At 40.9% G+C, this 144179-nt stretch overlaps 2 protein-coding genes and 1 pseudogene across 6 annotated transcripts; 2 read left to right on the top strand and 1 right to left on the bottom strand.

Annotated features, from left to right (window-relative positions):
- Nucleotides 1–43644: 43644 nt before the first annotated feature.
- On the top strand, nt 43645–45500 carry TACSTD2 (tumor associated calcium signal transducer 2). The gene has a single exon (XM_028512766.2). It carries the CDS (start codon nt 43808–43810, stop codon nt 44774–44776), a length of 969 nt encoding a protein of 322 aa, XP_028368567.1. The 5' UTR covers nt 43645–43807; the 3' UTR covers nt 44777–45500.
- Nucleotides 45501–48773: 3273 nt separating this feature from the next.
- LOC114496948 lies at nt 48774–49684 on the bottom strand (annotated as a pseudogene).
- Nucleotides 49685–63051: 13367 nt separating this feature from the next.
- On the top strand, nt 63052–124124 carry OMA1 (OMA1 zinc metallopeptidase). Of its 5 annotated transcripts, none has more exons than XM_036026168.1 (9): nt 63052–63136; nt 65452–65967; nt 69760–69988; nt 76243–76416; nt 76516–76620; nt 79651–79779; nt 83649–83723; nt 105737–105886; nt 123676–124124. In XM_036026168.1, exons 2-9 carry the CDS (start codon nt 65471–65473, stop codon nt 123859–123861), a joined length of 1545 nt encoding a protein of 514 aa, XP_035882061.1. In that variant the 5' UTR covers nt 63052–63136; nt 65452–65470; the 3' UTR covers nt 123862–124124. The 5 variants fall into 5 exon arrangements, with proteins under 5 accessions (XP_035882061.1, XP_028367989.1, XP_035882063.1 ...); XM_028512188.2 differs by having other exon boundaries at nt 63077–63206; XM_036026170.1 differs by lacking the exon at nt 63052–63136 and adding an exon at nt 63163–63182.
- Nucleotides 124125–144179: the final 20055 nt, after the last annotated feature.

Raw genomic sequence — 144179 nt, 5'->3', positions numbered from 1 at the left:
CAGTGCCTGCGTGAGAGCTTGGAGATGATTGGCTCCGTGCCATGGGGCCATACTTGCCCAGACTTACTATGGCAGCCCAGTAAAGCTAGATAAATGCGGGAATGCTGGCAGCTGTAACTGATTGTAAGAGGGGTCAGAAATGGGGCTGCAGAGGAAGACTGGCGAGGGGATTTAAACCTAGGTTCGGCAGCCATACCAGGGGGGGATCACTCAGCTATGGCAGCAGAGGGAGAACTATGTGTCTTTGGCAGAGTGGGGACCCCGCAGCTTTGGGGTGCTCCCTTTTACCATGTGGCTTAGGAAGCAGGAGACACTGTCTGAAAAAAGGGGTGAAAGGACTCTTGCTGGTGGGCCATGAGAAGGTGCCACATGGCTTTGGATTAACTGGAGATCGTGGCCACGACACAGTTGATGGTGCCGGGAGCCTGAATCATGGACTTCTACTTCTTTTCCTTAGATACAGTACACCAGATTAGGGCAGAGGGAGAAGCAAGGACTGTGTGCGTCTGTGGGTATCCTATAGGACTTGAGTATTTTAATGAAGTCATTAACTCACTACTCTAAGTCTGTACAGCTTTTAAATAAATAATTCCTTTCCTTTTCACAGATCTCTGGCACTGAGAGATGTCTTTCCTCTGGTGGTGGGCATAGCAAACCTAGTGGGGGGTGGAGAAAAAAGGGGGGTCCTTTGGTAATAATATATCGTTCACCCCCGGCCCTGGTCTGTTCTGTAACATGACCACCAGGTGCCTCTTATTGACCAGGTGAGGTACCTCTGAGGACACCAGTAGAGCCTGCTGAAATTAAGATCCCACCACTGCTGCGGCAGTAACCACCCAGGAATCAGGAAGCCAGTGGATAGACACTAGAAGGCAGATACTCAGAAAACCCTCATCTTCCCAGTCCCACAGGCAGCAAGAAATGTCCTAAAAGTGGCAGGAAGATGACTTTCTCCTCATTTCTGCCTGCCAGGTCTCCTGAAAAAACATCTACAAGGCAGAGCCTAATTAGCATGTGGAGCTCTGAGAGTCTGGGAAATGGCGTTGTTAGCTTTCCCACTGTGCTAACGAGAAGAAGGAACTGGAATGGAGATGGAGGAGGCAATCCCTACAGTCCCTGCCAGCAGGCTGCTGTTCAGTTTGGGAAGGCCTTCCTCCGAAGAAGGCACACCCTCTCTAGAGAACAAGCCTCAGCTCAAGGGAGAAGTCATTCCCAATTGCAGCACATCAAACCAGATAAGAACAGAGGAACTTAGGAGCAGGGAGGGTGATCTCACTGTCTTGGCCTTCACCATGAAGTTAGGTCTATGTTATGGGTAGAAATACATTGCCAAAGAAACCACAGGGGACTGTTCTCATTGTGCTTGCCTTTTGGGCAAAGCACTAAGACCAGAAGTAGCAAGAAATAAAGGTTCTTATGTAAATTACTAGAATCAATAAGAATCAATTACAACCTATAATATTATTAGGTTCTTGCATTAGGTTGTTTGGCCTCTGAGACTGGTGGACACAGTGCAGATGCCCAGAGGCCTTGGACAGCTAGGACAGCTCAGCAGGGCCATGCCAGCTCCAGGGGGTGCTTGTGGGACTGGCTAAACCTTCGGTTCAGATTTCTGGGTGCAGCCAATACCCATCCCTCACAAGCAGTAGCCTGGAGAGCACTTCCCCAAAAGCCTGCATGCAAATCTCAGACAATTAGCATCTGTTTTCCTAGGAATCTGAACTGTGACACTCTTCTACATTGGTGTATAGATTTTTCCATAGTGATATGTGTTTATTTAGTTCATCCATCTTACTAGCATCCCATTGTATAAATGTAACACAATTTAATTATTCTTTCTGCATGGACATGTAGGTTATTTACTTTTTTTTTGGTGTTATTAACAGTGCTTCTATTAACATCTTTTTACATAGCTCCAGGAGCACACATGAGGGTTTCTCTGGGATGTATACCTAGAAGAGGAACTTCAGTGTCAAAAGGTATTCGCAACTCCAGGTTTATAGATATTACCAAATTTCTCTTCACTGACATTCCCATCAGCCTTGCATCAGAGTGCCCACTTCTCCACACCTAACCAGGTGCAGTCGGAGGTGTTGTCAGACTTTTACGTGCTCATGGGTCAGATGGGAGAGAAGCGGCACTCCACTGTTACTTCAGTTGTCGTGTCCTTGGTGACTGGTGAGCTGGAGGATCTTTTTGTCTTTGTGAAGGGCAGTCACATATTCCACTCTGGGAATTACTTGTTTGTGTATTTTGCCCCTTCTTATATCAGGTTGTTTGGCTTTTCTTGTGGATTATTGAGTTCTTTGTATTTGGCCCAAATAGTTGTTAGTCTTAGGCCTGGCAAAATTATCTCCCTCCCTAGTTTCTCTCTTAATTTTTTTAGACCTCTTTGTATATAGAACTTTTATATTTTGAAATACTAAAAAATTTTTTTATTATTTACTTTATAATTTAGGTGGTTCTAGGTAGGGAAAGCTAATTTTCTACATTAAGGCCATAAAAATGTACTCTTATATTTTTAACAAAAAGTCATTTCTATGTATAGTTCTTTTTCACATGTATATCTAATTATCTCACCCCAATTATTGAATAAGTCCATCATTTTTCCTGTGGGGTTATAATGTCACTCTGTCATGTATCAATTTTCCACGCATGCCTGTCTCTGGTTGGGGCTCACTATTCTGTCCCATTTGATTGTCTATCCCTGTGACAATTCTTTACCACCTTAGTTTCTACAGCTTTGTAAGTCCTGATAGCTGGTGCAGCAAACACTAGCCCCTTTTGATCTCCAAAATCATCTGTGGTAAACTTGATCCTCTAATAAACCATGTAAATTCCAGAATCAGTTTGGTAAGTTTCACCAAAACAAGTCATTTTTGGGCATTTGAGTGGAATTAGAGAAATTTAGAGAAAGTGTTCAGGAGAACTGATACCGACTTCCACATACACTTTGTCAATGCCTTGAAACTAAACTTTATACTTTCATCCATAAGGATCTGACACACAGTTTCTTTTTAAAATGTGCAAAGAATATATTTATTCATTAGTCCCTTAAATTTTCACATTTTTGTAAATTGTAGCTTTTGAAAAATTATAATCAATTCTTTGATGCTGGTGTATAAAAACACAGTTGACTTTCATATATGGATTTCATACATATAAACCTTGATAAATTCTCTTATTGATTCTAATACTTTACAGATTTTCTTGGGTTTTAGAAAATCATATCTTCAAACAGTGACATTTTTCTTTCTAATCCTTATACTTTTTTTTTCTTCTTATTTTACCATGCTGGCTAGGACCTGCGATAAAATGTTGGGGAATAAAGAAGTAATAATAGATGACCTTAGTTTTTTTTTAAATGGTCTGAATGTCTCACTGTAAGATAATATACTTATTATAGAGATTTGTTTGTAGATTTTTTACCAAGTTAAGAAAGTTTTATTCCTGGTTTTACAAGATTTTTTTATCTTATTTATTTTTTGTCATGAATGGCTTAAATTTTATTAAGTATTTGTTTTCTGAAACTACAGAAATTTTCCCTGTCCTCCTGTCTTTTTTTTTTAAGATTTTATTTATTTATTTTTACAGAGGGGATGGGAGAGAAAAAGAGAGACAGAAACATCAATGTGTGGTTGCCTCTTATGCGACCTCAGGCTGGCACTCAATCCACTGAGCCATACCAGGGGCCAGGGCCCCTGGCCTCCTATCTTAATTTTCAGAGCAACAAAAAGATATGTGAGGTTTGCTAGGATGTCATCCCTAAATGCAGCTTCCTATGAGTTGCTGGAGATGGACAAAGGAAAGTTGTCTATGAACCCATCACCACCTTGTTGATATAGGTAACTAGGGAGAAATCTGGACCAGCTCTGACTGATAAATTGGGTGGTAGGGAATGTGATATTCAGAGTCAAGCTTTTTCTGACCTGCCTGCTAGAGAGCCTCTTCTCTAAGATCACCATAAGCAGTACCTCCCAGTTCCCAATGGTAACTGTTATTAAATGTTGAGATTATTGACATCTTTGGTACAGAGAGCAGTGGCCAAGGATGGAAGACCCAGGAAATGAGAATGAGTTCCTCTTGGACCAGATGTGGCCAGTGGCTACTCTTGGTGAAACCCTCTAATCTAAGCTTAATCAGAGGCCCAATTTAGTTCCATTACTAAAGCTTGTTAAGAAATCAAAAGAGGCCCTGGCTGGCGTAGCTCAGTGGATTGAGCACAGGTTGTGAACCAAAGCATCGCAGGTTCGATTCCCAGTCAGGGCACATGCCTGGGTTGCAGGCCACGGCCCCCAGCAACCGCACATTGTTGTTTCTGTCTCTCTCTCTTTCTCCCTCCCTTCCCTCTCTAAAAATAAATAAATAAAATCTTTAAAAAAAAAAAAAAAAAGAAAAGAAATCAAAAGAGGAGGAAGCCAAGGCTTGCCTCCATGATAGGAAAACACACAGTGTGAAACTGATGCCCATCAGGGAGGGGCTTAATGACACATTTCCCATAAGGAGGATAGTGACCACACTGCTGTTCAGGCTTCTAGAGGGCAGTGGGGCAAAAGGAGCTGCTGATCCACGAAATGAGCCAGTGCCCACAGGGGAATGTGCGGGAGAAAGTTGAATGCAGAAAGGGCCTGACAAAGTTAAAAACAGGAACATCCCCAAGCCCAAGTTGAGAACCCATCATTCTAACTTACTTACTTGGAGGACAGGGGGAGGTAGATCGGGGGGGGGGAGAATGGGGATGTGGGAGATGGCAGTCTCCCCAATGTCATGGAGTCTCAAACCCATATGCACCCCTGTAAACCTTGACTGGTTGGGAGTAGACAAGGGAGCAACTCCGTGCAAGGCCTGGGGAAGGGAAAACCCATACCACATAAAGGAAGCTGGAAATACCCATGTGTCTGGGCTCACTCAGACCTTCAGAGAACCTGACAACATGTCACCACCCAGTTATATATTGATTCACATGTAGTCATTTCTCCCCTAGGGAAAGAAGTTAGGAACAGTGAGTTGGTTTCCACCTTGTAGAAAGTGGGCAGTACAGTCGAGTCTCATTTTTCTCAGTGGTCATGATCCATGAAGTGGCCATGAACCCTGAATTAGTGAACATGGGACCACTGCTCTAGGGTAAATCCAGGGTTAGTCTATGAGCCTCTGGTCACAAAATTCTCCATCCACCAAATAGTACAAAACATCATTGTAAGTGCATTTCTGTTTGAAGACACCTCATTTAATTGCTTCATTAACAGTGAACTCATAGCCCCCAGTGCTGTGACTCATGCCTGATCTAAGTTTGTCTAACACATGTATTTTCTTTGCAAGGAACAAAACCATCTTGCATTTAAGTTAGACAGCACTTCGGCACTACACTTGGGGCCATTTAAAACAGCAAAATCCCTAACAAAAAGCACAAAAATGTGAGAAACATGGCACAAAAAGAACACCTGTGTATTGTATGAGCTGAAACTACAAGGCAGAGCATTGCCTTGGTCAAGATCAACTGAGAACATGAGGCTGAGGGTCTTAAATTTCTTGCCACTCTGCACATGTCCACAAATGACCACAGAAACACCTCTGGTATTGCTTTTGGTGTTAAAAGACATTTTAGCAGATAGACAAATTCACAAATGCATAATCCATAAATTATGAGGATTGACTGTATATCTTTTGTGGTCACAGGAGAATTTCCTGTGAGGAGAAATACAAGCTCCAGAAAACGAGGGTGGGATCCTAGATACCTATCGGGGAGGGGGAGGCAGAGCAGGGGAAGCTCTCCTCTCAGGTTTCAGTGTAAGATAAGAACCTTCTGGAAGCTTCTTCAGGAGCTGGTAAGCATATTCTCTTATACCTCAATGATAACCAGATTTTCATCTACTTCATATTATAGTTAATTTTATTCATAAAATACAAGGTCCAGCACAAATAACGCCCCTTTTCTATTACAAAATTGTTTATACAAAATCATAAGCATGTAATTCTGTAATATAACAATATCACACTCAAGTACACCATATGACATTTTAGGTGAAATGTTCAAATTAAAACTATAAATTATTGCACAATATTATTACCCTACCAACCACATTCAAGCAGGCCTTGCTTCTGCCAGACCCTCTGTTTTGGTGTCCACCCACACCCCAGTGCCTAGTGCATGGCAGGCACATAGCAAATGTCTTTTCAGTAAATATAAAGCTGGAAAGCTTTTTTTTTTAAATAAAGATTTTATTTATTTATTTTTAGACAGAGGGGAAAGGAGGGAGAAAGGAGGGAAATATCAATGTGTGGTTGCCTGTTGTGCACCCCCTACTGGGGACCTGGTCCCCAACCCAGGCATGTGCTTTGACTGGGAATCAAACTGGTGACGCTTTGTTTGCAGGCTGGCACATTGAGCCACACCAGCCAGGGCCAAAGCTGGGAATCTTAAAGTTGAGTTGCTGTGAGTAACCATCCAATCTCATACAATGACAAAGCACTTTTTACTTTACAATGTGCCTTCACATCCATTGTGCTATTTAATCCCCTCAGTTACCTGGCAAAGATTACTTTTCCTCTTTATAAATGAGAAGATGTTTTCAGGCCCATGGGCTCTTCTGTACTCCAGACCGTGTTTTGGGTAGCTGTAGAACGTCTCACCTGGATGGCCCCCAAGCACACCAACACCAAAAAGGAACTTGATGAGCTCCCATTCCTCATTGATCCAAACCAGAACCTGTTTACCTTTCAGAATTGCCCATCTCTGTTCCTGGCACCACCACCTACCTGGTCACCCAGCCAGAAACTTGCAAGACAAGCCATGTTCCTCCTGTGCCATCGTTTGCCTCCCAATGCCGTACCTCTCAGCCCTCTTCTCCAAGCTACTCCTCCTGTGTTAGCTGTGGCCCTGGTCACCTCCCTTGGGCTAATGTGTTAGCCTGGATGCTTTTTCAACCTCCTGTCTTGCCAGTCTCACTTCCACCCCACCTGGCTCTAGTTCCCCTTTTCTAGACCAGCTTCTCTAGCAACTTGCACCTGACTACCCTGGTCTCAGCACAGGACTGAGTCCCATAGCACACTGCACTGAGCTTGAATATGAAATTGTTATTTTCTCTCTTTCCCAGTAAAGGGTGTGCTCCGAGAGCTGAAACTGTTCATCTCTAGTGCCAGCTCTATTCTAGCACAGTGGCTACCACATAGCAAGCACTTAGTAAAGGCTGACTGGGTGGGTGAGTGGATGGATAAATGAGTCCTCTGCTCAGGATGGCATGGCCAGCAGATGGAGTGACAAGGACTCAAAACCAAACCTTCTTTCCATAGTTTTACTGCTGTATCATCACCTCTTTAAAACCAGTTTTCCAACCTTCCAGGTTTCCCAAATTACACCTGCCACTGCATGCCACCAGAAGCGATGATGATATCCCTGAGAGCTCCAGTTGCTCAGATGAAGGGCTCTCTGCCCAGTGTGTGCAAGGTGCTAATTTGTCAAATTGGCTTTTTGTGTCCAACACTGAATGTTGCAGAACCAGCTTATGAAATGTACATTGTAATTCGGGAAAATATTCCTGCAGCAGGTTGGAGAAGTAATTACTGCCTCATTATATTTTCCTCTAGTATTTTAACCCATTGGCCTAGAAAAATAATTTAGAATTGTGATTTTTATAATTACCTTTTTTGGGAGGTCTGTTTAGAATTATAATTATCATCTAACAGAGTTTAGAGATAAATTTGGTTTAGGTAGTATTGTAAGGGTTTCACATGCATTACCTGACTGGTTATCTGAAAAACCCTGTGAGGTAGGTCCTATTTGACTCATTTCATAGATGAGGAAATTATGGTTAAGCATCGTGCCCAAAGTTGCCCTGGTAACGGTGTTGAACTAGAATAATCTATCTACTACTAAAGAGCATGATCTTACCCACTTCTCTATGCCACCTTCACAATTCTCAGAGGACTCATTTAGTCAATTAATTTAGAAACTTTTTATTGGTAAATAGCACCAGACACTACTTTAGGTGTGGGGGACACAACAGGGAACAATACAGAGTCTCTGTTTGGACAGTGCACGTGCCCTGTGGACAGAGGAAGAACTAAATAACTATGTACAGGTATTGGCAACTGCTATGAACAAGGATAAAGAGAGCAGCATCTTAGTCCAAGAGAAGTGGACTAAGAACTCCTTAGCTCCCTGGAGACACACTTTGAGCCTGAGATCGCATGCGGAAGACTGACTGGAAAGTGAGCTTCCAAATGAGAGGGCTCTGCAGGGTTGTCCAAGTTGAGGCAGAGTAGCCTGGCCTTTGTAGCCACTGGCCGTCACAATGGTGAAGGGCAATGCCCAGTCAGGGGGACTTTTTGGAGTCTTGGGTGATGCTTCTGGACAGTGGCTATTTCCTGTCAAGACTCTCTTGTCTGATGACAAAGAAGTAACTGCCTCAGACTTTGTTCTTCATCTTGACAAACCAGGATAATATCCCTGCTGAAAGAAAGAGTTGCTATAGAGATCAGAATGATAAATGGTGGTAAATGACCTTATAAAAACATAAATGAGATTAAATAGAGTAGGGTCATCTATGCTGTGGAATAGTGTAGGTCATGCGTGAACAATAAATGATCTGCAACCACCTGAGCTGATGCGGGGGACAAGACATATGAGAGCAATAACAGAATATGACAGTATGTATCATATGATATCATTTGTTTTAAAAATACATCTGTTTGTATCTTATAGGAAGGTAAATGGAAGGATACATCAAAGCGTTGACCAGCAGTGCAGGGTCAGCCAGGGAGGATGGGGGTCAGGCAGAGCTGGCTCAGAGGCAGGGCTGGAGCTGGCCTGGCTTAGAAGTGAGGAGGTTGGCATAGAAGGGGTTGCAGGCAGATGTGATGGGATGGATGGCAGTGCAGAAAACAAATTCGGATGGGACTTTAGAGATAATTTGCTCTTTAGCTTTGCTTGTGTTCTGGAGCCAGCAAATATGAGTTCAAGTCCCTGCGCCACCAGTAACTAGCTGATTGACCTTGGGCAAGGCAATGTCTCTGAACCAGCCTCTTCACCTGTGCAATGGAGATCATGACGCCTACTTTGAAGAGCTGTTGTGGAGATCGCGCGTGACTGCCTGAGACACTCACACACAGGGGACACTGTCATTAGCCCCAGGTGGTCACTTGACACCCCTTCTTCTGAATGAGGAGGAAGGAGTCAGAAGAATGGCTTCCCTGGGCCACAGTAACACTTCAGGGTGGACCAGCGCTCCAAATGACCACGTTTTTCTGTCCGTCTGCTTCCTGGTGACTAATGGGAAGTTGATTCACCAAAAACTCTTCTCCATATAAACTAGGTTCACTGAGTTTCAAAGTTTTTTCATCAAACTATACATACACATAGTTAAAAAAAGAGAGAGAGAGAATGAAACACAGCAAGCCCTTCTCCATCCCTTGGTTTCACATGCAAAGGCAACCTTATTTAAGCTGTCTTACCAGAAAGTTACCTCCAGATTTCTAAACAGTACGTTTATTTTACTATTTTCTGTTATGTCAAATTTAGACATCATCTGTTGTCTTTCCATTATGATTCAGGTATTTAGTGTTATTACACCACCCTCTCATCCCCAATCTTCCTCACAGTTTTAATTAAACTGAACATCAGGGTTTATACTGTAATAGCTGTTTGTTTTCAAACTCTTCATTGGCTCTTCTGTCTACCTCTCCTTGGAGTATTGCTCTCAGACTTTCTCATATTGGATACTTCATTTATCTCATTACCTTCTCTTTCTGTTTCGACAGGGAGACCTCTCTGGGCCTCTGTCCTCCTGCTCCAGGCAGATAGGTTTTCTGTGGGCTGACTGCTCAGCTGTCATCTGGGGATTCTCCTGGTCATTCTCCTGGGTAGAGTCCTCTCGTCTGGATTTCATGTATCCTCTCTCCTACTTTCGCTAAAGTGCATTCTTCAGAAAAGAACTTGGTGGGGAGAGATGTAAGTTTCTCTTTGTGTCATCTTCTGGATTCCGTGTTTGCAATGGGCAAATAGCAAGATGCTTTCTCCCTAGTGAAGTACTTCACACACGTGAAGTGAAACAGGTATAAAACCAAGTATCACACACTAATCCATTTATTTAATAAATATGTGCTGGAGCCAATGCCCCTGTCCAAGGACCTGAAATCAATAGGGCAGCGATGCTGCTCTTGAGATTTTTTTTTCTTTCTGGGGAAAGTATGTAAACAGGCCATGAAATAATGCAATTCTACAGTAGACAGTAAAAACTTTATACGGCACTAAAAGACCACCAAAAAGAAAAACAAACAAACAAAAAATACAGAACTTAATCCAGCTTGGAGAGCTCTTAAAAGGCTCCCTAGGATTGGGGCACCTAAACTGAGCCCCCCAAATTGAGAATGTACATTCATTTATTTATATACAATGTGATTTTTAAAAAATGAATCTAAGATATTTTGCAAAATGCTTATAACTTTTCCAGTGTGCTAAAATTCCTCCAAGTTCCCCAGTTGTGTCTAGATTTAATTAGCCTTCTGGGTTTCAACATTTTCCCCAGTGATTTGAACGGTACCTGCCAGATAGTAGGCTCTTACTATAGAATTGTTGAAAGTCGAATATGGCATTATAAACCTGTGGAGGAAGTTCCTTAAAAAGAACCTTTGATAGATGCATCTGGGATAGCTTTACTATGAACACATATAAAAAATAATAAAATTAGTTTTTTGCTTTACCTTATTTACAAAAATAAATTCCAGATGCACTAAAGATAAAAATCTCTAATACTTTTTTAAAGTTTTATTGTTTTTGTTATTATAATTGTCCCAATTTCCCCTCTTTGCCCCCGCTACCCAGCCCTCCGATCCCTGCCTCCATAGTCAATCCCCACACTGTGGTCCATATCCATGGGTCCTTCATGTATGTTTTTTTACTAACCCCTTCACCTTCTTTCAAACAGTCCCCACCTCCATCCTCCCTGCTTACAGCTGTCAGTCTGTTCCATGATTCGATGCCTCTGGTTCTACTTTGCTCTTTAGTTTCCTCTTATAAGTGAGAGCATATGGTATTTGTCTTTCACCAACTGGCAATACAGGAAAATATCTTTATGACATCAGAGAAGGGGAAGATTCCTTAAATAGGGTACAATGCATAAATCACAACATAAAGATTAATAAAATGGACACTCCTAAGTGCAAATATTCTGTATAACAAGTGATACCAAAAGACACTTATCACAGGGTATTGGCAAAAATTCTCTCCCAATAAACTTTGAAGGTCAGGTTTGTCAGTGTGATAGACTTTGATTCCAAATGAACCTTGCCGTTTACTAGCTATGTGAGCTTCATCAAATAATTTAACTTTGCTGAGTTCAAGTTTCCCTCCTACAAAATAAGGACAATATCATTGTGGAGCACTAAATAATATAATGAAGATAAAGCTCTTGGCAGAGTGCATGGTTCGTTGTCAGTGCCCAGTGCACTAAGTGTTGGGGTTTTCAGGATGAATAAGTTGTGATCCTGTCCCTCACCCTTAAAGGACTTACAGACAAACAGACACTTAACTATAGGGTGGCAAGCACTGTCACAGTTTGCTTTACTTTAGCCTCTTGTAGATCAAAAAGCAATGGCAGCCCATCTGGGTGGAGCCACCAGCTGGCCGCCTTAGTCCCTCAAGGCTCTCCTGTTCTCACTGTACACTTCCTTTCCAAATAATCTCCTCCATGTCTATGGCCATGTGTGCTGTCTGTAGGCAGACAGCTCCACCCATTTTATCTCTAGCCAAGACCTGACACATCCGCTTGAATGTGTGAGAGAAACATCAGTTGGTTGCCTCTCGCACACCCCCAACAGAGGACTCAACCCGCAACACAGGCTTGTACCCTGACCAGGAATCGATCCTTCAACTTTGTGTTTCTCAGGCTGGTGCTCACCCCACTGAGCCACACCAGGCAGGGCCAGGGCCATTCTTGGTAATTCCACCTCACTTATTGCCCAAACCATGTTCCTTCTCCTATCAAAATACTTCTTAAATCCATTCACTTCCTCCCACCTGTACTTTAACCACAGGGTTTAAACCATCACTGTCTCTTCTCTTACCTACTACAACTTTTGCTATAACTACCTAATAAGCCTCCCTGAATCCCCTTATCCTTCTTTTCTACCTTGTTCTTCATCCATATCTTTTGATAATGCAAATTTGGTTGGCATTTCCCTACATGAAATCCCCCAGTGGCTTCCCATGGTATCTAAAAGTCTCAATCTCTTACCATGGTCCACAAGGCCCTGGGGGACCTGGCCTCTATCCACTGCAGTTGCTTTGTGACTCATCAGCCTTCAGCAGCACTGGCCTTCATTTAGTTTCTACAACACTCGGCACTGTTTCTGTCTCAGGCCATGGGCACAGGCTCTTCTCTCTTCCCTGAACAACCCTGCCCCACCCCTTGGCCTAGGGAACCCATCTCATCATTTCAGCTCTCATCTTAAATGTTGTTTTTTCATGGGAAGTTTTCCTGTTGCCCTTATCTAAATCCAGTGCCAGTATCTCAGCTTTCTAATCACCTTTTTTATTCCTTCCCTCTGTGTACAATTTTTAAATATCCATTTATTTTGATGGTTATTGAGTATGTTTATCTCACCTACAAGACTAAAATTTTCATAAGTGTAGAAATGATGTCAAATTTGTTCCTTGCTATTTTGTCCTTTGCTATGTATAGCTCTTATATCCAGCATAGTTCGCTATGTGTAGCAGGAGCTTAGTTATCATTCTGGCTGCAGAGGAGATTTTATAGCATGTTGTCATGGGTGGAATATTTGTGTCCCCTAAAAATTTCTATGTCAAAGTTCCAACCCCCAATTTGATGGCATGGGAAGGTGGGGCCTTTGGGAGGTGATTAGGTTTAGACAAGGTCATGAGGGTGGGAGCCAAGGGAATTAGCACCCTTATAAGAAGAGAAAGACAAAGATTTTTCTCTCTCAAAGCGTGTGCACAGAGGAAACACCATGTCTGCCAGCCAAGAAGCAAGCCCTTACCGGGAACCAAATCTGCCACCCCTTGATCTTGGACTTTTCAGCCTCCAGAACTGTTAGAAATAAATATTTGTCATTCAAGCCACCCAGGCTATGGCAGTTTGTTATAGCAATCCAAGCTAATTAAGATAGGCATTTTGGGAGACTTCTAAAATACATTGAATTAGAACCTTTAAGGGGTAGAGCCCGGAAATCTGTATTTTTAATAAACTCTACAAGTAACTCCTATGTAGAGAGCCCAGTTCTGATGCTTAGAACCTGATAACCTAGAGAAAAGTGCCCAAGATTAGAAATCAGAAGACAGAGGTTTGATTCTGCTCTGTCAAGTATTAGGTATGACATTTGGGGAAGTCATTTCATTTCTCCAATCTTCAGTTTGTTTTTCTACAAATTTGAAGTAATAAAAACAGTGGCTTCAAACTGTTACCATGAAGCTCCAATGTACACCATATTTTATAACACTTTGTAAACTGCATAGTAAAGAAATGTTAGACTGTCCACGTGTTAAGGATCTCTTCTACATCATGCTTACCTCATCACCTCTGACAATCTACCTAGGGCAGCCCACACTTCGCCAGGGAGATAGCATCTCTTTTCTCATCCTTCTGAAGAAGGCCTAATAACAGTAATTCACTGAGCCTCTTGCTTTTCCAAAGTTCTGGGCCATGATTATTTAGATACACATCATAACACACCCACAGGCTCACTAGCCCACTTGCTGCCGGGGGAGAAACTGAGCTCAGACAGCCACAGCAAAAGCAGGAGGAGAAAGCTGGGCCTTAGCTCCGTGGCAGTAGCAGGGGCTGAGTCTCTGGGGAGTAACAAAGGAAGGCCGCAGACCAGAAACTGGGCTGACTCCGAGCACTCTTTACTAACACTCACATGCTGAATCCTCTGCAGACTTACTCGACTATTTTGGGAAATGGCAGAGTCAAGAAAATTGGATTCCTTAGCAAAGATGTAATGAAAAAACAAGCAGTTCGCTGTTTGCATCTAGGAAAATACTCTCATCTCCTTGGCCCTCAAGGACCTTATATGTGAAACAGGTGGATGGACTGAATGAATGAATGAGACAACTGCCTGCAAGACACCTTTTTGTTTTGGAATATGGCACAAACAAACACGAGACACCTTGCTTCAACGATTTCTCCTGGGTTGTCCTAAGTTCTGTTATCTTCTGTCATTTCTCCATCCCTGTTGTAAGACCTGATTCAGCCCCTCATTCTTTCTTCAAAAGAAAAAAAAATTATGTGTGTATATTTTTATGTGCATCAATACATAAAAATATAAAGTACATATAAATATGTATACTAGTCTGTTTCTCTGGATGACTCTTTTTTGTTTAAGATTATGCTATTACAGTTGGTCCCATTATTTTTCTCCCCTTTATACACCTCCACCCCCTGCACCCCCCTCCCATCATCATTCCCCCACTTAGTTCATGTCCATGGGTTATACATATAAGTTCTTTGTCTTCTCCATTTACTGTACTATTCTTAACCTCCCCCTGACTATTTTGTACCTACCCTTTATGCTTCTTATTCTCTGTGCCTTCTCCTCCATTTTCCCCCTCCCCACTGATAACCCTCCATGTGATCTCCACTCCTGTGATTCTGTTCCTGTTCTAGTTGTTTGTTTAGGTTGTTTTTGTTTCTTTAAGTTGTTGACCTGGATTCTTTCTTCAGCTCCTAACAGGTCTGCCTCCTTTTATTCATTGTATTTATCCGTGCATGCATTCATCTGAAAAACATCTGAAGTATCTTCTATGCATCAGGCATTGTCCCAGTCACTGAGGATTTGGTTGTGGACAACACAAAGTCCCACCTTCATGAAGCTTGGGAGAGGTGACAGACAAACTAGTTAACAAGTACATGTGACATATTCTTTGAAGCAGTGTCAAGTGTTATTAAGTGAAATAAAGTCAGGTGAAGGAATAGAGTGGCATGGGGGTGGGGGAGAATTCTATTTTGTTTAGAGGAGCCAAGTAGGCCCTCTCAGAGGAACTCTCTGAGCAGGAAGCATTTTAGTAGGAATTCAATAAAGTGAGGGAGTGGGCCATGTTGAGATTGGGCAGAATGCTCTTCTAAGCAGAGGTGGGTAAGTACGAGCAAATGTCCTGAGGTACAGACAAGTTGGTGTGCTGTAGGAATAGCAAAGGAAGACTAATGCTCCTGGAATGGGGTAGATAAGAGGAGGAATCACAAGAGATGGGTCCAAGGAGTTGGTATGGGCCAAGATCATGTGAAAGAAAGATATAAAGGCTGACTGCATGACTTTTGGCCTAAGCAACTGAGAAAGTAAGGGTGCCATCTACTAGGTGAGGAAGACTTGGGAAGAATGTAGATGGGTGAACCTTGATAACTGCTGTTCCCACTAGTTTCGATAGGTTTATTAGAAAACCAAGTGCATATTATTAATTAAGATGTTGGATAAATGCACCTGAAGTTCAGGGAGACGTGTGCTGGAGACATGGATTGGGAGTTATCAGGTGTTACTGAAAGCCACCCGGAGGCTAGAGAGGGCATACGGGAGATGGAAGAGAAGGGAGGATTGACCCTGGGGGACTACGGTAATCTGAGAACTGGAGGACAAGCACCCAGAGATGGAGCAGCTGGAGAGGTGGGAGGAGCACCAGGAGACAGAGGGTGGGTGTGGGATCCAAGACAAGAGAGCCTTTTAAGAAAGTGAGAATGGCCACTGTGTCAAGCGCTACTTCTTTTAATAGAGCATTTAAATCAATTTACATTTCTTTGAATACTGAAGTATTCGGACATCTTTCTTACATCTTTGTAGTATTTTTATTTACTAGGCCTTTTTTTTTTTTTTTGCTTCTTTATTTGTCTTCTGAGAGAAATTCAACTTGTAACTGGTTTATAGGGAGTCTCAACTTGTTGGGTAGAGATGTGAAATGGTTTGACTTTTTCCAAGCATTGCTTCCAAACTGCACTGTGTTGATTCACTTGCCCACTGGGTAGTGGCTCCCTTAATGGCATCGTGGCCAGATTACTTAATTTTCAATAGCACAGTTTAATTCTGTTGTTAAAAACTTAGTTATGTTTTTTCAAAAATAAAGTTTTTTGGAATGGCATACTTGTTGTTTTTATATTTTTTAATGATAACGGTCAAACATGTACAAAACCAGAGAAATTCTATTTCTTATACACCTCAGTCTTATGTCAGGGTCAAAGCTCCCCTCCCCTGGAGCCCTGGCTGGTGTGGCTCAGTGGATTGAGTGCCAGCCTGTGAACTGAAAGATCTCTGGTTGGATTCCCAATCAGTGCACATGCCAGGTTCCCAGTTAGGGGCATGTGAGAGGGAACCAGTCAATGTATCTTCCACACATTGATGTTTCTCTCCCTCTCTTTATAAAATCTTTTTTTAAAAATGTATATAGTTTACCTAGGTTTTCTTGTTATTCCCTTTTCTATTGTTTTGAAAGATTTTATTTATTTATTTTTAGTGAGAGGGGAAGGGAAGGAGAAAGAGAGGGAGGGAAACATCAATGTGTGGTTGTTTTTCTTGCGCTTCCACTGGGGACCTGGCCCGCAACCCAGTCATGTGCCCTGACTGGGAATTGAACCAGTGACCCTTTGGTTCACAGCCCATGAGTGGGTGCTCAATCCACAGAGCTACACTAGCCAGGGCTCTTTATAAAACCTAAAAAAAAAAACCCTCTCCCACTCTGGAGGCTGGCTGAGAATGGGTGGGAGACCTAAGGTGCCTTGTTGTCAAGGGGCTCAGCCCTGAGCCGCCCCTGCAGGACAACTGTACTCCCTCTGGAGATTTAATTGTGTCTCCTGTCCCCACCCTGGGTTGGTGATGCTGCCCATCCCTCTGATGCCCACCTGGCACTCCCTTCATGCTCTGCTCTTTCCAGGCTCTGAACATATCACAGCCCCTCCCATTACCAGGTCTCTTCATTGATTTTTCTCTTTTATTTATTCAACAAATAGTTACTGAATACCTACTATGGGTCTGGCACTTGGCTGGAAGCAATGAACAGACAGACAGGCTTCTGCCTTTATGGAGCTCAGATTCCCACAGGGAAAATAGACATTAAGTACATAAATGATACTAAAAGCTGATGCTGTATTACACATTTTACACACATGAATACCCACCTTATGGATTCAGTTTAGACATCACCTCCTCCAGGCAGTCTCTCCAGTTTCTCCAGGCTGGGCTAGGCACCCTCCTATGTATTCCATTGACACCCTGTCAATGTCTCTCCCGCAGCATTCCATACACTCTGCTGTCACCATGGACCTGTCTGTCTTCCCCACAGTGAACAGGGAGCTTCTGAGAGGCAGGTATTACCTCATTTATTTCTTTATCTCAAGCTCAGTTCCCTGGACCTAGTAGTTTCCAATGAGCTAGGTGAAAGACTGAATGAATAAACATTTTTCTTTGTTGGGTCCTTCCAAGGAGAATCCCAGTAAATAACACTTTTGAACAATTTGAGAAGTAAGCCAAAATCAAGGACACAGCCAAATATCACCTTTAGGACTGATAGATGCTCTGTTAGAGAACATGGCTTAGTTAGAGGGCCAAATGGGTCTGCCAGGGAACCATAGCTTTAGGCAGATGCCTGTCCAGGTAAGGGGATGTTAGGGGCCAGGGCAGGTTGGGGAGGGAGTATCACAGCAGAGTGTGTGTCCCCGTGGGCAGGCCTGTTCCCAAGAAGAAGATGGCATTGCTGAACTGAGCCTGCTCAGTATTCTACCAAATTTGCCATGAGGGAAACCACCCACCTCCCTAGAGGCAGAGAGGGAAGAAAAGAGGAAGAGAGGCACCTCGCACAGAGGCTACACTAACTCGGCTTCTTCTGAGGAAGAAAACACCAGATGTCAGCAAAAGAAGTGTTCCCAGGATCAACTACGTTGTGTCAAGTACTGTGCAAGTCTGCGTCAGGTTGTTCAATCCTTACGGAAGCAAAGAGATAGGTATCATTCCCATTTTATAGAAGAGGAGGCCAAGAGTCATAATAGCTAGGTCACCTATTTAAGACTGAAAATCGAGGAAGTGGTAGAGCCTGGGTTCAACTGTACCATTGATAATTATGGCTGAGATGTGTTTAGGTGCTTATTACAGCCCTGTGAGGGGGGTACTGGTTTTATTCCATTTTGTAGATGACTTAGGCCACAGGGCAGCTCAGTGCTGAGATTCAAACCAGGATATGTCCTCCCCTAGCCTTGGCTGGCCTCCAGCCTCCCGTATCATTCCCGTGTCAAATAAAACCTGTAAGCAAATCAACCAATCACCCACAGGACATATTGCATCCTCTAAGGCAAAAAGCTTATGTCTGAAACTGGAGGAAAATCTCCAGGGTCTAGGTTTGAATGTAGCTACTTGTCAGTGGTATGATTCTGAGCCATGGCCTTGGTTTACTGACCTCCCAATGGGAAAGAATTATACCCCCATCACAGAGGGGGCAGACAGGAGACAGCCAGTGTGCTTCCCAGCTGGCAAACCCTGCACAGGTCAGCAGTTTGGGTGATGTGAACTGTTATGCCTCAGGCAGGAAGCAAGCTGAGGGTTTAAAGATATATATATATATTTTAATTGATTGATTTTACAGAGCCAGGGAGGGGGAGAAAGGAAAAGAGATGGGAGAGAGAGAGAGAGAGAGAGAAAGAGAGAAACATCAGTTTGTTTTTCTACCCATTTGCGTATTCATTGGTTGATTCTTCTACATGCCCTGACTGGAAATCAAACCTAGAACCTTGGCGTATCAGGATGACGCTCTAACCCACTGAGCTACCTGGCCAGAGTGGGCTGATGGTTTATCCTGCTTTTCTGGAGGGCTGGCTTCTCTCTGGGTGTTTGTTAGTTTGTTTTGGCTACTCTCCAGTGCCTTGCCCAAGCCTGCGGTCCCCCTCCTAGGGAAGTGGCACTGGGGTCCTGTGATAGAGAATAAAGGACACGCCCTAGGCTGGGAGAGGGGCAGGACAATGGGACAACTGGGGTTGGTCTAATGGCTTCTAAGGACATCAGATATCTCCCTTAATTTTCTCAACAAACCTGAAAGGTGAGTATTATCTCAGTGCCTCAGAGAACTGAACTGAGGAAAATGAAACAAAACAGGACAGTCAGTAGGAGGAACTGAGTGGGCCGGGGCAGGTGGCCCAGGAGCAGAGAGAAAAGGGAGGGGTCGTCTCCCTAGCTGTGCAGGTGTCCCACTGCGCAGGTGTCCCACTGGATGCCACATGTGTCCACACAGGGAGAAGAGGGTGAATGCTAGATGTTGGAAGTCTGGGTGCAAATTTAGTAATATTATGCCCATTTATAAGGTAAAAAGCCCAAGGCCCTGCCTGAGGTCCACAATGGGGGATCGTGAAGGAGAGGCTGGAATTCAGGCTGGTCTGACTGCTGCACTAATGGGGTCTCTTTTACCCACACCCTTGTTACTTAAAGTGTTACCAGGGCCAGCAAACTCAGCATCATCTGGAGGTTTGTTAGAAACGAGTAACCTCAGGGTTCTCCCCAGACCTCCAGGCCAGCATCTGCCTTTTAGCAAGATCCTCAGTTGACATGAATGTCCATTTGTTGGAGAAGCCCTGTCCTGCGCCATGCCTAGGCTACCCCTAAGTTCCTTCTAACCCCCAGGTTGTCTTCCTTTCAACACTGGAAGATACATACGTCAGTTGTCGCCCCAGGCAGGAGGCCTCCCTTCCTCACCTGAGCCCTGGGAACACCTGCAGCACGGCCGGCGTGCCCTGCCCCTCTGGTTCTTGCCAGGCCCCTGGAGTCTTGGCTCTCTTTCTTGTCTCGTACCCACCTCAGGGTACAAGGGTGTGGCTCAGTGTGCTCTCCACACAGCAACAGCAATCCTAACATCCCTCTGCTGCTGCCTGCGGACCCCATGTCATTCTGATCTTCACAGCAACTCCTCAAAGTTGATATTGTTATCTAAGGAAATAAGAAACATGCCCAAGTTTTCAGAGCTAGTTGAGTGCAAGGTAAGTGTTCCTCCCCAGTTCCCCTCTCTTCTGCTCTCCCCTCAAAAAGGAAACCTCACTGCAAGTTTGGAGGTGCTGACACATGGTTATAGCCTACATATAATTGTAAAGAAGTCATGAAGTTATTACAAGAATTAGTCCTCTGTTATCGCCTCTGGCCTGCACATGCCCAGCGCTCCAGGGACAGTGGCTGGTCCTAAGGCAGGCTCCCCTCTGCTGGTGGGGATCTCTCATCATTCCAGCTGGGGAGCTGGGAGTGGAAACCAGCAAGCTTAGCCTCCAGTCTCAGCTGTCACTCACTTGCAGTGTGACTTCCAGAAAGTTAGCTCATGCGTAAAGCACACACCTCGGCACCAGGCACAAAGGAAAGAGCTTCTATTGTTCTGTGGGCCTCAGTTTCCCCATATGGAAAATAAAGATGCTTTGCTGGAATCAGTTGTCTTCAAACTGTGGTCAAAAGAGTTTTGTGGATTCGTACTGGGTTTGGGTTGAGGTAAGGAAGAGAAAGCAAACCAGTCCTGAGACACCCCAATTTTGACCAGATTAGCCAACTTTTTATCCATTTTACCTACAAGCTTCCTCATGAGATTTGTCTAAATGTAGGGTGGGGTACAAGTTGGTTTACAGTTGTTCGTATGGAAAAAATACAATAATTAATAAATAATAATACAAGGATAAACTCCATTTCATGTACTCACAACTATAAACCTACTTTTGCTCACCCTGCATGTTTATTTTTTGGTCTAAAATAATTTGAAAACCATTGTGCTGAATACTCTCCTAGGTCCTGTCGAGCTAGAACAGATGATGATTTCAGGTCTGATTTTCGTGACTTGGGATTTATTAACTGGGGCGCCTAACACATATTTATTGAGTGCCATCACATCAGTTACTGAGTGACATTGTTTTACAATGTCATTGTTTTACAATGCTCACTCTGGCTGCTGTAGGGGAAACAGATCACAGGGGTGTGTGTGCAGAAACACCAGTATCCACTCAATCCTTTTTTGTATAGCAACAGAGCCCTGAACTTCTGCTGAACACTTAGCTGTGCAGAACAAAGCCTACTTTCCCAGCCTCCCAGGTAGCTAGGTGTGGCTGTTTGACTAAATTCTGACTAATGCATTCATATGAAATGGTGGGTACAATTTGTGGGCCATGCAGTTTATAGAAAAAGGGGAAGGGTGTGTCATCCCCTGCTTCAATTCTTCCTCCCAAATGGACTGAACACAGACATGGTGGTGAGCACTTGCTGGGTCAAGAGAGCAAAGAAAAGAGCCTCTTGAGGGTGGGGCCACAAAAGCAAGGGGCCTGACACTAGTGGCTGCTGGGCTGCTCTACAGTCCTGAACCACTTCCACCAGGCTGCTACATGTGTAGAAACAAATCCTGGGTTGTTTAAGCCTCTGCTTATTTGGGTCTCTGTTAGAGTAACTTACACTACACACACACACACACACACACACACACTCATGCACACACACAGTGGGCGTGGGTGGGAACAGAGAGACCAGAAATGTTTGAAATAGTCCAGCAAAAAAAGATTATGGTTGTTTGGGAAAAGGTAGTAGCTTTGGAGGTGGTGAGAAGTTCAGGTTGCTGATGGAGTGAAAAGGAAGCATGAGAAAATGAGTAAAGTCATGGATGATTCCTGAACTAGGAACAATGTGCTGCTAGACATAGCCTGGGGTGGGGTTGGAAATCAGGAGTTCATTTTGGACATGTTAAGTTTGAAATGCCGAGTAGACATCCAATTTTGATTAAGCATTTGGATTCAGGCATCAAGATTTCAGAGAAGAGGAATTTGACTTAAGTACAAAAACAGACCTTTTGGGCAGAATGTAGGGAACAAAATAAAATAGAACTCCACAGTGAAAATCTGATCAAGCTGTTGCCTTGTCATTTTCCATAATTGCAATATGGCTTTTAATTAACTTACTCTACAGACTACTGGGCACTGGGAAACCCACAGGACAAATTACTGCTCTGTGCACCTTGGAAAGTGTATCCTCACATCTGAACAACTCAGAGTTCCAAGGCACTTAATTACTCTTTGAGAAAGTTTTCCAGGGTGAATGGCATTTGGGAAAGTTAGGAAATTAGAGAACTGGATTTTCAATCCAAAAGACATAATGTAAAGAGTGGCCAGAACATCCGGCTTGGAGTTCTGGACTCTCTACATAGGTATTTGATAATACAGGACAAGTCATGTAATATATGTGCATGCAACAATGCATGCATCCATCTGTCCCTCTATTATCTGAATGGATTATCTCCAGTGCGACTTCCCGTCTCCTGAAATGTCCACATTCTTACACCAGATGATTGGGCTGTGAGGCTTTTTTCCCAAGTAAGATAAGAGAGGAAACCACCTGAAACATAAAAGGCTATAGAGTCAAAAGAGAGCAGATAAGAAGTAAAGGGATATCTGTCTAGACAAAGATGGGTAGTAGAAAGTTCTCTTGCATCAGAATTTGCACTGTGAACACAGAGGCCTGAACTCTGCAGCAGGAGAGGTTTTGGGGGAGAGATTGGGGGATAAGAGTTCAGAATAGTTTGCTCCATGCTCCTCAAGGTCTAGCTCTGGGAAATTCCAAGTCCTGGGTTCAGCATGGCACCATGTCTAACATATCATGGATAGCTAAGCAGTAATAGCTAAGGAGGTACCCAAGGGCAATGCCAGAGAGGGTTCACACTAGCTTAGCATGCACAGAGAAACAGAGCATCCTTGGAAGCCCTAGGGCTAGGGTCATGAGCTAGAAGCCACAAAGAACAAGGACCTTGCAACTAAAGGGTAAAGCAGGGGTGAAGCCTTTAGTGTCAGGGGCCATGAGGAGATGGATGACACCCAGAAGGCCACCCCACTAGACCTCCACTCAAAGCACCCAGGGACCAGGCTAAGCCTGCCAACCCTCTGGAGTACACTGAGAACTACAGGAGCTCTTGGGCCAGGGTCCTTCCCCATACATACTCTCTTTCATGTCAGCTCCATGACCACAGGCATGCATAAGCTCACACCTGCACCCAGACACCATTTGGGGAAAGAAGAAAGGGGGAAGGGTTTTGATTGAGCAGAGAAACTGTATTACTAGCAGGCTTGAGTTTAAATTAACTATCAACCCCAGCATGACTGGAAAGAGCTGGCACACATCCAAAACAAACTGAGCTGCCTTTAATTGGCAAGTCTAAGGGTTATATTCCCCTTTAGTAGGAATGGGGTTGCAAGAGCAAAGAAAATTATGTTATTTGGTCCATCAGAGTTATGTGCAAATTTTAAATGTTCTGTTATAATTCTTTCATTAATTAATTCCTTTATTCATCCCATAAACATTTACTGAGTACTTACTTTGTCAGTCGGTGGAGAGAGAAATGAATAAGATTTTTCTGCCCTCAAGAAGCTTAGAGTTTGGGGTGGGAGGCACTACCCACAATTTCAGTGCAAGGTGAAAAATGCTACAGCAGAGGCCAGCCCAGTAGAAAAGCAAAGGGCACTCAGCCTATCCTGGGCAGCAGTTGGGGAGACTTGCTGGAGGAGTCCATGCCTAACCTGAGTCTTTAGGATGAATGGGAGTTGACTAGGCAGACAAGGACAGACAGGAATGGCAGCCTTCATTCCTGTGTTTATTTATTTACTCATTAACTTAACTAATATTTATTGGATGCCTATTAAAGTAAAAAAACTGATCCAAGCAATAGGGATATAGCAGTGAATGAAACAGATGAGATCCTTGCCTTCATAGAACTTATATTCTAGTGGGAGGACAGAGATGGTAAAAAAAAAAAACAATAAATATGTAGTAGAATATTAGATGGTGATAATGTTTGTTTAGTAAGGAGAGAGAAGGAGGCAATAGAGCAATATAAGAAAGGGGCTAGAGGTTATTTTAAATGAGGTGAGATCAGAGTGGGGATCAGTTTGAAATTAGAGCCTTAAACATGGGACCATCTAGAGGAATAACATTTGAGGCAGAGGAAACAGCAAGTGCAAAAGCTGTGCCTATGGAGTTTTCTTGACGAGTTCAAGGGACAGCCAGGTCAAAGTGGCTGGAGCTGAGACAGGGGAAGAAAGGTAAGAAATTAGGTTGGAAAGGTATCCAGAGCCAGTTCAGACAGAACCTTGCAGGGCATCATTAGGAGGCTGGATTTTGTTCTAAATGTGAAGAATGTGAGGATTCAAGGCATGGGATGGTAGGGAGCACTGGGGGATGTACAAATACTTCTATATGATGGGACTATAAAATACACACTAGATATCATAAGAAAATGCACTAGAGAGGTAAGCCAGAGGCTGAACACAAAAGACCTAGCCAAAGGGGAAAAAAAGGTTTGCTCAGCCAAGAGAGTTGGGATAGTGATAGGATAATACCAGATAGTGCCCTGGCTGGTGTGGCTCAGTGGACTGAACTTGGCCTGTGAACCAAAAGGTCGCTGGTTTGATTCCCAGCCAGGGCACATGCCTGGGTTACAGGCCAGGTCCCCAGTAGGAGACACATGAGAGGCAACCACACATTGATGTTTCTCTCCCTCCCTTCCTCTTTGTCTAAAAATAAATAAATAAAATCTTTAAAAAAAGAATTCTTGATAGAAGAACATATAGTGTTCCTTAGCCTGCAACACTTGCTTAGGAAGGCATTTCCTGACCTCCAGTCTGTTTAGATGCCCCATCTTATCCCCACTCCTGGCTGACAGTACCCATATCACTCTGTGATTTTCTATTACAAGTTATACATTCACCTACTCTTACTCTAATAACTGTCTGTCTTCCCTAGTAAGCTCCATGATAGCAGAGGCTATATCTGTCTTGTTCACCCTATATCTTCAAAGCTTGCCCAGTACCTGGCATATTATAGTGTCTTTACATGAAATGGATACATATACTAAATGAATAAAAGGTGAATGCTCAGAGGAGAGATACGGTAAGTATTGTGGAACAGCTTGTAGTAAGGAAAGTACAGGCGCCTATTGGACGAAAGTTCCTCTGCCGTGAGAGAGGCTTTTTAGTCTCTGTGATTTGTTTTCCAGAAATGGATACACTGATGAATATAAAGAATGGCAAACCTGCAAATCATCTGGAAAAATCCATCACACTCAAAATAATTTTCTTCAGCAGCTGGAATAGAACCAAATTCTCCCAAGAGAACAGCATTTCCTATTCACTGGTATCTGTCTCCAATTAAAAAAAAAAATCGTTCCCCAGAGTACTTGACTTCGAGGGAGCTGAAGACGACTGAAGTGCTCAGGAGCCTAAAAGATGCAGGAGTGGTTTTTGTTCGGAAGTTGCCTATTACCATCCTCAGAGCAGACTGAATTTCAGAGAAGGAGCATTTATTCCCCATACAGCTCTTGGACAGGTCTCTTTCAAGTTCAGACTCACTTCAAGGATTTGACCTGACAGCTTGTTTGCCTGTGAGAATTGGGTCTGTACATACCCAGGCATAATAGCAAACAGTTTTACTTCCGTAAAGAAAGCCTGAATGGCAGTGATGTGTTTGGCACAGTGATGCAGAGGATCTGGCACCACATCAGTCTGCCTGGAGCTCCTTTCCTCTAACAGGAGGGGCCAGAGACACTGGACGGATCAAAGTCTTGTCTCAAATGAATGCAGAGCCCATTCTGGGGTTGTCAGCCCCCTTGACTCTTACTGTTAGTAGAATGAGTTCAGAGTTCAGGGGGAGCTAAGCCAGGGGAAAAGCTGGGACTGGTCATGGGGGAACCACCTGCTGTATACAGAGCGTGGTTTCAACCCCTGGGGATATATTACCGTGATCAGCAAAACTAAAGTTTGCAAGATCAAGGTCACATAAAAAAGAGGTATTAATAAGGAGTCCATAATATTTTTCATTAGTATGTAAAAAAAAAGGTCTTTATAAAACATCGATAAACTGGTAGAGAGCATATAAGATGTTGAAGGTCCATTGTGACTCATTTTTCCTTTGTCTCGCAATTGACCCATTCTCTCTCAGATCCTCACCACCCATGAATCCCTCTTTCTTACTAATAAACTTATGATATCTTTTATATCTTTTCTTCCAGTGCTACTGCTTTCTTTGTTACTACATTCTTGGTTTAAAATCATCATTAAGAGATGGAACTCTCGAGTCAGGCTTTTTTAGTTTTTATTCCAATTCTACCCCTTGTTGCTGTGTGACTTAGGAAAATTAACCTAATTTTTCCCTGTCTCAGCTTCTACTCTGTAAAATGGAGATTAAAATATCTCTAACCACATGGAATTTCTGTGGGAATTATATGAGGTAATCCATATAGCATTTAAAGCAATGCTTGGCACACTGTAACTCCTCAGTGATATTTGTCATCCTTCATATAATTATTGTTATTAATATTCATTTGTAGCACTCTATTACTGTTCAGAGGCATTACTTTCATGGATTTTATGTAATTAGTCAAATCTATGGTTTAAATGACAAGTGGATCAAAATTATTTCTCTCCCATTCTCCATTCTAGAGCTTTCAATACAACAGGTGAGCATCGGTTGCTCTCAGGATGAACTGGAACTGAAGAAATTTAATTTACTGACCAAATGCCCATATTTCAGAGAAAAGAACGATAGCATTAATTAGGTTGCCTTGGGCAGCAAGCAACAAATCATGCACAGACTGGCTTAAGCGAGAAACAAACATTTGTTCACACAGCAGATGTCCCACAGTGGGGTGGGATTCAGGTTTGGTTGATTTGGAGATGTGATGATGCCATGTTCCTAGACTCTTTCCACCTCTCCCCTTCGTGCTCCATAGCAGTGGCTTCATCCTCAGTCTGGTGCCCCTTGTGTTCATATGGTGGCTGCCAGTGGCAATCAGGACACATGTCTTCTTTCCCATCCAGTGAGGGAGAGAAAGCAGTTAGATGTCCATGCCCATGAACGGTTCTTTGGTGGCATCACCAGTAGCCTCTCCTGGTGACACAGGGTCCTCCCCCTTTTGCAGCTGCAAGGGAGGATAATGTTACCAAGGGAGGATAGGTTTGCTTAGACCTATCAGCTGTGGTGGGATGGATGTTGGAGATCAGTCACCATGAAAAGAACTGTAGGGATCACATGAAGAGGCATTCAGATAGGGCCCAGGGCTTACCTAAATTATGTTCCTTGAGTGTTAACAAATGGGGCTGTTCTGTTTACAGCTATACAACAAATGACCCCAAACTTAGTGGCTTGAAGATACAATTACTTTATGATATCTCACAATTTATGGGTCATGAATTTAAGCAGGGCTCAGTTGAGAGATATTTCAGCTTCATGTGGCTTTGACTGGGACCACTCAGTAGTCTTCAGCTGGCAACTAGGCTGGTCTGAGGGTCCCTCGGATGTCATCTCTCACGTGACTGGCACTGCCGGGACAGCTGCGGGCTGGGCTCAGCTGGATGCCTCTCCTCTTCTGTGTGGTCCCAGGGCCTCTCCGTATGGTCTCTTCAGCAGAGGACATGAACCTCTCACATATGGGTCAGTTTGCTATGTAGCTGGAAGTGATGAAGAAGTTGTGAAATAAAAGATGGTTTCAAATGATAGATAATCTTATCTTCAGTGTGTGTAATAAATGTAAAGAATGGGCATGCAAGTTTTTTGTAATTCAAGACTATTATATTTCCTTACAGGAGGAATGTTGTAACAAATTTCATAGGCGTCTATCAACCCACGTTCGAACTGGACACACATCAGATCTAGTGTTATGGAAGTTTGATTTGAAAGTGGACTTTTGACTATTAATACAAATGTCAAGTTACTACACAATAATCCACAGGAAGTTTATTCTTTTTTATTTTTTAATTTATTTTTATTGATGTTATAGAGAAGGGAAAAAAGAAAGAGAAATATCAATTTGTTGTTCCACTTATTTATACATTCATCGGTTGATTCCTGTATGTACCCTGACTGGGGATCAAACCCACAACCTTGGAGTATCAGGATGATGCTCTAACCAACTGAGCCACCCACCCAGCACCTTTCATATATATATTTTTAATTGCTCACACAAATTTCCTACATAATCTGACATACAACAAAGAAATGGTATGCCTTTTTCTTTCAACTTGCATACAATGGAAAAATAAGACTGTATATATACACTTTACAAAGTTTAACTATAGACAGTAGGCAGGCTGATAGTTTAAGTCTGTAGGTGAGAAATGACGTAATAGAAATAGTCAGAATTTACTTAGCGTCGTCACCTCCATGACCAAGTATTATTCTGATTGATGAAACTTGCCACCATCAGGCTTCCAGTGCATACTTACATTACTCAATTCGTGGTGCTGTTCCCCACCTTGTTCTTCACGGTTACTGACACAGAAAACTGCTGTAAAGTAAGGGCCAGCATTTGCAAACACAAACAAAATCCCCAGCTTATTGTAAGCATGAATGTATATGATGGAATTCCTTCCCAAGAGATACACTTTCAAACCATCAAGAAATCAGCTGAACTGAATTTGCTCAGATAGTTTTGCCTATGTCCAAGAACAGATGCATTTATTTATTCCAACAGAAGAGCTGAAAACCAAACTTAGTGTTTAGTTTGGAGGTGGGGTGGGAAATTCAGCCATTTGAAAAATGATCGTCTTAAAAAAAATGACCACCAAAAATGGGTTCAGTAAATTTATTTTTTAAATCTGAAAACCATTTCTTACAAGAGAGCATTACATTCTGCACGCTGCTCTGAATAGATGCCAGGGGCCTGTGGGCCATTGTTACCTTTCCTTCCTGTCCCATGTCCAGCATCCTCCCAGCCCCCGCAAATGCTACACTGACCACAAAGTGCTCACGATAAATAAATGGGAGATTTTCCTTTACAACCACCCACAATGAACAAAAATTAAAGTTCGCTCACTCTGCTACTGTTTCAAAATGTCAGTATTGGTTTTGCACACCCTCCCTCCCCACCTTGGTAAGGAACTAAAACATTCCATCTGGTGAACAGCAAAGATTTCACTACACCTCAAATGAGGAGCACTTATAAAGCAGAGGAATGTTGGCTTTTTAAACAGAAGCAGCTTTAAACAAAGTTAAAAAAGATTCAGGACTCCTTCACTAGTCTCAGAAAAACTTTTCAGAATATTGCTTCACACTATTACCTGGTCCTGGTTCCTGTGTTCCTGTCATGGTAACAACCCCATCTTGGGACCCTTCTAATGGCTCATCAGTTTTGAGCTAAGCTCCCAACTTATTATGAATTTGTTTAATCCACTGACCAGCTTGCCAATAATAAATCCATACAAATCTTTGGGAATAGTTACTTGTGTGGAGCAACCACCAAGGTCACTATTTGAGTCACAGCCTCCTGAATAGGAATGACGGAGCCACCCTGTGCTTGGTATGCCACCTGCATTCTGGAGGGCTCCAGGTATCAGCTGCAGAGTCCTGAGTTCCATCAGCACTGAAACCAATCATGAGCACGCAATTTTTAATGGATACTTTGTTTCCCTCTATGCCCACCAGACAGATGTGTTCTTTTAGTCTGAAGACGTGCTGCTCTGTCACTGGCCGGGGTGCCCATGACCCTGGCTACCATGGGTGAGCGGTGGGGCTCTCCTTCCTTCTCATTGCCCCAGCTTCATCTAGGGCACCAGCACATCTCCCCCATGTACCTCCTAGCCTCCACTCTGACCTTCCTGCCACCAGTCTCACCCCCTTCCACTCATTCTGTGTTGCTTTCCAATGTGGTTTTTCTGAAACAAAAACATGCTCAGACTATTCCCATGGGTAAAGTCAATATTAGGTTTTCTTTCAACAACCAGATAAAATTCAAATTCCTCAGTAGGCTTATAAGTTTTTTCTATACTGGATCAAATTCCCCAAATATCACTGGAATGTAGGCTCCAAGAGGGCAGGGATCTCCTCTTTTGTTCACTGCTTTATCCCCAGCACAGAGACCAGCCTGGAACATAGTAGGTGCTTAATAAGTACTTGTGGAAGGAAGGGAAGAGGGGAGGAAGAGGGGGCAGATGAGGGAAGGAAGAAAAGGAAGGAGTTGGTCTCTACAGCACCCTGTACTGTACCTATCACAGCTTCATTTCTAGATTAACATCAGGCACCCTCACTAGATCAGAAAGCCCAAAGGGGACGTGAATACATCATAGTCACTACTCCTGGCACAGTGCCTGGAGCAAAGTATGTGCTCAAAAAAATGCCTGAACTCAATGAGTTAATTCATAATCTGATGAGTGCTTAAGGCACATCCACAGAAGGGTGGAAGCCTGAAGGAAATGCCCAGGGATTTTCCAGAATTCAGAGGGGGAGGGGAAGGGGCAGGACACGTTCGAGTTCCCTGAGGGTGTGCACATGGCTGGTGCCTCAGGGCCCAGCCTCAGGGAGCCTGGGCGACTGGTTCCCTTCAGGCCTATGGCTCTGAAGCCGAGTCCTTTGCTTGGTCTTTATTCTTTTTTAAAATTTATCTTTATTTTTTTATTTTTTATTTTTAGTTTTAGAGAGTGGAAAAGGGAGGGAGTGAGAGGAAAGGGGGAGAGAGAGAGAGAAATATCAGTTTGTTATTCCACTTATTTATGCATTCATTGGTTGCTTCTTGTATGTGCCCTGACCAGAGATTGAATCTGCAACATTGGCCTATAAGGACGATGCTCCACCAGCTGAGTCACTTGGCTAGGACCCCTTTGCTTGGTTTGGATATCCCTTTCCTGTTACCAGCTTTCGTATTTGACACGGGTACCCAACCCTGCTAGTTCTTTTCCAAGAGAGGGAGTCTTTTGAAGTGATGCGTGGACTGCCATGTCTCAGCCTTCTGGAATGTGACCTCATTCCTTTCCCAGGTCGGTCCCCTCATTAGAGAGCTGCCCAGTCCTGCTCCACCAGGCAGCCTGTCAGGCAGGCACTTGGCACAGGAGTCCCAGTTCAGGGATACAAGGCAGCCTTTACTGTTAAGGGCATGGACTCAGAGTCACATAGACCAGAGTTTGGATTCTGAGTCCATCATTGATGGCTGTGTGGTCTTGGGCAGGTTACTTGTCTGAGCCTTGACTTCATCATTTATAAAGTGGAGCTAATAACAGTGCCTACTAATAACATTGCATGTCTGTAAGGGTTAGATTAGATGATCCATGAGCCTGTACCACAGAGAGCTCAGCAAATGTTGAGTATTATTTATCTGCTCAAGGACTTCTCTCGCCCTTTGGCAGGTCATGAGTTTCTCTGGGATGGAGCAGGGGTGGCAGGAGCGAGGGGGAAGGGGTATTAGCATGTATCAAGCGCCTATGATGGACCAGATGCTGTGCTGCTCTGTCTATGAGAGGTATCTCTCCCAAACCACAAGACCCCCCATGTCGTCCTGTGTGACATCAGCCCCATTTCTCAGTGGAAGGAAAGCAGATGGCAGAGTAGACAAACCTGGATTGGAATCCAGTCTCTGAAACACACTTGCTGTGTGGGGCTGGGCAAGGACCTTTCCCTGCCTGAGCCTGGGTTCCCACCTGTTGTGGCAGTTCCCGTCTGAGAGGCTTGCTGTGGGGGTTGTCTGAGATGGCACTGTGTAGAAATGCTTAGCCCATGATGCTTGGTAAATGTGAGTTTCTTCATTTCCTAGGGGACCCCTGACTGAGGGCAGGGCTTGAATGCAGTGAGCAGAACATGGGAGCATGCCAGACAGAGGCTCCCCAGGGAATCAGGATTCTGGAGGAGCCACACTTTTCTTACCCGCTGCCCCCCAACCCCCCACCCCACCCTGAGAACAGAGCTGCTATGAACACCACAAGGACTTCCCTGTTGTGGTGGCAAAAAGACTCAAAGGGCTGGCAGCCTTTACCCCCTACCTGTCTGGCCCCAGGGATTGGGAGGGGTGGTAACACAGCAGGGAAGAGTTCAGACAGCAGTTCTAAAGGTCAGCACACCTGGGTTTAGATCTGGATCTGCCACTTACCAGACATGTGACTTTGACAAGTCCTTCTAATCTCTATGAGCCTCAATTCCCTATCTAAAATGGGGATAATACCTCGTGTTCTGTTTATCTATTGTTGTATGACAAACCATTCCAAAACAGAATGGCTTACAACAGTGGTTACCTTGCAGGGTTCTGTGCTGACTTTGATTGTATGGCTCCTGCTTGGGGTGTCATGCGGTCACCGTCAGACAGTGTCTGGGGCTGGAGTCATCTGAAGGCTCAGCTAGGCTGGATGTCCAATGTGGCTTCTTCGCTCACCTGTCTGGCACCTGGGCTGGGAGGGCTGGAACAGCTGGGGCTGATTGGGTGCCTCTGATGCCATGTGGCCTCTCCACTTGACTAGCTAGAACTTCTTCACAGCTGGTGCTCATAGGGTAGTCACACATGGTGGTCTCACATGGCAGCAGCTTTCCCAGAGAAAGTATGCAGAGACCAAAGACAGGTTGCTTCTGACTTAGCCTTGGAAGTCCTTCTGTGTCCCCACCGCTGAATTCCACTGGTTATAAGGGAGACACACAGCCAGCTCAGATTCAAGGAGAAGAGATTGGAGGAGGATCAGAGCTTTGCAGGTATCTTTATCCCCCCACACCACGTATCCCACAGGCCGCAGAGAGCTGTCGTGAAGATGGAGAAAGATGGAAGGCATGAAAGCCTTAGTGGGAATCACTAAAGAGACAGGAGGTCACTGTTCCAAATGCACCCCTTCCCCCCTGCCAAAAATCTGGCCCTCATCTCCTCTACCCTGCGCTAGTCTCCAGTGTCATTGCTGTCACTCCTGTGTCTCCCCATCAAATGGATCTTCACAAATGCCTGCCTCAGTGATCTTTCTAAATCAAACATTTAACTGTATCTGTCCCCAGTGGAAAACTGCCCGTAGTGCCCAAAGCCCTTCATGATGTGGCTCTCAACTGTGCAGCCTTGGCTGGCCCAGTACTCCTGACACCCAGCCATCTGATTCTGCTCCACCCTTTAGTCCACACCATTCTTTCTCTCCTCTTTCCACTTCTGCCCCAAACTCCCAACCTTCTGGGAACCCTTACCCATATTTCAAGATTTCCTTCCAACACCACCTTCTCCAGGAAGCCTGTCCCACCTCTTCCCTCCCACTGCTGTTCCACGTACCTGATGAATTCAAGTACCCTTCCTGTGTGCTCCCATAAGTCCTGTGCTCACTGTAGACTGGCCTTCTTGCCATTCCCCAAGCAGGCCAAGTGGATTCCTGACTCAGGGCCTTTGCACATGCTGTGCCCTCTGCCTGGATGCTCATTTTCTTAATAGTCTCTAAATAACTAATTTCCTTAGTTCATTCAGGTCTCTGTTCAAGTCTCATTTTACAAAAGCCCACCATGACTAGCCTGTCTAAAATAGCGGTCCTCTGCACTGCCCTTCCTCTCAACCTGCTCCCTTCCTCTCAGAGCACTCATCATTGATCATGGTGTCTTTGCACGGCGGACTGAAGCCGTTTCCCAGCACCTTACAGGAGCCCATGTGTGTATGTCTCCCAAATTGGTGTTCAGTGATGCTGGGTGCTGGTAGCCTGAGATTAGCCCTGGGGAGAGTATTTACATCAATAAAATAGTAAATTACAGTATTCTCTCTCTCTCTTTTTCCTGGAGAACTTCTTGTTAAACACCTACCTGCACACCACTGTGCACACGTATTTGTTTATTTTTTATCTCCCTTACTAGATTATAATTTCCATATTCCCAGCATCGAGTGCCTTGCCTAACACCAAGTACGTGCTCAATCATATTTGCTGAATGAATGAACAAATGTGCAAAGCAACCAATGAATAACCATAATCATACAGATTTGTAAGTTGAGGTTTCTGAGAGCAGAAATTGAATCTTTTTTTTTTTCAACTTTCACATCCAGCACAGAGTGTGGCCCACAGAAGCTCAGGAAATGTTGGTAAACCAGTTAAATGCAGTCTGCAAAGGCTTGCATCCAGGTCAAATCCAGTTGAACCCTGATGAGCATCAAAAAAAACTGGACCAGACAACTCCTCAGGTAGTTTTCATCGTGTGCCAAAGACAGAAACTGGCCCTAGCACAGGCAGGAACCCAGGTTTCTGATCCCAGTGCCACTATGCCTGCTGTCTGATTGCAGGGGATGTCACTTCACTTCTCCAACCTGGCCTTTGGTTTTCCTGTCGGTACAGCAAAGCAACTGGGGATCAATGCTGGGGCCCCTTCTAACTCACTTACTGGGGTTGAATTTGGGCCTGAAGCTGCCCGAGGCAGGGCTGCTCCAAAGTAGGGTAGGTGTGGGCAGAAGGTAGCTCACCTGGCAGAACCAGCCTCCTAGAGGTGCAAGAGTCAAGGTGTTCCCAACACCCCAAAGCTGGGAGACGGTTCCCAACACCCCAAAGCTGGGAGAGCTCCAGAGCCCAGAACACTGGGAGCTGTGGGAAAGGCCCTTTCCCCTGCCCATGTCCCTACCCCTGCCCAGATCCAACGTCTGTGGTCTCCAGCCGAGTCCCTCCCACCTCTCCCTGCTCATGATGCCAGAACCTGACTTGAGGATCCTTGAAAATAATTAGAGCTTTGGCTGCTTGGCCTGCTTGAGCTGGACATGGATGGGAGGGCGGCTGCCACAGGGCAGAACAGGGAGACTCTGTACACTGGAGTAATAACCTTGGCTTATTTGTAGCAAACAGGTTGGCTGAGTTGGTCGGCCAGCACCTTGTTTCTGGTTGTTAATTTGCTAACAAAGTGGAGGTGTTCCTGGCAGTGGAAGGGGCCCTGTGCTGGCAGAAGCTAGCACTTACTGAGAGTTTACTGAGTACTGGGTACTGCTCTGAGCTAAGGGCTGGCAAACACAAACCGGTGGACCAAATCCTGGTTTCATATGGTCCATCAGCTAAGAATGTGTTTTTACATTTTAAAATAATTCTATTAAGTACCTCCACAATAGCCTTGAATTTTTCTCCTTAGCCCACAGGGCCTAAAATATTTCCTACCCAGCCTTTTATAAAAACAGTTTCCTAACCCTTATGCAAAGAATTGAACATGGATGAAGCCCTAATTCTCACAACAGCCTTATAAAGGATGTAACTGTTAATTATCTCCATTTTACAGATTCAAAAACAGAGGCATGAAGAAGTTAAGTGGTTAACTGAGGTCAAGCAGCTGGCAAATGGTGAACTCGGGATTTGAACCCAGGCAGCTGGTTTCTAATTTCCCTTCTTAAAACCAAACTGCCTCATGTTTTCACTACTGGTTGTGTGACCTTGTAGAAGTCATTTTACAGTCCCTGTTAAATGAGGCAAAGGCACTGAACTCTATCAGGTACTCTAAACTGGGGTGAGAGTGTCCTTGAAAGAATAAACTTGAGGGAATCTGTGATATCTCCACTGGAAACTATACAAAACTTCGTGTTTATGAGCAGTTGGTTTTGTTTGAGGAGGGAATCCATCACTTCCCTCAGAAAAAGACTCCATGACTCAAAACAGAATAGTACTGCTAGACTAGTTTTCTTGGAAAGTCGTCGTCTCCAGCCTTAACGTTCTTCAATGTTAGCAATTTTGATTGTCATTCTGTCCCTCAAATGTTCTTTCTTCAGGTTGTCTTTTCTGTTAAGATGTTATTTCAGTTGTCTTTTTAATGCAAATATTATCCATTGGGTTGTGTTGTTCTCCCTACCCCTGTGGGCCCACACCCTAGTTTTACAGACTCTTCCTTAAGAAAAATGAGAAAGAAAGAGCCAAGGTTAAGAGCAAGGTAGGCTTTTCTACTAACGGATTGTGGAACTCCAGGTGAGTTTCCACGTTAGTGGAAAGAACAGGAACTCTGGTCTAGAACCCTTTATTGTAATTATTTATATTTCTCTATGTTATTTATTCAATGAATATGTATTGAGTCCCCTCTAGGTGGTCATTGCTATGTGGACTGTGAGTTCCTCATAGTGAGGGGTTAGCCTTTCATGCCCTAAACCTAGTACAGGGCTGGTACATGGTTGACACTTAGTAAGGGTTTGAAATGAATTAATGATGCCCAGCTGGCTGAATAGGTGGTGAATGGATGTATAAGAAATCAGTGTTGTGGGTGGCGAAAGGAGGTTCAGGGTGCAGAGCAGGTTAGTTCTGTTGGTTCCCAGTTGCCTTCTGTTTGGCAGCTCCATGTTTTTGGAGAAGCTTTTGAGGTCAGCTCTGATTTGCCCATCCGTCATTGTTTGAGATTATTGCTAAACTTCAGCTGACGGAGCCAGGGCTTCCCACATGAATCCAAAGAAATGAGTCCAATTTCTTGCATCCCACTTAGGCCAGAGGAACAATGGGGGCTTTCTGGCCCTTTGTCTTCCACCCAGACATCCCCTAATTAGAGAACAATGAAGTTTGTTCTCTTGCATGTGCTCATTCTCATAAGACTTCCGAATTTTTCCTCTCTCCCACTCCCCTCTATTTCCATCCCCAGTGAGAGTCTAATGACTCACAACTCTGAGAGTAGGAGTGAAGTCCCAGCCCCTCAGCATGTCAGGCTCCTAGACCAATGGGACTGGAGACATCTCAGGATGAACAACTACAGAGGCAGGGAGACCAGAAAGGCAAAGCACAGCAAAGGACAGGCCTGGGGTACTTGTGTCCCTGGGAAGGGCAGTGCCAGAGCTCAGAAAAGCATCTGCCGCAGAGAAAACTGGAAGTTTCTGCCCTGCGATCCAGCTTTGGACAAGCACTAACCTGCACTAGGCTGGAATTTCTTTATCCACATGGAGTTGGTCATACCTTGTCTGCTTCCCTAAAAGGGGAGTTCAACCAAGATGTCTTATAGCAAAACTAAGCTGGATAAAACTGAAGCCCTGTCATTACTTGGATTCAGTTGAGAGGCTATTTTAGTGCTGTGGCTCAGAAAATGAAGAGAAAAAGGAGTTGGGGAATAGTTTGAATTTGTACGCTAGTGAACCAGTACAATCGTGTGGTGGGGTTTAAGATAGGACATTCATACAATCAGCAGCAGCATGGTGTACCAGAAAGAGCATAATCTCAGAACCAGACCCCAAAGCATATGAATTCTAGCTCTTCTGCTTCCTCTCTGTGTATTCTCAGGCAAGTGCCCTTTTGTCTGAGTTTCCTTATTTATAAAGTGAGAATAACAGAGCCTGCCTCACATACCGTAGGTGCTGCAAGGATAAAGAGAACACGTGGAGCAGCTGGCCCACGATAGGCTCTCGATAAATAGTAGATATTATAGATATTACCCAGAAACCACCTGTTCCTACAAAAGAAGAAATCAGCAACAGGTAAGGGACAGTTTGGGTTATACCTGCCTTCTTGGCAAAGGAGCAAGGAGGTGAGGGAACAGGAACAAACTCTCCTTTCATCACTTCCGGGGATCCTTGGTTGGCATCTTCAGAGACTACGGGGTTACATAATGTCATTTGTTGAACTGGGCCACTGGTGGAAACAACGCCGCCACCCAGGGTGTGAGACTGGCACAGGAGGAAGGATGGGGGAATAGGGATGTTTCACCCTGAGAAAGGCAAGGGAAGAGGCAGGAAGGAGAGGGAGGAGAAATGCCGGACGAGAGAGCTGGCTCCAAATAAGTGCCCAAGGAGCCATTGAGTGGGAGGTGAAAATCACTCTTTATCACTCCAAGAATGGACATTTGGATCCGTTTGTGAATATAACACTGGCACAGAATTTTCCTAAATATTACGATGAACTTTCTCATAAAGCTTCTTGGGACCGCAACGGGCTGTCACATGGGGAAGGGTGGGTGTTTCGTCATTCCAGGTCATTCATAGACCCTTATTCAGGACTGGAGAAGGGGTACCTCTCTGTGGGTGGGAGACTGGAATGAATGACTTCTAAGATCCTTTTCAATCATTCTAAGGGGCATCACTTGGACCAGGACTGCCCAGGAAGGCAAGCTGGTTTGGAGGTGGTGGCAACGCATTCGAGATGTCTCACTACAAGCCTTACCTCCAGAACGGCTGGAAGTGCTTAGAAACAGCGAACACCTCCACACCCCTTGTATCACCTGGCCAGCCCTGGGAAAGGAAGCACCATGACTCATAAACGTGGGGCTTGAAAACTGTGTCTGTCTCTGGAATGTTGTGACAAGATTTCCCAACCCTCTCTTCATTTGTAGCCAAGTCTCTCCCGGAAACCGAGGGGCTCAAGAGCCAGTGAGATTAAGTACAAAGTAAGAACAAAGTCTTGGGTGTTTTATTGGCTTTTCCCTGAGTATAAAGCCCTTGGGAAAGAAGCCACTTATCTCTAGAAGAAGAGACCAGAGTGAGAGGGAAACCATTTGCAGTTTGCAGTTCCTGACAAGGTCATGAACAGGAGATCCTGAAATGCAACCATGACACACACTTTTCAGGTGAAATTCCTGTCACTTTTCAAATCCTGAGGAACTACAAAAATCAGTCAGAACCATCGACGTCACAGTCAACCTCTCCTGAAAAACTGAGTCAGCCCCACCCAAATTAGCAAGTACAGAGTGACTATTGTCTTTCTTAAAAAGTAAAAAGGTCCAAGATTTCATTGCTCAGGCAGCCAGACTCAAACCACATCCAGTTTACCATCCCAATGCTGTCGACCTACTCTGGCTTACTTAAGACTCTTAGCAACAGACTGAATTGTCAGAGAAAAGTGTAAATGTTTGTGTCATCAGACTGAGTTCAAGTACCCCCCTACAGATTCCTAGTTGCGTGACCTTAAGCTGCAGCTTCCTCATCCGGTGAAACGGGACAAGAAGAATTGTTTTGTAGAGTTGCTGGGAGGATTATATGAATTTATTTATTAAGAGCCTGGCACAATGTTGAAGATCAAAAATGGCAGTTTGTATTAATAACAGAAACATGGAAATTGAAAAAAAAAAAGGCAAGTAGAAGCAAAATCAGAAACTTTATTCCAAATCCTCTAAAACTTAGTTGGAAGGATTGATTTGATCTAAAAATTTTTAATCATAAATATTTTAATAGTAAATAAGAAAATACAGGGAGTATACCCAACTCCTGCCTCTTTTGAATTCGAATATTTTACAATACTTGAGTCACATTCTTAAAGAAATAAAACACAGAAGGTAGATTTGGGTACCCCTTACGTACTCTATTCTCCATACCCCTGGTCCCCAGCCCTGGGCTGACTTTCCTTTCTTCCTATGGTCTGTTTCTTGGGGCCTCCTTCCTCCACCCTGAGTTTAGTCAACACAGCCCACTTCTCTCTGTGTTTTCTGCATTCAAGATGAAGGATCACCTGCTCCTTTCCTCTGTGTTTGCATATTTAATATATGGCCCAAGACAACTCTTCTTCCAGTGTGGCCCTGAGAAACCAAAAGGCTGGACACCCCTGTTGAGGCTCCACCTCCCTGTGAGGAGGAAGGAAACCCCGACTGCGCACGCATGATCTCAGCGGCACTGCCCACTGCCTCAGTGGCTGCTCCTCCCAGAGGCTGAAACTGACCATGAGCAGGGCAGACAAATGAGGGAGGGCTCTTCCCACATGGCCCAGGCAGCTTCACAGACACTCCACCACTGAATCCCCACAATCTCTCTAAGCGGTTACCACTACCCCTATTCTACAGAAAAGGAAGCCAGGCAAAGGGCCTGCTGATGGATGACCTGGAAGCACAGAATTCAAACTGTTTTGTCATTGCAGGAAAGCAGACAGTGGGCGCCACGGCATAAGTCCTATGGTTTTCAGGTGTGGGCTCACTCTTGTGCACTACACAATTAGCTATTGTTTGCTGTTCACGAGACCAAAACTTTCTAAAAAAATCCTTGTACAATTAAGGAAAAGAAAGAGAAATAAAAGAAAACCTGAGGAACACGAGGTGAAGCTCAAACCTCCTTATACCTTCAATCCTCTTACGTTTTTGTTCATTTCGATGTATACTTGGAGTCAGGAGCCCCAGGCCTGGCCTCACCACTTATAAGCATGTGACCACTTATAAGCATGTGACCACAAGCAAGTCCTGCCCTTCTCCCAAGGGCTTCTGTTTCCACATCTGTAAAATAGAAATAATGATATCTTCCCTGCCTACTCCCCAGGGGTGTTGTAGGGATTTCAGCAGATATGGGGAGCAGAAACGTTAAGGTGCTATCTGCACCTAGATATTCTCCATATTCCTGCACGTTGGGGGTGATAAGGGCTCTCACCCTCCTATCATCCTCGTGTCCCTATCATTTGGGATGATAAGGGCTCTCGGGCAGCTCCCCATCCTAATGGCCAGATCCTTGGACTGATCTTCAGTGATCCCCACAGTCGCTGGCTCCCTGCAGAAACCTTTGATGATCCTCACATTCCTGAGACGTCTGATAATAACAGCTAATACTGGTTCTCCTTAGTGTATGCCAAACGCTGTGTCAAGTATTTTCTATTCTTTATCTGGAATCATTAAAATAATTATGGACGGTAAGCTTTTTTTTTAATTTATCAAAGAGTTTTATTTTTGTTTTTTTGTTTTTGTAAATTACACCCTTAAATATAAACCTGATGTCTTGGCATTGGCCTTATACCAAAGAAAATCAGATAATCAACACTAGTTCAGAAAACAGCAGAAGAATAGATGAAGTATAAAGTTCCATGGGGGAAAAGCATGTTCTTAATAACAAGATGGAACGTGATCCTTTTTACAGACATTGGGGAAATGCAGGCTTTATTGCTCCCATTTTATAATTAGGCAAACTGAGGCTCAGAAAGTTGAAGTAACTTGCTCAAACCCACACAGTCAATGAATGATGTGAAACCAGAACTTGAGGCAAAGTCTCACTAGATCCAAAGTCCATTTTCTTTCAACCACATTACACTGTTTGTCTCCAGAATCCCTGCCTGCTCTTAGCCTCAGCAGTCACATCCTTCCTCCCTACAGCCACATGGCTGATAAAGGTTTTGGATCATGCATAAAAGCAAAAATAACACTTGGGGTATTATTACCTCGTGTCCCTTGAAATTAGGTGTTTGGAGGATAGGTTAGGGTGGGGATAGATGTTTGTGGGTGGCGTAAGAGATGGGAATTGGATGAGGAGAGGAGTATTGAAACGGTCAACAAGAACACTCCTAGGAAAAGTATATTAATACTGCAATGTTCTGGGTACAACTCAGCGTTAATTAACCCAATAAACATTACTTGAGTGCCTAATATGTGCTGGTGCTTCGGCAACAGTGCTCAGATGTGGTTCTTGCCCTTGATGTACACTTTACAAGCCTGAGATCATGGAATGCTTTTGTCAAATATTTAGAAATTAAAATTTAAAACAATTAAAGCTAACAGTGATATTTTGCACACCTAGACAAAACCAGACAAAGGGGGATGGAGAATCAGAGCTGGGGCTATGCTTACTTAGTAAACTTATCCTGGTGTTTGTGTGCCTGTTGGAGAAAGCCTGGCAGAACCACAGCATTTAAGAACGCGGTGACTAGGTGGTTATCTTCAGTTCATGCCATCTTCCACAGAGGATGATGAGGGCAGAATCCTTTTATCCATTTCTTAACATGAATGGAAAATGGCAGAGAGGTCCGGAGAACTCCGAGCACTAGCACAAAGAAGGTCCAGCCATTTGGGGCTGTCTTAGCTATGGAGCCACAGACAACGGTATACATTCCTCAGTCCTGAGAAACCTTCCCTATCAGCTTTCCTCTTGTCAGCCTGGGACCCACTGAAATATCAGGCAGGTAGCTTTCCCACTTATAGCAGATTGTGGCTACCCAATCAGTAGCTGAAAGAGTGGGAAAATAGGATAGATATTTTAAAAATAAAAACACAATCTAACATTTTTACAGTTTACAAAGCTTTTGTCATCTACTATCTTATCTATTTAGATTTAATTCTCAGAATGATACACATAGGGAGATGCTAATATTTCAATTTTAGATGAGAAGGCAGAAGTCCAGGGAAGTCACTGTTGCCATTCTAATGTGTTATAGAAATTAGGACAGTACGAGGAAGGGACATTTCCCTGTGTGCATAGGGAAGGCTTTCTGGAGGTTACCAAGGGCTGAGTGGAATAACACAATTATGTGCTACACAGATAAAGAAGGGGAAAATCCAGGATGATGACTCGACAAAGGTTTAAAAACATAAGGAAGACTACTAAAGAGGCTGGCAGGAAAAAGATGAAAACGATAATGATGACTATGTTGGTGTCCATGACAGCAGCTAACTAACACTTAATTATGCTTCCTAAATGCAAAGACTGTTAGAATAGGTACTGTTCTGAGCAGGTCCTACACTGATTCTCATACCTACCTTTTATTATCCCCATTTTACAGATGAGGCAACTAAGGCAAAGAGAAGTTAAGTGGCTTGCCCAAAGCCATATATGATTTTGTGTGCTAACTTGAACAGCATGAAATTGATCCTAGGAGTGAAGAGCACCTTTTACTCTGTGCCTTAGGGGTTCTCAGCAGAGAGATGAGGACAGATTTGAGATTGAGAAAGCCTTCTCCAGGGGTTGGAGAGGGAAAAAGAAACTGGAACACCTGTTTAGGCTAGTGGTTGTGTAGAGGCCACAACACCTGATGCTTGTTGTGGAAATTGTACCCACCCCCCGGCCTCCCCCTGCCCCAGGCCCCATCTCTGCTTTCTCTACCTGCAAAGGGAGAATATATTTCTGCCTACTCACCTCAGGAACTGCTTGAAAATTAATGGGGTAGAGGCCTGGTTGGCTTCCGCGTATTAAACAACACCCTTGTACAATGCTGGTGTGCTGGTGTTCCTTAAACTCTGAGCATATAAACTGCACTTGGACAGAGGAAGTGGAAATAATTATAGCTTGTTAATTATTGTTAATCATACCAAAGCTTTGAAAACCCTGGACTTTCTCAATGATTCAAAAAAAGAAGTTGCAGCCCCTCCATCCCATTAGAGTAGCCACACAGTGGCAGACAAGCAACTGCCCACAGGCTCCATTCTTTTCATTATTTGCAGTTGTTCAGCTACTTAAATGGAACACAGAAAAAGAAAAGCAATATTTTCATCTTTTAGAATAAAATCATGCAAAGAACTCTTTATAGTCTTGCTGGTTCTTTTAAAGAATTTGTTCCTTTTCATCTCCCTACATTGAGTACAGGAATGTATGTTGTATGTTTGTGTGTAGGGTTAGGGAGAGTGGTCAAACAGAGCTTCTTACACATTGAACACCAGGATGCCTGGGTTTTACCCAAGATCAGCTGAATAACAGAACTGCTGCCTAAGCTCTCTTCAGTTCTGCACCACTCCGTTTCCATTAACATTTAAGGTCTCCTAACAGCCAGGCAGAGAACCAAAGACCTGTCCCAGAAATCTGAGGAAACTGATGGTTGGGCCACTTTAAGTCTCTAAGCCTTAATTTCATCACCTATAAAATGGGTCTGAGAGATGGCCCATGCCTGTCCGGACTGAGGTGAGGATGAGATAATGTTTGTGAACTGTAAACTATATAAACGTGTGCGATTAGAGAACTGGGAAACGAAAGGAAGCGAGGAAGTGAAAGAACTTAAAACACGGATAAAAGTTGGGAAAGGGAGAGAGAAAAGGGGGGCGGGATAAAAGCAGTACAGTCCCACGATAATTTCCAATGAAATTTCTGAGAATTCCAGACTAGGAGAGCAGCCAGGATGCCCCAGGTGCTCTGCTAGAAGCCGCGTCAAGGGCGGGCCCCTCTCCAGGTGGAGCCGGACGGGCCGGGGCGGGTCACCGCCAGCCCGCAGGTGAGTATCGGTTTTCCTCTAAGCGGCTTTCGGTCCAGAGGAGGCGGGGGCGGCTTCTGCTCCCCAATCCTATCACGGGAGGCGCAGAGCGGGCTGTGCCTTCTGTGGGACGGGGACTGGGGGGAGGAGGGGCGTGCAGGATGTGTCACCAAAATACCAGAGGGTGAGTTGGCGGCGGAACCAGCCAGGCAGGTCCGGCGGAGTATAAGAGCGGCAGGGGCCGGCCAGCGGCAGAGGTCCTGAAACTGCACCAGAGTACGGAGCCCGAGAGTGCAGCAGAGTTCCAGCGCCCCGTAAGCCTGCGTCCCGTCCGCGCACCTCTCCCCGCCATGGCTCGGGGCCCAGGCCTCGCGTTGCGGTCGCTGCCGCTGCTTCTGCTGCTGCTACTGGCGGCGATGACTGGCCGGGCGGCCGCACAGGACAACTGTACGTGCGCCACAAATAAGATGACCCTGTGTCTCCCGGAATACCCAGGCGGCCGCTGCCAGTGCCGTGCGCTGGGCACTAACATCGAAGTCAATTGCTCCTCGCTGACCTCCAAGTGCTTGCTGCTCAAGGCGCGCATGAGCGCCCGCAAAAGCGGCCGTGGGCTGGTGCGCCCCAGCGAGCACGCGATCGTGGACAACGATGGCCTGTACGACCCGGACTGCGACCATCAGGGCCGCTTCAAGGCCCGCCAGTGCAACCAGACGTCGGTGTGCTGGTGCGTGAACTCGGTGGGCGTGCGCCGCACGGACAAGGGCGACCAGAGCCTGCAGTGCGACGAGCTGGTGCGCACCCACCACATCCTCATCGACCTGCGCCACCGCCCGACGGACCGCGCCTTCAACCACTCGGACCTGGACGCCGAGCTGCGGCGGCTCTTCCGCGAGCGGTACCTGCTGCCTCCCAGGTTTGTGGCGGCGGTGCACTACGAGCCGCCCACCATCCAGATCGAGCTGCGGCAGAACGCGTCGCAGAAGGCCCCCGGTGACGTGGACATCGCGGACGTCGCCTACTACTTCGAGAGGGACGTCAAGGGCGAGTCGGTGTTCTCCGGCCGCAGCGGCCTGGACGTGAGCGTGCGCGGCCAGCCCCTGCTGATGGAGCCGCCGCTCATCTTCTACCTGGACGAGAAGCCGCCCCAGTTCTCCATGAAGCGCCTCACCAGCGGCCTCGTCGCCGTCATCGTGGTGGTTGTGTTGGCCCTGGTCGCCGGCGTGGCCGTCCTGGTGATTTCCAACTGGAGGAGGTCCGGGAAGTACAGGAAGGTGGAGATCAAGGAAATGGGGGAGCTGCGAAGGGAACCAAGCTTGTAGGTACGGGCGGCGCAGGGGGCGGCGGCGGGGGGGGGACGGGATTCTCGCAGGTTTCGAAGAGCCGAGTGAGTCACGCTTCTTCCTTCTCGGCCCAAAGCAGACTTTTCTCTTCCTAAATTCCTGTCTCTCCGCACCCCACCAAGTTTAACCGGCCTTGGCTTCGTCTCTTTGTGACTTCTGCCTTGAAGGAAGCATTTCTAGAATTCCTTCCCTTTCGGTCCAACAAGAAACCTGACTCGACGAGTTAAGGAAAGCCTGGCATGAGGTCGCGTTTGAGAATCAAGTGCCTGTATGACAAGCCAGCATCTTTACAAGTGACACCATTAATGCTGAAGGCATAACTGCGTTTAGATGGGGAACGACGATTTTAGCGTCTTGGGCTTAAGTTATTCGATCAGCTCCACTTGGCTCGTGGCCTTCTTGATGAGGAATTCTCTAACTGGGCCCTTGTAGTGTCCGCATTGACCTTCGTTTGCATTGCGGGCCACGTGTACTCGTCACCTGGAAAGAAGTCTGTTTCAGCTGCCTGAGCACCTGTTAGTCCTCTTTGTTTGGGGGCAGAGTGCACCTGGAGACCCGGGTCCAGCTTTCCGCACGCCCTTGTTACAGCTGATATTAGTAATGTTTCTTTTGTAAAATGTTTGTACATATGTTGTCTTTGATAATGCTGCTGTGATTTTTTTTAAAAACCACGAATTTAATAAAATATGGAAAAGGCATAAAAGATGGAATTGGTGAGAACTCCCTCCAGATTTATATTAGTTTGGTCTCTAATTTCCCACCACTCGGATTTCTAATTTTAAATTCTAACCCTGTTTTTTCTTTTGCAGGAGCAGGCATTTTAACAATAACAGGCTGATCCAATTACTAGTTTTTCTAAGTAAGGTTATTTGGGAACCTCCCTCCAATGATGGGAAGCTGGGTTTGAGGGAGGAGGCTGAAACTAGATGCTATTGTTGGGAACTGGGACCAGCCTTCGTTTATCTCCAAACAAGAATTCTTTTTTTTTTTTTAATTTCTATTTCTACTCCCATCCCAGCCCACCCACCCATCGCTTCCCACCTCCCTTCCATTTCCATCCCCCCTAGTTTTTGACCATGTGTCCTTTATATTTGTTCCTGTAACAAGAATTCTTAAGTGGAGAAGGAAACCTGTTTCAGGAGCTGTATCTCTCTCCAATCCTTGCCCTATTTGGAAGTAGGTGATACTATTCCCATTTAGTTCTCCACAATTTACTTAATCCCAAATGATGTGGCTATGAGAGGGGTTAAGTGACTTTCCTACACTGATAACAGCCGGTCTGCCAGAGAGCCCTAAGCTGTGGCTGTCTAGGTATGTGCTAAGGTTGTTTCCCTCAGATTGTTACTAGCAATCTGCTTTAAAAATGCTTACTTCCTATTCACTGTAAAAAGTAGCAACTTGCCTCTTTTACACTTACCTCCTGGTTTTCAGTCGTTCAGGTTCCTTTTTGTGAAGTTCAGTGTGCGTGGTAGCCGATAGGCAAACAAGTTCCTGCAGTTCCTTGGAAATTACCACAACAGTGGGCATGTAAGAAGTGGTTGGCATATCCAAAAGCAAATAGCTAGGTTCAGGCCTCCAGTCTGTTGCTCTGGAATCAGCCTGGTGTTTCTCTTCCCACCCCTGCTGTGTCTAGTGGTCATTGCCATCCCCTCAGGACTGAAAAACGTCAGTTAAGAACTGGGCAACCCATTGGGAGGAGTGGCGGCTCTCAGACACTGCCTTCAGGCTCGGGGCTGTGGCTTGTGTGCACTGGCAGAGTGGACACTTCGCTGCCAGAGATCTCTAAGTCCATAACCACTCCTGCTTGCAGGCTCCAAGCCATCTCTCAGGCTCAAAAGGGGCTCAACAGGGGGCAGGGTGAAAGTGGGCTGGCTTCCCCATGATAGGAAGGGTGGCTGAAGTACCCCAAGTTGGGATGGGAACTATTACCGAGCCACTTGCTGCTTTCTGCTTCTCAGTCATTGAAGTGCCATAGCTAAAGGGGCCTTGGCAATCACCTTTCACTGAACCCCTTATTTTACAGAGGAAAGGGCAAGTGACTTATCAAGAGGAATCTTTCAGTGGCATAGCTGGAACTAGAAAATCTTTTGATTCCTTTCACTATATTGGGCTGCTGTTGTTTAAAGAGTCACTTTAAAATAATGTCTTGACTGCAAATAAACAGATTAAGGATTGAGTAGGAGGCTGGACAATGGAAAAAGCCCTGGCGGGCTGGGGCGGGGGGGACCATTCCTTCATTAGAAAGTCACTTCTGGATAATTTCTAAATTTCTTCATTAATTTGGGTCTATAAATCCTTGCACTTTATTGCATTTGACAGTTTAAAGAGCACTTTCACAGTGTCATTTTTGAGACATTGCCTTACTGGAAATAACCTAAGTGTTGACAAACTTAAGTTCAAATTCTGCTCCACCTGGCAAGTAAGTCACTTAACTCTCCTCAGTTGCTTCCTTTGTTGAATGAAACTACAAATCTCTCTCACTGTTGCAAAGATTAAATGAGTCATTGATAGGAATGCCTAGCACAAAGGTGGCAACTACAAGGCCTGCGGGCTGAATCCAGCCAGCACCTTGTTTCTACCCAGTGGCAGCGCCGAGCACTCACTTAACTGTTAAAAAGTAGTTACACTTACATGGTCCTAAAATTACATTCGGCCCTGTGAAGGCAACCTCCAGGCTGATGTGGCCTCCCGTGAAAATGAGTTTGACACACCTGGCCTAGAACAATCTGGGCACTTAGAGTTCACTATAGTTTAAGTTTTCTTCTATAAATTGTATTCATTTCATGTGTGAGAAAACTGAGGTCCAAAAAGGTTGAGTAATTAATTCATGATCACATCCTCCATGGTGTAGAAACTTTGTCTGGTTTCCCAGCCAAGGTTGCTATGTCTTGCACCAAACAGATTGAGACACCTTTCTTATTCCCTTGCAAGGAAGAGTCCCTTATACTTCTGTTTGGAAACTTAGCTTGCTACTGCTGGGAAGAGAACTCTGCAGAACTAGTTGTTGCCCTGGGCTAAGCCTCCACCTCCAGGATTTCCCCTCAAAACTTCCACTCACTGCTTTGTGCTCATGGGTGGGTCTGCCCTGAGAAGGAATGTGAGGACAGGTGTGACTGACTAGCAGGTTACAGCTTGTCTCTTGAGCTCCCAGGCTCAACTGATTTCCTTGTTTTGGTCACTGGGGTTTTATCTACTCTGGTTATCTTTTTAATTGGGGCAAGTTTTAAAATCATACCACTTCTTTTCGCTTACATATTTATGGTTTCACTACTTTCCAAATAGAATCCCAAAATGTCAGAACTGGAAAGGGAATCATTTTAATCCTTGGCTCCACCCTACAGATGAAGAAACTGAGGCCCAGAGAGTAGAATGGGTTTACCCGAGTCAGGCAGATAGAGGCAGAGCTTCCCTAGAGCTACAGTACCCTGCCTTCTGTCTTGTTTCATGTTTATTACACTCGTCTCCCTGGTTGCTCTCCTGTTTAATTTTTTCATTGATCATTTCTGTTCTTAAATTATGGTATTCTCTAGCTTTTTACTATCACTTAAATGGGAGACATACCTTGGTTAAATGTAAGTGTGTGGGCTTTGAAGTTACCTGGCCTTTTAGACTCCTGTTTCCTTAGTTGTAAAATAGGTAGACACTTAGCTAACTCCTGCTTGATTTGTAGGAGTAGATATAAGATATGAAAAAATCAAGTATACAGTCCTTCCTTCCTTCCTTCCTTCCTTCCTTCCTTCCTTCCTTCCTTCTTTCATCCTACAATACTAAAGTGCTTTATTGACAGCAAAAATCTCCCATTGTGTGTGAACCATGGGAGGGTGGCAGGCAGTGTGAAAAGGCAGAGGGCCCATCCAGGGACACTGTGAGGTTGTGGCTGGCTATGGCCAGGGTGGCAAAGGGAGATAAGTAACTCTGGGGAGGCATGGGGCAACGGGAGGGGGAGCGTGCGTGGCTACCTCAGAGAGGGACCCAGAGAGGGACCCAGCCAGGGCCAGGAGACACACAGACATGGAGACACATAGGGATAGGGAGGCACAAGGACACAAAAGTGGGTATCACGATGCTGGGACACAAAGGCAGGCACACCTAGAGAAATAGGGTTGGGCCGGTATCTTCTGAAGATGCTTCCTGTGGCTTCTCCCTTCCCCAAACAGGCAGGACCTGGACTCCCGGGCAGGGTGTGCTGAGGCTAGGTGGGACTGGGCAGCTGGTCACTCTCCCCACAGAGCCAAGCAGTAGGTTCTGAGGCAGGGGCCTTGGGCTGAACTTTGCTCTTGGGGTCCCTGTCATAGATGTAGCTGCCCACGGCTCCAGTATTTGCTCCCTTGGGTCCACAGCAGGGCCTGTGGCAGTAAGGCTGGCCATCGTGCTCCGAGTACCCACCCGGAGTAAGCGTCTTCCACAGCAATCACAGCGCAGGCATGGCCGGTGCCACCCCTTCCCAGAGGCGTCACCTTCTCGGCAAAGTAGACCCTCTTGTTGCAACAAGGGCACATGTTGGTTTCCCTGGTGAACGTGGTAATGCTAGTGGCTTTGCTGGGCCCCTTTGGGTGGCTACTTGCCTTCTGTTCCTCAGCTCATGCCACAGGGAACTCGATAGGGCCAGTGACCTGCAATCCCTCCGAGGGGCAACTTCTCATAGATGTTGAAGCTGGCACCTCTGATGTTCATACCTTCATGTCCGAACAGTGTGGTGTAGCAGGGCTTGTGACAAAATGGTTTCCCATCATGCTCGGTGTTGCTCCCAGACATCAACGTCCTGCTGCAGCACTCACACTTGAGACAGAACCTGTGCCAGGCCTTGCCCACAGAGCTCACCTTCTCAGCAAAGTACGTGGTCTTGTTGCACTTAGGACACTTGGAGGCCATGGTTGTTGGTGCTCCCGGTTGCTCGTGTACTCCACCTGCACCTGTCTTGGCATTGCAGCCCTGAGTATACATTTCTTAAATGATCACTCATGTCAGCACGACAGGAAGGCCCCCAAGAACCTGGGGGGAAAATAGCTACTAATGATTGAATTCTTCAAAGCAATGTGAATAGTGCCTTCCATTCACTCCATTCTCTTAAGGAGACACCTCTTTCCCTAGACTTCTGTTAGGGGGACTAGAACAACCTTGGAAGCCACAGTTTACAAAGATAGAGCCATGGCCCGGCTTGCCAATGCCAAGTGGAACACTCACCATTAACTGCAAAGGGAGAAGGAAGTGTCTTTGTTTTCAAATTTCATTGCATCTCTGTAATAGTCTTTTATTTTAGTATAATCTTTCTAACTAATCTCCTAACTAGCATGAGTGGCTATATCAGCATTGCTGTAACAAATAACAAAAATTAAGACACTGAAAGTTAAATTACTTGCCCATGGTCACACATCTAAGAAGTAACACATTTGGGATTAGAACCCAAGCAAACTGGTCCCCAAATCCATGTTCTTAACCAATGTGCATACTGCCTCTTATAATTTATAAATTTGCAAGCCAGAGTATACTGGTTTTTACTGATTCATCATAGCAATACATATTTATTATCTGTCCGTTCTCTAGGTCAGAGTCGCACACAAGTCTCACTGGGCTAAAATCAAGATGTCTGCAGGGCTCCATCCCTTTCTGGGAATGCTGCGAGAAATTTTATTTCCTGCTCATTCAGGTTGTTGGCAGAATTTAGTTCCTCATTAGTTGTGGGTCCAAGATCTTCATTTTCCTGCTGGCCATAACCCAGGGCTGTCCCCAGTTGGTAGAGGTGGCCCACATTCCTTGGCTCATAGCTCCCTTCTCTGACCTTAGAAGCTGCCTATGGCGAGTTGAATCCTCCTGATGTACCCCTCTGACTGTTCTTCCATTGTCTCCTCTCTTTCTGGCCCCAGTTGGGAAAACTTCCTCCGCTGTGAGCACTCACGTGATTGGGTTGGGTCATTATCCTCTCTCAAGGTCTCCAACCTTAATCATACCAGCAGAATCCCTTTTGCCATGTAAAGTAACATAATCCTCCTCAATTGTGAGGATTAGGATGTGGGCATCTCTGGTGGGGAAGGGCATTATTGTGTCTACCACACAGGGAATGGCACCCCAATCCATGCTTTTAACCAGTGTACTACCCCTGCCTCTATAGAACTGTATGCCGGCATGCATTTTTGTATTTAGTTCCAAAAGAGCTCTTTCTCCCATGGCCCTCTGCCCTGTCCTTTTTGAAAAAAGCTCCCCCAAGGAGGAAAACAGGCTTTGGGGAGAATTATTCCTGTATCCCACATAGGGTTGAGCAGGGTGTCTGGTTACTAATAAACTTTCAAGAAAGTGTGTTAAATGGAACTGATACCAATGGCTGACACCTATTAAGCCAGTGATTTTCAACTGGTGTGCTGCAAGGATTTTGAAAACATACATTACCTGATTAGTCAGAGACATGGACCTCTTTTCCTTTAGATCAGGGGTGTCAAACTCATTTTTTCTGGGGGCCACATCAGCCTCGAGGTTGCCTTCAAAGGGCCGAATGTAATCTTAGGACTGTATAAATGTAATTACTCCTTAACTGTTAAAAAGTTGAAATTACATTTGACCCTTTGAAGGCAACTGAGAGGCCAATGTGGCCCATGGTGAAAATGAGTTTGACACCCCTGCTTGAGACTGTCAGATAAAAAAGTGACAACAGCCAACACAACAAGAGCTGTCTAGTGTGAATGAATCAAAGTTACATATTTTTTTCAGGTCAGCAAAAAATATATTTTTGGTGCCACAGACTTTAAGTCATGAGCCTGTGTGTTGTGAGATGAAAAAGGTTGAAATTTGCTGTGTGAAGTACCTAGGATGTGCAAACACTGCCCTACAAGCTTTATCCTGATTACCTCATTTATTTCACAATAATCCCGCGAACATGAAGAAACATGTTCTGTTATTCCTGTTTTACTGATGAGGAAACCAACACATAAGTAAATGACTTGCCAGAAATCACATCAGGATTTCAGGAGTACAGCTAGAATTCAACTCTAGGACTGCCCTCCTCGGAGTCTGAGATTTTACAACTACACTCCACCTACACAGCAGGGCAAAGAGCCAGGTTCTGTGCCAAATGGTGATGCTGCTAGTGGGGAGGCTTGTTCTCTGGGGCCCAGATGGAATCCCTCAAAGAACCATTTGGGAAGTTAATGGGTTTCTTTTACACTCAATAGTGATTCCTGGTGGACATCTTCCAGTTGTAATTTCCCTCCTGGAGCCATTCTCTGTCATCACTAAATCCCACTGGAGATTACATTATTGTTTTTTATGACAAATCTATGAAGGGATTATTGGCAGGGTGGGGGTGAGTAGGAAATTACACTGAATACAGGAGAGTTGTGTCCGCTGGCACCACAGCAAACTGTATATCCTCGATTTCAGTGGGAATTCTTGGGTCCATGCTGTGTAAGGAGGTCAAACCAAGAGGGGTGAGAAGGCAAACAGAAATGACCCACAGTGACAGTCTGGACATATTAATCAGTGGCTTAACAGCAGACAGCTCAGTTTACCAACGCATTACAACCTGTCTATTTGGAGGAACAGGGACAGGAATCATTTGGCTGGATCATTGAAGTCTTTAGAAGCCTTGTGTCCTTGTGGCCCCCACATTGGGTGTACCTCAGTCTAATTAGTAGTTCTACTACTCTCATCTCTCTTGGTAGCTGGTACTGTTGGAGGAAATGTTTGGGCCACCCAACTATTTTTATGGGAAGCACATTATTATATGCTGTTAAACACAATGTGATACAGGAAGTATCGACTCAACAGGGTCAGCAGATGAAGTTTGCTGTTTTGGTTCTCACTTTTTAGCTGTGGGAAATGGTAGTTCACCTCCCGAACCCTTGCATTTACATCGTAAAATGGATCTATTAATATCTACTCATGCTAGTTCCTTGTCCTTTTGTCTTCTGGTCTCTCCTCAGTGGGACCAACATAAGCTTGACCAGGGCTGGGTATGGCCGGCGTACAGATATCCCGAGTGGCTGTGGGTAGTTACCCTGAACCAGTCACAAGTTGGGCAACCCATGTTTGAGGAATTTGCAATGGATTAAATAGACACAGTTCCTCTGGTATCCGTTCTTCCTTCCGAAGGGTCCTGTAATCCGTCCTTCCTGACATGTCTCATTAGGACTCGTATCTTGCTTGAGTTTCTCCTACTTCTTTCTTCTTCTTCTTTCTTTTTATTTTTTCTTCTTCTCTTTCTTCCCTTCTTCCTTTTCGTTCTTCTTTTTCTTTCCTTCTTCTTCCTTCTCTTCTCTTCTTCTCTTTCCTTTCTTTCTTCTTCTCTCTCTCTTCTCTTCTCTCTCTCTTTCTTTCTTTCTTTCTTTCTTTCTTTCTTTCTTCTTTCTCTTTCTTCCTTCTTCCTTCTTCCTTCCTTCCTTCCTTCCTTCCTTCCTTCCTTCCTTCCTTTCCTTCTTTCCTTCCTTCTTTCTCTCTTTCTCTCTCCACCCCCCCCCCCTTTCTTTTCTTTCCTCCCAACAACCTTCTCAATGAGGGAAACACCCTATTATATGAGTCTTGGTGAGAGGCTACACGGTCTTGCTCCTAGCTGGTGGGATATGGGCATGCGACCTGGTTCAGTCCCCTGAACTGCCCTTCCTGGGACATTGATCTAGAGGATATGAAGCCATACACCAGGTCACTTGATAAATTAGCCACAGCAGCATCAGCTTTGCCAATAGTACAACTGTTAAGTGTCCAGTGGCAGCAGCCCCAATGGGGACATTTGCATGCGACTGTTCCCATGCTGGAGCCTGGCCGTGCCCAACCAACTTGAATTCCTGATCATTTGCTGAACCTGGTTTTCCTGCCTTTCCATTGATTCTGTGAACTTACCCCAAATCCTCCAGTAAATTCCTTTTTATGCTTAAGCTTAGCAAAAGCAGTTTCTGTTTGCTTGGGACCAATAATCTGATGGGTAGAGTCCTTGCCTCTGAGGAATGGAAAGGCCAGAGGCAGAAACAGACATTAAGTACATAATCACATAAGTAAAGGCACATTAAACTTTGAGGTAAGTATTAAAAAAAAAAGAAGCATATCTGGGAGTTCTGATCTAGTCTTAGGGGAAGTCACATCCTTAAGTAATTGATGCTTGATCTGAGATTCAAGATATGAGTAGATTTTATGTATGCACAAAGAGAAGCATTTTAGTAAGAAAGAACAGTATGTGTGAAGGTCCTGAAGCAGAGAGAGTGTGGCTTATCTGAGACTCTGAGAGGAGACCAGCGCGGCTGGAAAGTAGATAGCATGGAGAAGGGTAGTACTGCATGAGGCTGGAGAAGTGGGCTGAGCACAGACTGTGGACGGCCTTTCAAGCTTATTAAATATTTTGACCTTTGTGCAAATTTGCAAAGGGTACCCCCCTGTGCAGACAAGCAGAAAAAGGCATCTTGTCTGGTTGAACTTAACCCTGCAGTGCAGGGTTTGGCAAGTGGGCTGGTGGGTACCTGTAGATGAGGAAAGGGGCCCCTTTCTCCTTGCTGACAAAGCCTCTCCCCACCCCAATCAAGAGTACAGGGAAATCACTAAAAAAATTTTTTCATTTTTTGTTTTTAAAAATAGGATGACATAATCAGACTGTGTCTATAATTTGCTTTAAAACAAGAGAAAAACATGTTAGTTAAAAGGACAGTCAAGGTGATGTGTTACATTAAGATATTCAGAAAATGCTTAAGAACTATCAGATTGGGTTCTTCCTTTCTTTAGTCTAATCATACTGGTAAATACTATTAAAGCAATAATCTTCATCCTCCATGAGTATAATTATCCTCTTCAAATGATTTCCTTGAATCAGTGTGGTGAGTAGCCACACAAAAACACTTAAACTTGTTCATAATTAATTATAGTATACGTTTTAAGAATTAATTTTACTGATTATGCTATTACAGTTGTCCTGATTTTCCCCCTTCATGCCCCTCCACCCAGCAACCCCCACTCCCTCAGGCAGTCCCCCCACCATTGTTCATGTCCATAGGTCATGTGTATGTTCTTTGGCTACTCCATTTCCTATACTGTACTTTACATCCCCATGGCTATTCCATAACTACCTATTTGTATTTCTTAATTCCCACAACTCTTCACCTTCCTCCCCACCCTCCTCCCATCTGGCAACCATCAAAATGTTCTCTGTATCCATGATTCTGTCTCTGTGCTTCTCATTTGCTTAATTTGTTTTTTTAGATTCAATTGTTGATAGACATGTATTTTTTGCCATTTTGTTGTTCATAGTTTTGATCTTATTTTTCTTCAATAAGTCCCTTTAACATTTCATATAACAATGGTTTGGTGATGATGAACTCCTTTAGTTTTTTCTTGTCTGGGAAGCTCCTTATCTGCCCTTTGATTCTAAATGAAAGCTTTGCTGGGTAGAACAATCTTGGCTGTGGGTCCCTTGCTTTTCTTGACTTTGAATAGTTCTTGCATATTAAACTAGTTTCAGCAAAAGAGATTTGTTGACTTGTGGAACTGGAAAATGAAAGGGAGGTGTTACCTTCAGGCCTGGCTGGAGCCAAGGATTTCAAATAATGTCAGGCTTGTTTCTCTCTTCATAGTGTTATTCAGCTCTTGGCTTGTCTTCATGCTCTAGGCCACCTTTCTCCTCCTTGTGAGCAAGGTGGCCACCAGCAGTTCCTGTCTCATATTCTCCTGATTTAAGAGCTGCACAGAGGAATCTTATCTTCTTCAAATTTTCAAATTTGCAAATGTAATATTGGTGTGATTGGTCATTAGTGTCCATGGTTGACTCATGTCCCCCCACAGTCATTTCCACCTCAGGTGGCACTTCAGAATGTGACCTCTTTGGGAATACAGTCTTTGCAGATGTTAAGAAGGTAAGGGTCTTGAGAGGAGATCATCCTGGGGTTAGGGTGGCACACTAAATCTAATGACTGATGTCTCTTTGGGAAGAAGGGAGGACACGCAGAAACACAGAGACGATGTTGACACTGAACAGACAGAGGCAGAGATGGGAATGATGCATCTAGAAACCCAGGGGCTCCTTTGTGTGGGAGCTCATTAGTGGTTTGGTGCTAGGATTTGGAGCCAGGCCAGCCTGGTGCTCAGAGCCACCACCTACAATCTCTTAGGAATGACATAAGCAAACAAGTGCTGCTGGTGCACAGAAGTGGGATATCTCACCAAGCCTGGTTCAGATTCACGCAAGACTTGCCAGAGTGGGTGATTTTTTTGCTCTGTGTTATTTTGCCCTGCAAGTTAGAGCCTGGCCCATATTTCTGCACATGCTGGTCCAACTTGCAACTGACAGCATCTGGAACCTTTTGCTTGAGGCTTTTTCTGGGCCCAGAGGAGCACATGCAGGAGGCTGATAATTCCAGAGAATTTAGTCAGGCTCAGGACAGCTCTCAACCAATGGCTAGCTGGAGTTCGCACATAAAGGGCCCAGCAATGGCATGCCTCAGCTGAGAACACTCTGAGATATGTGTTCCATAGCCTCCCATGTTTATCGGAGGGACCCCACTCTACTTACCCCTATTTGTAACTGGTTTGTTAGTGTGTCATTTATTGCTTTCCTTCCCTTCCTCATTTCTCTTGTCTACTCCCCAACCACTGCTTCCTGAGATGACCTCCCAAAGAAATTACATGCATTTGAATCCTTGTCTCGGGCTATCCTTCCAAGGGACCCTCAAATTTAGCAGCATCTCACACAGAAAGAACAGCATGTGCAAGGGCTGGGAATATAACCATGAACATCTCACAACAAATTTAAGGATTGTCCAAATTATTTGAGAACCTGCTGGCTGTCTATGGTCTAATGGTTGAAGAATTATCTGGGGCTTAGAAATAAATGGGTACTATGTTTTAATGGCCCTTGTTTTTTGGGGGGAAATTGTAATTCAGATGATAGTAGGTGTTGTTAATTCTTTCTGGAGCCCTCAGACCTACTCAGTGCCTGGCACAGGGTGATGCTCCATAAGTATTTTTGAATTAATAAACTTGTTTATTGAATTGAAGTTAGTAATTAAAATTGTCCAGTTTTGGGGGTGGGAGTGGTGGGTGGAGGTGGAAGAAAGCATAAGGGTGATACATGGTAATGGAAAAAATGCAATAAAAACCCAAAGTGTCCAGTGTTTACTATATAATGCACATCTGATAAATGTTTTGTTGAACAGAACTGAAGGACACCATAGAAAGTGGAAGAAAAGCCTTTATTGAACTGCCACCTGGTGGTGATTTGGTGGAGGGGGACTTTGCAGGCAGTGGTTTTGTACTCTTGAATTTGCAAGACTTTGATTTTAGTTCAAGGTTTTAAGTTATTTATAAAAGAAAAACAATGGAAATAGCTAAAATGTCCATAAACAGGAATAATAAACTGAATGAGGCACTATCCTTTTCATAGGACACTATGTAGTGATTAAAATAAATTAAGTTGATCTATATTCATTGATACAGAAATTTCTCCAAGCCCCCTTGTTTAGTGATACACTGGAAGTCACAAAAAATACATATAGAATCATGTCATTGTGTTAAAAACATCCCCCCTCAATACACCCATATCTTTGGTTGTTTGAGAGGCAGTCTCAGTGATGAGATGGTTTTTACGTCCCTTCCAGGCCTGAGATTCTATAATCATAAGAAATTAGTTATAGTTCATTTAAAAAATATACTGCTTTGAACCATACAAGAAAACCATAAAACTTGATGGAGAGACATAAAAGAAGACCCAGATAAATGGAGACACGTGTCAGTCCCCTGGATCGATAGATTCAATATTGCAAAGATATAAATTTCCTCAGAATTCATCTAAGTTTCAAGAACAACAGCAATAGAAAAAATCAAAATCCAGATACATTTTTGGTGGGGAGGACTTAAAAAATACTTCTAAAGTTCTTCTCAAAGGTCAAATGTGTAAGAAGATCTAGAAAATATTTGAAAGTAAAATCAATACCATAAAGTTAGAACAATTCAAATCATGTACTAGTGCCTGGACAGACAAAGGAATGAAAGAGCAAGTCCAGAAAGAGATGTTGGGTATTCAAGAGAATTTATATATAACAAAAGTTACACTTCCAGTGAGTCAGGGAAGTTTGGGTCATTCAACACACTGCCAGGACAGACATCACCTGGGTGCCCCCACCCCCATGGGAAGGGCACATGCATGCGTGTTTTGTAAAAGTTCCATTGGCCTGATCATTCAGGAAATATTTTAGGTTATATTTTTCTGTCCTCCCTTACACTAAAATAAATTCCTGGTAGAGTAAAGATTTAAGAAAGGACAAAGTAATTGACTACTAGAAGAAAAACTGCTAAATGTATAATCTTGGAATTGAGACTGAATATAAATATGATGTCAACGATAGAAACCACAGTGAAGAGTTGGATAGATTTGTCTATATAAAAATTTAAAAAATTATGCATAGATGTATGCATAAGTTAACAAAGTTGAAAGATAAACATGAAGCTACATACACAGGCAATTACTGAATATATAACATACTTTTACAGATCAATATAATAAAAACAAATATTTTATAGAAGAAAATGGGTTAAAGGCATAAACGGGCAATTTATTAAAGAAATCCAACATATAAGCATAAAAAAGTGTTCACATCATTAGGAATTAAAGGAATGTACATTAAAGTGCCAGTAAGAAACATGTCATCCAGCTAAAGTTTTCAATATTTGCAATAATTTTAATCTTGCATTTCAAGAGGGTTACATATCAGAAGGTTAACCTTCTGGTGTGTGCTTTTGGTGTAACTTTTTGGTGTATCCAACCAACTGAGCCACTGGGCCAGGGCCGTTTTCTCTTCTTTTGTGCTTCTCTTTGGTATTAATATTTTACTTGTGCAATGAAGAAATGCACTGAATCTTAGATGAGTGATCAATTGGACTCTTCGGAGAGCTCATATCTGGTGAGTGAGCAACACTGCATTCTGATGCGGACTCTGGCCCACAGCATCTGCGGCCTTGTGGATGAGATATGAGACAAATTCACACAGACTACAGAGTCCTGTGGAGTAAAAGGGATGGCACGACTTCTCTCAAGGGGAGAGCAAGCCTCAGAGTGCCTCCGCCACTCAAGAGGAGAGCGCCCTGACCCTTGCCTTGAGAAGCTTTTATTGGATTCAATTTGTATAGGAATACAGGGTGTATATGTAAAGCTCATTAATCATTATCAGGCAGCAAGGACCAAACAATATATAACATACAAAGAACTCTGAGGGCCTATTTTGAGTCAGGGTCAGATAGCTAAAGGGCCATAAAACTTTGAGGAACAAACTCACTTCCTGCTTGGACCCTTATCATTTAATTGACAGCCTTATAAAGAAAGCAGGTTCCACAGGATTTTACATATTCTTTCTTAGGCCTGATCACCCTAAGGAACCAGCCCTTTCCAGCACTGGGCAGCACCCACCACCAGCATTGTTTCAGGCTTAAGGCATTGTTTCAGGCTTAAGTCAGGTAGGGGAAGTAAGGCAGCCAAGAGATTAGGAGACTTTTCAGAAGACAGAATGAGGACTCAGGCTATATCAAAACCAAGGGGCAAGGGTCCATCACCCCCTTTTTGTAGCCCCCGAGTCCTTCTCTGGGGGTCCCGGTTATCCTGCCTGTCTTAGATCATCCCTCCCTTGAGGAATCTTACCTGTCATTGGCTAGCCGATCAAGCATTGGGGGCCAGGCAGGGTGAAGTAAAAAGAGCAGAGGCAGCACCCCTAAGCTTTGTCTCCTTAGTGGCTTATGGTCCGAAGGTCACTCACTCAGCCTTAGCCATGGGGGTGTTACGGCTCCTGAAACCAGGCAGGGCAGTTCCCAATAACGTTCAAGCTGTGGCCTTTCCCTGGGGCCCAGCCTGGAGCTAGATGAGCCATACTGAATCTTCCTGGTGGCCTACAATTGACCCAGGAACTGCATCTGGGTGGCTGCTGTTTAACAAAAAGAACAAGGTGGAAGCAGGGAAAACAGCAAGCTAGTGGTGGTGACTTATAAAAATCCAGGTGGTGACTTGTAAAAATTATATGGTGGATCTTGGTGTGACCACTCTCTCCAAGAAAAAAAAAATTAAATGGCATGTCTGTTTATGTTATTTGGGAAGAAGCCCTGGGGTGACAGAACAAGAAAATAAAGGAAGTCAAGCATGTGGATGAAGCAAATGCAGAATGTGCACATGAAGGTTCTCTGTTGGGGTGATTTCAGATTCAGAACCAGTCATTTCCAACATTTGGACCAGCCATGCCTGGCATATTTTCAAAAAAAATAAAAGGGCACTTCAGTCACAGTGCCACCCACCCGTGGCAGCCTGCCAAGTATGTGACCTGCATCCAATCCTGTGACCATCTCACCTGGCTGTCGGCCTGAATCGAGATCAGCAGAGAGTCACCTTGGCTGTTGAGCCCCTGTGTACACCTGGCTCTAAAACAGGTCATGCCTCATAATTCTTCAGAATTAATCCCTCCTTTAATTCAGTATTCAGGCTCTAGAACTTCTTCATGGAGGCAGCATGCATGAAAGTGTTTCTGTATCAAAGCAGCTTCCACTTCTGGGGAAAATGGAGTTGCCTCAGGTTGGGTTGCCTGGAAATAGCCTCAGAGGTAAGTCTTTGCTGGAGGGTTGTTGAGGTGGGGGGCCTGGTCCTCTGGGACAACTCTGACAGGGGAGTAAAGGGAAGAGGGCTGGGTATTGGCAGAAGGGGGGCTTCTCAGCCAATCCGTGGAGTTCTGGAGCTGGGATTTCCCTGTACTTCCCCCCCAGGTTAACTGGTCATTGGATGCATGCTATCCCTGGGGAGAAGGCATATTTTTGGATGAGGAAGGTGTCTTTAGCCTGGAAATCTCCAGGGAAGAAGCAGCTGAATTGCCCTTGAGTGACTGTAGAGGGAGGGAAGTGGGCTTGTTGAAATGATTTATTGGGTGGAGCCAGGAGACCAGATGTGGGGTTATGTTCCACAGGAGGATAAAGGGAAAGACCATATAGAGGCAATGGTGAGAAGAGTACCAGCATCACTAAGAAGTTCAGGGGCAGCTATCCTCTGCAGGCCATGATGGGAAGGGAAGCGGTCACAGAATGGGCTTGATAATATCTGGGGGTCATAGAAGTGGTAGAAGCCAGGTAGTGGCTATAACTACCAGAAGTCTGTAGGTTGGAGGCTATCATCATTACTGTAACACCTGGAAAGGTCAAAAGGTCAGGGCAGCCTAGGGGGCTTGATCTTCAGGGAGTTGTGAAGGTGTTTAATAGTACAAGGTGTCCCTAGGGGAGAAATAGATGGGCAGCCAACAGGGTGCTGTTAACATCTATAGCCAGAAGAAGGCAAGCATGCAGGAGTGGGTGTCTGAGGGTAGTTGCCTCAATAAAAATTCACACTCCTTGCTTAGTTCTCAGATCTGAGTCAATTTCAGACCCAGACCACAGACAGTCCACCAACTTAGCAGGTGGCCGGGGTCCCTAGGAAGAAGGCTGCAGGGACAGTGAAACAAGTATTTACTCTAATGATTATTCTATGACCTATGATCATTTTCTCAGCCAACTAAGTGTTGGGGAAAGAGAAATACACAGACATTGCATAGGATCTGAAAGGATCTTCTTACCCAGAAACCCAAAGTATTATCATGTGCCCTCTGTAAGAGTTGGGGCTTATGGAGATCAAGTAACATAGACCCATCCAGTGGTCATTTTCCCAGGCCCCAGCCTTTGGCCTTCTGTCCTCATAATGGGGGAGACCAGATAAAAGCCTCTGAAACTGTCCCTTTCCTACCAACTCAAGATAATAAATCAAAACCAGTATTTCATCTAAGTGAATGAGGGTGGTAATGGTGAAGGTTTATGTTGCCACTAAAGACCTAAAGAATGCAGCAGTGGTCATCCTGTCATATCTCCATTTAATTTGCCATTCTGGCCCCCTTCAGAAATCAGGGGAGTGTTCGATAATCTACTGTAGACCAGAACTAATCCTGTAGCAGCTCTGCTCACAGCCAGTGTGCCAACTCTCTGATCTGTCATAATACAGTCCACAAGGATCTGTACCACCTGGATATCCTACAGGGCAGCACACCCATCTGTTACACTGATGTCATCATGCTAATCAGGTAGGATTAGCAGGAGGTATCTAGTACACAGGAAACCTTGGTAAGACACATGCACTTCAGAGGGTGGGAGATAAAATCATGAAGATTTAGGGAACTGCCACTTCAGTTTTCAGGGAACTAGTCGGTGGTCAGGGATATGCCAGGATAATTCCTTCAAAGTAAAAGGCAAAGTGTAAAACACAGATAAGCAAAAGATAAAAATTACTAATAAACCCTCTAAAAGTGATACCTAAAATTGTTCATAGTGTTTTATTCTTTAAGATGTATTTTCAGCCCTGGTTGGTGTGACTCAGTGAATTGAGTGCTGGCCTTTGAAACAAAGGGTCACCAGTTTGATTTCCAGTCAGGGCACATGCCTGGGTTGTAGGCTAGGTTCCCAGTAGAGGGCACACAAGGGGCAACCACACATTGATATTTCTTTCCCCTTTTCTCCTTCCCTCCCCCTCTCTCTGAAGATAAATAAAATAAAAATCTTTTAAAAAACCCAAACATTACTACATTTAAAACGATGTTTTTTCATTGATTATAGTATGTAAGTACAACTAATGTGGAATCATATCACTATCTTATATCTTTATTTATTTACTTGTTTACTAGCTTATCATCTGTCCTCACTGTGATATAAGCTCCATGAAAGTTGGATCTTTATCTTGTTCACTGCTGTATCATCTCTGGCACCTCCAGTACAGTTGGTGTTCCATAAATATTTTTTTGTTGAATAAATGAAGCATACTATACACATCGCTTTTTATTCCGCTATTTCCAGCAAATTTTCAGATGCTTCAGGTTATACTTAACCTTTCCCAAAATGTGCCTCTCCAGAAGTCATGTGAAAGGCAGAGTTTTCACACTCCCAGCACTATTATCAGTGCACCTTCAGAAGTAAGAAACCTTAGTCTTTTCGAAGCCAAGTCTTTTTCCTTCCCGCTAGCACTCCTTAGAATCTATTACAGCGGACACAAGCTTGCCTGGATAGTTCTTTATACCGTCCAGTTCAGCTAAGTTAGCTTCCAAGGACTCTGTAACCGAAGCTGTTCCCAGGCAAACAGCCCAGCCCACTGCCACGTCCCTCTTCCGGCCACACGGTGGCGATAGAGCGGCACAATCCACGAAGGCGCCCGGGACCGCGGGTAGGACATCTCAGAGCCAGAGCGTTTACAGCCCGGAGTGGGCGGAGCAAAAGGCGCCCTGGCCCCAACAGAGGGCAGGAAGTGAGGGGGCGGGGCTTCTGGGATAGGGTGTGCGCTTGCGCAGCGGTCAAGTCAAAGGGGTCGTTCTCACTTTCGCAACTGCGAAGTCTATCTTGGTGGCGTTGCTTTTGCTCCACCTTTCGGAGTTCGCCGGGCCCAGGGGTGGGAAATTGGAGGGGTGCTGGGGTGAGGAGCGGGTCCCGTGAGGACCCGGCGGGGTTGGGGTGGTGAGGGCTGGGTTGGGGGGCGGGGAAGAACGAAGGGGCGCCCGCGGGGAAACTGGGAGAGCCGCACGTGTGGAGTCGGGGGAGAGGGGTGAGTAGAAGAGGAATGTTGGGGAAGAAAGCCTCGTTCTTACCCCTCCTTCCTCTCTTGGCGGGAAATGCAGAGACTCCTGGGTGCTGCCGTGGCACCGTAGAGTTGCAAATTGACAAGTGCTGTGTTTTCTGGGAAGACATCCTCCCTCGCCCCTCAGCCTTTCCTTCTCATTAGCGGCTCCTGTTTAAAAGTAGTGTTTCTTACTAACGCAGCGTTGTGTGCCTTACACCGACCCCTTCCTCTGTGGAAAACCGCTTCCAGGCCGCTGAGGGCACCCCTTTCTGTTTTACCTCCTTACTACCAAAGTTTTCCTGCTTACGCCCGTCAATGAAAACCAGAAAATTTCCTGTGTAAACCGTTCTAAATAAGCTTGTTTACAACAATCAGGTTGTTTTTTTTCTATTTAAATAATACTACTTGCCTATGTAAAATGGAGCAACAGTTTTATTGTGGCATGTGGTCCTCTGTGGGATTTTAGACCAAGGAGATGGAAAGACCTCATTTGGAATTCAGGGATTGATCAACGATAGTGACTCTGATAAATGCCACGTAAATCCTTCTTAAAAGGGTTTGGGTTCAGATCTGCCATTCCCAACCGTGGTGCAGGGGTGCAGTCTGACCTTTGGTAGCTTAAGAACCAAGTCTGTTGCTGTCCAATTTATTTTTTTAAAGCCTTCCATCATGTGTGTACTTTGCTTGAATGATTATTTTAAAGTACATGCCCTATTTTTGCCAATCTGACAGCTGTTTCCATAGAAACTAGAGAAGAAATAGTCATTTTCAGCAGAGTAGTTAAAACTGTCTTCCAGGCTTCAGCTGTGAGTGCCAGTGAGTGCTGTACTTGCTCATTCTGAGATGGTACTTAATTAAGGATCAGAAATGTTCTTAGAAGGTAACAATCCAAATTGTTTAATTTTCTCACATCATTAATTTAGTAATCCTAGAAGTCTCCTAGCTATGTTTGTTGACCTTCTTCAGTTCTTTGAAGTGAGGGTGTCAGCCCTGACTTTCTTATGCTCTGTGTAGTCTAGTGATGGGTTCTTTGGAAGTGGATGAATAGAGTTCTTCCCCATTCTTTACCTTTTCTTAAGGATAAACCAAGGATTATGAACTGTCAGGCACTATTTCTGTTCTAAGTGACACTGGATTGTCAGTGATGTAAATAATTTTTTTGCTTATATACATATAATATACCTTCTGTGTCAGTAGACTGCTTTTTAAAAATTTCACATAAATTGTGAGAGATGAGCAGGAGGAGTTTGCTTGACATATGAGCAGAGCTAGGTGTGCATAGCCATAAAGAGGAGAGCTTTTCTTTTCTGAGAAGGGTAAGTCAGTGGGCCTGGACCTCAGGAGTGGGTGAAGGAGGGATGGGGAAGGTGCCGGGTGAAATACTGGGAGGCCTTATCTACCATATTGAAGGAGTTTATTGAAGCCAGTGGGGACCAAGCGAAATTACAAAAGTAGTTGCCTTTATTGGTTTGGAGGTTTAAAAAAGTAATAATAGATGCTGTAAATATTGAAACACAGAAATATATAAGATGGAAATACTAAATCCCTGACAACCACCATCCTGTCACCCCAAATAGACACTATGAATAGTTTGGTGTATATTCCTTTAGTTGATTTCAGTGGGAGGGGAGGATAGGTCTGGTCCCACGTACTCCATGTCGACCCCGATCAGAAGTGCCAGGTTATATCTGGAAGAAATAACTTTATTTAAAAAATACATCTTGCAAGTTAGGGTTACAAGTGTTATGTGCTTCTTTCCTCTCCGCCAACCTTTGCTTCCAATTGATAAAATTTTACTACTGTTTTTATGTAATCCATTTCTTACTCCCCAGATAATTTGGTGTTAAAATAAAAATGAACTTCCCTCAACTAAATAAAAAAGGAAGAAAAAATTCAAGTTTTTAAAGTACATGTTGAAGAATAAGAAAAAACTAAGTATTTATATTGCCCAAAGGCATTGCTGTAAGAGTGAGAAACCTCAGGGTAATTTAGTGTGAGTTGTGTTAAAGGGAGAACAGCTGATACACCTAGTTTGAAAGTTATGTTTCCAGTTTGGTGAGTATTTTCCAGGGATATTTATAGTTTGTTTTTTGTGTTCTAGATAATCAAGCAAAAGAAAGATGAACTTTGTCCATGGATTGCAGTATGCTACTAGAAACTGTGTATTTTTCCGATTTAATTTACTGACCAACTGGAGAAAATGTAATGCACTAGCTGTAACCTCACTGGACTGTCATCAAGCACAAATTAACCATATAGTAAATAAGTGTCAGGGCCTTGGAGTAGATCAGTGTGATGGATTGACTTCTCTGCCTGGAAACTTTAATTTTTATAGCACTTTTAATAACAAAAGAACAGGATGCCCCTCGAGGATCAAAAGTAAGGACATTTGGTTGATTACCCGAAAACATGCTGCATGGAGTGACTTCTTTTCAAGACAGAAACTGATAGAAGTTGCAGTAGTTCCTGCTCTTTCAGTATTGCGTCATGCAAACTATTTTCCCACAAGAGAGATCAGGAGTTTCCACACTTCTCCACGCGTTCAGGCTGCTCCCATTCCTCTCTTGTTGATAATTCTTAAACCAGTGCAGAAACTACTTGCAATCATTGTTGGCAGGTAAAATGCTTTTTTAAAGAGTAAACTTTTGTATTAAAGGATATGTGTAAAATTACACTGGGAAAGAAAATTTGGTAGATTTCCCTCCTGTACTTAGCTCAAAATTGAGTTTCTAAACAGTTTGATGCAGTTTTATTATGTAGGATTTAATGATCTTGAAATGATTTACTGTTTATTTAAAAAATGATATATATTTTGTATAGATACCGTTTAAAAGATTGACCTTATATATATGATTGCAAAAATAATCAGAAATGTTGATTATAACTCATGGATAAGAACAGTACTTTACAAACATTTCTTTTTTAGTGTATGGAATTTTAGGCAACACATTATGGAACTACAGAATTGTGCTTATTTAAGAATGGGCTCTTGGGCAGGGAGGTTAGGGGGTGGAGGAATTGAGCAAAAGGGAACAAGGACTCAGACAACAGTGTGGTGATTGCTTGGGGTAGGGGATATATAAGGGGACCAAATGGTAATAGAAAAAATACAATTAAAAAAATGATCTCTTACACTTGAAACTAATACAAAATAATGTTGAATTTAAACTGTAATTGAAAAATAAAATTTGAAGTTCTTTTAAAAAATATAAAATAATAAAGGAATAATCTTTAAAAAATGGGCGCACTCTGAGCCAAGTTAACTCTTAAAGCATTAGTTTATTTATTTTTCTATTCTATTTTCAATAAGGCTTTATTTGCTCTTGATAGTCCCTTATAATAATTAATATTTTTTTCCAGCTAAATAGTATTTTATATTCATTTTATCCTCTCTCCATAATTAATCCTGTTTTATTTGCTTCATGGAAGATTGATGAAAGGTAAAGTTAAGCATTATCTCTTCATAAAGCTTTCTTATGTTTGATAACAGTGAAGTCCCGTCTAGCGGCCTTCTTTACTTCCATATGAACCCAATTATTTTATTTATTTTATTTATTTTTTAAAATTTTTTAAGATTTTATTTATTTTCAGAGAGGGAAGTGAGGGAGAAAGAGAGAGAGAGAGAAACATCAATATGTGGTTGCTGGGGTCCATGGCCTGCAACCCAGGCATGTGCCCTGACTGGGAATCGAACCTGTGATGCTTTGGTTCAAAGCCTATGCTCAATCCACTGAGCTACACCAGCAAGGGCAATTTTACTTTATTTTTATTTTTATCAAAATCACACTCTGTTACTGTGTTTTTTATGATTTGGCATTGGCATGCAGAAAATATACAGATAGATTAGTTCCTGATTTAAGTAATGACTATCAAAGAAAACCAGAGCGAGACAATAATTACAGCAGTGAAAACAGCTCTTACTCAGGAGTATTGTAGTAGAAGAAAAGAGACCTCAATATAGAACTGGAGTCAATTCTGAATACAGCATGGGTAAGCAGGAATTTGTAGCCAAGGCGCCGGGTGGGGTCGTGGGGTCGGTGGATGGAAAATTAGAGGAAGTGTCAGGAGTGAGGTGGGATTCTGCCTAAACAGACCTAATAAGAGTGTTGCTGAAGGCAGGTGAGGGGGATCAGGTATCACCTGGGAGCTGGGAAGGATGAGGATCCAAGGGTGATCAGGTAGGAGGATAGGGGATTCTGGCTAAACTGACTTAGCAAGGTTCTTGCTAACATTGGACAATGCAGAGTCTGAAAGTCAAGACCTAGTTGCAAAAGAGTTCAGGAGACATTGAGGAGAGTTTGCTGGGGGAAGAATCTTTGTCACAAATCAGTTCAGGTTCTTGGGCAAGTAGCTCTTCTTTTTCCCCCTTTTAATTGAATTTATTGGGGGTAACACTGGTTAACTAAATCATACAGGTTTCAGGTACACAATTTTACAACACATCATTTATACACTATATTGTATGTTCACTACCCCAGGTGAGTCAAGTCTTCGTCCATCGCCATTTATTCCCCCATACTCTCTTCTGTCTTCCTCCATCCCCCACCCCCTGGCAATTACCACACTTCTCTGTGTTCATGAGGTTTTTTTCCTTTTTTTCTCAGTCCTTGGATTCCCCCAATCTCTCCTCCCTCTTGACAGCTGTCAATCTGCTCTCTTCCCAAAACACTAATTCGAAAGAATAAATGCACCCTATGTCCACTGCAGCATTATTTACAGTCTCCAAGAGTTGGAAGCATCCCAGATGCCCATCAGTAGATGAATGGATAAAAAAGCTGTGGTACATTTACTCAGTGGAACGCTACTTGGCCATAAAACGGAAGGAAATCTTACCCTTTGTGACAGCATGGATAGATCTGGAGAGTATTATGCTAAATGAAATAAGCCAGTCAGAGAAATACAAATACCATATGATTTCACTCACATGTGGACTCTAATGAACAAAATAGTGACGGACTTGTAGAGAGCAGACTGACAGCTGGGGGGTAGGGGCTGGATGGGAGGGGTTGGGGTGATTGAGCAAAAAAGAAAAATCCAGATTTTTTATCATTCTTTTATTTTAATTTTTTTATTGTTGTTACTATTGTCAGTCACCTAAAATATTCTTTTGAAGTCTGTTTTATAAATTTAAAGAGTAATAAGTCATAGGAAGTTTTAAATAGGAAATAAGTTCATAGGTTGTTTTAATCTTTGGAGGCATTTTAGTTGTGACAACAAAGTTAAGAAAAAGAAGTTATTTTTATTTTATAAAATAAATTTTGCCAAGACAATGATGTATGTGTTTCAAATTTTTTGTTGTGATTTTACAGATGAACTCACAAGGGAAGATTTTTGTCCCAGTCTTGAAAACATTGCCTATTGTCAAAATGTCTCTGGACACAAAAGAGTATTGTTGCTTGGTAGATTAGAACTCCCCAAATGATATCTGTGAAAACTCTTGTTTTCTTATTTTCTTTGCTTATGCTCTCCTTATTACTTCTCCTTTGTCATGTTGTACAGGGCATGGAGTTTCTGCTATGGAACAATATTTATTTCTAAAGTCAATGCTGAGGTGGTTTCCCTTGTACCTTGCTGAAGCACTGGCAGATTATGCTGGAAGTCTGATGAACAGTGGGGAGAATGGAGGTTTAGGGGATAGATTTATTGTATCATAACTTCTCAGAAGTTTATTTGGGCAATTCGTTGCCCCTGGAATTACATTGCCTCCATTGCTCCCTTTTCCTCTTTGTTTCTTATTTCTTTATTTCTTTATTTATATTCTCACCTGAGGACATTTATTGATTTTAGAGAGAGGGACAGGGAAGGAGGGAGAGAAACACAAATGTGCAAGAGAAACATCAATTGCTTGCCTCTTGCACACTCCCTGACTGGGGACCGAACCTACAAACTAGGTATGTGCGCTGACTGGGAATGGAACCTGCAACCTTTCGTCTTGCAGGACCACCCTCCAACCAACTGAGCCAACTAGCCAGGGTGTTTGGTTTTCCTCTTATTACTCTATGACCTTGGACAAATTGCTTAACTTCTGTGTCCCCGTTTTCCCTTTGGTAATAGGGTTATGAAGATTAAATGAAATTACATATGTGTAATGACTAGAAGGGTACTTTGCATGTGGCATACAGTCAGTAAATGTTAACCAGTGGTAGCTGTAGTAAAACAGTTCCTCATTCAGTGTTTACCTTTGAGGTACCTGAAGAAAATTAGAATGAACGTTAGACTTTTTAACTATAGCTCTATATAGTTCATTTTTCATCATTTCCCTAAGAATTTTATAGATTTTTGTTGAAGCCATCTATACAGACATATAAATTCAAGTATTTGAAGACATAAAATTCTAGCATAAGTATTTAGTTTTGGTGATATGTGTTGATACTGTTATCAGAACTTTAAATTTTTCTTTTTGCTCTAGGGGCATAAGGAAATGGTGGCGTGCACTTCCTCCTAACAAGAAGGAGCTGTTTAAAGAAAGTGTCAGGAAGAATAAATGGAAGTTATTCCTGGGTTTGAGTAGTTTTGGATTGCTCTTCGTAGTGTTTTACTTTACTCACCTGGAAGTGAGTCCAATCACAGGAAGGACCAAGCTACTACTATTGGGGAAAGAACATTTCAGTCTTTTGTCAGAACTGGAATGTCAAGCAGTAAGTAGTAAGAATTGTCTTTAATTAGGGTGTTTAATTTAATATTTAAAGCAAGAAAGGTTTTTTTTGCTAAGATTTTTTTTTTATTTGTTTCTCCTTTATTCCCCTCTGCCCTGCACCCATCTTCCCACCAGCATTCTCCCCCTACTTAGTTCATGTCTGTGGGTCATACATATAAGTTGTTTGGCTTCTCCATTTCCTATACTATTCTTAACCTTCCCCTGACTATTTTGTACCTACCATTTATGCTTCTTATTCCCTGTATTTTTTAACTTGACCTTATCTGGGAAGCATTTATCTGCCCTACCATTCTAAATGATAGCTTTGCTGGCTAGAGTAATTTTGGATGTAGGTCCTTGCCTTTGATGACTTTGAATACTTCTTCCCAGCCCCTTCTTTCCTGAAAGGTTTCTTTTGAGAAATCAGCTGATAGTCCTATGGGAACTCCTTTGTAGGTAACTGTCTCTTTTTGTCTTGCTGCTTTTAAGATTCTCTCCTTATCTTTAATCTTGGGTAACTTAATTATGATGTGCCTTGGTGGGTACTTCCTTGGGTCCAACTTCTTTGGGACTCTGAGCTTCCTGGACTTCCTGGAAGTCTATTTCCTTTGCCATATTAGGGAAGCTCTCCTTCATTATGTTTTCAAATAAATTTTCAATTTTTTGCTCTTCCTCTTCTCCTTCTGGCACCTCCATGATTTGGATGTTGGAATGTTTAAAGTTGTCCTGGAGGTTCCTAAATGTCTCCTTATTTTTTTGAATTCTTGTTTCTTCTGTTATGGTTGAATGTTTATTTCTTCTTTCTGTGCCACACCATTGGTTTGAGTCCTGGTTTCCTTCCCTTCACTGCTGGTTCCCTGTATATTTTTCTTTGTTTCACTTTTCATAGCCTTTACTTTTTCTTCTATTTTGCAACCATACTCAATCATTTCTGTGAGCATCCTAATTACCAGTGTCTTGAACTATGTGTCTGATAGATTGGCTATTTCTTCATCACTTAGTTGTATTATTTCTGAAGTTTTGATCTATTCTTTCATTTGGGCCATATTTTTCTGTCTTCGTGCACCAAGAAAGTTTCTTAAATATGAAAGATGTACTACTTTTTTATTTTAGTCTTTGACAGGAAATTAGCATTTCCTCCCCCCAAAGGCTCTGACCTTTCATACTTAGTATTCCTACTGACTATATTTCCCTCGTTCACCCAGCTAACTCCTTTTTATCATATGTGAACTTAAATGCCACTTTTTCAGGAAATCCCTTGATTATCCAAACTGGGTTTGTCAGGGTAGCTACATTGGGCTCAGAGTGGGTATCCTTCATAACAACTGAATTATGAATCAGCTCCTTTGCAATTGTTCCCAGTGCTTGGCTATATATTGGGCTTACCTCTCCCACTTTATTTTTTCTTTATGTACTGTACTTTTCCTTTAAAGCACTCATCACATGGGTAACATTTATTTGCCAATCTGTCTCCCTTGTTAGATTAAGTTCCATGGGGGCAGGAGACCCTGTCTGTTTTGTTTATGATTTTATATTGAGTACAGTGCACAAACTAGTGCTTAGTATGTATTCAGGTCTATAGTCTAAAGTTTTGGACTTTGAAAGTAAAGTGGAATAAGAGTGTTTTTTTTTGTAACATCAATTTTGGCAATTTATTATATTTCTTGAATGCAAAATAAAGTTGGAATTTAGAAATCTTAACTCCTTAGACAATATAACTCAGGTAGTTAAATCATTTGGTACCACTAGTAAGCTCCTTGAGGACAGATCATCATTTTTTTAAATTATATTTTATTGATTATGCTATTACAGTTGTCCTGATTTTTCCCCCTTTGCCTCCTGTCCCCTGTACTCCCCGCTCCCTTAGGCAATCTCTCTACCATTGTTCACATCCATGTATCATGTGTATGAGTACTTTAGCTACAACCTTTCTGATACTGTACTTTATATCCCAATGACTATTCTGTAACTACCTATTGGTGCTTCTTAAGCCTTTTACCTCACCCTTTCTCCCATAAACTCCCTCCCATCTATTTATCTTTAACCATTGGCATTTTAATTGTGATGTCTTGGAGTGGGCCTCTCTGTATTCATCATGCTTGGTATGCTTCCTGGACTTACATGTCTGTTTCCATCTCAAATTGGGGAAGTTTTCTTTCATTATTTTTTCAAGTAGATTTCCAATTTTTTGCTTTTTCTCTTCTTCTGGCACCCCTATGAAATTAATGTTAGACTGCTTGAAGTTGTCCCACAGGCTGTTTATCCTCATTTTTTTGGATTCTCTTTTCTCCTTCTTGTTCTGATTGGTTGTTTTTTGTTTCATTATGTTCCAAATCATTGATCTGATTCTCAGCTTCATCTACTCTACTGTTGTTTCCCTCTAAATTTTTCTTTATTTCAACTAGTATCCTTAGTTTCTGATTGGATCTTTTTTATGCTGTTGATATCTTTACAGAGTTCCTTGAGCATCCTTGTAACCAGTGTTTCGAACTCTGCATCTGATAGATTGCTTATCTCCATTTCATTTAGCTCTTTTTCTGGAGTTTTGATCTGTTCTTTCATTTGGGTCTTGTTTCTTTGTCTCCTCATTTTGCAGCCTCCCTGTGTTTGTTTCTAAGTATTAGGTAGAACTTCTCTGACTCTGTGTCTTGGTAGTGTGGTCTAATGTAGTAAGTGTCCTGTAGGGTCCAGATGCACAGCCTCCCCTAACACCCTAGGTGGGTACTCGAGGTGCGCACTTAAGTGAGCTGAATACACCCTCCTCTTGTAGTTGAGCCTTGGTTACTGTTGGCAGGTCAATGGGAAGGATTTACCGAAGCCAGTCAGCTGCAAGGATTGGCTATAACCACTGACCACCAACCTCTACCCTCCATGGAGGGTCAGCTGTGCAGGGACAGCATGGTCTGTAGCTGTCCACTGGATGGCCTGGCCCTGGGGTTTCCTAGGTGGTACAGGCCAAGGTCAGCCTTCGCCCTGTGTTTTGCTCATGGTCATCCTGCATGAGCTTTAAAGTAATCTGAGATGGCTGCTACTTGTACTGGGCTTGGAGATTCCCAGGCAAAGCCAAGCTGTGAATCTAGGCTGGAGTTCCAGGCCTGAGGCTCATGGAGGCCAGCTGCTGTTTGTTTGAGAGGATTTTGGAAGTTTTAAAGCCTAAGCCAAGACCAGCCATTCATATGGAAAAGCAGCTTGGGTGGGCCTATAAGTTGGGTGGGGTAGAGTCTCTGGGGATATCCAGGGTGGAGAAAACGGGGTTAGGCAAGTTGATGGAATTTTAGATATAGTACCAGTCTGCCAGCTATGTGGGGGAGGGCTCAGAAAAGGCACAATGGCCTCTGCTCACCTTGATGCCAGACACTTCAGCTTCCCCCTGCATACCACGGGTGCCCCTCAAGCTGCCACCCTAGGGCTGGAACCCAGAGGGAGTGAGTCTGAATAGGTGAGTCCATGTATGGGTTCTTTAAGAGGAACTCCTTGGGGCTTCAGTTTCTTCCAGCAGCTCAATCCCTGCTGGTTTTTTCAGTCAGAAGTTGTGGGGACTTATCTTCCTGGCACTGGAACCCTCGGCTGAGGGGCCTGGTGTGGGGCTGGAACTCCTTACTCCCAAAATATCCCTTCTGAATTCTTATCCAGTACACATGGATATGGGACCAGCTCATTCTGCATCTGCACCCCTTCTACCTGTCTGGATGGGTGTAGTTTTTTTAATCCGTAGTTGTCAGACTTCATTCAACTCGATTTCCATTGGTTCTGAGTGATGGTTGTTCTATATCTTAGCTGTGATTTTGTTGTGGTTGTGAGAAGAGGTGAGCCATGTCTGCCTATGCTGCCATGTTGACCGGAAGTCCCAGATCATTTTTCTATCTTCAGTTCATTCCACATACATAGTATGTGATCAATCAATGTCTTTTGAAGTCTCATAGCCTCACTTGATAGCTTTGTCAAGGTAGGATCTTTGTACCTTGTTCTAATTGAGTTTCCAAGTTTGTCAATGGAAAGTTACTGTGAAAAAAAGAAATAACAGTGGTTTTTTTTTCACTAGAACATCTATTAGAACATCCTTTCTAGTAGAACTTATACAGAGATTTATGATGTTTCTTAAAATACTGTCTGGTCAGAGGCAAATTTGAGGAAAGTGTTCTGGAAAGATTGAGATGAGTGAACTTCTACAACTCACATCACTAAGAAGCTTTAAAAACTTATATATGTACATACATATATTCTCTTTTATTTCTTATTTTTAAACTACAAATGTAATATCTGCTTGATATGAAAATTCGAACGTGTTCTTAACAGTGCTACTATAAAGTATTGTAATTATACTAGTAGTTTCCCCTTATTTGTGCTTTCACTTTCTATGGTTTGTTACCCGTGATCAACTGTGGTCCAAAAATATTAAATGGAAAATTCCGTAGATAAACACTTCATAAGTTTTAAATTACCATATTTTGCTTTGTGTACTTGTGCTCCTGTGTGTAATGCATGCCAACATTTTTGGCTAACACTTTTGGGAAAAAAACCTTTTGTTTTAATTTTTAATTCAATTATTTATTTATTTATATATTTATTTATTTATTTATATTTAGATACTTGGTTTTTGTATTATAAAGGGATTTTAGCATTTGTTTTTGAACATACCATGGTATAAGAACTTTTATGTAACAAATAATTACAAAACACAAGAACAGATACAAGGTATTTCAGTTACTACCCATGTATAATGCTTATCCTTATTTTTCCCTCAAAAATTTGGGCAAAAAAGTGCACATTATACACTGCAAAATATGGTACATGCCATTGTGAGTACCTCACTTCATGTCATTATGTAGGCATTGTATCATCTCACGTCATTATAAGAAGAAGGATATTAGGAAGAAGTACAATATGCTGTTTTGAGAAAGACCACATTCATATAACTTTTATTGCTATTATAGTATTTGTTATACTTGTTTTATTTTTAGTTATTCTTAATCTCTTATTGTGCCTAATTTATGAAGTCAACTTTATTATAGGTACATATTTGTAAGAAAAAAACATAGTATGTATAGGGTTCAGTACTGTCTGCTGTTTCAGGCACCCACTTAGGGTGTTGGTACATATAGCTAACAGATAAGGGTGGGCTATTGTACGTGTAATCTTGCTTGCCTTATTTATATCAGGAGGGTTAATGTAATAATGGATTTTTTTCAGACAGGTTACACTGGCGACTTAATGCTTTTTAAAAATGCTAATTGGTATAAAGACTTACAAATTCATAGTCTACAAAATCCCCCATTTTTAATCATTTCAAGGAAGAAGCTTACAAATTCGTTGGTTCATGTGCCAAAGAAGAAATTATATATTGAATGGAAATTGAAGTAGTATTTTCAGAACATCCTTGTTTTCAGTACACTTGAAAGGGTCTTCCATGAATATTGTTTTAGAAAAGTTTTCTGTATGTGGTGGCTAGTCCTCATCAGCATAATATAGAGAAAATGATATGCCTCATGGTTCTGAAATTTCAGTAATTTCCTTTCACTCTTTGTGAATAAAACATGTAAAATTAATGAAATGTGTATTATTTTCTTGTAGAAGTTTAACTTTCTTATTAAAGTATAGGGTGTTTTTCTATTCAGTGGATTTTGAAAGTAATTTTCTTTTGTGTTTTACTTTCCTATATGAAATATTTATGCTCTCTAGGCAACATTTTGTTTTTCTAAAATGCTTAAGAAAATAGAAATAATATATAAACATTTTATTTATATGTTAATGGAAAAGATGAATAAAATTTTTATTTGAACTAGTTTATATGAAAAAATCTTATTATAATTTACTTAATTTGTGAGAAACCACATTGCCTTTGCATGAATAATGCAAATTTGAGAAATTTGAGTGTTTAATATATGCAAATATTTACATAACTAGAAACTAAAATGTTCAACCATATAACTCTCATGAAGCAATATAAACATTTGGTAGAACTGAAGCTATTTTAAAATGAAGACTAGCCCTGGCCAGCGTGGCTCAGTTGGTTGGAACATTGCCCCATAAACCAGAAAGTTGCAGGTTCAATTCCTGGTTAGGGTATGTGTCTAGGTTGTGGGTTCAGTCCCTGGTTGGGGACATGTAGGAGAGGCAACCAATCAATGTTTCTCATATCAATGCTTCTTTCCCTCTCCCCCTGTCTCTAAAATCAATAAGTATTTTCTGAGGTGAGGATAAAAATAAATGAATAAGTAAATAAAATAAAGACTGATTTTCTTTTTAATCTTTCAGTGGATGGAAGAATACAAAAATGATATGCTAACTGAGAATGATGCCCAGTACCTGACCATTAAAGAAGTGTTTTATCATTTAATTGAATGCAATAAAGATATTCCAGGGATCTCTGAGGTCAATTGGATTATTCATGTGGTTGATTCCCCCGATGTAAATGCCTTTGTGCTTCCAGTAAGTAAATGTTCTCAAACCTAATTTTTAATTGTTAAATTTCACATTCTTGTTTCTTATCATGTTCTAGCTGTTTACATTATTTTCTTTATGGTGCAGAATGGACATGTGTTTGTCTTCACGGGGCTTATTAGTGTGTCGGATATTCATCAGCTTTCCTTCATTTTGGGCCACGAAATAGCACATGCAATACTTGAGCACGCTGTAAGTACCTAAAGTGAACATTTAGTTGTCAAAATGTTGCAGTTAGCAAGTTGAATTTTTAAAGAGTTGAGTCTTTTCAGCGTTCTTTTTTGGGGTGGAATTTTAGTTTTTAGTAATTGTCTTCTGTTACCTGACAAAAATATGATCGGCTAATTTTGGGAGTTTTTATGGTCTTTAGTATTTGATAATGAATAACTAGTGTTTCTCTTAAATACCATTTTTATCACCTGTCTCTTTTGCTAGGAAGTGATTATTCTCAACCTCTAATTATTTCAAATTAGATTTAAAATTTTTGTAATTATTAATGTCCTTGTAATCTAGTCAGAAAATTAATTGTAGGAAACTGATATTACTGTTTAAATGGGTAAATCAGTTTTCTTGGTTTTTCATTCTCTGAGGATAGCTTGGAGCATCTTTGAAAATGTCTAGAATGATATGCCATATATAATTAATGCAGAGTAATAAGAATGATACCTTGCCATTGTACAGTTTATTGAGCTTTTTAGTATGTACCCCCCATTCATAATTTTAATAGTGTCCTCATGAGGTATGTATTTAATATCCCTATATTGTGTATGAGGAAACCAATGTTTAAAAAGGCTCTAAGTAACATGACTAATGTGACTAAGTGGTGCAATCGGGGCTTTAACCCATCTCTACTTTTTGCAAGTCCAGCATTGCTTCCTTTTACCACAGTTACCTGTTGGTTGGAACACTTTCTTAAAGACTATAGAATTCAGGTTGTTTTATACTTCTGTGAGAGCACATCTGTTTGTCGTGGTATGAGTCCATAAATGTAATATATTTATTTACACATATTTTATTTTTACCCTTTAAAAAATATGCACGGTCCCCTGGCTGGCATGGCTCAGTTGGTTGGAGCATTGTGCTGCAAACCATAGGGTCCTGGGTTTGATTGCTGGTCAGTGTACAAGCCTAGGTTGCAAGTTCAGTTCCAGGTTTGGTTCCTGGTCAGGCACATATAGGAGGCAACCAGTCGATGTCTCTCTCTCCCCCTCCCTTCCCCTCTCTCTAAAGTCAGTAAACGTATCCTCTGGTGTGGATTAAAAAAAAAAAAGCATGCATGACTCTTTTTTATCCATTCATTTGTTGATGTACAGCACAGAGAATACAGTCAATAATACCATAACTTTTCATGGTGACAGGTGGTTATACGAAGTATAGTGATCACATAGTAAAGTATATAAATGTTGAATCACTGTTGTGCATTTGAAACTAATGTAATATTGTATGCCAACTAAACTTTAATGAAAGATTTAAAATATATGCATGGCTCTTTTGTCCACATAATTAGAGACAGGTATATTTTCTTTAATTGAAAATATGAAGGTAAATAGTGAAAGGATTGTGAAATGTTCGATAGGAAATGCAAGTAGTATTAACTTTAAATGGAAATGAAAATGTTGTTAATTCCTCTAAAAGTCATCTCAAATTCTGTCTACTCCCTAGAGTATTAATAAGATGAGGTGGGCCAAAGTTGTGCTTTTCTGAAGCACAAATAGTAGAAATCTTCTTTATTTCTTCTGAGTTGTAGGAAAAATTTAAAAATACTTTCTTTAAACAAATATATACAAGAATAAATCTGAGCAGTTGAAATAGATTTTATCTTTCAAGAAATGGCTTCAGAACTTCAAAATCAATCAGTTTTGGCTATTTTTAGCATTTAAAGGGTGTTAATATTTAACACATTTGTTTTTCTGGCATCTTGTTTAATGCTGCATTCAGCATATTGTTCTCTCTATCAGTGCAAGGACAATAATGAAATGCAGCATAAAAAGTAAATAGTAGCCTTAAAAATAGAAAATAGTTATTAATATTTCTTTGGCAGAGGTCTTAGAAATCAACACTGTGGTTTCTTTTTTAGCAGTCTCCATTTTGATTTGATGGAGCCTTTTATTTGTTTTCTTTATTCCACAAATACACTGATTTTGCTGTATAATAGCAATTCTTCAGTTAATAACAAGGATTTTTCTCTACTATAATGACTTCATCATTTGGAATTTTACTCTTTTATGCTAAAATAATTCCTTAATTGTTTTTCATGACCCACAGTTCTTATAATGAAGCAAAGAATGCTTTATAAGGGCAGATTGTATTATAAAGAGAAGTATTCCAGGTGGTTATTTCTTGTTGTCAGCTATGTCTCATACACTAAAGTAAGGATTCCTCTATTGTCAACATTAGCATTACACCAACATCTATAATTGACTTTAGTGGTGAACAATGAGCAATCCTGTGCATTAAACTTATATTTAGATATTATGACTAAAAATAACTCCTTTAAGTAAAACCATTTTCAATTATTGCTACAAGTAAATACAGAAATTCATAGAACCCAATTTCCTGGTGAGAAATACTAGACTTATAAAATTGTAAACTTACAATAAATGAATCATATATTAGGTTGTGATGGCCAAAAGATTTTTATTTAAAATAAGCTAATTTATTTCTGAATTGTTCCTTGTTTTAACTGCTTCATATGTTATGTAGTGTTTAGTCTCTGTCCAACAGTATAATAAAGACATTTATTTGATTTCTAAAAAGAATTAACAATTATTAGAAACTAAAACTTCCTGGGTTTGATTCCTTGTCCTTTTACTAATAGCTGTGTGAAATTTGGGCAACTGTTTTAACCTATCTCCATCTTAGTTTCTTTATCTGTAAAATAGAGATAATTGCACCTATTTTACAAGATTACTATTCTCATTAATGTAAGAAACTGGGGATTAATGAACCTGTCTTTGGATCTGAGTGAGGGTAAGTGGTTCAGTAAGTGTTAATTGAATGAATGAGTGAATATGTAAGTATGTAAGCAAATGATGAGATGAACAGATTGAGAAAAGATAAAGCATGCAGAAGAAAAAAAACCTTATAATCTTTTAATCTAATGTTTGTGAAGGTCATTTAAACATAAGTAATTTTTTAATGTGGTTACACATGATAAACTAGAAAACGCATATACTGTCTCATTTTATTAAATGTAATATTCATTATTTTGATTATTCTCAGGCAGAAAAGGCCAGTGTGGTTCATTTATTGGATTTCCTAGGTCTGATTTTTCTCACAATGATTTGGGCCGTTTGTCCTCGAGATAGCTTGGCAATTTTGGGCCAGTGGCTACAGTCTAAATTGCAGGAGGTAAGTCTGAGACAATAACTTGAATTTGTAATGGCCAATGGTGAAGATATTTTAAATAGTACCGTAAAGCAACAAATGCCAGCAGTGTTTTCACATATTATCATGAAACACAGGTACTAATTTAGCAATCTATGTTTTTGCATTTTCAGGGGATATTCTTAATAAAGAGTATTCAAATTTGAAAGGATTGCATCTCTTTAATGATGGAGATAGATGGGTTAGTAGGGCTTAGCAATTCTTGGCTAACACAGTTGTGTTTTCTTTTGGCATAGTCACGGTTCTTACAGCGACAACCCAGTCACAAACCCTTCCTTTCCTTCTGTCACTTTACCTTCAAACTTTCCACTTCTGTTTCTTACATTGACTATGGTGTACTTACTGGATGACTCTCCACTCCTCCAGATATTTGCATTTTGATGGGGAACTCTTAAAACCTGTAAACTTTTATGGGCACAAGTTTGGCTGAGCTACTTTACCACCCTCACCTCCTCACTCCTAGCTAAATTAACATTGCCTAGGCAATATTAAAAGGACAGTCTTACTGGGTATTTGTTGACTTTTGTTCTTTGTGCTTATGTGTAATGATAATCATTTCATAAAACGCATTCTCTCATTTTGTTCAAAACACTGCACTACTGAAAGTAGATTCTGCACTCTTGATAATTGCTTTGTTAACTGTGATTAATTATTTTATTTTATATCTTTTTTCAAATATTTTGTCTTGTCCTGGGAGATTTAGTTATTTAGGAACAATCTGTTATTTGTTTATTTAATGATCTGTGGAGCACCCATCAGGGAGCCATCTGGGTGCTGTTTAAATCTAATGTGTAAAATTCTTAGAGACAAATTGCTTTTGAAATTAGATAACTAAGTCTTTTCTTCATTGTTGCCATATCATTTGGCTTCATTTATTTAAATAAATGTTCTTAAAAGGAAAAAGAAGAAATGATTATTGCTTAGGTTATAGGATCTCATATTTTGAATTTTATTTCTGTTATGGTGTGCTGGGAAGTCAAAGGAGTTAATGTAGTTTTTTCTCTATCAATAGATAGCTTTTCCTGTAATGGAATCCGAAGACTTGGTCATAAGAAAAATAAATTTTAGCTGTTTTTCTTTTGAAATACTTGATAAATCATGCCACTTTGGTATAAATCTTTAACTTAATAACTAAATTGAAAATAAAGTAGGTATTATTTCTCTTTGAACTCTTTTTCCCTAAGTCAAGTGTCCTCCCTAAAATTTGGTGAATTTGAGCAACTGTTTTAACTTGTCTCCATCTTAGTTTCTTTAGCTATAAAATACCAGCGGAAGTAAGGCCTGCTTGAGTGTGGCTGGTAGGGTAATGATATGGGTGTAATAATTTATAGGTTTAATTTGAACATTTCACCTAAAGTGTCATATAGTGTGCTTCAGTGTGATATTGTTATGTTACAGAATTACATGCTTATGATTTTGTAATAAAGAGGGGTGTTATTTGTGCTGGACTCTGTAGTTAAAGTCTTGCTTATTGTGATTCGAGGGTGGAGGGGAGGGCGTAGAGTGAAGTCTTTTAAGGAAAGGGATGTGCAGACATTTATCAGCCAGAGAAAGGAAGAGAAGAAGAAAGAAGTAGGGGCCCTCACTTAACCATTGGGGAACCCTATTTTTGTAATCTTCAAGATCTGGGTATAATGTAGCAGGCCTCATAGAGCACTACCAGGCAGGGCTTTGAGAGCTATTCATAATAAATAATTATAGTAGCTAACATTTATGGAGTGCTTACCCTATGCTGGACACTAGGATAAACAATATATCATGGATTAATCACGTGTAGGTGTTAATGGGACAAGCTCTGATCAGATGGACCTGTGTTTGAATTTAGACTCTTTAGGCATAAACTCTATAGGACCTGGGCAGGTTACTTCACTTATATAGATCTCAGTTTCTTCATTGTGATTTGAGATAATAAACTGACTAACTCAAAGCATTGTTCTGAAATGAATGATAAATTTAAAGCAGGGGTTCTCACTGTAAGCACTATTGCTATTTTGGACTGGATAATTCTTTATGGAGAGTTGGCTTGTGCATTGCAGGATGTATATATAATAGCCTCTAACCATCTAGCTGACTCCAAACAGCATTCTTCCTTCCCACTGTGTTCCATCAGACAATCAAAGCTGTATCCAAATACGCATATTTCCAAATGTCTCCAGGAGACATAGTCACATCCCTTTGAGAACCACAGATTTAAAGCATTTAGCACAGTACCTGGCACAAAGTAAGGACTCAATAAATAGGAGCTATTATTATTGTTTGTTTATTTTATTCTCTCTGCAACATGCGGTGCTATTGGGCTTAGATATTTTAAATATTGGGTTGGCCCAACAGTTCGTTTTTTGTGTACGATGGCTCTAATAGCTCTTAGTTGTCTTTAACTTCATTCAAAACAATTTTGTTCGGTTGTATTGTGACAGCTGTCATATCAGTGTGCATTTAAAAAAAACATCAAAATTGGTGAATATTTGTGTAGCCATTTTAATATTGAAGTTGGGAGAAAATACACATTGATTTTATAAATAAAATAACATGATTTTATTTTCAGTAAATTATGCTTTATTATTTCAAGAAAGGTAAAAACAGCTGTAATGCAAAAAAGATTTGTGCAGTGTATGGAGAAGGTGCTGTGACTGATCAAATGTGTCATAGGTGGTTTGCGAAGTTTCTTGCTGGACGATGATCCATGGTTGGGTAGACCAGTTGAAGTTGGTAGCGATCAAATAGAGACATTAATTGAGAACAATCAACATTATTATGCAGGGGATAGCTGACATACTCAGAATATCCGAATTAATAGTTATTGGTGAAAATGAAAAGCATGACTTCTATTTTAAAAGCACAGGAATTTTTTTGCCAGCCCAATGATTAGCCCAGAGTGAACAGTTAGAATGCATCAGCGTTTGGACTGGAATGAATATAAGTCTCCTTTGAAAGCCAATGTGTTAAATTAGTTATAATCAGCATTATCAGTAGACTGGATGGGACACCTGTAGATGAGTTATGGAGAGTGAAGACACTGTGTAATATAGTTCAGCAACCTAAAACTATTGAGGAGGAAGAAAGTTATATTTAATGGTCATGTGCTGTGGATCAGATTGATCACATTTCTAGCTATTACTGACATGTACCTTTGAAAAATTGCTTCCCCAATTAATAGCTCTTTTCTCAAAAGTGCTGCCTATTGATCTATTGCCTACAAAGTTTTAGTACTTACTGAAAATTAGAATTTAACTGGAAAGCAGTCACATAAATATAAGTAATTAGAAAAATTAAAGTTACCATATCTATTTGCATTTTAAAATTTAGGTTGGGAGTAAATTTCATTTTCCTAACTAATCAATACTTAGAAAAAAAGGAAATTAAGATAGTTTATCAAAGAATGAACATTCTGCTCTATGGTTAATCTTCCAATTAAAATAAATTCTATAGTAGTGTCACTGGCTATTGTGTAGCTATATTTTTTCAGTTTTCTTTTGAAACTGAAGATCAAATGTTCCTTGGCCATAATAAAAGACTGCATCAATAAGCTTTCCTACAGAATCTTCTACATAGTAGGTAGAGATTATAAATGGAAAAATAAAAGTACTGTATATGGTACCAATAGACTCTCCAGAAGTTTGTAGGCATGATTTTATTTATTCTTGCTGTATTTAAAGAATATTAATCTCTGGTGGAGGAAATAAAGGCTGCACTGTATGTCTTATACCATGGTATTCTTTAAATGTCAATATTGGATATTTTAAAAACTTTAGATACTCCATGAAATTAATTTTAGAAACTTTATTTTGTTGTGAAATAACCTTAATGGAGCTTTTTTTTCTGTTTCTTTTTAGTATTTGTTCAGTAGACCATATAGTAGAACATTGGAGGCTGAGGCAGACAAAATTGGACTACAGATTGCTGCAAAGGTAACATGTTCAGTAGCTGAGAATACACAGTGTCCTTCACACAGCAAAAGATACATGTGCATTGTCTTAATGAAGTTTGTCATGGACAGAGAATGAAAGTTGGATTGTATACAATTTTTTATTAATATCATTTTAAATCTGTGCCCTCTGGAAGCTAATGCTCTCCTTATTTTACTCCTCTCCCTTGTTTTATGGATCTAAGGAAGCTTTTTGAGTAAATAGGATGATATGTAACTGTTTCTCCAGACTGGGAGAAAGGTTTATCACATTGTAGATGTGATCCCAGATGAGCAAACTGAGGTTTTACCATTAAAATAAAGGGTAGAGCAGCAGGCTTACTTAGAGCTCTATATCTTTCAGGTTATTTTTGTTACAGCAGATGGCTTGCTTGTTTTTGGTAGCCACAGAGAGCAGCTCTAGGTGTTTGCCCTGAGTTAAGTTAGCTTTGTTCATGTCTACTTGACATGGCACTTTACGCCTGGTTGCTATTTTTAATCACCTGTGAAAATTGAGGGTTATTAGTTGTAGGATTTAACATTGGAAGCAAAATCGGATTTTTAAAAAATGAGTAAAAACAGTGCCACTTCACATATTAAATTGAAATTGTATTTAATTCTTTGTTGAATTTTCAGTAGTTATTAAAAAGTCCTAACTGTTAAAAAGTCACTGTGATATGAACTTCTCATTATGAGTTTTATGGGTTTAATTTCATAAGTCAAGATATTACTCACAGAATCACAAGCAGTTTTTTGAATGTTACATGAGTAGAATAAGTAAATTATTAGATTGCGTAGATGAAGAGGTTCCTAGATAATGGCCCTCAGACTGGCTGTACCATGACTTTCCTCACACCAGTGTCCCACAGCTCATGAAGTTTTCCTTTGGGCGTGTGTTCTGGTTAGGAAATCTTTGCCTAGCTCAGTAAATTCTTTCTGTTTTATTTCCAAGAAGCTTTATTGTGTGTGTGTGTGTGTGTGTAAAATGAGGATTCGGTTAAGGTAATTTTTTTCCCATGTGGATATCTAATGAACTCAGCACTGTTTATTAAAGTTATTTTTTTCTCCACTACACTCAGTGTCTCTATCATAAGTTTTAGAGGCTCTGTGGAATTTTGTTTCTGGTCTCCCTATTTCTATAGTGGCCTTTTATTTACTTTTGAGCCAATGTGATATCATCATTGTAGCCTAGTAATAAGTCTTGATGTCTAAGAATTTCTGTAATAGGTAGCTCAAGAATCTGTAGATGCCATGGTGAACTGGCATAAAGAATTGTCTCCACCTCTGTTATCTTTCAAATCTTGCCTTGTCAAATTTAGCTGCTTTCTCAAGGTAACTTGACAAATTTTGGCTCTCTAGCTCTGTTAAACAGCCAGAAGCTCTCCTTGGTCACCTCTTTCTGCTCAGATTTCTTTTGAGTTCTGCTCATATTCTGAGTCTTTTGCTGTTCACTGCTTAACATTTAATAAACCCAACGATTCCAATTCTGGAGTTTTGTCCAAAGAAACACAAAACACTAACTTGAAAGAATATATGCACCCCTATGGTCTTTGCAGCATTATTTACAATAGCTAAGGTATGGGAGCAACATAAGTGCCCATCAGTAGACGAGTGGATAAAAAAGCTGTGGCACATATGCAATGGAAGATTATTCAGCCATAAAAAAGAGTGAAATTTTACTATTTGCAATAACACAGATGGACCTAGAGGGTATTATGCTCAGCAAAATAAGTCAGTCAGAGAAAGACAAATACCATATGATTTCACTTACATGAGGAATCTAAAGAACAAAATAAACGAACAGACAAATTCGAAACAGACTCACATAGATACAACTGGTGGTTGCCAGAGGGGTGGGGGTTGGGGAGCTGGGTAAAAGAGGTGAAGGGACTAAGAAGCACAAATTGGTAGGTATAAAATAGTCACAGGAAAGTAAGTAAAGCATAGGAAATATAGTCAATAATATTATGATAGCTATGTGTGGTGCCAGTTGGGGTACTGAAAATATGGAGGGGAACACTATGTAAAGTTTATGATTGCCTAACCACTAAGCTGTACACCCAAAACCAATACATAATAAAAAAATGACAGATTTGCTGAGCAGAAGAGTGGCACACAGAAGGTCAGACTCACCTCAGTGAGCTTTCCTTCTTTCTGGAATTTTGACTTCTCTAGTCTTGCCTAAGTTGGCAACTCTTCATTACTATTGAACATATATTATTTAGATTATATCCAGATTTTCTACATTGTTTTATAGGCACATTGTTCTGCCACAAGCTATTCACTCCAACACTGCTAGAAGAGGAAGTTTCTAACTTAGTTGTTTTAATTGCTACCTAATATTCTATAACATGGCTAATTCATTTAATTATGTACCTATTAACTAACATTTTTTTTTTAATTTATTTATTTTTAGACAGAGAGGGAGAGAAACATCAATGTGGGTTTCCTTCTCACACACCCTGCACTGGGGACCTGGCCTGCAACCCAGGCATGTGCCCTGACTGGGAACCGAACCTGCAACCCTTTGGTTCACAGGCCAGTGCTCAGTCCACTGAGCCACGCCAGGAGGGCAACATTTGAGTTGTTTTAAAATTTTTTATTATAGTAATTCTGAAATAGGCATCCTTATCTATGTAGGTTCATGCTCCTTGGGCTTTTATAGCTATAGAGGAGATTGCTGACATTTTTATTTTTATTTTTAAAAGATAGAACTCTCAATTATTCCAAAATGTTGATAGCAAGTCTTTCCAATGACATATCAGAATACCCCCTCTTTTATACCTACATTAGCATGATTTTAAGTCTCTAATTTTTATTAATTTGGAACTTCCGGCCAAGATGGAGGCATAGGTAGACACATTGTACCTCCTTGTACAACCAAAATAAGGACAACAAAAATTTAGAAACAAAAACATAACCACTACTGACAGAAAATTGAACTGTATGGAAGTCTGACAACCAAGGAGCTAAAGAAGATACATCATCCAGACCGGTAGGAGGGGTGGAGATGGGCGGCTGGCAGAGAGGGCTCGAGGCAAAAAAAATCAGTGGCTGGAGAACCCAGGCCTGGGGTGGCAGTGGGCGGACCCAGCAAAGCGTCAGATTGTGGAGGGGCGAGGCACGCAAGGCGGCTGGTACACCTGTCAGTCCCAATATTCACGTGCAGATAAACCAGGTGAAACTGGGGAGCAAGACAGACCATGCAACCCAGGACTCCAGTTCGGGGAAATAAAGCCTCAAAACACCGATTGAAAACACCTGTAGGATTAAGGTGCCAGGAGAGACTCCCACCCTCACAGGAAAGTTCATCGGAGAGACCCACAGGGGCCTAGAACATACACAAACCCACCCACACAGGAATCAACACCAGAAAGACCTAGTTTGCTTGGGGGAAGTGGCAGAAGGGACTGAAATCCGACAGAGAGTGGAGCAAGTGCCATTGTTCCCTCTCTGACCCCTGTCCCACATACAGCGTCACAACCCAGCAGCTGGGGTGTCCCGCCCTAGTGAACACCTAAGGCTCCGCCCCCCACTACATAACAGGTGCATCAAGACAAAAAAAAAATGGCCTAAACAAAAGAACAGATCAAAGCTCTGGGACAAACAGGACTAAGCGACGAAGAGATAGCCAGTCTATCAGATGCACAGTTCAAAGCACTGGTGATCAGGATGCTCACAGAATTGGTTGAATTTGGTTGCAAATTAGATGAACAAATGAAGGCTATGCTAAGTGAAATAAAGGAAAGTGCACAGGGAACCAATAGTGATGAGAAGGAAAGTGGGCGTAAAATAATGGAGTAGACCAGAAGGAAGAAAGAAACATCCAATCAGAAAAGAATGAAGAAATAAGAACTCAAAAAAAATGAGAGGCTTAGGAACCTCCAGGACATCTTTAAATGTTCCAATATCTGAATTATAGCGGTACTGGAAGGGGAAGAGGAAGAGCAACAAGTGGAAACGTTATTTGAACAAATTATAAAGGAGAACTTCCCCAATCTGACAAAGGAAATAGACTTCCAGGAAGTCCAGGAAGCTCAGAGGGTCCCAAAGAAGTTGGACCCAAGGAGGAACACACCAAGGCACATCATAATTACCTTAGCCAAGATTCAAGATAAGGACAGAATCCTAGGAGCAGCAATAGATGAGAAGACAATAACCTACAAAGGAGTTCTCATAAGACTGTCAGCTGATTTCTCTAAAGAGACCTTGCAGGCAAGAAGGGACTGGAAAGAAGTATTCCAAGACATGAGAGGCAAGGACCTACATCCAAAATTGCTCTATCCAGCAAAGCTTTCATTTAGAATGGAAGGGCAGATAAGTTGCTTCTCAGATAAGGTCAAATTAAAGGAGTTCATCATCACCAAGCCCTTATAGGAAATGTTAAAGGGACTTACCTAAGAAAAAGAAGATAAAAAATATGTATAGTAAAATGAGATCAAACTCACAATTATTAACAACCACACCTAAAACAAAAACAAACTAAGCAAACAACTAGAACAGGAACAGAACCACAGAAATGGAGATCACATGGAGGGTTAGCAACAGGGGAGTGGGAGGAGGTGGGGGAGGTACAGAGAATAAGTACCATAGATGGTAGGTAGAAAATAGACAGGGGGAGGGCAAGAATAGTATGGGAAATGTAGAAGCTAAAGAACTTATGACATATGGACATGAACTAGGTGGGAATGTGGGTGGGAGAGGGTGTGCAGGGTGGAGGGGAATGAAAGGAAAATGGGACAACTATAATAGCGTAATCAATAAAATATATTTAAATAACAATTATATATTAATTTGGACAAAAATGGAATCTCTTTGCTTTTAAATATTTGCATTTTCTTGTCTAGTAAAATTGAGGATATTGTTTCGTTTTTATCAGTTATTTTATTGCTTCTTTTATAGATTACCTTTATTATGCTTTTGCTGGGTAGATTTTTTTTTAATATATTTTATTGATTATGCTATTACAGTTGTCCCATTTCCCCCTTCACTCCACTCCACCCTGTACCCCCTCTCCCACCCACGTTCCCCCCTTTAGTTCATGTCCATGTGTCATACTTGTGAGTTCTTTAGCGTCTACATTTCCCGTACTATTCTTGCCCTCCCCCTATCTATTTTCAACCTACATTCTATGCTACTTATTCTCTATACCTTTTCCCCCTCTCTTCTCCTCCCACTCCCCTACTGCTAGCCCTCCATGTGCCCTCCATTTCTGTGGTTCTGTTCCTGTTCTAGTTGTTTACTTAGTTTCTTTTGGTTTTGCTTTAGGTGTGGTTGTTAATAATTGTGAGTTTGCTGTCCTTTTACTATACATGTCTTTTCTTTATCTTCTTTTCTTAGATGAGTCCCTTTAGCATTTCATAAAATAAGGGCTTGGTGATGATGAACTCCTTTAATTTGACCTTATCTGAAAAGTACTTTATCTTCCCTTCCATTCTAAATGAGAGCTTTGCTGGATAGAGCAATCTGGGATGTAGGTCCTTGTCTTTCATGACTTGGAATATTTCTTTCCAGCCCCTTCTTGCGTGTAAGGTCTCTTTTGAGAAATCAGCTGACAGTCTGATGGGAACTCCTTTGTAGGTGACTGTCCCCTTATCTCTTGCTGCTTCTAGGATTCTCTCCTTCGTTTTTACCTTGGCTAATGTAATTATGATGTGCCTTGGTGTGTTTCTTCTTGGGTCCAACTTCTTTGGGGCTCTCTGAGCTTCTTGGATTTCTTGGAAGACTGTTCCCTTTGCCAGATTGGGGAAGTTCTCCTTTATTATTTGTTCAAATAACTTTTCTACTTGTTGCTCCTCCCCTTCTGGTACCCCTATAATTCGGATGTTGGAATGTTTAAAGGTGTCCTGGATGTTCTTAAGCTTTTCTTCGATTTTTTGAATTCTTATTTCATCATGCTTTCCTGCTTGGTTGATTCTGTCTTCCTTCTGGTCCACTGTATTGTTTTGAGACTCAGATTCCTTCCTTTCACTATTGGGTCTCCTCCGCGTATCTTCCTGCATCTCTTTTATGGTAATCTGCATCCTTTCATCTAAATTGTGCCCAAAGTCAACCAATTCCGTGAGCTTTCTGATCACTAGTGTTTTGAACTGTGCATCTGATAGATTGGCTGTTTCTTGGTCGCTCAAAAGGATGAGTCCTGGGGGACTGATCTGTTCTGCTGGAAACATGTCTTATGTCTTTCCCTGTCTCTCCTATTTTTTTTTTCTTTTCCAGTCTGGTCGCTCTTGTTACGGTGGGGGGTGGGGGGGGGCGGGGCCTTAGGTGTTCACCGGGGCTGGGCACCCCAGTCGCTAGATTGTGACGTTATATGTGGGGGCGGGGGCGGGAGCAGGGACAAGAGAGAACAATGGCGGCAGTTCCGTTCTCCTGGGCTCAGACACTTCCCTGGGATCCTGGGCTGTGAGCTCTGCCCTGGTCCACAATCGCTGCCCCACTGGTTCCACCAGCCGCTGCTTGTGTACTCAGGGATCACCGCTGCGTTCTTGAGCCCCAGATGGCTGTAGCGCCGATTTTGCGCCAGATTTCCCCCAACCTCTGCGCCGCCGACCCGCCCCAGCCCCGCCCCCGCCCGGCTCGTTGTCCCCTACCAGTCTGGATGTACGGGTCTACTTCAACTTCTTGGTTGTCCAACTTCCATTCAGATAAATCCTCTGACAGTTCTGAGTGATAGTATGTCTGTAAATTATTGTTGTTCTATTCTTGGTTGTGCTAGGAGGTATGGCGCGTCCACCTATTCCTCCATCTTGCCAGAAGTCCGCTGGGTAGATTTTTAAAAAATGCATATTCTCGGCTTCACACTTGGAAATTCTGAATCAGTAGTTAGATGATGAAGCTCTGAATCTGAATAAGTTTAGGCGCTGCCAAGTGATTCTGATATCCAGGCAGATTTGGGAATTACTGCTTTGAGTAATTACTACATGAATAATCATATACCAATTTTGTTTTTTGGGTGACTTGGTAAGCTAAATTTTCTGTTTTATTTAAAAAATAACATTGAAATTAAGTTAGTAAAGAAATATTGATATTACTTTATTTATAATATGCAGATTTTTTTTTTTTAAAAAAAGCCTGTATGTGCCCTGGCTGGTGTGGCTCAGTGGATTGAGTGCTGGCCTATGAACCAAAGGGTCACCAGTTCAATTCCCAGTCAGGGCACATTCCTGGGTTGCAGGCCAGGTCCCCAGTGTGGGGTGCATGAGAGGCAACCACACATTTATGTTTCTCTCCCTCTCTTTCTCCTTCCTTTCTTCTCTCTCTAAAAGTAAATAAATAAATTTTTTTAAAAAGCTGTATCTTAATAGATAAAGTAATTATTTCATTTCTAACGCAAACTAAGTATTATATTGTGGACTAAGTGAACTTTTTGCCAATTGTGATATTTATTATTGGGTTCAAAGATGAAAACAGTATTGCTACAGATGTTAAGTCATGAGTACATAGCGATACAGATAATGTCTTTGTTATGGAGTACTTAGGATATAAAAATGCCATCTCTGAATACAAATATTTATTTCCCATTAAAAGGGAGAAATGGTATAAAAGCCTCAAATATTATATTTATACTACTATTTATTCTGTGATGCAACCTTTTTAGGTAATAACATTATTATCTGCCATTTAATATTTATTATGTGCAAGTAATATCCTTATTATTTTATAAACATTGCCTAATCTAATCTTTATACTAATTCCATGAACTAGTTGTTATTCTACTAGTCTTCTCACTATCTGTGAAATACAGAGAATACTCATGGCACTGAAGCCAAGATAGGTTAAGTTACTTCCTTGCTGACAAGAAGAGAGATAGAGAACAGAGACTTCCACAAAATCTGGTTTGTTGCCTCCCATATTGGCCTTGACTAGGGATCGAACCTGCAACCTAGTCACGTGCCCTAACTGAGAATGGAACCCTCAACCATTTGGTGTACAGGACAATGCTCCAGCCAACCAACCCACACCAGCCAGGGCAAGAGCAGTTTTAAGTCTGATGAAATCCAAGGAACTTACATACCGATTTCTGGGGCAAGCTTCCTTCTGGTATTCTGCCTCACAAATTTCAGCCACATCTATAGTCCTAAACTCCTGTTTCCTAGCTTTTTAGCTCAGCTAGTCTCACTGTGCTCTGTTTAGAAGTTCTACCTCCCTCTGCTGTGGTCAAGAAATTGTCCTAGGCAGAGAGTAGGTGCAAATCTGGGGATCACTGTAGTGTTTCTCTCGAGGATTGCATTTCTGTCCTACCTGTCGTCCAGTACCTGAAAATGTTTGCCTCATATAGATGCCCAGTTTTAGAGATATTTATGGCAGGGGGAAAAGTCCAGTAATAGTTACTCTCTCATGGATGGAACTGTAAATCCTCAATTTTTGATTCATGATTGTCCATATTTTATAATAAAAAGTTTCTTAGTTTCTTTTTAGAAGCTCTGTACGCATAGGTTGGGATAATGGACTTCACTATAAGATTATAGGGCAGTGAGTTAGCTCTTTTATCTGGGAACCTTCACATGGAGTATGTATAGGCCTTTTTTCTGTGGCTATTCAAGTTTCTTTGCAGAAAAATCTGCAAAACTCTGCATCTCTGTTTAGGAGAGGGAGGTGGGTGTTTTCCCATTCATTGTGGAGACTTTAATTTTGTTGTTTGAACCTTATACCTCACCCCTTCTTTCCTGGGTACCAAATACCAAAACTTCCAGGAGTTTCCAGAGTGCAGGGTATCAGTCAGCTGCTAAGGAAACAGTGTAATGTAGTGATAATGAGTGAGCTCTGGAACTGGACTACCTCAGTTTGAGAGTTTTCTTTGCCAGAGAATACTAGCTGTGTGATTTTGGGCAAGTTACTTATCCTTTTTTGAACCTTGATTTTTCTCATCTGTGGGGTAGGAACAATAGCAGGACCGATATCATAGAGTTGATACAATTAAAGTCCTAACAGCACTAATCTTCTAATCCTTTATGTTTAGACATCGGCCTGTAATTTCCTCTTTATATTTTACAAGTATCTCAAACCTAATAAATTCTATGTTAAATCCTTGATTTCCCTTCATATCTATTTCTCTGCTAGTCTTCCTTTTTCCAATAAATATACCACTTTATATTCAGTTGGTTTTGGAAAAAACCTGGAGTCCTTCTTAGTACTTCCCTCTTCTTTATCATTTTGTTGTAATCGGTTAAAGTCCCAGTTCTATCTGTAAGATGTACCCCAATATGTTTCCATCTCCACTATTAGCATCTTTTACCTGGACTTGTGTGCCAGCCTCATTATAGCTTTCACTAGCTCCATTTAACCTCCTCTCTGTCCTATTCTCTACCCTGCCACAAATAAGAATCAGGCCTAGTAAGCTAGGATTTTCATTTTCTCAAGCAAGACTTAAATCAACATTGGCCATCATTTGCCATCAGTTTTCCAGTTTCTGGGATGACTTACCCCTAATTCTGACTGATGCATTTCTTTTAAATATTTGTGAAAATAATCAGAAGGAAGATTTTTTTAGGACCTGGTGACACTCTCTTAAAATTGATACATATATGTCTTCTCTGACCTGTTACGTTTTCATTTATTGATTCACTGTATATTTAATGTGTATCTATCATCTTCCAGGATATAGGGATGCATAGTACCTTTGTTGAGGTCAGAATTTGAACAAGAAACAAAGACACTTAATGAATAAATTTTACAGTTTGAAGTATTATGATAGAGATATACAGGCTCCCAATTGAATAATATAGGAGAGATATAACTTTATCTAGAGATCAGGAAAACTTAGTCTGGGGATTAGACTGAAGAAGAAATTATTTAAAGTGAAGACATGAAAGCTAAGTAGTTATTCTGGTGAGGATGTTGAAGGGGTGTTTTGGCATGGTGGACAGCATGTTTAAAGGCAAGAGAAATGGTGGCCTAGTCCAGGAGTTGAAAATTCTGTATGACTGCAGTGTAGGTAGAGTCTAGAGCACCAGTGGCAAGAGGGAAAAGTGGAAAGTAGGTAAAGACTGCTTTGTTAGCAATTTTAAGGATTTTAAGCTTTATGTTGCATAGTGGTTAGGACCTGGGACGTCATGGTCAAACAGACCAATGTCTGAACTCTTGTCTCCTCCACATGACCATAGAAAAATCACTTAATCTTTTCAAGTCTGTTTCCTACTCTGAAAAAAATGGGACTAATGATAGTACCTACCTCAAAGGGTATTGTGAGTATCCTGGGCTACGTTCTTAGTTGTGGCTTGCATCCTTTTTTTTGGACATTAACTCACCAGATCGCCTTGACTTCTTGCCATTTAATATTCAAAGCACATAACATAATCCTCTTATTCCTTTCTGTCCTTATTAGACTTCTTCGTACCAAGGCTGAAAGGGATAGAACATGCTGACCTGAGGACACGAATGCCCTCTGCCCTTGGTAGTTTTGGCAGTTACAGTTACTGCCATAAACTACTAAGTGTGCATTCTGATTTTATGTCAGTCTTATGAGCTTGGTTAATGGAAACTGTTCTTGGGAGATGGATCTACTGCTCATATGCTGTCCCATTAGATTTATGAGCTTTTAAGGCCAAGGGGCTAAACAGAATATGGAAAATCATTAAAATCAAGTTACTTCTGAGGCCTTCTTCAAAATAGGCAGCTTGCCTTCCCTAGAGTTCTCTCTACTTCTACTCAACTAATGACTGTGAGTTTTTGTATATTTACATTCTTAGAGTTTTAAGTTTTTATTTATAAGATATTTAAGTTATCATTACATAAATTCAAAATGACTAATACAGAGTTAGTAAAGGCTGGTAGTACTGAGGTGTGACTTAAATATGGAATAATAACTGGCTGTCCAGTTATCAGCTGACAAAAAGGTGTCCTGTAGAATATTTGATTTTGTTGTGTTTATATGTTTATTTGTCATGGTAAAGAGAATTTGGTACTTTACAGTCATTTACAGAAATGACTTGTGTTTGATTTGACAAGCAACTAAATCATTCATTTTTATTTTTGAGTATTTGTTTAATAACTATGAAAAAGAAAACTTATTTTCTTTTAGTGGTTCTAAACCAGGGGTGGGTGGGTTGCCTCTCAGGAGAACACTTCATCTGATTGATCCTATTGTCACTGTGACTGGGGAGATGGGGATTACTGGTGATTACTGGACGTGGAGACTGGGGGGAGGCTGCCTTGTGAAATACTCTGTAGTGGCCTGGAGAGCCCTCTGGAGGGAGGAATTGTCCAGCCCCAAAAGCTTGTAAGTGGCCTTGGTGATAGACTGTGCCAGCTGGTTTCTTTCTGTAGCCTGCTGAAATAACTATGCAGACAGCACCATCTAGTGAGGGAAATAGGGAATAAGAAAACTTACTTTCGTCATAGAAATAAGAGAAAATTCAAAATTCTAAACTTTCTCTAAAATACTAGGTTATAGAATCATAGACTTTTGGAGCAGGAAGGGAAATTGGAGATAATCTAATCCACCTTCTCCCTTTACAGATAAGGAACTTAGGGTCTGAAGAGGCGAAGTGATTTGTCCAATACCATATGCCTAGTTAGTAGTGAGAGACAGGGCTAGAATCCAGTTCTCATCATTTTTACGTTTTTAGTTGCTATGATTTTAGTGCTAAGTATTAAGATTTAATGATAAAGCTTCAGGATAGAGAAAAATATATACATTAAAATTTATTACAGGTTTATTTATTGTATTGATGAACTGACATGCTGGCAATCAAAAGATTTGAATGAAATGAATTATAAATTAATGAAAGTCTATGTATCTTCTTTGTTAGGACACATTAAGTAGTTTTGATAAGTCAGGCATTTTTCTTTTTTAATGAGAGGGATGGGCAAATACTGAGAATGGTTTGGGTGAAACCATCTTGCTATTAATCACATTCAGTTGGACAAGAGCAATTTTTAATTATTGACTGAAAAAATGTTGTCCAGACCAGAAATGGGTTACAGAGTGAAGTGAGCTTTACGAAGCGATGCCATTGACAGTGTTGGGAAAAGGAACCCGTGGAAGTAAGAGACTGACTGAAGCAGTTTCCTGGTGGGCGGCGATGACCGTGACCACAGTCGTGCTGGAACACTGATGCTGGTGTTGACCACAATGGTAACAGCAGTGGCTAACGCTCATGTGCTGGGTGCTGTTCTGAGTGTTTCCCATGGGTTAGCTTTTACTCTTTATAACAGCCCTGTGAAGTAGAGGTATTATTATTAGCCTCATTTTTCAGATGAAACTGAGGGATAGAGAAACTGAGTAACTTGCCAAAGCTCTCCCAGAGACTAAGATTTTTGCCTCCCAGGATAAAGGAACATTTATTACTGAGATGGAACTTTCTATAATATTTCAACCCACCAGGAACAGTTTTGGTCTTCTGCAGTACTATCCCTAAGATGATCATTTTTATATCTATTTCAGTACCTTTAAATCTCATCCTAAAATACCCTCAGTGTATTCTTATACCTGTAGGAGTCCAACTGCCCTTCTTCCACAGTTCTTTGCAGTATTATCTCAGGTGACTATTTTACCTACCATATGTGTATGTGGAATACAGGAGAGGTTTCCAGAATGACTGGGACAAGTGTATGGTATCAGTGACATTCCAAAAAAAACACTGAGAGCTGCAAATGTCACCATTTACCTTTTAGAGAGAAGGTGATGGCTGGCAGGAGTTTTGTTGGACAGTCTAGGTGAATAGAAAGAGCAAAATTTCAAGACACTTTCCATCTTTGTAACTCTAATAACCCTAGGGTATACTAGGGTTGATATATTTATACATTTTTATCTAGCATGTATATACATTATACATCTAGCACTGTTTTGCATTGGGAAATGTTCAGAATGTAAGAATAGTTCTTATACTACCATACTCTTGTGAATATCATATCTCACTGGGTTTCTGATTGAATAGTAGCACATTCTTTGTCAATTAATAGGTGTCTTAATTCATATTCATGTGTATTGGTATTACAGGCTGAATTAAACTAGATGTTTCTTTAGTTGTAGATTCATGACATTATCACTTATGACCAAACCTAGCATCCTGCAATAACCACAGGACTCTGGTGCTCACCTGGGGGAAGCAAGAGTAGAAACAGTGTCCAATGTGTTCTTGATTCTGAGCTGGCTGCTTTATGAGAGTTACCACATTTAATCCTAATGATCCACTGTTTTAATTTCATTTTTACACATGAATCTCAGATTCCTGGAGACTAAATTGTTGGCCCAAGATCACAAACTCTGGAACCAGTTTATGTGGGTTCAAATCATTGCTCTGTCACTTACTAGCTGTGTGACCTTTGACAAATTACTTGACCTCTGTGCGCCTTGGTTTCTTCATCTAATCTGTAAAATAAGAGTAATAATGGTGCATACCTCATGAAGTCATTATTAATGTAATGAGTTAACATTTGTAATACATATAGAATAATACCTGACACATATAGGTGACTACTAATTAAACAAAATATATAACTATTTTGAACCCATATCTTTCTGGTTCATTTCTTCCCATCATCCCAGTATACTGCCTCACAAAGTATTCAAGAACCAAGGTATTTCACATATTTTCCTATGTTTTTTTGGCCAGCTGTGGTCATTATTTTTTCTATTTTAAGAAGGAAATGTTGTTTAGAAAGCATCCGAACCTTCCTTTCTTTATGTACTTCCAGACACTTGGTAAACACAAGTTTCTTACTTTGCAAAAATTTTTATGTTGGCAAGTGAGTTAGGCTTATGATGAGCTAAATATTTATTTAAAAATATTGTCATACTGATCTATGATTTTCACTTGTTTTTCATTTTTTTATTGTACTAGGAACATTGAACATATATAATACAAGGTTGTATATCACATCTCCAGAATTTATTCATTTTGCATAACTGAACATTTATACTGTTGAATAACTGTTGTGCGTGGGTCACCGGCCAGCAGTGACCATGGAACGCTGTGGATGGCTCGCCGAAAAACACGCGAGAAACAAACAAACATGCACAGAGACAAGACTAGTTTCTGTGGGGAAGTAGGGACAGAATGGCCACCCCGCCCCTAGTGGGGAGGGCCTCGATTTACTGTCCATACCTGCTTTTATTGGGCTCATTTTGCATAATAATTCAGGTAAAGTACAGTACTTATCAGTGGGAAGTAAGGAACTATAGAAAACAAGGAACTCTGCTGGTCTATTGAGTCGGGGTCAAAGAGCTGTAAGACTTTGAGGAACAAACTTCCTCCTTGGACCCTTCTCATTCAACTGAGAGCATTCTAAACAAAGAAGGTTTCACAGTAATTTACATGTTCTTTCTTAGGCCTGATCACCCAGGGAATCTGCCTTTTTCAGCACAGAGCTGCACCACCCTGTCATTGTTTCAGGCTTAGCATGGGAACTAAGGCAATAAGGAGATTTTCTCCCAGACGATGAGAACTCAGGCTATGTCAAAGCCGAGGAGTGAGGGTCCATCACCCTCTTTTGCTGCAGCCCCCCAAATCCTTCTTTTGGGGGGGCCTCCCAAAGTGATCGTGCCTGGCTTAGGTCGTTCCCCCCGTGGGGAATCTTACCCGTCTTTGGCTAACCGACCAAGCTTTTTGGGGTTCAGTTATGAATAAAGCAGCAGAAGCAGCATTCCTGCCAGGGAGATAAGCTTTTGTCTCCTTGCTGGCCTACGGTTCCAAGGCCGTTCCCTTAGCCTTAGCCTAGGCGGGGGTTTCAGTTTCTGATACCAGTCAGGGCGGTTCCCAACAAATAGCAACTTCCAACTTTCCCCTACCCCTAGCCCTTGGCAACCACCATTCTACCCTATGCTTCTCTGAGTTTAACTACTTTAAATACCTCATCTAAGTGGAATCATGCTGTATTTGTCCTTTTGTTACTGGCTTATTTCACTTAGCATGATGTTCTCAAGGTTCATTTATGTTGTTGAATATTGCAGGATTTCCTTCTTTTTCAAGACTAAACAATCCATTGTATGTATATACTGTATTTCTTAATCTATTTTTCTATTGACGGACATTTAGGTTGTTTCCACATCTGGTTGGTGTGAAAAATGCTTCAGCGAACAGAGTGCTAATACCTTGAGACCCTGCTTTTAATTATTTGAGATAAATATTCATACATGGGCTTGCTGGATCATATAAAATTTCTATTTTTAATATTTTTAGGGACCTCCATACTGTTTTCTGTAGTGATTGTACCATTTACATTCCCACTGACAGTATATAAGGATTCCAGTTTTTCCACATCATCAACACTTATGCTTTGTTTTTTGATAATAGCCACCTTAATAGATGTGAGACAATAGGTATCTCATTGTGGTTTTGATTTGCATTTCCCTGATGATTAGTGATGTTGAGAATTTTTTCTTATACCTGTTGGCCATGTGTATGTCTTCTCTGGAAAAATGTCTATTTAAGTTCTTTACCTATTTTTAATCAGGTTAATTTTTTTCTTTTTTTGCTAGTGAGTTGTAGGAATGCTTTGTATTTTTTGAGTGCCATATAATGGCACTATATAGCATATATATAGAACTGCAGATATTTTTCTCCCATTCTGTAGGTTGCTTTTTCACTCTGTTTTTTTTTTTTCTTTACTGTGCAGGAGCTTTTTAGTTTGATGTAGTTTCACATGTCTATTTTTGTTTTTATTTCCTCATCCAAGAAATCCTTGCCAAGACCAATGTCAGGAAGCTCTCTCCCTCTATTTTCTACAAGTTACAGTTTCATCTCTTATGTTTTTAAGTTTTTATTCCCTTCTGAGTTGATTTTTTTATGGTGTTAGATAAAGGGCTAATTTTATTCATTGTATATTCTTGGCATTCTTGTTGAAGATGAAAGATATGTATGAGTTCATTTCTAGATTCTCTGTTCAGTGGTCTATATGTGTGTGTGCCTTTATGTCAGTACTGTTCTAATTATTATGGCTTTGTAATATATTTAAAAATCAAAAAGTGTGATGCTTCCACCTTTGTTCTTTCTCAAGATTGTTTTGATTGCTCAGGGTTTGTTGTGGTTCTGCATGATTTCAGGATTTCTATTTCTGTAAGAAAAGATTGCTATTGGGATTTTGATAGGGATTATATTGAATCAGTAGATCACTTTAGGTACTATGGGGATTTTAATAACAACCCAGCCAGAGATTTTGGGGGCCTCTTAAACCTTCATGCTAATCCAAACACATGTCTTTGTTTTTAGTGGTCCTCAGGCATCTAAAATATGCTGGGTCCTATCAGTACTCTGAGATAGGCAAGATGGTAGCCAGTCCCTCAGGTTGCTTCCAGAAATGCTGCAACATTAGACATGTGGTTCACCTCCTTCCCTCCTCTGGGAGGAGAAGCTGGGATCTGGGTTTTTTTCCTACTTGCTCTGTGTTGAACTGGGGGGTGGACTATGGAGACTCCCATGTGCTATGTCAAACTGCCATCTTTGTTTCACTGGTTCCCATTACATGTAGTGTATGCTCGGTCTTGTCAGTGGTCTGAGAGAGGCAAGACAGAAGCTAGTCCTTTGGGCAGACCTGGAAAGGTTGGAATGCTGGACATATGGTCCAACTCTTTCCCTAGTCCTGGAGAAGCTGGAAACTGGGGTTTCCTTCCAATTATATGATACTGTGTTAAGGGTAGGGGCTATGGCAAGGGACTGTCTTGGATTTTTCTACTGGCTTTGATGTGTCTGGCTTCTCATTTACCCATGTAAGAGTCTCTGAACTAGTTTCTGGATTAGTTACAAATGTAATTTGTTTGTGTATTGTTCTTAAATAGGTGTGTTTTCTTATTTTGCTGATGTCATCCTGTAACTTAATTTTTATAAATTGGTAAAAACATAAAATATACTTTTGAAAACAAAATGATCTGTTATTGATGGATCTTTGAATTGTATAGGCAAACACCACCTTTATCTTACTATTAAAGCACATATCTCCAATCCTTTGGAATACTTTAACTTTGGAATATTTTGTAGTCTGTTGAGATAATTAATTTCTTCTATTTCTGCATATCAAATATTGCTTTAAAGTTTGCCTTCAACTGTGTTTCTTAGAGATTAAAGTGGGAAATATTTTATTTCTCTTGTGATTAACACTTTAAGTCTGAAAAAGTATTGGATAAATATGCTTTGGTCTGTGTAGCAAAGAAACTTCATAGTAGACTCTATTTTGCTGTGTATAATTCACAAATTTTTGAGGGAAAAATAAGGACGCATATTACACATGGGTAGTACCTGAAATACTTTGTATGTTCTCGTGTTTTGTAATTATTTGTTACATAAAATTTCTTATAGTATGTTAAAAAAAAATGCTCAAATTCCTTTATAATACAAAAACAAGTATCTAAATATAAATAAGTAAAAAATTGAATTAAAAAATTAAAATGAAGGAGTTTTTTCCTGAAAGTTTGGGCCAAAAATGTAGGTGCGCATTATACATAAGAGTGCGTTATATTGCCCTGGCTGGCATAGCTCAGTGGATTGAGCACGGGTTGGGAACCAAAGTGTCCCAGGTTCGATTCGCAGCCAGGGTACATGCCTGGGTTGCAGGCCATAACCCCCAGCAACTGCACATTGACATTTCTCTCTCCCTCTCTCTCTCCTTCCCTCCCTCCCTCCCTCCTTCTCTCTCTCTCTCTCTCCCTCCCTCTCTCCCTCCCTTCTCTCTCTAAAAATAAATAAATAAAATCTTTAAAAAAAAAAGAATGCATTATATGTGGCAAAATATGGTAATTCCTGAATTTGTAAAATCTATTGAAATGTTTGTTTCACAGTTTTCAGAATTGTTTTAATTGCTAGTTGGTAGCTTATGATTTCAGTTAAAGTGCAACTTATTTTATATTTAATCAGTTATCTTAGAAGAATATCTTGGTTGTTTGTCTCAGTTCATATATAAATAGAATCTGGCACAAATAACACCCCTTTTTATTACAAAATCATAAGCATGTAATTCTTTAACATAACAATGTTACTCTCAAGCATACCATGTGACATTTTAGGTAAAATGTTCAAATTGCTGTACATCTCGTGTGAGCCATTCACGTACCCTATCAACCACACTCAAGCAAGCCATTCTTCTGCCAGATGCTGTATTATGAATGTGTTGACTTGCTGCGAAGGACATATTTATAGAATTCAGCATTCAGTAATATGTAACATTTTATGCGTAAGCATACATATACACACGTGCACATATATAAATATATGTTTATGTATAAACATGAGTCATATTTTTATGTTAGTTATAAACTTTTGTATATTCCTATTTATTCACGTATATACATGTAAATCCTTACATGAGGGGGACCCAAAAAACCCAGAGTTTAATTATTATTTAAAGAAATTAAAAAGATTTTACTTAATTTTGAGAGGGAGGGGAAGGGAGAGAGAAAGAGAGGGAGAGAAACATCAATGTGTACTTGCCTCTCACATGCCCCCTACTGGTGACCTGGCCCACAACCCAGGCATGTGCCTTGACAGGGAATCAAACCAGCCACCCTTTAGTTCACAGGCCGGCACTGAATCTACTGAGCCACACTAGCCAGGACAGAATTTAATTATTTAAAAAACTGTGTGTTTATTTTATATGTTTAAATTTCAGTCACCTTCAAAGTATTCTCTAGTTGGTGCAATACACCAGTTGAGATTTTTTTCCCCATTGCTCAAAACAGTTTTTGAACTCGTTGATTTTGATGTCTTTTGGTGCTTCTGCTTTTTTTGTTACCTCTTCTGCATTAACAAAATATTTCCCTTTGAGAACTTTTTCATCTGGGGAAACAAAAAAAATCACAGGAGTGAGATAGAGTGAGTAGGGAGGGCAGGGCATGGGGTTCATGCTGGTTTTGGTCAGAAACTGCTGTAAACACTCAGCATGGTGTGGGTAGGTACCGTCGTAAATCACCCATTGGGTAAAAGTATCGAAAGAGTCTTCAAAAAAATTCACTGAAGCCAAACGCAGCCTCTCACAGCAATGCCAGCTGCTATAGTGATACAGATGAGTTCCTAGAGTACTCACCTGGTGGGGGAAACCTGTACTACAAGGGGCTCACCCTCCAGAAGATAATTTTGGTTTCTTTGGGGTTCCCCCTCATATGAGCAATAGGGCAAAGTGACTTGGATTCTTTTTAACTTAGGGTACTCAAAGGTGTTAAAGAATTATACTGTGATTCTGAAAAGATGGTGGAGTAGGAAGCACCAGAAGTTGGCTTTCCCATCTAGACCGTACTTGCACTGGCAGCATCTGTCTGATGCAGCCATTTTGGAACTCTGGAGTCTGTTGAAGGCTTGCAACTTCCAGGGGAAGTCTTGGACTGCAAATTTTGCTTAATTTCAGTCAGTATCAGCCCTCAGCACAGTAATAGCTCCCTGTTCACCACCCCTAGTCACATAGCAGACAGCTGTGTATATGTTCTTGGAGCAGCTTACACACATCCTTGGTAGCCAGGGTGAGCAAAAAGAGCACAGTCCTCCAAATATCAGGGATCTGTGTTGTAGTCACTGCACATTATTTTTGATCATAGAGGTGCAGGCAAAGCAGTGCGGAGCCACTGTTATTGCACCTTTCTCCATTATTTCAAGTCTCTCCCTCTGGCTGAAGTGACTTCTAGGGGGCTGATAGGTCTGATGCCCTCCATTTGTTTTTTCACTTTTCATTTTTCCTTTTGGGACAGACATTAAAGAGTATGACATTCAAGAACTGCAAGTATGGGAAAATTAGAAAGTGACAGCATATGCTTAGGGAAAATCTCCTGAGAAAACATTAAGTTTACATCTCAGGCTGATCCTCAGCACAGACACAGCCTACTCCAATCAAATACATACATACATACATACATACATACATACATAAAACAGCCAACCTTGGGGAGGGGGTAGGATCTGATTTCCAGAAATACATCCTTATTAGTTCAGATGTCCAGTGTTCTACAAAAATTCACAAGTCATACAAAGAATCAGGAAAAAATGACCTATTAAAGGAAAAAATTAAATCAACTGTGTCTGCCTCTGAAAAAGACCTAATGGCAGAGACAGTAGACAAGACTTTAGAACAACTGTTCTAAAGATGCTCAGAGAACTAAAGGAAGTTGTGGAGAAAGTCAAGAGTGATTATGAATAAAATAGGAATTTCAATGTGGAGATAGTAAACTTAGAAAGAAATCAACAAGAAATTCTGAAGCTGAAAAGTACAATAATACAAATGTAAGATTCACTAGACAGATTCAGAGGTTGGTTTGGACAAACAGAAGAAACAGTTAGTGAACTTTAAACTAGTACAGTAGAACCCTGGCTGGTATGTTTCATGGATTGAGTGTCAGCCTATGAACTGAAGGGTCACCAGTTCGACTCCCAGTCAGGGCACATGCCTGGGTAACAGGCCAGGTCCCCAGTTGGGGGCATGTAAGAGGCAACCACACATTGATGTTTATCCCCCTTTCTTTCTCCCTTCTCCTCTCTAAAAATAAAATCTTTTACAAAAATAAAATATAAACTAGGACAGTAGAAATTGTTGTTGCTGAGGAACAGCAAAAAAAAAAAAAGATAAAAGAAAGCTGAACACATTTTAAGGGACCTGGGGGACACCATCAAGTGGACCAACATATACATTGTGTGGGTCCCAGAAGGAGAAGAGAAAGATAAAGTGGCAGAGATATCTGAAGGAATAATAGCTGAAAACTTCCCAGACTTGATGCAATACATGAATATGAACATCCAAGAAGCTCGATGAACTTGAGGTAAGATCAACCAGTCAGACCCACATCAAAATACTTTATAATCAAACTTAAAAAAAAACAAATATAAAGAATGAATTTTGAAAGAACCAAGAGAGAAGTAAATCATCTCATTCAAGAGATCTCAATAAGATTTTCAGCAAATGTTTTATCAGAAACTTTGGGGACCATAAGACAATGACTGATATATTCAAAGTGCCAAAAGAAAAAAAAAAAAACACCTATCACTCAAGAATCCTGTATCCATCAAAACTGTCTTTTAAGAATGACATTCCTGGTTAAAAGCTTAAGGAGTTTGTGACCACTACACCTGCCCTGTTAAGAACTGCTCAAGGCAGTCCTGCAGAGTTAATGGAAGGAAACTAGACAGCAACTCACAGCCCTTTGGAGACATAAAGAATTTTTTAAAAGATTTTATGTATTTATTTTTAGAGAGAGGGGAAGGGAGGGAGAAAGAGAGGGAGAGAAATATTAATGTGTGGTTGCCTCTGCGTCCCACACTAGGGACCTGGCCTGCAACCCAGGCATGTGCCCATGCCAGGAATTGAACCAGCGACCCTTTGCTTTGCAGGTCTGCACTCAATCCACTGAGCCACACCAGCAAGGGCTACCATTTAGTCCTCTTACACTCCCTTTCCCCTAGCAATCACCACACTGTTGTCTAGGTCCATGAGTCTTTTTACCTTTTCACTCAATCCCTCCCTCCTACTTTCCTCCCACTAGCTGTCATCTGCTCTCCATCTATGAGTCTGTCCCCATTTTCCTTGTTAGTCCAGTTAGTTCAGTAGATTCCACATGTGAGTGAAATCATGATATTTGTCTTTCTCTGACTGGTGTATTTCACTGAATGTTTTCCAGTGAGAGGCTACTTTCTAACTCATTCTTTGAGGCCAGCATAACCCTGGTACTAATGCTAGACAAAGTCACCACAAGACAAGAAAACTACAGATCAATATCTAATTATTCTAGTAGTATAGAATAGGAATAATTTTTAGTACAGTTTATTAACAGATTAAATGTTAAACCTTATTTTTATGAAAACTTAATTTGGAAGGTTTTGCCCTAAATACATGTTCTTAGTATCTATCAGTGAAAAGAGGGGGTTATTTTTGAGAGTGGTATTATTGTAAACACTGTGTAGGGGGAGGAGCAAATGGGGAGGGTGGGCATTCCTTTTTTGAGTTCTATAGTACCATATTGTTTGAGTTTTCTTTAAAGCAATGAGTGTATGCTTCTTTTATTAAAATGATAGAAAATATTTTTAAAAACATGTAATGACATGAAGGCAAGCTTTTAAAAATATCCTCATAATTAAGCTCATTTTGTGCTTTTATTAATTTTGGTTTCAGGCTTGTGTGGACGTCAGAGCCAGTATGGTGTTTTGGCAGCAGATGGAACTTGCAGATAGCCTCTCTGGTCATCCCAAGTTGCCAGAATGGTTGTCCACACACCCTTCTCATGGAAACCGAGTGGAGAACCTAAATAGACTCATACCTGAGGTAAGCTGTCACTATAGAAGGCAAGACATTATCTTTGCGGTATCATTTATTTTTAATGCTGTTACTTGTGCTTAGAGAAAGAGTTCTAGTTTGTCAACTATTTTGATCATTATAATTATGGATTATCAGTTTCCAAAGGATTTGACTAAGAAGTAAAATCCTGTTTGACGGCAAGTCTTGGGGAATAAATTGCTGTATAGAGTGACTTTTCTTGGTGGTGAAGGTTTAAGCTTTTTAGTACCATACCTTTTAATTTTATCTGACTTGGTGAAAGTCTAAAACTCAAGGCATATCTTTTCAACATATTTTCATAATTTAATCTATTTTTGGTGATTTTAGCTTTTTGTTAAAAAAAGCTTCAGTTAATGACTTGTGCAAAACTTTTTGATCAAATGGGTATTAATTCCAATAATGATGCTGGAATTTTTCTTAGAAAAAAAATTCCTTGATATCAGTTTACTTTCTGTGTATTTATAGAGTAAAGCGTATGTGTCTCTTTTTTGTAGAGTCCATTCGTAAATAAAGCTAAAGCAGTTTTTTCCCATGTAGTTTTCACTACCTTCTAAAAATCGTTTGATCACATCATTTAAAATGTTTGTTGTGGTATCCACATCAGTACAAGGTGGATGTCAGATATCTCCAAACCAGGGTGCACACTTTTCTGTCTCACTTCTGTTGTCAGTATGACTTCAAATTTAGCCTAACAAATAATGAGAACTTGTTATAAGAAATACTGGTGGTTAAAGGGGATACAAAGAGAATTAAGACATGGTTTTTGATATTTTCAGGATGCTAACATATATAACATATGGTTCTTAATACAACAAGGAATATGATTTATTATAAGAAAAGTAGAAATAAAATGATATGCAATTTGAAGGAACAGCTTGCATCAGGTTTGGGATAAGAAAGTACCACAAGATTCATTCATTCACTCATTCATTCATTCATGTGATTGATACTGAAATCTACCATTCTGTATTCTGTTGCTAGGGACAAAACAGTCTCTGCAATTTTGGAGCTAACATTTGTGTTAATGCAAGTAATGAACAGACATACTTATAGTATATCAAGCAGTGATAAACACATTGTGGGAAAATAAAGCAGGTAAAAGGTAGTAGAGAGAGCTGGGCAGCATAGAAGGCATACTGGTCTGTGTTCCTTAGTCAAAGAAGGCCTTACTTAACAGAATCTGGAAAGAAGCAGGGGTCCAAGTCCTGTGGTTATCTAGAGAGAGAGTCTTCCAGGCTGAGCACTGTAGCGAGTGCATAGGACCTGAAGGGAGAGTGTGTTTGGCACATTTCTGGAATAGCAAGGAAGACATTGGGGCTGAATGAGTAAAGGGGGGTGAGAATGGTTGAAGTATAGGGGGAACAGACCAGGAAGAGTCTTCTAAACCATTGTAAGGACTTGACATTTATTCCAAGTGATATGAGAAGCTAGTAGATGATTTTGAGCAGAGGAGGGACTTGATCACTTCATGTAACTCATGTGATGACTCATGTGTTTTATAGTGGTCATGGGGGGCGGGTCTCCTGTGTAAAGAGCTGCAGTAGTGAGGCAAGGGTGAAATCAGGGAGACTGTTTAGGAGGCTCTTGCAATAATCCTGTTAACAGATTATAGAGGCAAAGAGGGAAAGAAGTGGTCAGATTTGGGATTATTTTGAAAGGAATGATAATAGGATTTGATAGTTTGAGCATACTTTGTGCCTTTCATGAGCACTGGGACCAGACAGACATGGATTCTTAAGAAATGTCCTAAATATCTTTCACTTATACTTTTTTTTAAAAAAAAAAAACACATATGCCATTTTATTTTTTAAATTTTTAAAAAGATTTTATTTATTTATTTCTAGAGAGAGGGGAAGAGAGGGAGAGAAACATCACTGTGTGGTTGCCTCTCACGTGGCCTCCACTGGGGACCTGGCTTGCAACCCAGGCATGTGCCCTAACTGGGAATTGAACTGGCAAGCCTTTGGTTTGCAGCCTGTGCTCAATCCACTGAGCTACACTAGCCAGGGTTGTACTCTTAATTTAAAGAAAAAATGTTGAGGAAAAAAAAGCAGTGACATTTACTTGACATAGCATGTAGTCATTCATCTTAAAAGTGCAATGTAGGACTGGGACAGTATGTGTTTCATCAGCAAGTGATTTGTACTGAAGATCACTGACTCGAAGAGCCTTCTCAAGTACTACCCAAGACCCAGGGAACTGATATCACCCTACGAGATTTAGCCCATCCCTAAAGGCATAATAACCACATGGTTTTTTCTTGGAATTCCTTTTTTATTTTTGTTCATGAAATTCTAAAAATGTTTGCTTAAATTGGATAATGAGTTTTAGCCAGCTTTCATCTAAATTCCGAATTGTCATTTCATCATCGAAGATAACTAAATCTTTAGAGAAGTAAAAATGTGCTATAGAGAAGTCTTTAAAATAATAATGAATTGACTAGTGAGCATGAAGAAAAAAATGATTGGAGAAATAAATATGTTATTTGGGCAACAAGATGAAGAAAAACATTGGGAGACATTTTTTCAAAAAATAAACTACCCTAGTTCAGATACTTAAATTGAAAACCTTATAAAATTTTTTATATTTGTCCCCCAAGTGATTAAATTGTATTTGAAAGTAATAAAACTCTACTACAATATTGGGGATAATCCAGTGGTTGAAATGAAAGTTATAGTTAGTATAAGAGTATATTGTTAATTAGAATACATAGTCATAATTCACAGATTGGAATTCCCTACTATCATTTCTAATTTCTGTAAGAAAAGAAAGCAAATCCTCAGGCAGCATGTAGAGTTTTGTGAGCCTGTTTAGTACTAAAGAGTACACTTTTTGTTTGCTTTATTTAATATTTTTTTCTACTTAAGTTAGTACAATATATTCTACCTAATATCCTGATTCTTTGACATTTCGGACAATATGCCTGAAATGGTGCACATCTTAAAGGTAGTTGGCAATACAGCACCAGAACATAGAAATCTAGGCCCGGGACGAGGACTGCAGAGTCATCCCTGAAAAGGTGATGGTTGAAAAAGTGGGAGTGGATCAGTCCATTTAGGAAGGAAGCAGGTAAAAAGATCCGGATAGTCAGCAGTATTAGGTGGTTTTCACATTTGATTAGTGGAAGGAAGACAGAGCCTGTAGGAGATCAGATTTCCCAGAGGAGAAAAGATCAAGATCAGGGAAGTAAAATTATTTGGTTCCATGAGAACAAAAATGTCGGTTATTTTTATTTTTTAGTAAAATGTAGCTTACTGATAGTTGTATGTTTTCATTTCTTATTTATATCTTATCACAGAAACATATTATTTTTACTATAGCATATCAACATTTAAACCATCATGTTTTAAAACTATACTTTATGCATTTAACAAATATTTATTAGTCAGCAATTATGTGCCAGATTGTAGGTATTAGAGGTACCGTGAACAACATATATACAAAAAACCCTGCCCTTATGAAGCTTATTTTGCAATAAAGAAAGATAGACAATAAATAGAATAAATTAGTGCCCTGGCTACGTGGCTCAGTTGGTTGGAGCATCCTTCTGTGCACTGAAAGGTTGCCAGTCCAATTCCTGGTCTGGTCACATGCCTGGGTTGTGAGTTCCATCCCTGGTTGGGTGTGTATGTGAGGCAACCAATCGATATTTCTCTCTCTCTCTTTCCCCCCTTCTCTCCCTCCCTTTTTCCCTCTCTTTCTCCCTCCCTTTCTTCCTCTCTCTCTCCTGACCCTAACCCTCCCCTCTCTCTAAAATCAATGGAAACATATCTTTAGGTGAGGATAAAAAATAGAATAAATTAGTAATATATAGAGTAAATTACCAATATATTATTATATATTAGTTAGTAATAGCATTAGGGAAGGAAACAAAGGAGGAAGGACAGTATATTAGCTTGGACTGCCATAACAAAATAACTGTAGTCTGGGTGGGTTAGCAACAGGAATTCATTTCTTCAGAGTTCAGAAGGCTGGAAATCCTATAATGAGGCTCTGGCTCATTTAATTTCTGGTGAGGTCTCTCTGGCTTGCAGATGGCTGGCTTCTGGCTGTGTCCTCACATGGTAGACAGAGTGAGTACCCTGGTGTCTGTCTCTTCCTCTTCTTCTGAGGGCAGCAATCCCATTATGAGGGCCCCACCCTCATCACCTCATTTAAATCTAATCATCCCCAAAGGCTACCTCTCCAAATACGTGGGGGTTAGGGTTTTAACATACGAATCTGTGGGGGAAACAATTCAGTCCATAGCAAATATGTAATGTGTGAGCAGAGATGGTAGAAGTGCTGGAATAGCTGTTTTAAAAGGGTCGTGATCAGAAAAACTTTCACTGAGAAGAGGGTATTTGAACAAAGATGTGAAATTAGTGAAAGAGTTTCCCTGGGGGTTGTGGGAAGGGTGGGGGATGGATGGGATGGGGAGTAGGGTGGGAGGTAGAGCCTTCCAGGCCCAGGAAATAGTAAGTACAAGGCTCTGAGGCAGGAGTGAGCCTGGCGCAGTTGAGGAACAGCAAGGAAGCCAATACGGCAGGAATGGAGTGAGCAAGGGAAAGTGGAGGGTGTGGGCCTTTGGCCCCTCTGAAGATTTTGGCTTTTGCTCAGAGATAGGACACCAGTGGAGGGCTGTCAGCAGAGGACTAGGGGAGTAACAGGATCTGACTTACAAAGGGTGTGATTGGCAAGTCCTACAAAGGATTAATAGTACAATCATGTAATTTTGGAGTGCCGGTATTTTAGTACAGTATATTGTTTAGAAAATAGACTAATTCCTTATTTTGTTTTGTTTTTAAATCAAGGAAATGCCCCAAAGTAGAAAACTATATATTCTTGCTATTTTTTAATGTGAATTCTGAGATTAAACCATGTGTAAATGCCTAGTTAAATATAATCCTGTGATCTCTTCATATTTAAAAAGGATAACTATAGGGTTGTAGTAATGATATTATTTGTAGTTCATAAGATGATATCTTAACAATTTTATTTACTTGAAATAATCAGTTAAATTTAGGAAACATATCCCACATATTTTGGTTACCATAACAACTTGGGTGAAAAACTGGAGAACAGATGTTCTATCAACCTGTTGATGTTTAATAGTATGACAGTTTTACAATTATAGTTATACTGTTCAGAATTTAAATTTGTGTATAGCATCAGTTGTCCTTGAAAGGGATACCTTTTTTTAAAACTTTTTCTATAAGGATTGTTATAAAATATGAATAGGTGTGAATAAGGGAAATTGTTTGATAACCCAGGGTAAATTTACTTGAAAAATTTATTTTACACCTGAAGGTATTTAGACTGAATTTTTAATTTTCTGCTTCTCTCACCAGCTCTCTGCCATCTTTTCTTTTGGGTTGGGGAGGAGATGGAGAGTGATAAAATATACAGGAAAAACATTTAATTCGGAATTAGTTGTTGGGGGTTAGTGATTATAATCATAATTTTGAATATAATTTATTTCTTAATTTTGTTAGAACCTTTAGTATCAGCTTTATTTGTAAACTGATTTTTAAATCTTGATGTTAAATTGACTACATTCAGTTTTTGCATATCAGAATCATTCAGTGGCAGTCTATAAATACACTCATTTTATTCTCATTTATTTTGAATTCTTTAAACTTTCAGGAAGCTGGGCTTTGAATTCACATGTAAACCATTCTTATGCATTTATAATTGGACAATGTAAATACATAAATCATTAGTATTCATCCCATAATAGAAAATAGGAGAGTGTTTAACATTGAAGTGAAATGTCGTTGTTGGCGAATGTACACAAACACATAACTGTTTACCTTACAGAATTTGTTTTGCCCGACATGGAGAGTGTTGAGGAAAAGGCAAATATCATAGTAGCTACTGTAATTGAATTGGCCTCTGAATCATAGAAAACCAGGAAGTCTGAGAGTAACATTGTCTAAAACCTTAAAAATATTATGGTATGTAAGATGTGTATCTATTTGAGACTAAAATGAATGGACTATTAGAAAAAGAAGTGCTCTTAGGGGGAAAGGGAAAAAATGATATTTTTGGGAAACTATATTTTAAAAATGGAAGTGATTTTTGTTTTCCCCCTTGAAATCTCTTGGTTCCTATTTTCATAGGAAGCTTTTAATCTGATCATGAAACTTCTCTGGCACTAATTTTTTTCCTCTTTTTATACTTAGTTATTATAGTTTAGTTTTTATGAATAAGTAATTGCAGTTTTACTTGATGTGTAGTGCCTAGAAGAATCCTGATGTGTATCAGCAGTGTTTTCCTAGGTACTTTAGTTGTTACTGGGAATAAATATAGCCATTTCTTAACACATCATTCTTATATGTTAGGAGTGGTTGGTTATATACTTTTATTTGAAAACTTTTCCTTATTATCATTTCAGAGGACAATTGACCTGTGTCAAGGTGTACTTAATTTTAATTTTTTATATTTATTTAAAATTTCTAGTTATACTTAATTATTTTAGGCTACTTCAAACAATTAGTCAGACTTCAATTACCATTGCAATTTTTGAAAGGAAATGAAGCGAGTAGAGGAAAAAAATCTTAAAGGTAAACTCATAACTTACACAAACATAAAATGAACCATATCTGATATTTTATAACTTGTTAATAGTAAGGCAGCCAGTATATGTTACCACTAGCTCAAAGGAAACGTCAACAATCACTGGCATCTAGGCAATAAGGAATGCTGAAATGAGTTTATAAATTGGTGCAAAACTGGCCCACTCATAAGGCAATAATCAATTGCATTTCACCAGACATAGTTCATTTTCATTTCCATGGACAAATATCATTTGCATTGTTATCAGTTTCCTGAAACTTCCTGAGTTGTAAAATAGCCCTAAGATCATGAAAGGTGCTGATAACACCCAAGGGTGCACTTGACAGGATCCCCAATGGTCTTCTTTGTCCACATCAAAGTCTTTTACGGTTTTCTCTGTTTTTATTTTCTCTTGTCATTTATTTGCTTTTCAAGTCAAGATACCAAATCATATCATCCTATTAGAATAATATATAAACAGAAGTTTTTGTTATTTTTAAGAAGTCACATAGGCATTATTCTTGTTGTATTTCTTTTCTTTCTCTTATAGTGGTAACCTTACTAGTCTCATTAATTTCTATTAAGTCTATTACTAATGAGTTTTAGGATTGAGGTTATTGATGCTAAAATCTTAGGTTTTTTAAAAAGTATAAGCTTGCCTTCAGAATTAAGGGAAAGAGTTGGAAATGAGGTGTAAAGGGACTGGTTTTATTTTTCAAGAGAAATATTTAAACCTCTCATGAGCCATTTAGAACTAAAGCAAATGAAAAATCAAGGATGAAGTCATAGAAATACAAAAATGACAGAGGAGAGAGGACAGAGTGGAAAAAGGGTTTTTTCTTTTAAGAAAAGTTGTTACAGTTTAACTATTATAATTTTTGAAAAACACATATAAAGGTAGAGAATAATTTGAATAACTTAATGAACCCCTATTTTTGAGTCACAGTCAGTACTATCAACCTTTTTGTACACTTGCTTCTTCTGTCCCTTTTCTGATTGTTTTTTTATCCAGAAGTATTTTATTGTAAATTCCAGACACAAGGGCTTTCCCTCCTAATTAGTTCAATATGCATTTTGAAAGTATCATTTTCTCCCATTATCATATCTAAGGAAATTAAGAGGAATTTCTTAATAAAATTAAATATTCTATCCATATTCAAGTTTCTGTCTGTAAATACAGTTTTATATAATTGGTTTGTTCAAGTTATGTCCATCAAGATCCCTACATCACATTTGGTTATTATTTCCCTTTCAACTCTTTGACTTTAGAACAGTGCTCACACCCCTGTTTGGTTTGTTTCTCAACACGTCATTGACTTGTTGAATAAATCTAGTCCCACATTCTAGACTTCTCCGATTGCTTCTTTGTGGTATACTCTAACTTGTTTTTCTATAAGTAGAAGTTAAATTTTGGCAAGAATATTTTAGAAGTGGCACAGGTATGCTTCATGTTACTTTGTATCAGGATTCTCTTACTCTGGCTGCTCCACATTGAGGGAGGCCTCATTCATCTATCGGTTTGGATGGAGATGGCAGTTTCATTTCCCCTCGTGACCAGCAAGTGACTGTGGGGTGATGATTTAGCACTCTGCAAACATCCAGTTCTTCAGCAGCCTGAGGATTTTTTTTTCAATTGAGGAACTGTCATCTCTTCTGTTTCAAAAGGTTAATCTGAATGTATCTTCTATATAGAACAATGAAGAAGGAACTCACACCATCCATATTAACTCTAATGGAAATAAAGATGTTGTAGCCAATTTTTAGCCTATTCAAGAGGCTATTTGAGAAGTAGGTAAGAGAGATTTAAAAAAAGAAAAAACCCAGAGTGATGATGAGTGCATGAGGTTGGAAAAGAAACATCATCAGCCTAACTAAATACAGAAATAACAACAGAAAAGCAAAGCCTCAGAAATGCCCACTTTCCTCTAGTAAGATAAGCTTCAAAGAGTGGAAAAATCTACAAAACAAAACCAAATAAATCTCTCATGTAATTAGAAAGTTTGACTCCATTGGAGAGGTCAGCCTAGGTCAGGAGAATTACAGAAGCATCACCACCTGAAGCTTGCACAATAAGGCTGATTTAATTAATTATATTGAAAGTGACAAGGAAGAAAGAATGACTGTAGAGATATAAGTGATTTATAGAAATATAAACTACATTCATCTCAGAAAATTGTTAAACTTGTGAATATAGCACAGAAGCTGCAAAACTTTCAGTGGAGGCTGTATTAATGCTGGAGGCAGAGGAACACAGCACAGCCAGATTACAACACTGAAGCTAAAAAAGAAAAAGTTAAAAAAATTGGAAGAATATTGAAAAGACAAGGAAATCCAGGGTGCATATAACAGTGGTAAAGACTAGTACATTTATTCAGTATCTTCATGTCTGTGTCTGTGGGTTCTGTACCACATTTTTGTTTAGATAGTATTTCTCAAGATGGGTTTTTAGAAGAATCCCAGAGCATCATGCATGAGAAGCTCTGAAATTGATGACGCCTATATATTTATATTAATCAAGTGTTTAATATTCATTGCAAAGATAGGCTCTTAGAAGATGCCAAGGTATAAAGGGAAAATTGAAAGACATATAAGAGTAAGAATGACTTTGGAGAAGTGTAAGAATTTAGAGGGAAAGAAACAACAAAACAAATAAAAAGTAGTGGAACCAGTACAGTTTGATATGGTATTTAGCCAAACCAACCCTTTTTTCTTGTAAGATGGAAGATCCGTAAGTGAAACGCACAAACTGTCAGTGAGGTACTCAGCAGCAGTGCTGTTTCCGCAATTCAGTGGCGACTAAGAATTAGGTAAAATATATAGTTTGTTTATGTATAATTGTGATTATGGCTTGCATCCTACTGTTCTTAGAAAACTGAAGTTCAAGTAAGGAATTAACAAAGAATTGAATGACTAGTACAAAAGTATTTAGCTGACATAAGAAACTGCTAGGAAAAAGGTGTGTATTTTCTGTTCAAATGCTCACACACCTTTCATAAAAATACTGGTGATACAACTTGGACAAAAACATGTATAACTAATGTTATGGTTCATGTTGTCAGGATATAGTATATTAAAATCAATATAACAAAAATTAAAAGATGGGTAGCCATGTGAAAATTAAAATAAACTTGTGTATATTTAGGACGAGAGAGAAATCCATAAACAATAAGAGCATGTCTTAAAGTCAAGAAATTTTGCAATGTGTAGTTATATTTTTATGGGTTACTGTAAAACCTCTATGTAAAGAAAATTAAATGTTTCTATTAGTAAGAAAGAAAAAGAGAAAAGAAATAGAGAATTGTAATATGCCCAGACAGGGAGACTACAATTAATAAAACTAAGCAAAAATAAGCAAAATTACAGTAGTTGATTCTTTGGGAAATTAAGTCAAAGTGAAAAATATTGGATCGGTTAGTTAGAGAATAAAACATAACTAGGATCAGGAGTAGAGCTACAATAATTACATACAGAAAAAACAAAATATTTTGGAGAATGTTATTTTTAGGTCAATGATGTTAATTAATCAAGGTCAAAATCAGAAGTAACTAAATTGTGTGCATTCATGAGTGTGCATGTGTGTGAGAACTGTCAAAGCGGGCGCAGCTGGAAGTAGAAATTATAACTAGAATGAACCTCCTCAAATTGACTGTTGAAGAAAGAAGTAAGGCGTAGTTAAATAAATAAAAACACTGTATTAGAAACACAAAGAGTTATAATGAATTACAAATGAAAAATGCAAAAAAAAAACAGAAAAAGCTTAAAAAACAAAAGTGCACTTAGCACTGATGGAGAATTTTTCAAAAGTTCAAAGAAAAGTTATTCAGTGAATAATTCTAGCTTCAAAATATAGAAAAGAAACATTGTTAATTATCTGAGTCATTTTATGAGCATGAAAGATTTTATTTTGGTAAGGGCAACATGTTTAAAAGAGTTTATGGACTGGGGACATTAACCAGCAAACAGTGCGAGAAGGGACCCCAAAAAACCCAACAACCCAGAATTATCTCCTGGAGGGCAGCACCTTGTAGTACAGTCTTCCCCTGTTAGGTAAGTGCTCTACATCTGCATCACTGGAGTAGCTAAGTGTTACGAGAGGCTGCATTCAGCTTCAGTGAATTTTTTTCGAAGACTCTTTCAATGTGTTTACCCATATCATGATGGGTGATTTGCTAGTAGTGCACCTGCCCACAGCGTGCTGAGTGTTCAGCAGTTTTTGACCAAAAATTAGCATGGCCCCCATCTTGTGCCACCCTTCCTTTTCACCTGATATTGCTCCTGAGTACCCCGTGGAAAAAGTCCTCAAAGGAAAACATTTTGCTGATGTGGAAGAGGTCTAACAAAAAAAAATAGCAGAGGTGCTAAAAGGCATCAAAATCAGAGTTCAAAAATTGTTTCGAGCAGTGGAAAAAACATCTTGTTAGGTGTATTGTATAAAATGGAGAGTGCTTTGAGGGTGACTAAAGTTTAAACATGAAAGTATAAATACACAGCTTTTTATAAATAAGTTCTGGGGGTCTTTGGGTCCCCCTCATATGATGCTATTTAATAATTATTTACTATAAGCAAGTAAATTATCGTCAGATGCACGGGTAGCAGAGAAAAAAGTACTCTGTTACAGAGGAAATTTAGAGCTTATCTTTGATTCTTCTCTTTTCTTTTTCTACTCACTAGAAAATCTTGTCAACTGACTTCTGGGAATCTGTTCCCTTTTCCATCAACACTGTTACTGGTCTAGTAGAAAACACCATTATCTCTCCCTTGGATTACTACTACCTACAGTAACCTCCTATTTTAATCTTCCTGTTCCATTTTACACTTCAACCCCTAACAATTTACTTTCTTTTTTTTTTAAGGGGTTCACAATATCCATAAAAAAGGGATAATTTGAACAACAAAAGGAATAACAACAATAATAAATAGAAACACATCAAACTCAATAGAAAAAAATTCATGAGTTCATAATTATATATAGGGTCTGGCACAAATCATGCCCCTATTTTATTACAAAATCTTTTATTACAAAATCATAAGCATGTAATTCTGTAACATAATAGTATCACGCTCAAGAACAGCATATGACATTTTAGGTGAAATGTTCAAATTAAATTATACATTATTACCCCCATATTATTACCCTACTAACAACACTCAAGCAGGCATTACTTCTACTGGACCCAGTACTTTTAAGCAAACTCATTGGTCACTATTGGATATTCCTAGGGCACCAACTAATTTTTTTTCCTTTTGAATTCATTGGGGTGACACCAGTTAACAAAATAATATAGGATTCAGGTGCACAACTACACGACCCATGATCTGTGCACTGTATTATTGTGTGTTCACCACCCCAAGGCAAGTCTCTGTCCATCACCCTTTATCCTCCCTGTACCCTCCTCCACCGCCCCCACCGTGCCTCCCCCTCCAGCAACCTAGCCCAGGGATTTTCAACTTTTTTCATCTCATGGCACACCTAAGCTAATTACTAAAATTCTGTGGCACATCAGAAATATATTTTTTGCCAATCTGACGAAAAAATAGATATAATTTTGATTTGTTCATACCAAGCAACTATTGTTACTGTTTTTTTTTTTTTTTTTAATTTGACAATCTAAGGGAAAAGAGGTCAGTGCCCCAGACTAACTAGTCAGGTATCGCCTGTTTTAAAAATTCTTACAGTACACCGGTGGAAAATTGCTGTCCTAGCCAGATAATTTATTTTTTCAGGCAATATTTTTAATGTAATTTTCATTTTTAAAAGCTTTCAGTGGCTTCTCATGTAATTTAGAATAAAAATCCAAACTCTTTAAATCCTATAATTTGGCTGCTGCCTACTTGTCCAACTTTTTCACATGTCACTCTTCCCAAGGTTTCCTTTGATTCCAGCTGTTCACCTCCAGCTCCATTCCTCCTTACAGCTCCTCTGCCTGCTGATTGCTCTGCCTGGAACAGCCACCCTCTGCTCTCGACACCAATGTCACCTCCTTTTGGAGGCGTTCTCTGATCCCCAACCTCAGATAGCCTCTCTTCCATGCTGGTACTATCTAATACAGAGCACTGTTTAATTTCTTCATCTACTTCACTACAATTATCTTGTTTACTATCTATCTCTTTCCCAAGACAGTAATCTGTTTGCTGCTGAATCTTTAGTGCCTGCGACAATTTCTGAAATGCTTAGAGAATATTTGTTAAATGATAACATGATGTGTAACAATAGGAAAGATAAGTAATGTAATACTGGGTTAAAAGTAGAAAATTGGGCAATGCAATTGAATAGCAGTTCTGCTTCTTCATAGAAATTTAGGAAATTTAGAAATGTAGCATGTAGTAAATTAATAGCTGTAATGGGAAAGGATACTCTTAGGAACTGCTGTAAAAACAGTAGTCTGAGGAGCCTTGGGTTTTAATTCTGACACAGCCACCCAAATCTGAGGAAGTTAACCCACCCTGACCTTCATTTTGCTTCACCTGTCAAACTGAGGTAACAGTATCTCCTGGGTGTTTTATGTGTATTCTCATGCATTTGTGATGACAAGGCCCTTTCCTTCCTCTTCCCCTCATAAGACACTAATGACAAATATTCTACAACAGGACCAGCATTTCAAAAGTGGTTCATGTAACACCCGTTTAGATAACATTTGTAAAATATCTGGCACAGTGCAAGACACATCAAAAGTGAACAGTGAATGTCAGTTCCTTTCACTCTAGTTGGAATCTTTAGGCTGGCTAATTCCGTATTTAATTCTAAGCCCTCCTTGGGATTTGTAGAACTGTATATTCTTGTTATTAGAGTATACCCCTGCTTTCTACTAGACCATAAACTCTTACGAGTGTTTTCCCTGTGACATTTGTCATAATGATTTATTCATAGCTTGTGTTCTATAAATGTTTGTTTAAAATTCAGCAGGCACTTAAGTGCCTATTATGTTCAGTGTATGAAGTTAAACACAAAACAAAGTAAAGGAAATGGAAAGGCATATTCTAGCTGTATAGTGGGAAAATGTTGCTTACTTTTAGAAAGATGAACGTATATTTTACGTGATAGATTTGAATTTATGAAAATAAAAGATGTTGACACCCTGAAATGTAATAAAATAAATATGGAAAGGAATGTTAAAAAAGCAGAAAAATATTTTACTAACATATCTGATAAAATCCTTCTAAGCAAAATCGGTGAAAATTTGATAGGTATGTTTATTCTGTAACAGGATTCTGCTTGATAGATAGTTGGAGGAGAGAAACAGTTCACACATGAAGAAATATTAACAGAAAGCCTTTATGAAGAATGTGTAGATTTCTTAGTAATTAATAGAGCTCAGAGATCTCCAAAGCACATTTATTCCGTAATAGACTTTACTCAAGAACTGTATAATGTAGAACAAAAACCTCCAAAAACATTAGTACAAAAGCATGTTGTGCTAATGCATTAAAAACAAAAACAATAAAAGCAGGTTCTAATCCCTTTTTTCTAAACCTTTTTACTTCCATGTTAGCTTTTTAAGATAGATTTTATTTTAAAGAGCAATGCTGGTGTCACAGCACAATTCAGAGGACGGTACAGAGGTTTTCCATATCCCCTGCCTCCCTGTGCACACATCTCCCCTGTTCTGAAAGTTCTGCGCCAGAGCAGTGCATCTGTTATAGTCGACAGATCTGCACTGGCCCGTTGTCATTGCCCAGTGTTAGAGTTTATGTTAGGGTTCGGTCCTAGTGTTGTAGATTCTGTGGGTTTGGACAAATGTGTGATAACGTACATTTACCATTATAGTATCATACAGAGAAGTTTCATTGCCCTAAGCACCCTCTGTGCTCTGCCTGTTCATCCCTCTGTCCCACATAACCCCTGGCAATCAGTGATTTTTTTTTACTGCCTCTTTAGCTTCGACTTTTCTGAATGTTATGTAGTTGGAATTATACGTATGTAGCCTCTCAAGATTTGCTTTTTTTTCCACATAAGGTTTCTCCTTGTCTTTTCATGGCTTGATAGCTCATTTCTTCTTAGTGCTGAATAATATTTCATTGTTTGGATGTAACACAAATTATCCATTCACCTACTAAAGGATGGCTTGGTTGTTTCCAAGTTTTGGCAATTTTGAATAAAGCTGCTATAAACATTTGCTAAGCTGCTTTTTGTTTCCTGCCAGGCACTTAACCTCTCTGGAGCTTAATTTACTCATTTGTAAATTTAACTGATGAGTGCTAAGGATTCTGAAGTTTGAAATTATGTGGTTATATAGGTAAAAATCATGAAATTTATAAATTATGAGTAACTCAGGCATGCCTGCATGCTGATTGCATTGTAAGTTGGGAAAGCCTTTCTGGTAAAAAGCAGTTTGGTCCTATATAACATAAATTATAATCTGTTCTTAGACTTTGATCAGATCATTCAGTCTATTTGGGGGGTATACTTCAAATAAATCCAAAAGGGGATTAAAAATAGCATCTTTTATTTAAATAAAGGTTTTCACAAGGTAATTTGTAAAAGCCAGTCAAAACTAGAAAAGCAATTCAGATGCCCAGTACTGGGGAAACGCAGAGTAATGTGCAGGAGGGCAGGGATCTCGACTCTTCTGACTAGCATGTCCCTGGCACCGCGCTCATTTTGGTGCTCTGAATATTTGTTGACTGTGAGACATTGAAGAGAGAACTTAAGGAAAAAAGAGGAGCTTTTACTGAATATAAAAGAATATAGGCAATAACATTCTGTTCTTCCCTTTGCTGCTTCCCATCTCACATTGCTAAACATTGCTGTGCCAGCTGTTACTACTGGACACCATTCCTGTCCCCTTACAGATACCAGTTAAGACCCTAGGCATGTGATGTAACAGCCATGACAGATCAGCTTCTCACTTGGAAAATACATCAGTGCAGTTATAAAGGAGTTAAGAGTAGACCGTGTATCCCAACTTTTCTAGGACAGTCTAAGTTTATGCCTGATGACTCAGTATAAATCTTAGTAGCATGTCATTTAACTCTCAAAGACATTCTGGTCTGGACAGTAAGTCACCATTTAGTTGAGGGCCTGGCTTTCTTCTTTAGTGCTATAGTTAGGAAACATTTTCTTGTTTTTTTTTTCAGTTCAGTTTACTTTAAGGAACATTCACTTAACACACTCAATAGATAGAAAATGTGAAATAACAAAATAAGACAAAGCCCTGTCACCAAAGAATTTCACTTGAATGCTTTTTCCTCTTTGTTTTGGTAACTCATAGCCTCATTCAGAATCAGAAGTGCTCCTAGACTCAAGTTCCTTCCCAGTGCTTCATTCATTTAGAAGGCTCTTTTCTGGCTTGCATCTGGCTGCATGCTCCTCTATTCTGTGGAACTTCAGGGAATTTACCCATCTGAGAATCTGCCCCCACCACATGGCACTCTGGGTCTTTAGGATCATGGGATTCCTCGCCCAAACACTTCTGAGCCTGCTTCCAGGGCCTGTGTGGATCTCTTCCCTTGGAGAGAGAGAGAGAGAGAGAGAGGGAGAGGGAGAGAGAGACACACACACACACACACACACACACACACACACACACGCGCGCGCGGCCCCTCACAGTGCCAGTAAGCCAGGGAGGGGAGAAGGAGAGTGCAGACAGCAGGCCAGTGGCAGGAGCTGGGGTAGGCTCCCCGCAACCTTAGATGTTCCAAAAATTCAAGAATTCTAATTTTGGTACCTGGCCTTTAGGGTCATTTTGAATGTGTGGGAGCAGAGAACATATTTTATATAGTAATTAATTAGCTTGATTTAGAGCTCTTAGGCGTAAACAAATGGTCTCTGAGCCTCCATTTGGATTCTTGCCATGGACTCCACAATTATCTGAGGCAGGCCTACTCAGAGTAAAACCTAACATCTTTATTCACCACATCCTAAGAGATTGTACATAATCTGCCCTTACCCCCTAGACCTCATTCTGCCCCTGCTATACTGCTTCCTTATGGTCCCAGAACACCCCAGGCACACCCCCGTGCCACGTCTGCAGACTCGCTGCTGCTGCTGCTGCTGCTGCTGCTTCCTGGTGTGCGTTTGTTCTGGGTGCCCGCCTGACCTCTTTCCTCGTGTCCTCAGGTTGTGTTTTCCTCCTGTTCCCCAGAGTCATTATTTTATCAGTGAGACCTTACCTGGGCAGGCTTCCTAAAATTTTGTTACTCCCCCAAACACTGACTGTCCCCCTGCCCTGCTTTATTTACTTCCCTTAACACACCGCTATCAGTAAGTTAGAGGTAGTAAAAATGAAACTTTTCCCCCTAAATATGCTTCTTTTAAAACCCTTTAGATAGTAAGACTTTTTTTTACTAAAAAATTTTTTTTATGTTTTTATATCTTAAAGTCATTCATGTACCCACTTTAAAGATTCACATAGTTCTCTAAGGCAGGCTAGTTACTTGAAGCAGTAGGCCCCCCACTCTGCTCTCAATTTTAAAGGGGACCATTTTCAGCTCCCTTAAAGTATTCTTTTGATATTTCCCATCATTCTATATAACATACTTATATTGCTTCTTCCTAACTTCTCAGTTTTAGGCATTATCTACTTACTTTCCCCCGAAGAGGATGAGAATTAAGCTCTCCCTTATCACTGTCATGCCCTGTGCATGCACACACGTGTCCGGCTCTCCCTCTTTCCAGTATGCTTACATTGTGATTTCGGTTAGATCAAGATTTAATGTTCTAAAAACTGTAAGCACAAGTCACAGCTGAGCTATGTAATGTACTGCGATTAGTTTTCTTTTCCTTGCGGCATTTTCTTTTTCTTGGAGTTAAAAATTGTCATGGTTTTGATTTGCTTACATTATTTGCTTTTCTAGGTTATTAGCCCCAGTTCCACTGCAGACAGTCCTGCTTCTGTATATCTTCTTTCAGTATGTTTGGACATCTGTTTTCTTTTTTTTTCTTTTTCTTGAAAAAAATCAAAGTCTTCACATCTTTTCTAATCTGAACCATTTTTCTCAGGATTGGCTTGAGTTTGACTGAAATCAAAGAGATTTTTTTTTATTTCCAATGGAACACTGGGCAGCTGTGCAGTTACAGTTTTTTTTTTCCAAATATGTTATTATTAGACAAATTTTGAAAATGTAACTATTTACCATGAATTTGTCCATGGTTCTCTTTCATGTGTTGTAATTAAGATATCTTTTATTAAAAAATATAGAATGTATTCTTATGTTATTTTGCATAGAGCATATTAAAATTATTTGAGTGATTATATTTTTTTGTATTCTTTTTTGTATTCTGATATATTCTTTCTTTATAGGCTCTCAAAATTAGAGAGATCTGTAATTGCCCACCACTTTCTGGACCAGACCCTCGACTAATGTTCAAACTCACCATGAAGCATTTTCTTGAAGAGTCAGAGAAAGAGGACCCAAATAGCACTGTAAAGAAACAGAAAGTGGATACCCTTCCTGATCAAAAACAGAAGCAAATACCGTTAACATAAATAGCTGAGACAAGAACTGGCAATTGAATTGAAATATATGAGATACCGGGTATATGAAGAATACAGCAGTCCTTATTATTTTTATGTTACTTTTAAAAATGCTTGAAATGAAAAAAATTTATATTCAAAGTCAAATCATGTATATTACAGGATATTACCTAAATTCTTCTAGGTATTTTTCATGAAATATTGATGTATTCTAATCTATTTTAAAATATCTTCAATGAGGGAAATGTCACAGAATAAATTTATATTACACATTTAACCCTGTTTCGTACCTGCTTTTGATTTGGAAGGCAGACCTCTAGTGGATGAGAAATTAGAATATGTAGTAATTGTTATTGTAGAGAGGGTTTCAGGTGAACCTAAACTGGATTTCAGAGCTTGGGTGATTATGATGAACTGGGAGATTGACAATCTAAGGCACCTGTTTATAGAAATTGGTTTGCATTGGGGCGGATCATGTGGAATAGGGGATCTTGGGAGAGAGAATTTCTTGACTCTTGTTGTGGACAGTGACGGAAAACGGCTATAGAAAGAAGCTGAGGAAGCTGCTCTCATAGGGGGGGCACAAGTACTCCCATTTGTGGTCCAAGTGACAAAGTGATGAACAAAATGGAAGAGGGGTCGTTTCCTTGTAGGCACAGTGTGCTTCTGGTGCCCTGAAGTCTTTCTTTCTTTTTTAAAGTTGTTATTCTATTACAGTTGTCCCAATTTTTCCTCCTTTGCCCTCCTCCACCCAGCCCACTGCCGCTCCCACAGTGGATCCCCACACTGTTGTCCATGTCTATGCATCATTCGTTCATGTTCTTTGACTATCTCTTCCCCTTCTTTCCACCATTATTGCCCTCCCCTACCCTCGGGCCGCTGTCAATCTGTTTTATGTTTCTGTGTTTCTGGTTCTGTTTTGCTTGTTAGTTTATTTTGTTCATTAAATTCCTCTTATAAGTGAGATCATAGAGTATTTGTCTTTTACTGCCTGGCTTATTTCACTAAGCATAATATTCTCCATTTGCATCCATGCTATTGCAAAAGGTAGGAGTGTCTCTTTTCTTTCTACTTCGTAGTATTCCATTGTACAAATGTACCACAGTTTTTTGATCCACTCATTTACTGATGGCTATTTATGCTATTTATAGCACTTGGCTGGAAAAGAGCTGCTGAGAACATTGAGGTGCATAAGTTCTTTTGAATTTGTGTTTCAGGACTCTTAGGGTATATTCCCAGCAGTGGAATCTCTTGGTCAAAAGGCAGTTCTACTTTTAATTTTTTTTTTTTGAGGAAATTTCACACTGTTTCCCACAGTGGCTGCACCAGTCTGTATTGCCACCAGCAGTGCACTGGGGTTCCCTTTTCTCAACATCCTCACCAGCACTTCTTTGTTGATTTATTAATGATAGCCATTCAGATAGGTGTGAGGTGATATCTCATTGTGGTTTTAATTTGTATCCCTCTGATGGCTATTGATGTTGAACATCTTTTCATATGTCTCTGGACCCTCTATTTGTCCTCCTTGGAGAAATGTCTATTCAGGTCCTTTGACCATTTTAATTGGATTGTTTTGTCTTCCTGGTGTTGAATTGTATGAGTTCTTTATATATTTTGGAGATTAAACCCTTGTTTGACGTGTCATTGGCAAATATATTCTCCCATATGGTTGGTTTCATTTCCATTTCGATTATTGTTTCTTAGCCATAGAGGAGCCTTTTAATTTGATGTTCTATTTTTTTTTTCCTTTATTTCCTTTACCCTAGGAGATATATTGACAAAAATATTGCTATGTGGGATATTGGAAATTTTACTTCCTATGATTTTCACTAGGACTTTCACTAGGTATCATGATTTATATTTAAGTGTTGTATTCATTTTGAGTTTATTCTGATGTATGGCATAAGTTGATGGTCTAGATTTATTTTTATTTTTTGCATGTACCAGTCCAGTTCTCTCCAAATCATTTATTGAAGAGACTGTTTTCATTCCACTGTATGTTCATGCCCACTTTCTCAAATATTAGTTGACCATAGGGATGTGGGTTTATTTCTGGGCTCTCTATTCTGTTCCATTGATTTATGTGTCTGTTCTTATGCCAGTAACAGGCTGTTTTGATTACAATGGCTTTGTAATATAGTTTGATGTCAGGTATTGTGATCCCTTCAACTTTATTCTTCTTTCTCCAGATTGCTGAGGCTATTTGGGGTCTTTTTTCTGGGTCCATAAAAGTTTTTGGAGTATTTGTTCTAGATCAGTGAAACATGCCCTTGGTATTTTTATGGGGATTGCATTGAATCTATAGATTGTGTTGGGTAGTATGGACATTTTAATCATGTTAATTCTTCCAATGCATGAACATGGTATATGCTTCCGTTCATTTGTATCTTCCTCAGCTTCTTTCTTCAGTGTTCTATAGTTTTCCAAGTATAGGTCTTTTACCTCCTTGGTTAAATTTATTCCTATGTACTTTATTTTTCTTGTTGCTATAGCAAATGGGATTTTCCCCCTAGTTTCTCTCTCTGCTAGTTCATTGTTGGTGTACAAAAATGCTATTGATTTCTGAGTATTAACTTTGTACCCTGCTATTTTGCCAAATTCACTTATTAGGTCAAGTAGTGTTTTGGTGGAGACTGTAGGGTTTTCTATGTACACCTTCAAGTCATCTGCAAATAATGATAGTTTTATTTCCTCCTTCCCAATTCGAATGCCATTTATTTATCTTTCTTGTCTGATCACTATGGCTAGAACTTCCCATATTATGTTGAATAGAAGTGGTAAAAGCAGACACTCTTGTCTTATTCCTGATCTTAAGGGAAAAGCTTTTAGTTTTTGCCCATTGAGTATGAGGTTAGCAGTAGGTTTCTGTATGCTCCCTCTATTCCCACTTTGCTGAGTGTTTTTATCATAAAAGGGTGATGGATTTTATTGAATGTTTTTTCAGCATCTATTGATGTGATCTTGTGGTTTTTGTCCTTCATTTTATTTATTCTGGTGTATTACATTTATTGATTTGAGAACATTGTACCATTCTTGCCTGCCTGGGATGAATCCCACTTGGTCATGGTGTATGATGTTTTTAATATATTGCTGGATGTGGTTTGTCAATATTTTTTTGAGGATTTTAGCATCTATGTTCATCCGAAATATTGGCTTGTAATTTTCTTTCTTTGTTGTGTCTATACGTGGTTTTGGAATTAGGATAATACTGGCCTTGTAAAAAGAGTTTGGGGGTCTTCCCTCTTCTTGAATTTTTTGGAGTAGTTGGAGAAGAATAGGAGTTAGTTCTTTGAATGTTTGGTAAAATTTACTTGTGAAGCCATCTGGTCCAGGGCTTTTGTGTGCCGGGCGTTGTTTGATTACTGCTTCAATTTCTCTTGTTATTGGTCTGTTCAGGCTTTCTGCTTCCTCTTGATTTAGTTTTAGAAGATTGTATGTTTCGACTCATTTATCCATTTTGCCTAGGTTGTCCAATTTCTTGGCATATAGTTGTTCATAGTAATTTCTCACAATCCTTTGTATTTCTTTGGTATTGGTTGTTCTCTTTTGATTCTGATTTTACTTATTTGGGTCCTCTCTTTTTTTCTTGATGAGTCTAGTAAAAGATTCATCAATTTTATTTATCTTTTCAAAAAACCAGCTTCTGGATTCATTGATCCTTTTGTTTGTTTTTTTTTTAGTCTCTATGTCATTTAATTCTGCTCTGATCTTGATTATTCCTCCCTTCTACTCACTCTGGCCTTTGTTTGTTGTTGTCCTCTAGTTCTTTTAGATGTGGGGTTAGGTTGTTTATTTGAGATATTTCTATCTTCTTTAGGTAGGCCGGTAGTGCTATGAACTTCCCTCTCAGGACTGCCTTTTCTGTGTCCCATAGGTTTTGGTTGTATGTTCATTTTCATTTGTTTCCAGAAACTTTTTGATGTCTTCCTTGATATCATTGTTAACCTGTTCATTATTTAATAACATGTTATTCCGTCTCCATGTATTCAAAAAATTTTTTTTCCTTGAGGTTCATTTCTAGTTTCAAGCCTTTGTGATCTAAGAAGATGCTTGATATAATTTCAATTTTCTTGAATATTTTGAGACTTGTTTGTGTCCTACCACATGGTCAGTCTTTGAAAATGATCCATGTGCTTTGAAAAGAATGTATATTTTGCTTCTTTGGGGTGAAATGCTCTGTAAATACAAATTAAGTACATTTTATGTAGGGTATTGTTTAATGCCACAGTATCCTTTTTGATTTTTTGTTGGAAGATCTATCCATTTTTACAGTGGGGTGTTAAAATCCCCTACTATGACTGTGTTGTTGTCAGTATCTTCTTGAAGTCCTCCAAGATTTTCTTTATATATTTAGGTGCTCCTATGTTGGGTGTATATATGTTTACAAGGGTTATATCCTCCTGTTGGACTATTCCCTTAAGTATTATGTAGTGATCTTTGTACCTTTGTATGACTTTGGTTTTAAAGTCTATTTTGTCTGATATAAGTATTGCTACCCCAGCTTTCTTTTCCTGTCCATTTGCTTGAAATACATTTTTCCATCCCTTTACTTCAGCCTGTGTAGTTCTTTTGTTTTGAGGTAGATCTCTTGTAGACAGCATATATTTGGGTCATGTTTTCTTATCCATTCAGTTACCCTATGTCTTTTGATTGGAGCATTTAATCCATTTACTTTAGGGTTAGTATTGGTAGGTATTTATTCATTGTCATTTTTCCCTTTGTGTCTGTGTTCCTCTCTCTCTTTTTCTTTATCTTTTTCCAGCCCTTTAGCTCTTTCAGTGCTGGTTTGGTGGAGATGTAATCTTGTAGCCTTTTTTTTTTTTGGTCTAGGAGGCTCTTATTTTGCCCTTCATTTTAAATGAGTGCCTTGCTGGGTAGAGTTGTCTTGGTTGCAAGTCATTGCTTTTCATTACTTGAAATATTTCATACCGTTCCCTTCTGGTTTGTAGTATTTTTGTAGAGAAATCAGCTCATAGCTTTATCAGAGCTCCCATGTATGTTACTAGCTGTTTCTCCCTTGCTGCCTTTAAGATTTTCTCTTTGTCTTTAAATTTTGCCATTTCAGTTATAATGTGTTTTGGCGTGGGCCTCTTTGGGTTCATCTTGATTGGGGCCCTTTGTGCTGCCTGTACTTGTGTGAATTTTTCCCTCACTAAATTAGGAAGTTTTCTGTCACTATTTTTTCAAACAGGATTTCTAGCCCTTACTCCTTTTCTCTTCTTTCTGGAATCCCTATGATGCAAATATTGTTATATTTCATGTTGTCCTGCAGCTCCCTTAAACAATCTTCATTCTTTTCAAGTCTTTTCATTTTGTTGCTCTGACAAGGTGTTTTTTTCTACCTTGTCTTCCAACTTGCTGATTCAGTCTTCTGCTTTATCCAGCCTGTTTTTAATTCCTTCTAGTATATTCTTTATTTCCTCCTGGTTATTATTCATAATTTCTGTGTCCTTTTTCATGTTGATGTAGTTCCAACTGAGTTCCTTGTAATTCTCACTGAGTTTCTTTAGCACCCTTATAACCATTACTTTGAACTCTATGTCCAACAAATTGTTTGCCTCAATTTCATTTAGCACTCTTTCTGAGGATTCCTCCTTTCCTTTTGATTGGATTTTTTTTTCTGTTTTTAGGTGGTTCTTTTTTTTCCTGTGTGTTAGATTTATCTGATTTGACTTCCTGTCTTCATGGTGTGATCTTCTGTGGTAGGAGTCCTGTGGGAACAGTCTCCTTGAACTCCCGAGCTGAATACTCTAAGGATGCCCTTATACAGTTTATATGCACTCTCTTTTGCAACTGGGTTTTGGTTGTTGTAGGCTGGCTGAGAGTCACAACCCCCACCATGTCTTGCACTGTTGTACAGGAGCTGTCAAAACAAAACAAAACAACCCAGCCAACAAAATCCACACTAGCAAAAACAACCCCCACCACCACTACCATGATATTACCAACAAATTAACTAGGATTAATAAAGATGAAAAGAGAATAAGAATATTGTACAAAAGGAAGAAAGAATATTAGGTGACTAACAGAAAGAAAAATGATTTTGAGAGGGTAGAGGGAGGAGAAATAATATTAGAGAATAGAAACAAGGCATCGAAAAGGGAGAAAATAAAATTTATAGCATAAATAAAACAGGGAGGGATTAGGGCAAACTGGAGTAAGAAAAGAGAAGAGTACAATATGAGGCTTGGAGAGAAAAAAAAGTAGTGGAAAAAAAGGAGCCAAATTGAAGAAAAATAATCACCACAGTGATACACACTGCAGAGGAGCACAGATTAATAAAGGTGGAGAGAGAATAAGAATATAAGAAGGGAAAGGAAAAAACAAGATTGTGAGATGTCTAGAGGAAAGAAAAATGATTTTGAGAGGATAGAGGGAAGAGAAACAATAAAGGTAAGGGTTAGAAACCAGGCTAATGAGCCTTGGATAATAAATACTAGGATAATGAGAATGCCTTATACTTTATTAAGTTCTGGGACTAATAGTTAATGATGTGGGTAGGTAATATTCCAAATTCATAATTAAATTTTCTCTGAACAAAAAAAAAAAAAAAAAAAAAAAAACCAGGCTAAGAAAGGAAGAAAATAAAATTTAAAATGAAAGTAAGACAGGGCAGGAGGAAGGTGAAATGGGATAGGACGGGAACAGTAAAATACGAGATTTAAAATTTAAAAAGCTGAGTACCTATGGATAAAAATGAAGTGCAAAAACAACCCTAATACCAATGAAAACCAATCAAATATTAATAAAGGTGGCACAATAATATAAGAAAGGGAAAAAGAATGTGAAATGACTAATGGAAAGAAACATGGTTTTGAGAGGATGGGGGAAGGAGAAATAGTAAGAATGAGGAATAGAAACAAGGCGTAGAAAGGGAAAAATAAAGTTTAAAATGAAAATAGAAGGATGAAGGCAAAATGGAGTAAGAGAAGGGAGGAGTAAAATATGAGATTAGAATTTAAAATAAAAATAAATTATAAAAATAAACATGAAAATAAAAAATAAGTGAAATAACAGAAACAAAATTGAAGACAAAACAACGTTAAAAAGCTATGCAGGAGAAAAATAGCACAAATAGTGAAAAAGAACGAGGTGCAATTCATCTCAGCAGAGTCTGGTGTTTGTTGGTTTACTGTGTTCTTCAGGATTCATCCCTGATGTCAGCTCATGTCCCAATCTAGCTGTGGGCAGCTGTTTGAGGCTACAAGCCGTCCACAGTCTGTGGCTGTCTCCTTCAGGCTTGGCTGTCTCCTTCAGGCTTGGCTGATCCTCTGTGTTCTTCCCCCTGGCTTTTTTTTTTTTTATCAGTGGAAGGCTCAGGGGTGGTTCATCTAACATCTGACAGCACTACTGTCTGTTTTATTTGAGGGGCCAATCTGTGTAAAAGGGTCAGCTCTTTGCTGCCTGGCGCTGATGGCAGCTGTGTATGAGAGCCAAGGCTGGGCTGGTCTCTGAATACCTCTTGCTACACCAATTTCTATTCTCTCTGCTTTGCTATTTTCAGTGGAATAGGGCCTGAGGAAGAGCCAGCATAGTGTCTGATACAAGTTCATAAAGGAATACTTTGGAGATTCTCCTTTCCCCTGCAGATATGCACCTATCAGGGGGTTCTTGAGGCTGCCCTTACTGTTCTGCAGTTTGCAGTTTTGCAAGTGGGGGATGGGCATGCCTTCCCCTTCCCAGAGGTTTGCACTCTGAGCTTTCAGTGGCCCTGCCTGGCTACAAAGAGTCTTAGGTGCTCAGCTCTTGCTCATTCACTTGCCAGCTCACTGCTCTCACAGGAGGCTCAGACCCAAGCCCTCTGATCTGTGCACAGCCCCCTGCTTGCCAGCCACGTTGAGTGGGGCCCCACAGTCCCTTCACCACCAGCTCTCCGTTCTTCCTGGCCAGCTGGGTTCGGCAGGCACGAACTGCTTTTTGAATTTGGCCTCTTTGCTGTCAGGACAGCTGTATATGCATTGGTTTCCTGCTCAGCCACGCCTCCGCTCCCCTCTTCAAACAAGTTTCGGTGTGGCACCCACACTGCAGCTCTGAGCCACTGCCTGGCTCTCTGTATAGTCCACTTCTCCAAGAGGGCACAAAGGCTTTCTCAGTCAGGTCTGACAGCCTGCCAGTGCCTCTGACAGTCTTAGGAACTAGAATTTCTCTTTTGGACTCTCCTGGTTATAATTGCAGCTATGCATGTGCTGCTCGCTATGTGTGTGCAGCCTGAGTCTCCCAGACTCCATATGTCCTCCCAAGTCTCTCCCAATTAGGGATGGGGGTTCTCTGTGGGTGACTGGGGCTGCCTGCTCTAGAATGGGTGGGACCTACTAAGTTGCATTTTCTCTGCTCTCTTCTCCATTGCAGGCACCTTGTGCAGGGTCTCTCCCCTTCAATTTATAAAATCTTTTACTGGACAGTGCAAAGCCTCCTGTGTACTCCTTGGCTTCAGAAAGTCATATCAGCTAAGGTTCTACTTGGCTGCCATCTTCCTCTGTCCTGGTGCCCTGAAGTCTTAACAGGAAGTCATGTCATTTTGGCTCCTTGATGATATTACAGTTTGGGAATCCCAGGTTCTTGAGAGAAGCAACCACCTTGTTGAGGATTGCACCCGGAGAGGCAGGGGAGGTTCTGGCCTTAAGCTGATCTCGCCAAGCAGCTGACATCAACAAGAGGCTGGAAGAAGTTGAGGGAAGAAGCACAAGACATTCCTAGTGATATCAAGGAATTACTGTATTATATAAACAAGGAAATAAGTTTTAGAAATGTGTTATTTATATAATATTATTTATACTTCTAAACTGGTGAAGTCTAGTGATTTGGTGGCTATAGTCCTAAAAGGAACATTTTTGAAACTCATTATATGAAATAGTTTCTTAGAAACTATTATAAGAAATAGTTTCATGAAAATGAAAGGGGAAAGAAAAGATCTTTTATTGAGTATCTACTATGATTTTAGCCCATTTATCCCACAAATCTATAAAGTAGGTTTTATTATTCTTATGTTGCAATGAGAAACAGGCTTGACAAGGTCAAATAATGTATTCAATGTCTATCAGCTAGAAAGAACAAAGCTAGATCTGTCTGACTATAAGTATGTTCATTTCCACAATTTTCAGATTTCTGAAAACTAATCTAGCAAAAGCCAAGAAACAAACTCCATTCTCAGTTTGTTAGCTTCCTCATGTATGGCTTCAATGCAGGTAAACATCTCACAATCATAAAATCAGAGATCACGTATATCTCTGATTTTATCTTTCTGCAGGGTGATTTTCCAGGTCTTCTTGTCAGACTGTTCTATCAAAATGTACATGAAAGCTTGGGTGAGGCATCAAAAGAGAGCAGTACCTCCTTCCTATGGAAAAGCCTGTGGGATGTGTCCTGATACTGTTACATTTTCTTAGACAAAATGTTTACCTAGCTGTTAAGAAGACACGTTCAGAGCCTACTTATGTTCTTCAGGACTTACTACAGATTGAGTGTAAGGAATTTCTTGATCACACAAGACAGCACTTGTGAGGAGGAGGTTCGGATAAGCTGTTCTCCCCGTAGTCGTCCTTTACACTCCCAGTGATTGGAGTTCTTTCAGAGGCGCTCCACAATGTGTACAGACCCTTGGAGAATGTCACCTCGAGGTAAACAGTAAAACACACCATTAGATTTCCCTGTAGATTTCCTGACAAAACAGTGCGGTGGAGACCCTCCACTATTTTTCTTCCATTGTATTTTCACATCTAATTGTATTGTTCAGACTCCCAGAAAACATGGAAGTTGACATCGTGTCAGAAAGAGAAAATGTAGAGATAATATGTTTAAGTGCATGTGAAGATTTTTTAAAAACCCATGGAATCAATAAATGTGAAAGAAATGTAACATTTCAGTTCAGGATTTTAGGAGAAATTAAATAGCAATTGGAATGTGCTATGTAGGAATATATTATAAGCTGTATATGGAAATGACATTTGTATGTTCTGCATTTAGTTGTATAACTTAGTGCTTTTCATTGCTCATAGGATGTAGATACTGTTGGCTGGTTAGCTCACTTTTCAGGAGCATGATGCCAGTAAATCTGAGGCACAAATTCACTCTAATATCTTTTATAATATAGAGAGTTGTAAGACTGCATCCTCTAAAAGCAGACTCAGAGAGAACATGTATATTTATGGCTCTGTCCCCAACACCTAACAGTTTGGGGCACATTATAGACATCATTTCATATTTTACTGATACTTTACACTTAACAACAATCATCTGGTCAAAGGATAACAAAAAGAGTAGAAACACTCATACTCCGAAATTTCTGCCTCTCAGTAGCCATGGGACCCTGGGCAAGTCACTTAAACTCTCTAACCCTCACTTCTTCATTTGTGAAATGGAGATAATAAATCCTACCTCATAGGACTAATCACACATGATGATTAAGGGAAATGATGTACTTAAAGCATTTAGTGCACTGTCTAGAGCACCAAACGATAAAAATACTCACCATTTGTTGAATGCTTCCTTTGCAACCAAGCTCGGTGCTAAGCACTTTTCAAGCACTATTGCACCTCACTGCAACCCTATATCTGGCAGATCTCAAGTTGTCCCTCCATTATACATGAGGAAACTGAAATCTAGAGGGTGAACGAGACTTGCTGAAGGTTACATGGTCTATTTTTTTAGGATTATTTTACTTACAAGACCAGAAAAACAACTCAAACTCAATCAAGAAAATTTATTGCCTCATCTAACAGACTAGCTGGATGTACACTAGCCTTAGAGACAATTTAGTCTAGAGGATCATGCTCTCGTCAGAGCAAGGGCTCTTTTTCTCTGAAGGTTTTCTCAGCTCTGGCTTCACTCTTCCCTGATGGTATTCAGATGGATGTCGGGGGTCCCAGGGTTATGGAAAGAGTGACTCAGCTCACAGCTATGGAACAAAGCCTTCAACACTAACTGCCCACCTCAGGAGCACCCTAGAAGCAATCAGCAGGGCAGGGGATGGGATTGTCCTGACTGGCTGGAGCTGAGGATGGGTGCGGACAGCACCACCCAAACAGCAGCTGAAGGCACAGTGGGAGACACACAACTGCAGGGTCTGCTCAGTAACTGAAATGAAAGCTCGTTGCCATTTATCCTCTTTCAGCAGGCAAAGAAACAAGAATTCCTGGAAGATTTGTTCTGGAATGATGGTTAATCTGAGCAAAAACTGTGTAGCCTAAGTTTCACATTGGTATGATAGTAAATTTGCATTAGCTCATTTGCTTCACCATTTACAAGATATATTTTCCCCAACCCGAATTATCTGGCATCCTCAAAATCAGCCTATGAGATTGGAAGGACAAGCAGTGTTACTCACTCTAGGGGAGAAAACTGAAGCTTGGAGCAATTAGGCAAGCTCTCCAAGGGTGCATTTCAAGTAAGTGGCGGCACTGGGTTCACAAGGAGAGGACTCACTGACTCAGAATCCAGTGCTCCATCAGCTATACCTCGTTCTTTGGAGAGGGAGGTATTGTCTCCATTTTGGGCTGGAAACCGAAGTGCAAAGATATTAAGCAACTGTGAACCCAGCACTACTCAGCACATAATGGCACACCTGAGATTCAGACCCTCATCTTCTGACTCCAAGGCCTGGGCTGTTGGTCCATTTACTGACAGTTCAGTTGGCAAATCTCATAAAGGAAGTGGGAATGAAAAGTGTTCATTTCCCTTCACCACTCAGTTGTAAACAGTGTGGCCAATACCCTCTGTTCCCTTATTTAAAAGTACTCATTTTAATACTCTGACAGGTGGTAAAAATTTCCATTTAAGTATGTTCATATGCATGAAGGTTACAATTCCTATTTATCATGTCTTAATGTGTTCTTATTAGGTTCTAGAGAGTTCCTTAATCTGTGGTAAGAAATACCCACTACTTCATTACCAGAAAGAAAACCCTATTGGTGTTCTACCCCAACATCTTGCCACTTAGCTTCTATCAGAAAACCAATAGTCCTCATAGGTAGGCTGGGGGCTCCCAACCTTTACCTGCCCCCTCCCCCAGTCCAGGACTCTTTTGACCTTACGTGGCTCTGTGTGCATGGACTTTTTACCCCACAACAGTTTCTCTGCCTTGCATTTTGGAGCAGACTCATGACCAGGCATTCAGAACTGTGGCCTCTTGCTATGCTGGCTGTGGGGGCTGAGCTAGTTGGGCACTGGGACATAGGTCACTGTGTGGTCCTGCTGGCAGATCTCAGAATTTCTATGATGTCGTCAAAGACCAATCAGGACCTCCGATCATCATGTGATCTTACATGTTACCAAAATTCCAGCCAAAAGAAAAATTTGTGATTTTAATTAGTCTGGGTAGCCTGATTGTGTGAGAGAAAATATAAAATTTTTAGTTAGGCTCTCTAAACCCTTAAGTATACCTGGCAGATTTCCAACACCATCTTCACGGATCATGAGGGCCCTGGGTCCTCATCCAGTGCAGCATGGGTCTCAAGTCAGATTTGCTTTATTTCTCCTTAAGAATATAAAAGAAAGTAAAACTAGATGTATTAATTTTGACCAATATATCAAAGTATGGCCATATTTTTGTAGGTTAGGGATGATGGATGTTCTACTTAAGGGTTCTATTATTCTATATTTAAGGATATATTTTAAAAAGTAACTTACTTTGGCACAGAAAAAAGCATGTTGAACTTAATTTTTCCCACAACCAGTCCCCTCTGATATTATTGTGGCCTTGAGAGAAGTAAGGGCAGCAGAGCAGTCTCATTCTCTTCTTTGGGCGCATGGGATGGTAACATTGGTCCTGCTTACTTCCCAGGATCATTGTGGGTTTTAAGTAATGTGTATGTGCTTTGTACAACACCCAAAATGCTGTACCCATGCTGTTTCTTATATTCTAGCATTGTCTTAGTCTGGCCTATAAGATTATTAGGACAGGTCATTTCAAATGGATTCTTACCTGACAGGGGCCTGGCCCTGCGTGGGTCTGCCTAGGGCCAGCTGTAGTGTGTGGGTTCTTGACTTCCTGTAAGAAAGATTCACAACATGAGTCCAGGTGACCATAAGGATGCATTTATTAAAGCTGGGGACAGTAAAACAAGGAAGGGCATAGCATAGAGGAAGCAACAGGCAAGCCTAGCTGGGTTGCCTTCACTCACTGGGGAGTCAGAGAAAAGGGGGCTTTGGGGACAGGTTCAGGGGATCAGCCTGGGACAAGCTGCCAGCTGCCCATTGCCTTAGAGTTTAGGAGATGTGTGCCTGCGAGGAAAGAAGTGGGGGAAGAAGGGAAGGGAAATAGCACTGGCTGCTTCCCAGGGGGAGAGTGACACGCCAGCATGTCCTTTGTCTTGAGGCTTAATCTCAGGGGAGGTGTCAGGGGAGGGTTTCAGCAGAATATTCATCAGTGCTCCAGGAAGTGTTCCTGACTTCTGTCTATGTCTACATTCTGATGCTTAAATCTAGAGAAATAAGGCACACTTTTTCCTGGAATGGCCAGCCCATTCTCCAGGTGATAGACTTAGAGAACTGGAACTAATGTTTGTTTAGCCCTACTAAGGACAAGATACCACAACCTTTCTATCCTTTCAATCCTCACAGCACCTCCTCAAGGCAGGGGTTTTTCTCTCAATTTATAGGTAGGGAAGTAGAGGCTACAGGACTGTGTAACTTGGTCCAGGAGGTTTGTGAGACTCAGGAGCTTTTACTGACTTTGACAACTTTCTCTCACATGGAGAAAATGAAAGCAATTGTCAAGGCAACCTGGGAAAAATTTATTTGAGGTCCTTCCTTTGTTCTAGTGCCCAAGGCACTATTGCTCTGTAATCCCTGAAACTTTCCATGATCACTTCTCCAAACAACATTTCCCAACACTCATCTCTTGCCATGAGCCAACCAGTTAACTGAAAGGTGTTTATGAGAAAGGCCCAGAAACCCTCAGGAACACACATTGGCACATAGTACGTGCTCAAGGAATTCAAGTCCAATGAGTGAATGAACGTGTATTTGAATGAATATAAACAAGCACACAATAGGAGTTACTTGAATGCTTGAGACAGTTTTGAGGTGACCTTTATTTATACTATAGTGAAGGAAAAATCTGGCCCAGGGACCCAAGGGGTATTTCTACATAACCCTCTCGCAGGACCCAAGGTTCTAAAGCCTCAGCTCCACCCACAACCACTCCATGGTGTGGTATAGAAAAATCCCATCAGTCAGCACCTTCTAGCCACTCACTCACCCGATTCCCTGCTTCATTATTTTTTTCATAGTACTTATATCCATCTAAAATCATAGAATCATTTGATGCTTTGGCTATCCAAAGTCATTTGGGTCACTAGCTTTGATATGACCTACTCACCAGCTAACTCCTTTCAAGGGAACTAGTTAAGAAACAACGGAGGATTTGAGGTCTAAAGGTCTAGGTTCAAACCCTGCCTTCTTTACCAACTGTGTGATACGTCATGTCACTTTGCCACTCAGAGCCTCAGTTTGTCCTCTCCTGTATGTTGTGGAGATGGAAACTCCCTTCACATTGCACTTCAGGCCTGCCCCTGGCCTCGGAGCTCCTTGAGGGTAGTTCCGTCACAGTCATCTTTTTTTTTTATTCTGGACCTAAAGCACTGCTCAGTACATGTTTCTTATGTCAATATAAAGAATAGTAAGTAGCATTACCTTTTAATGTTGGCAGGCAAATTCCTCATGGTATCAGTCTCCACAGTTCGATCAAACAGGCTAACCTTCTTCTTAGATTCGCACTTGAGAGCTCAGCCTCCACAGCCAGACCTGGATTTGAGGCTGACTCATTCTGGGTACGTAACTTTACCCTGTAAGGCTGTTCTCTTCCTCTGGAAAGTGGACATAGTAACAGTTGATGCTTCATGGGGTCAGTGTAAAGACCAGGTGTATGCCCAGTGCTCAGCCATTTCCTGACAATTGGAAGTTCACATCAAGAGTGAGTGTCAGGATTACTGGTGAGACCACACCCATGTCCCCTCTGTCCACCTGAGCTCACCTGAGGCTGTGGCGGAGAGCTTCAATGTTCTTCTCACCTTGCTGCTTTCTTCTCTCCCAAGGGATCTCTCTGGTACCACAGTATTTCACTCAGCCACAGGAAGGGACACCCCAGAAGTGCAGGGGAGTTTACTCCCCCAGGGCGTCCCCCAACCAGCGGGGGATCAGAGTCAGTAGGTAAGTGTCTCATCCTCCTGAGGTGATTCTAGGGTGCATTTCACAGTTTGTCATAGAGTCCCCTGTGGGTCCCCTCAGTTGCCTATGGTTTTAACACACTTTAATGCATACTGTATTGGCTTTTCTCCCTTCCTCATGTATGCTCCCTGAGATCACTGCCAAGTATACCACCTCGTGCCTTCCAACCTTACTTAGTGCCTGTCTTACAGCCTGCTTTTGGGGGACCCCAAACTGTGGAGTTAGCTATCAAACTTTATTATGCTCATTACTACTATTATTGAATTCCCATGACGACCCACTTAACAGATGAAGAAACTGAAGTTCAGAGAGGTGAAGTAATTGGCTCATGGGTATATAACTAGTAGTTCTAATAATCCTTAACTCTCCAGGTTGTTTTGAGGAAGTAGTAAGTCAGCTATCAGATATAAATGGGCTTTGTAAACTATAGAAGAGGGCACAGGTTCCTTGTTGTCCTTTCAGAGCCCCACTTCTTCTAATGATGGTGACATGGAAAGTGATCCTCTGATGCCCAGAGTAGTTATAAAAATGCTGAAGCACAAGAGCTAGTCATTGCTTTTCCAGGCCACACAATCAGTCTCTAGAGCAGCCCACAGTTTGAATCTATTATCTGTGATTCATTGGCTCTGGATCCGGAGTGACCCTAATAGCCACTCATGCAGTGGGAGTTTTGACTTGGAAATCATAGTCTGGGTGTAAAGTGGTATTTACACACATGTGACAGCTCATCCAGGAGGAGAAGTTTATCTAACAGCCAGACAGATGTCAAAGGAACACTTAATGGCCTTGTCCAGAACACAGGAATCTGTCGGGAGTTGACATGTGAGGGAAATGCAGGCCAGGAAGAGAGACTAGTCTTGGGGAGGCCTACTTGGCAGCACTGAGCCGTGCTCTGCCAAGGTCATTCAGGTCGGATTGTTCTGGAGATGCAGTCACTAACAACGAGATCAGTAACCAGGGCAATAATAAGGCCATCATTCGTTACTGAGACCTCTTATAAACCAGGCCCTGAAAGCACTTAACGTGCATGAGCGGCTTTGATACCTGCAACAGTTCTGGGAGGTGGAGTTGATTGTCCCGCTTTATAGAAGAATGAAGGAATTGGAGCCCAGAGAGCCTGAGTGATTTGACCCAGGCCTCACAGTTTGGACTATGTCACCCTTTCAAGCTTGTGGACCTCAGATTAATGCCTTCTGGAGGTGCTAGGTGTTGGTAGGTTGGCTTTTTGCCTGACTGGTTGGTTTATAATGCATGAAATTACAGTGCGATGTGGAGAAATGTCTTTCAAATCAGATGGACCTTAGGCAAATTACCTCATTTTCCAGGACTAATTTTACTCCTCTTATATATTTGGTAATATTGCGTCCCCCAACCCCTCCCCGAGCACCTGTGAGAAGCTAGTGGACTTATGCCAGTAGGTGCCTGGCACATGGTAACTGAGAACTACTTGCTATTTCTCTTTCCCTCTCAACCTTGTGGCTCATAGTCAACTTACTTGCAAAGATGATATGCAAAGGCAAGTTGGGGCCAAAATCTGAGAGGAGATATACTTCTTGCCCAGCTTCAAATTATTTAGATCATTTTGTAAGTCAGAGAATGACAAATACAAGACTTTTCATCAAAAGTCTTTTGTTTTCCACTCAGAATGACATTAAGAAATAATCAGGCATTACTTGCCCCAGTTTTTCTGCCCTCTGCTGGTAAGGTCTCTTTCTCTGAGTGAAGAGCCCTCCTCACTCCCAGACCCTATGGCATAGGAAGGACAGATGAGCTCCCCTGTTTGGACTCAGTGACCACGACTAGTCACTGAGTATCCCCCTGGAATGGAACTGTCTCTTCCACTTTTTACCCAAGATACTGATAACATACTGATTCAGGCTAAATCTCTAAGTGAGATTCATAAAAAGTAATAATGACAAAAATAAAACAAGACAAAAAAACAAAAATTAAAATTAAAGTTATGTTATACCAAGGATATGAGGGGCTTCTAGGAGAAGATGGTTTGGTGAAGACAGATAAGACAGAAAGAACTCAGAAAGAACTATTTTATTCCTATTGAAGACAGAGGCTAATGTTCGCACAAGCTGTACACTGCGCACCTCTGGAGGGCGCCACCCACCCAGGCTGCAGTGTGCCTAACGCCCCACAGAACTGTGCAACAAGGTGGCCCTCCCTATCATGTCTTCATCCTTTCTGTCAAGGAGCGTGATCATCAAGGTAGAACATAATTAAGGCCAAACTGAAGTTCTAGGTGGGAGGAAAGATGGCCAGAGAGAAGTTAGATGCCTTTATTAATGTTTGTAACAATATCAGGCAATACTAATAGCTAACACTTATGGACTAAAGTATATCAGAGACTCTACTAAGCACTTTGCACATATTATCCCATTTTACCCTCAACTGTACTACTGTTGCCACCCAGCCAACAGCCATTCTTCCTCTTTCCAAAACCTCTGTCTTGTTTAGGTGGGCAGTGTGCCCTGCCCAAGGGGGTAAATCATGATCACCTTACTGTCAGTGCTGGCAATGTTACCCCCCCATGCCAGTGATTGGTCTAGGAGTAGGCCTGGATCAGATGGGACCAATGAGAAAATAAAGGAAACTCTAGAATTTTCCAGGGTTGACAAATATCTTCCTCCCTGATAGGAGAAAGGCTACGGAAAAGGCTTAAAAATTATTATTATTTTTTTTAAGTATATTTTATTGATTATGCTATTACAGTTGTCCCATTTCCCCCTTCACTCCCCTCCACCCTGTATGCCCTCTCCCACCCATGTTCCCCCCCTTTAGTCCATGTCCATGTGTCATACTTATGAGTTCTTTAGCTTCTACATTTCCCGTACTATTCTTGCCCTCCCCCTATCTATTTTCAACCTACATTCTATGCTACTTATTCTCTATACCTTTTCCCCCTCTCTCCTCCTCCCACCCTACTGCTAGCCCCCCGTGTGCCCTCCATTTCTGTGGTTCTCTTCCTATTCTAGTTGTTTGCTTAGTTTCTTTTGGTTTTGCTTTAGGTGTGGTTGTTAATAGTTGTGAGTTTGCTGTCCTTTTACTATACATGTCTTTTCTTTATCTTCTTTTCTTAGATAAGTCCCTTTAGCATTTCATAAAGTAAGGGCTTGGTGATGATGAACTCCTTTAATTTGACCTTATCTGAAAAGCACTTTATCTTCCCTTCCATTCTAAATGAGAGCTTTGCTGGATAGAGCAATCTGGGATGTAGGTCCTTGTCTTTCATGACTTGGAATATTTCTTTCCAGCCCCTTCTTGCCTGTAAGGTCTCTTTTGAAAAACCAGCTGACAGTCTGATGGGAACTCCTTTGTAGGTGACTGTCCCCTTATCTCTTGCTGCTTCTAGGATTCTCTCCTTCGTTTTTACCTTGGCTAAAGTAATTATGATGTGCCTTGGTGTGTTTCTTTTTGGGTCCAACTTCTTTGGGGCTCTCTGCGCTCCTTGGATTTCTTGGAAGACTGTTCCCTTTGCCAGATTGGGGAAGTTCTCCTTTATTATTTGTTCAAATAACTTTTCCACTTGTTGCTCCTCCCCTTCTGGTACCCCTATAATTCGGATGTTGGAACGTTTAAAGGTGTCCTCGATGGTCTTAAGCTTTTCTTCGATTTTTTGAATTCTTATTTCATCATGCTTTCCTGCTTGGTTGATTCTATCTTCCTTCTGGTCCACTGTGTTGTTTTGAGACTCAGATTCCTTCCTTTCACTATTGGCTCTCCTCCGTGTATCTTCCTGCATCCCTTTTATGCTAATCTGCATTTTTTTCATGTAATTTGCATCCAAAATCAACCAGTTCCGTGAGCTTCCTGATCACCAGTGTTTTGAACTGTGCATCTGATAGACTGGCTATTTCTTAGTCACTCAAAAGGATGAGTCCTGGGGGACTGATCTGTTCTGCTGGAAACATGTCTTATGTCTTTCCCTATCTCTCCTATTATTTTATTTATTTATTTATTTTTTCTCCGGTCTGGTCGCTCTTGTTATGGTAGGGGGCAGAGCCTTAGGTGTTCACCGGGGCTGGGCGCCCCAGTCGCTAGATTGTGACGTTATATGTGGGGGCAGGGGTGGGAGCGGGGACAGGAGGGATCAATGGCGACCGTTCCGTTCTCCTGGAGCCAGACACTTCCCTGGGCTTCTGGGCCGTGAGCTCTGCCCTGGTCCATGATCGCTGCCCCACTGATTCCCCCAGCCGCTGCTTGCGTACTCAGGGATCACCGCTGCAACACTGTGCTCCTGCGCCCCGGATTGCTGTCGTGCCGATTTTGCGCCAAATTTCCCCCGACCTACGCGCGCCTGCGACCCGCGCCAGCCCCGCACCCGCTCGGCTTGTCGTCCCCTACCAGTCTGGATGTACGGGTCTACTTCAACTTCTTGGCTGTCCGACTTCCATTTAGATAAATCCTCTGACAGTTCTGATATTATGACTGCAAATCATTGTTGTAAATTATTGTTGTTCTGTTCTTGGTTGTGCGAGGAGGTACGGTGCGTCCACCTATTCCTCCATCTTGCCGGAAGTCCCTTAAAAATTATTTTTAACTCATGTCTTCTATTCCTGCTTTGCAAGTATTGGGTTAAGATGTGATGCTTGTTGCTTCTGCGGCTTTGTAATGAAGTTGAGGGAAAGCCAAAGGGATCATGGAGATACTAACCCAGAATATCATCACCTCGTTGCTGAGCCAACACTGGCACTGCCTCCCTGGAAACTTTCTGTGAAGCGAGATAATTAAATGTCTTTATTGTTTATGCCATATTAACTGAATATTCTTTTACTTGCACCCAAAATAATTCCTACTGTTGAAATGTTATTGGTTCCTTTTAAAAAATGAGTTAAATAACCTTCCTAGTGTTATATAGTGAGTAAGTGGAAAGGCCATGCTTCAGACTCTGCCTGAGCCTCAGCTTTTCATTTCTGCTTATTCTGCCTGGGGCTATGTGTAAGCTCCAGGGAACTGCATTATGGGGTAATATGCTGGCCCAGTCAGGTAAGAAGAGCTCCGAACAGTGGACAGCTCTACTGGGTATGGAGTGCTCAGTCACTGGGAATGGTCAAGCGAGGACAAAACTACCATCCATAAAGTGTGTTACAGAGGAGGGTCAGGCTCAGAATAGGCACACGTGAGCAAGATGGACTGTGAGGGAGAGGCAGATGTTC

This window comes from Phyllostomus discolor, chromosome 5, assembly GCF_004126475.2.
Source record: "Phyllostomus discolor isolate MPI-MPIP mPhyDis1 chromosome 5, mPhyDis1.pri.v3, whole genome shotgun sequence".
In the NCBI taxonomy this organism is placed as follows: Eukaryota; Metazoa; Chordata; class Mammalia; order Chiroptera; family Phyllostomidae; genus Phyllostomus; species Phyllostomus discolor.
This window is presented reverse-complemented; position numbering and strand designations above follow the sequence as displayed.

Coding starts and splice junctions, on each gene's coding strand:
- TACSTD2 (XM_028512766.2), top strand. CDS start 43,808: ATGGCTCGGGGCCCAGGCCTCGCGTTGCGGTCGCTGCCGCTGCTTCTG.
- OMA1 (XM_036026168.1), top strand. CDS start 65,471: ATGAACTTTGTCCATGGATTGCAGTATGCTACTAGAAACTGTGTATTT. Junction 65,968..69,759: donor CTTGCAATCATTGTTGGCAG/GTAAAATGCTTT, acceptor TTTTTGCTCTAG/GGGCATAAGGAAATGGTGGC. Junction 79,780..83,648: donor TACAGTCTAAATTGCAGGAG/GTAAGTCTGAGA, acceptor GTTTCTTTTTAG/TATTTGTTCAGTAGACCATA.